Source organism: Rhinoderma darwinii, chromosome 6 (genome assembly GCF_050947455.1).
Source record: "Rhinoderma darwinii isolate aRhiDar2 chromosome 6, aRhiDar2.hap1, whole genome shotgun sequence".
NCBI classification, from domain to species: domain Eukaryota; kingdom Metazoa; phylum Chordata; class Amphibia; order Anura; family Rhinodermatidae; genus Rhinoderma; species Rhinoderma darwinii.
In genome coordinates, this window is record NC_134692.1 from 47,084,349 (window position 1) to 47,228,527 (window position 144,179).

Sequence of the window (144,179 nt, forward strand, 5' to 3'; positions counted from 1 at the left end):
CTATATATGGTGCTCCATAGATAGCTCACCCCAGTATATAGCCCCCCCTGTAGATAGACACCCCCCCCCTCGTAGATAAAGCCCCCCGCGTGTAGATAAAGCCCCCTTCATAGATAAAATCCCCCCCATAGCTAAAGCCCCCCCCGTGTAGATAAAGTCCCCCCTCCGTAGATAAAGCCCCCCCCCGTGTAGACAAAGTCCCCCCCGTAGATACAGCCACACACTTTTATTACAATTTAAAAAAAGATAAATAAAAATATTCAAACTCACCTTAATCCCGTTCCCACGCAGTCCGGCAGCCATGGAGACCTGCTCTGTTCTGCGCAGGTCTCCTGGGGGTTGAACGCAGCGTCTATGAAAGGCGCTGATTGGCTGGGCAGGATGACTTTCCCTGTCACTCAGCGCCTTTCATCGACGGAAGCTTCACTGGTACAAAAGGTACCAGTTGCTTCACTCGTGGAAATGCGCTGAATGGCCGGGCACGGAACGTGCCCGGTCATTCATTACTTCTAATTGTACATGTGTCCTATAGACACAGGTACAATTATAGTGCAGGAGGAGGTGGCGCTGGTACATGCCCCGCCTGCCCCCCCTAGCTACGCCCCTGTTTTGAGGCCTGTGTTTTAGTCTATTAGAACACTAGGGCCACATGTGGGATATTTCTAAAAACTGCAGAATCTGGGCAATAAACATTGAGTTGCATTTCTCATGTAAAACCTTCGGTACAGATTTTTTTTTTATTACAAACAAATTTTAGCAAAAAAAAAAAATGTAATTGGTCAATTTCACCTCTACTTTGCTTTAATTCCTGTGAAACACCTAAAGCGTTAAGAAACTTTCTAAATGCTGTTTTGAATACTTTGAGGGGTACAGTTTTTAAAATGGGGTGATTTATGTGGAGTTTCTAATATATAAGGCCCTCATAGCCACTTCAGAACTGAACTGGTCATAAAAAAAATTGGTTTTGGAAATTTTATTGCAAATGTGAGAAATTGCTGCTAAACTTATAAGCAGTGGCGTAACTACCGCCGTAGCAGCAGTAGCGGCTGCTACGGGGCCCACGGCATGAGGGGGCCCGTGTCGCCTGCTGGCACGGGCCCCCACCATGGCCGGAGGCTCCGCTAGCAGCCGCTACTGCTGCTACAGCGCGACGCCACTGAACAGTACGGCAGAGCAGGGAGGTATCTCCCCGCTCTGCCATTAAACAAAAGACATGTATCCCCTATCCACAGGACAGGGGATACATGTGTGATCGCTGGCAGCGATAAGGAGAACGGGGGACTGAAAGTCCCCTGAAGTTCTCAATCACAAACCTCGGACTTCCAGGGTCTGTGTCGGCAGCTCTGTAGAAATGAATGGAGCGCCGGTCGCGCTTGTGCGCATGCGTGACCAGCGCTCCTTTAATTTTTATTGAGCTGCGCAGACGCCGGAAGTCAGAGATTAGTCATGGAGAATTTCGGGGGACTTTCGGTCCCCCGTTCTCCCTATCACTGCCAGCGATCACACATGTATCCCCTGTCCTGTGGATAGGGGATACATGTCGTTTATTAGGACACACTGTAGGTCGCATTTTTTTGGGAGGGGGGACGCTGTATGGCGTTCCCTACAGGGGGGACGACGCTGTATGGCGTTCCCTACAGGGGGGGCTGTATGGCGTTCCCTACAGGGGGGATGACGCTGTATGGCGTTCCCTACAGGGGGGACGACGCTGTATGGCGTTCCCTACAGGGGGGACGCTGTATGGCGTTCCCTACAGGGGGGACGCTGTATGGCGTTCCCTACAGGGGGGGGCTGTATGGCGTTCCCTACAGGGGGGGGCTGTATGGCGTTCCCTACAGGGGGGACAACGCTGTATGGCGTTCCCTACAGGGGGGGACTGTATGGCGTTCCCTACAGGGGGGACGCTGTATGGCGTTCCCTACAGGGGGGGACACTGTATGGCGTTCCCTACAGGGGGGGCTGTATGGCGTTCCCTACAGGGGGGGGCTGTATGGCATTCCCTACAGGGGGATGACGCTGTATGGCGTTCCCTACAGGGGGGACCATGCTGTATGGCGTTCCCTACAGGGGGGCTGTATGGCGTTCCCTACAGGGGGGGCTGTATGGCATTCTCTACAGGGGGGGGCTGTATGGCGTTCCCTACAGGGGGGACTGTATGGCGTTCCCTACAGGGGGGGCTGTATGGCGTTCCCTACAGGGGGGGCTGTATGGCGTTCCCTACAGACCCCCCTTGTAGGGAACGCCATACAGACTCCCTGTAGGTAACGCCATACAGTCCCCCCTGCAGATAACGCCAGACAGCCCCCTCTGTAGGGAACGCCATACAGCCCCCCCTGTAGATAACGCCATACAGTCCCCCCTCTAGACAACGCCATACAACCCCCTCTGTAGATAGCGCCATACAGTCCCCCTGTAGATAGCGCCATGCAGTCCCCCTGTAGATAGCGCCATACAGCCCCCCCCTGTAGGGAACGCCATACAGCCCCCCCTGTAGGGAACGCCATACAGTCCCCCCTGTAGGGAACGCCATACAGTCCCCCCCTGTAGGGAACGCCATACAGTCCCCCCTGTAGGGAACGCCATACAGTCCCCCCCTGTAGGGAACGCCATACAGTCCCCCCCTGTAGGGAACACCATACAGTCCCCCCATAGATAACGCCATACAGCCCTCCCCGTAGATAACACCATACAGCCCCCGCGTAGATAACGCGATACAGCCCCCTCTGTAGATAGTGCCATACAGCCCCCTCTGTAGATATCTACCAAGGGGGCTGTATGGCGTTATCTACAGGGGGGCTGTATGGCGTTATCAAAAGGGGGGGTTTGTAAAAAAGGCACTATCTACAAGGGGGGGGGGGGGGTTGTGTGACACCCGGGGGAGGGGGGGCCCCAGTCAAAAGTTTGCTATGGGGCCCAGTCTTTCCTAGTTACGCCCCTGCTTATAAGCCTTGTACCGTCCTGGAAAAATAAAAGGATATTTAAAAAATTATGCAAACATAAAGTAGACATATGGGAAATGTTAACTAGTAACTATGTTGTGTGGTATTACTATCTGTTTTACAAGCAGATACATTCAAATTTAGAAAAATTCTAATTTTTGCACATTTTCTAAACATTTTGGTGTTTTTTTATTACAAATAAATACTGAATTTATTGACCACATTTTTTCACTAACAAAGTACAATATGTCACGAGAAAACAATCTCAGAATCACTTGGATAGGTAAAAGCATTCCAAAGTTATTACCACATAAAAAAAGATGTCAGATTTGAAAAAAATCGGCTGCGTCCACAAGGCCAAAACAGGCTGTGTCCTGAAAGGGTTATTAAGTACAAAAGGAACCAGAATTATATGACAACTATATTTATTTAAGGCATAAACGAAATATCCGCAATAAAAAATTTGACACTTTCGGGACTGTTTTTCCAATTTTAATGTGACTGTTAGGATATGTTCACACAGCTTATTTTCAGCCGTTTTTCGGGCCGTAAACGCCCGAACAACTGCTGAAAATACGGAGGCTGAGCGCCTCCAAACATTTTCCCATTGATTCAATGGGAAAAACGGTGTTCCGTTCCCGCGGGGCGTTCTTTACGCGGCCGTTTAAAAACGGCGTGTAAAAAAACGCCCCATAAAAAAGTGCATGTCACTTCTTGAGATATTTTTGGAGCTGTTTTTTATTGCCTCAATACAAAAACAGCTCCAAAAACGGCCGTAAAAAAACGTATCAAAAAAACGCTTGATGCTTAAAAAACGGATGAAAATCAGAGGTTGTTTTCCCTTAAAACGGCTGTAAAATACGGAGCTGTCTTCTAGTCTAGCGTGTGCACATAGCCTTAGGGGGTTATATATTTGTTTTTTGTAAATATTTTTTATTTTATCTGGCATAGAGTTCAAAATGCAACAACTTTTTTTAAAGAGGCTCTGTCACTAGTTTATTAATTCCCTATCTCCTAACTAATCTAATAGGCGCAATATAGCTGATAAGTAGAGTGTACATTTTTTTCAAAAACGTTTATTATTTGGATATTTTTGTCCATTTTTCTAAATATGGTAATTTGGTTATACTTGCCAAATGGGAGGTTACTCTTTCTTTTCACTCTGGGCGGTGTAATGTTTTTTGTATGACGCTATCCAATCAGCATCATACAGTTCTCATCTTCCCAGCCCAGCAACACAGCGTGATCATATAGTATACAGCTTCCTTTCCCGACTGATTTTTCAACTGGTGATACCGCCGGTTGTTTCACAGCTAGAACTGTGATCCTGGTATCATATGAAAGATTCAAATCTCTGTTCTAGGTGATCCACAGCCGGAGATATGGCTATTTGAAGTGATTGCATATTTAGAAAAAAGCTCATAACATTTTTTAAATAAACGTTTTGGGACACAATTTTCACTAGCATTATCAGTGTGACAGCGCCTATTAGCTAGGAGATCGGGCATTAACAAACTAGTGACAGATCCTCTTTAAGTACTATGCTCCTTTTGATATATGTGGCGCAGATCTTGCCAACTACCCCCTCCACTTTGACTGGTGTAAAATAAGCCATTATTAGTAAATGTGGGCAACTGACTTCATTATTTTATATTGCAGGTAACCTGGATAATGTTGGGGCCTGCCAATAAGATGGTGGCTTGTAGCTCAGTACACATTGTGACATCATAAGATGACATCAGTATAATTCTACCATGTCATTCTTTGATGTCATGTGATGCCCTGTATCTGAATAAACATTATGACATCACAAGATTCTATTATAATAATACTGTCATGTATAAGCCGGAGCTCACTGTTCAGATCAAAAGATGAAGATGAAGACCAACGGCAGAATACAGGTAACTCCATCATTAACCTTCTGAAGTCATAGGGGGAATTTATTAAGACTGGTGTTTCATACGCCAGGTGTAAACTGAACTAGGTCAGCATGAAATACGCCAAATTTATTAAGTGGAAAATTATAGACTCCACAATGGAACTCAATGGACACATTACAAGTCATGCCAGGCACCATTACAGATTTGAACAGAGCCTAATTTAGCACTTGCCTCTATATCTCTACTTGTAGCATGACACAGAAGTATAGGAGATATATGTATAATATAGTCGTGAGCATTGCTGCCCTATAGTGCCCACCAAGGGCTTTAAAGGGGTTTATTACATATTTACAACATACAGCCCTTTATTCAATTAGTGAATTAATTCCCTCGTTGAATAAAGGGCTGTATGTTATTAATATATAGCACATAGATAAATTATATAATATATTATACAGTGTGCATGACAAATAGTGCAGACAAACAGTGGTGTTACCCAAAGGAACCAATCAGAATCCAGCACTGTTGTTGGTTGCTATGGGTAACACACACTTTGTCGGCACTTGTTTACAGGGAGATTCACCAGAAGTAGTGCAATGGAAAAGTGGACATGTTACCTGCAGAAACCAATCAGGATGCTGCTTTCATTTTACAAGAGGCTGCAAAACACATAAGAGCTAATTCGTTGCCATGGCACCCAATGCTTTTCTCCTGCACTTCCCAAGACCTATTTAGTGAGGCTCCTGTATGTTACAACAGTAAATATGTATATTAGATCATAATCATCATCACCACCATCATCCTCATCATTATCATTAATATGGTTGTTGTTATTATTAATATAACATACTGGGGCTAGTGTTGACAAAAAAGGGGTGGAGTTAACCACAGCAACCAATCAGAGAAGAGCTTACATATCTTACACTGCACTGAAAATATTAAATCTGATTGGTTGCTACAAGCAACACAGCTATTTTCGCCACAATTCTCATGTGCCCCAGTGTGACATCACGATGCATCTTGCAGTGATTTTTCATAGTTTGTGTTGTTTACAGGTCGACTCCGATCATCATATTTTGATATTTGTAGAAGAATCAAAGCCAGAATATATTAAGCTCGACTTCCCTGAACGTCAATAATACGCAGCCGCCGGCGCAGAAGGAGGAACTTGCACTTTTTTTTTATCAACATTAGGTAGAATAACACTTTAACACCCCACAAAATAGCTATAAAATGTGCGACTATCCTCTTAATACAGACACCAGGCCAGACTATCCCATTAACACAGATCTCAAACCCAAACTACCCCTAACTATAGACCCCCAGACCAGACTGTTCTCTTAATATACCCAAGACCAGACTACCCCCAGAAAATACAGACTAAATACAGACTGAAGACCAGACTACCCCCGAAAAAGACCGCAGACCAAACCGCCTAAACAAAGACCACTGACCATACTCCCCTTAAATAAACACTCCATATCAAACGCCTCTAAATATAGACTCAAAATCAGACTCCCTCTAATTTACATTGCTCCATAGTTTAAAGCCCCTGACATCGCTGCCAATATATGGACAGTGAGGTCGGTGACTCCTCCAATCCTGAAGTCCTCAGCCAGAGAGCTTCCAATGCTTTGGCCGGGGACTCCGTAGTTTAAAGCCCCTGTCATCACTGTCCATATATGGACAGTGACATCAGGAAATCCTTCAGGTACGGAATCCCTGGCCAGGGATTCCAGCATCTTAAAGCTCCTGACATTGCTGTCCATATATGGACAGTGATGTCAGGGGCTCCTCCAATCCCTAAGTCCTCAGCCAGTGAGCTTCCCATGCTTTGGCCAGGGAATCCATAGTTTAAAGCCCCTGACATCAATGTCCATATATGGACAGTGACATCGGGAAATCCTCCAGGTGCAGAATCCCCAGCCAGGGATTCAGGCACCTTAAAGCTTCGGTAGTCACTGTCCATGTATAGACAGTAATGTCAGGGGCTCCTCCTGGAGCGGATTCCAGGCCACAGCGTTGCTCACGCTCTGACTAGGGAATCTGGAATCTATTTTTTAAATCAAACAACTTTTTATTAGATGTACACAGCTTATATCCATCAACAGGTATAGTGCAACAAGATAAAATAACATACAATATATCATCACTTTGGTCACCATATACACATTGCATACATAGCCCAGCTAAATCATCTGCATCTCAAAGTAAACCCCCAACTCAACCATCCCCCCGCGCGGTACTCCCACCTTTCCCAGGTGTTTCCATCCTCCCGTCACGTTACGGTCATCCAGCGTGACAGAATCCCTTACGAATTCACCTTGAGGAGTCTCCTATTGATCTGCCGTTCCATAGCAGTGCAACCATTTGCCCCATTGTTTATCACATTTGTGAATTGCCCCATGTTTCATATAAATTCTTTGTTCTAAAGATACCGTACGATTAACATAACTCACTAGCTCAGAAACCTTTAGGGGATCCGCTCACAACCAGTATTTTGCTATCAATTTCCTTGCATGGTATAGTACCTCTTTAATAGACAGTAATTCAGCTCTATCCCCTTCTGCCCCACCCATACAGCCTAAGAGAAAGGTCTTAGGGTCCAGCGGAAAATCTATACACCCTAGTCACCATTCCTCTAACCTCCGCCCAATACCCGTTTAACATTGGACAGCTCCAGAACATATGTTTCAAGTCCGCTCCATCTGACGAACATCTCGGGCACTCCATCGTCGGTCTAAGCCGCATTTGCCATTACACCTTAGGCGTTCTATACATCCTATGTAGAAGAAAAAGTTGCGACCTCCTATGCGCTACACTTATGGAGAGGACTTTCGATGATTCAAGTATCTCCTCCCACTCGTCCTCCGTCAAAGTCCCCACATCCCCCTCCCATTTGGGTTTGACCTCCGTCAGCAGATCACCAAGGAATTTGGAGAGCAGCGTGCCATACAACAAAGATATAAGTCCTTTCGTGTCTCTCGCCCCCAATACCTGCTCCACCACCCCCATACTGGAGCAGCTCAAGTCCACAGATCTACCTTGGGCTTGCACCGTGTGTCGCAATTGCAGGTACTGGTAAAACAGCCTATGCGGGAGTCCAAACTCCTCCTGCAATTGCGAGAACAGTTTAAAAATTCCTCCTTCAAAGAGCTTGCATACTACTCGAACTCCTTTTTGTTCCCACTCCTGAAAACCGTCCAAAGTGTTAAATTCCCATAGGTACGGGTTATCCCATATCGGCATGTAATTAGAACACCCTGTAATCCCCAGTATTTTCTTACATTCCCACCATACCTTATGGAGCAATAAAAAGGTCGGTTCGCCCCTCGCCTCCCTTCGCAATTTATGGGATTCCATTGCTTCCAACATATCAGTGCGCTGACCTAAGTAGAACAACAATTTTCCACTGGAGTACCACTCCTCTCTGTCCTTCCAGCCTTTAAGGTGTTGCAGTTGAGCTGCCAAATAATATATCCAAGCATTTGAAATAGCCAAGCCTCCCTGTTCCGTTGGTAGCTGTCATTTTTCCAATTTGATCCGAGGGATCCCCCTTTTCCACACCAAGTCTCTGAACAAAGTTATGTATCCTCCTGAACCAATACTTAGGCAACCACACTGGGGCATTATGCACAACATAGAGAACCTGAGGCATAAGAATCATTTTAGATCAGATTTGCACGACCTAACGCTGAAAGCGGCAACCCAAGCCAAATTTTGGTCCTATCTCTCATTTTTTCTAACAAGGGCTTCATGTTTAAAACAACAAAGTCCTGTACCCTCGCCGAGACTGTGATCCCCAGGTATTTAAATTCCGTCACACAAGGTATATTTATACCCCTCACCACCAACGGCGAACTCAGAGGCGTAAGTGGCAGCAGTACCGGCTTATTCCACTTGTAGTCCCGAGAACCTACCGAACCTTTCTAATACATTCATAACCGCCGGCAACGACCGGTCTACCCCCCCCCCCAAAAATAACAGAACATCGTCAGCATATAACGCTATACGTTCCTCCAAGTCACCGTATCTAAACCCTTCTATATCCGGATGTTGTCTCACTACATTCGCTAAAGGCTCAATCGCCAGAGCAAACAGCAATGGGGAAAGCGCGCACCCCTGACGCGTCCCCCTTCCCAAAGCAAAGGTCTCCGACATCATTCCATTAGCTCTTATTCTAGCTACTGGTTTCATGTATAGTAGTTTTACCCATGTAATAAAATTCCTCCCAAATCCCAACCGCTCCAATACAGCCCACAAATACCCCCACTCCACACTACGAAACGCCTTAGCAGCATCTAAGGACAAGACTGCTCTAGACTGTGTGTCTCCAGTATCTGCCTGTATGTTCAGGAACCGTCGCCTCAGATTAACCGCCGTAGATTTCGATGGCATAAACCCCGACTGATCTGGTCGAACAATTGTAGTCACTACTTTCGTCAATCTGTTAGCTAGAATCTTTGCTAAAACTTTAACATCCGAGGTCGACAAGGATATTGGTCGATAAGATTCAGGTAGAGTCCGGTCCTTCCCCTCTTTAGGAATAACCACTATTGCAGCCTCGTACATCGACTGTGGCAGATGCCCCTTCGCAAAACTATCCTGGAACACCTCCAGTAACTCTGGCAAAAGCACATCCCCGCAGGTTTTGTATAGCTCCGCTGGTATGCCATCCATCCCGGGAGCTTTTTCATTTGCCATAGAACTCACCGCTTGCTGCAGTTCCTCCAGAGTTAATGGTGTCTCCAGCATCTCCCTATCCTCAGCCCCTAATGTAACCCACGTCATGCCCTCTAAGTATTCAGCCAAAAGAGCATTCGGATAGTCTACTCTGGAGCGATACAACTCAGTATAGAAGGATTTTAACACATCCAATACATCTCTTGTTTCCCCAACCAGTGCCCCCTCTTTATCCTGCAAGCAATGGACAAACGCGCTGTCTCGTGCAGGTCTAGCGATAGCAGCCAGCAGTCTGCCCGTCATCTCCCCCTCTTCATAATACTTTTGTTGCATAAAAAGCCTTTTATTAGCCGCTTGTTCCAACAGATGTTCCCTTAGTAACTTTTGGGCGACCTTCCACTGAGCTAGCGTATCCGCCGTGCAATTTGCAACATGCCTTTCCTCCGTCAATGTCATCCTACGCGTTAGGGCTATGCCCACCTGCCTCGATCCGTTCTTAATGGCCGTGATCTCCCGTATATATACCCCTCTGATATACACCTTCATAGCATCCCATAAAACATCAGAAGGAACCGTACCGGTATTAAAATTAAAATACTCCTGTAGACTCGTAGCTATTTTTTCTACCCCTACCAATTGTATCCAAAACGGATTCAGCCGCCAGTGCATTCTTAGCCCTCCCACCTGCGGACTAGTTCTGACCTTTAGCAACATCGGGTAGTGGTCAGACAGCGAGCACGGCAAATACTCCACTCCCTCCACGCACATAACTCCCAAACCATTACTAAACATCAGATCTATTCTGGACAACGAGCCATATGTAGAGGACACACAAGAATATTGTGTAGTAGAGAGCCATTTCGCTCGCCACACATCTGTGAGACCAACCTCTGTCATATACTTGCCAAATTGTGTCAAGCCAGTGTCCCCCACCCCCACTGCCTTTGGAAATTTATCATGTTCCCTGTCCATAATGTTGTTGAAGTCTCCCATTAGTATAGTTGGAACCACAGGCCAACCAGACAGCCGCTCCAACACCTCTCGTATAGGAACCACGGAGTACGGGGAGGCACATATAGTACCACTATAATACATTCCCAGTTAAATCATTTACAATGTATCCCAACATACCTGCCCCCCCTATCACTGAAGGAAGCCAAACAACTAAGGCCCCATGCACACGACCGTGCCCGCAATCACGACCCGCGATTGCGGGCATGGCCGGTCGCTGACTGACAGCCGCATTTTCGGGCTGTGCTTCCATACAAAGTATGGGAGCACGGGCCGCAAAATGCGAAAGAACGGACATGTTCCATAATTCCCGGAACATTTCCACGGCACTGACACCCTTCCGTAGTGCACCGGAAAGGTGTCAGTGTTTAATGAAAGTGAATGGCTCCGTTTTTGCGGACCGCGATTGCGGTCCGCAAAAACGGAGGTTTTTTACGGTCGTGTGCATGGGGCCTAAAAGGTAGATTTCTATGGATCAGGAGACTAACTCCCCTTGAGTATGTGGAATGAAATAAGTGAAAACTGTGTCTGATCCAAACCCTATGCGCCTGGTGCGCCGTGTCCTTGGTAAGATGCGTCTCCTGCAATCCCGTCACACCAGCGGACTGCCCCTTCAGGAAATCAAATATAGCCCAGCGTTTTGTGGCCTCCCCCATACCTCGTACATTCCAGGACAAGAAATCTACCCTTCCCCCCCATCCGGTCATTGCTTGTATTCGACAGTGGTATGGACCGTACAATGCAGTGAACTTTGTAGTATACCGCGCCTTGAACTCCCCCCCCACAACACATTTCCCTCCCCCCATTCACCTCCCTTACCCACCCAACTTTCCATAAACCTACCCTCCTAAGAGGGCCAGGGCTGGCGAATAAATCGCCACCAGTATGACACTTCAGCTTCACAATCACAGTGCAAAAAAACATGTGCAATATCCACCCAGTCATTTTACACAATGTATCCCCAGGAGCTCCGATCCTCCCGCCACCAGAACACAGCATATTGGTATCATTTCTACATCTTACATAACCATGTCACATTGAACTGACAACTCTGTCCCCCTTCCCAGTATCCGAGAAAGAGAGACTGCAACTCCAAATCAGAAAAACATACACTTGCATATAACATCATTTCCCTTTTGCAGTATATCCCCCTCCCTCAGTAGCAGAGTCTCCGCAGGAACCTTCCATCCCAGGCTCATGCAGCAGCTTCTTCCCGATCCTGACGAAGTCGATCCTCATGGCTGTCCAGCCATCTTAGCGCATCTTTTGAATTCTCAAAAAATTGGACTTTCCCCAGCGCTGCCACCCGAAGCTTCGCGGGGTATAGCATAGAATATTGAACACGGAGAGTCCTCAGTTGTTTCTTAATATCCAAAAATTGCATCCTTCGTTTTTGAATCTCAGCAGAGAAATCCGGATAAAAGGAGACTTTCGCACCGTTCACGCATATATCTTGCCTTTCCCAGGCTTGTCGAAGAATCAAATCTCTATCTTTGTAGTGAAGTAGCTTCACCAGAACAGGTCTGGGCGGCCGACCAGGTGGGCCAGGTCACGTAGGCACGCTATGGGCTCTTTCCACCGCAAACAACGGCGTCAACGACTCCTTGCCAAACACCTCCAGTAGCCACTTTTCAAAGTAAGAGTCCGGGTTAGACCCTTCCACCTTCTCCGGTATCCCAACCATCCTCACATTGTTGCGGCATAAACGGCTCTCTAAGTCATCCGTTTTAGACAAGAGGTAATTAACATCCACGGCCGTTGCATTAACATCCCTCCTCATGGGCAGCATTCTATCCTCCAGCTCACTAACACGGCCTTCCACCGCCGTCGTGCGCTCAGACACTTTTTGCAAATCATGGCGTATGATGGAGATATCTTCCTTTATCCCCCCCACCTGGCATGTAAGTTTGGCAAGCGTAGTATTGCATTGGCTTACCGCTGAAAAAACATCTGCCAAAGTGGGTTCTACGTTTGCCAGGCCTTGTGGGCTGTCCTCCGAACCGCCTCCCGAGTTTCCCAGTGCATCCTCTCCGGCCTCCTCCTCATCCGACTCCATCCGCAATGGCTCAAACAGGGATCCTGAGCCCCCAGCCATCACCTCTCGACCGCCTGACGTCCCCTTGGAGGCAAAGGATTTTGTGGGTGTCTGCCAGGCAAAGCGCTCCAGCCTGGATGCCGCCGCCCCTCTCACATCTCTGCACTCTGCAAAGGAGCATGTGTCGGCGCCATCTTGCGCTTTCAGCTCCCCGTCATCAGCCGCTTTAGATCTTCGGGATCGGGTCATTTCTACAGTAAATGGCCCGGAATGTCGTCCCCAGGGTCCCTGCCAACTCTCCTCCTGTGACAGGTACAGCACCTCAGGTAAATCTCACCTACAGGATAACACTTAAGGATATCGGCAGCGGGAGCTCCGGATCCTGCTGCTGCTCACATACGCTGCTAGGCCACGCCCCCGGGATTCTGGAATCTTAAAGCTCTTGACGTTACTGTCCATATATGGGCAGTGACGTCAGGAAATCCTCCAGGTACGGAATCCCCGGCCATATATGGATAGTGACGTTATGGATTCCTTCAGGAGCAGGATCTCCGGCCACAGCGTTGACGACACTTTGGCCAGGGATTCTGGCATCTTAAAGCTCCTGACGTTACTGTCCATATTTGTACTCTGACGTCAGGGGCTCCCCCAGGATTAAAATTTGCGGGTGGAGCGTTGCTGACACTCTGACTGGAAATTACAAAATCTTAAAGCTTCTGATGTTACTGTCCATATACGGACAGTGATGTCAGAAGTTCCTCAAGGAACAAAATCTTCGGCCAGAATGTTGTTGACGTCACTGTCCATATATGGGATTCTGGAAACTTAAAGCTCCTTACGCCACTGTCTATATATGAACAGTGATGTCAGGGGCTCAACCAGGAGTGAAAATCCCCAGCCAGAGCATTGCCGACACTCTGACTGGGGATTCTGGAATCTTAAAGCTCCTGACATCACTGTCCATATATGGACAGTGACGTCATGGACTCTTTCAGGAGCACAATCTCCGGCCAGAGCGTTGCCAACACCCTGGCTGGGGATTTTGGCATATTAAAGCACCTGACATCACTGTCCATATATGGAAAGTAATAACAGGGACTCCTCCAGGAGTGGAATCACCGACCACAGCATTGCTGGTGCTCTGATTGGGGATACCTGGCATCTTAAAGCTTTTGACGTCACTGTCTATTTATGGACAGCGACGTCAAGGTCTCCTCCAGGAGCGAAATCCCAGGCATTTTAAAGCTCCTGACATCACTCTCCATATATGGACAGTGATGTCAGGGGCTGTACCAGGACCGGAATCCCCGGCCAGAGCATTGCCGACGCTCTGGCCTAGGAATTCAGCACCTTAAAGCTCCTGATGTTACTGTCCATATATGGATGTGTTTTTAACATGGGAGCCTATCAGTGACGGAGGCCACAGTATGGCACAGGTATACGTTAAATGTATACCTGGGTGAGCTCTCCCAGGGCCGGAATCCCCAGGATGAGCATCAGGTACCACTAAGCCCAGTGATTCTGGCGCCGGGGAAGCCCCAGACGTCACTGTCCATGTAAGGACAGTGGTGTCATGAACTTAACTACGGAATCCCTGGCCAGAGCATTGGGTCCGAAGAATCCCCTGACATCAGGGGCTTTCAACTCTGGAGTCCCCAGCCAAAACATTGGTAGCATACGGGCCGTGGACTCTAGGACTGGATAAGCCCCTGATGTTACTGTCCATATTTGGACAGTGATGCCAGGGGCTCCTCAAGGATTAAAATCCACGACCAGAGGGTTCCTGATGCTCTGGCTGGGGATTCCGACATCTTAAAGCTCCTGATGTCACTGTCCATATATGGAGAGTGACGTCAGGAGCTCCTGCAAAAGCAGAATCCCATGCAAGAGCATTACCAACACTGTGGCCGTGGATTTCCAGGTTTTTAAGCTACTAATATCATTGTCCATATATGGTCAATGACTTTAAGGGCTTTCCCAAGATAGGATTTCCCGGCCGGAGAGCTTGCGATGCTCTGGCAGGAGACTCCATAGCTAAAAGCCCCTGACATTACTGTTACATATATGGACAGTGACTTCAGGGGCTTTAACTGGCTATTCGCTTAAAGTAGCGATGTGCCTGGTCAGTTCGGGCGAGGTATCTGGCTGTAGGCCTATACAGTGGGATACATTGGTGCCTACCGTAGGAGGCATACTATGGGACTCCTCCTGATGTATGCCTCCAAGGGAAGGACAAAACTCTATGTGAATAGGCCCTTTTATATATATATATATATATATATATATATATATATATATATATATATATATATATATATATATATATATATATGTGTTAATACTATACTATAATAGAATATAAATACTAATATCTCACCATTATATTAACTCTAATACCTCACCATAATATAAATTCTTTTACTACACTATAATCTAAATACTAAGGCCCAGTTTTACTAAGACTGGTGTTTCATATGCAAGAATTAGACAGGAGATCCCTGGAGCAAGATGTGACAAATTTATTAAGAGGTGTGCGCCTGCAGGCGTGTTTGTGCGCTACAATCCGAAATCCATGCTAGCTGCAAGCTGGCGTAGATTTTTACTATAATTTATTAAAATTTATGGCATAAATAAAAGTAAATTTTTCGGCCAGGGTTGGCCTTGCCCCATCTCACTAAGCCCCACCCACTTTTTTAAGGTGGCAAGAGCTATACCTCCCTATAATATAAACTCTATTATATAACACAGCACAGTTATACAGGACATCCACAACCACTCACAGCCCTTAGTTACTAGTAGTCAGGGTGATAGATATAGAACAGACGATCCTGTAACACATCTAGTAACAGCATAAGCGGCTTTGATCTAGGGTTTATAACTGATCGCCATTTTCTGGGGTCAAGAAGGAATTTTCCCCTGTGATGCTAATTGCCCAAACATGTCCAGGGTTTTTTGCCTTCTTCTGGACCAACAGCTTTAGGTATAGGGATGTCCTTCACATTAATAATATACACATAAAAAATACATATAATAAAATGAATCTTCTTAGATATAACAAGTCTCCTGTGTCCTTATTTCTCAGCATGTGGTGGCGTTTATTATCTAGCAGAGCTTTCCGGGCTTTGTGTTATTGTTTTTCACATATGTATCACTATTAAATAAAAAAAAACGAATCATCTTTTATCTCTGGCACATTGATCGGGTCTATTATCTCAAATTACACGGGTTGTGCAGGATTAGAAATACATGGCTGCTTACTTTAAAAAACAACAGTACCACACCTGTCCACAGGTTCAGTGTGGTATTGCAGTAAATAGGGCATTCACTTCAAGGGAGCTGAGCTGCAGTACCAGACCAATGGACAAGTGTGGCGCTGTTTCTGGAACAAAGCAGCCTTTTTTTTCTAATTCTGGACAACCTCTTTAAGGGCTTGTCCACATGTAACGAAATTTCTGCAGCATTTCCGTTAAAACTAGCTTCCGCTGCGGAAAAACCGCACCATTTTCTGCGTTTTTCACTGCAGAAAATGGTGACGATTTTGCTGCCTTTTTTTTCAATGCTCGGAGATGGTAATATCTCCTCTGAAAAACACAGGAATTCAGTCCACTGTCGGCAGCAGGAATTTACATGCTGCACAACTAAAAATACTGTATTCTGCTGCGTATTTTCCATCCGCAGTTCCGTTGTGTGGGCAAGCTCGAATAGCTATCCGAGTATATTATTACATCAAGTCTTAGCAGTAACTCTCTGCTCTAGCTCATAGAGGGGTGTCCTGAGCAGTGGATTTACTCTATGATGTTTATATACCCTAATAGGACATTTTAAAAGTTGTTGTTTTCATGAACCCTTTAACCCCTTCCCGTCGCAGCCCTTTTTCAGATTTTCATTTTTGTTTTTTACTCCCCACCTTCCAAAAGCCATAACTTCTTTATTTTTCCGTCGATATAGTCCTATGAGGGCTTGATTTTTGCGGGACGAGTTGTAGTTTTTCGTAGCACCATTTATTGTGCCATATAATGTACTAGGAAACGGGAAAATAAATATTTGTGGGGTAGAAAATGAAAAAAAAACAGCGATTCCACCATTGTTTTTTGTGCATCAATTTACGGAATTCACTGTCCAATTAAAACAACATGTTAATAACTTTATTCTGTGGGTCAATACGATTACGGCGATACCAAATATATATAGTTTTTTCTATATTTTACTACTTTTACAAGTAAAAACCTAAATGTAAAAAAGAAAATTTATTTGGTGTCACCAAATTCCGATAGTCATAACTTTTTTATTTTTCCGTCGATTAAGTTGTATGAGGGCTTATTTTTTGCGGGCTAACCTGTAGTTTTTAATAATACCATTTTGGTGTATACGCGACGTTTTGATCACTTTTTATTTCATTTTTTGTAGGAGATGAGGTGACAAAAAAAATAGAGATTCTGGCGTTTACAGTTTTGTTTTTTTACGGCATTCACTGTGCGGGTTAAATAATGATATATTGTAATAGTTCAGACTTTTATAGACGCAGCGATGCCAATTATGTTTATTTATTTATTTATTTTACTATGCTCTAGGGGGAAAGTGTGAAAAGGTTTTTTTTTTTACTTTTAATTTAGTATTTTTTTTTTACATACATTTTTTTTAATTTAACTCATTTTAACTTTTTTTATTAGTCTTACTAATGTATTGCAGTATATCATGATTCTGACAGGCTTCTATTAAGTTACTCTGAAGTGTCGGCTGTAACATACAGCCGACACCGGCATCGTATGGAACGGGTTCACTCTGTGAGCCCGTTCCATACTTCCCCTACCCGACTTTGGTGTATGGATATGTCAAATGTCGGGAAGGGGTTAAATAGGCCATGAGTGTAACGCACGGATCATCCTCTATTGTAGCAACACTCTCCTATGGCTAATAAATGGGATTTCTGTGTGGGGGACTCAGCTCTATTATCTCCATATGCCTTCATAGTGCATATGAAAAGCGATGGTCTAAACAAGAAAACTCCTTTATGAGCTAAGACAATAACAGACAAGATGACTGTACATACGTTCATGTTCAGTGGCATACATACAAGAGAGGGTGCCCTATAGCAAAAGACCAAAAGGGTCCCACCATTATTGTGCTAGCTTTTGCCACCCAGGACAGAAATGGATCAGTGAGCGCTGGCTCGCATCTCCTTCCTAGGAGACGACGACGCTCACTTCCACCCGGTCCGCTGTGTCCCGTAGGGTGTGCGCGCACGCTCCTGCCCGGTCTTAAAGGGCACGCGAGCGCACATGTGAAAAATCATCATCAACTACACATGATTTCCTGGACTATAAGAAGGGCCCTGCCCTTCTGATCCTTGCCAGAGCGTTGTTAGTGTATCCCAAGTCTGTCTTGCAAATGGTCCCTTAGTGTTTTCCTGTTCAAGTTGTTACCCGTGCCCTGTTATCTGTTCCTGTATCCCGTGCTGTGTTATTGTTCCTGTGCCCAGTAGGAGTCATGTCTACTGCACCTGCTGTCATTTGCCACATCCTGGGTCATCTGCCACGTCCAGTGCCATCTTCCACATCCAGTGTGATCCGCCACGTTTGGTGCAACGTGTTGCACCTGCTGTCTGTCATCTGCCACGTCCAGTGCCATCTTTCTAGTCCAGTGTGATCGAAACCTGGCATAATCTGCCCTAACCTGCTGCACCCACCATGTAATGTCCGTAGCTGCGGGCTGTCAGCTCCAATCCCCTCCTGACAGCCGCAGCCACGAGTCAGCAAGGGCTGGCCCCAGCCTCCTCGTCAGGAGACGCCAGCGCTCGCATCCACTCACCTCAGCCAGATCCCTTAGTACCCTGGATTATAAGAGGGGTCCAGCCATCTGCTTCTATGCCTGAGCGTTGTTGTTGTTTCCTAGTTTGTCTATGTGATGGCCTCCTAGTGTGTTTCCTGTTCCTGTACCTGTTCCAGTTCCTGTTCCTTGCATTCCATACCATCCTGGTCTAGCACTGTGCTGTGCCAAAGTCGTGTCGTGCTGTATCCACGTCTGACCTGCTTCACCTCGCCTGACGTTTACCTGCTGCCTAGTTCCTAGTTCCAGCCGAGCCTGCCCTGCTGCTGTCTGAGCTGCCACAGGTACCTATACAAACTATAGACCTTCACCTGCTCCCTGTTGACCAGATGCCTTACCGCCAAGGTGGTACGAACCAGTGGGTCCACAGACCCTTTGTGACAGTACGCTCAGGCCATGGACCCCGCTGGTCGATTCAAGACCATGAGGACGTCACAGGAGATGCGAGCAGATATGGTGGACCTCCGGTCTCGACAGAACCAACTCCTCCAGGCATTGAACATCCTTGCACGTTGGCAGGAGGCACAAGCTGCTGTTACTCCTACTACACCTCCTGGCAGTGTTGATCCTCAGACTACACCTCTTGGCAGTGTTGACCCGCGTGTTTCTTTGCCACTTCCTGACCGCTATGATGGAGAAGCAAGTACCTGTCGTGGATTTCTTAATCAATGCCAGATCCGCTTCAGCCTATATTGTAGGACATTTTCGTCTGATGGCGCAAGGGTCGCTTTCATTATTTCTCTCCTCACCGGCAAGGCTCTTGCAAGGCTCTTGACTTCCCAGCCTTCCTCCGGATTTTTTGCATGGTGTTTGAGGAGCCTGGACGGGCCTCATCTGCAACGGCATCTTTGATTAACCTACGCCAAGGAGACACCTCCGTGAGTGAGTACGCCATCCACTTCCACACCCTGGCAGGAGAGCTGTTATGGAACAATGAGGCTCTGGTGGCGGCGTTCTGGCATGGACTGGCTTCTAGAATTAAGGACGAACTTGCCGCTTGAGATCTGCCGTCTACCCTGGATGACCTCATCCTTCTGTCTGCCCGGATTGATATACGGATCAGAGAATGTCTCCAAGAGGTTCTACGTGAGGGAGACCTTCCCAGTTTGGCTCCTACTTTGCAGCAACCCCTGCTGACCTCAGATGTCGATCCTCCTAAGGTGTCTGTGATTATGGACCAGTGTAAGTTATCCACCCAGGAGAGACAACGCAGATGCACATCTGGACTCTGTCTTTATTGCGGCCTCGGTGGCCATCTTGTGTGCCTGTGTCCCCAAAGATCCCAAAACCTACGGTTGCTAGGCGTGACAACCTTTTGGACTTTCGTCTAGATTGTCCATACCTGTGACCATAGTGTCCGGCGAGAAAAGGCATCAGGTCTCTGCGTATCTAGACTCTGGATCCGCTGCTAATTTCATCCGTAGAGACCTGGTGGACCTTCTGCAATTACCCACCACCCCTCTGGAGAACCCGTTGACAGTTGCTTCAGTGAATGGACTACCTCTGCCAGACCAAGTTATAGCTGTGACCAAGCCGCTGAGGCTCCAAGTGGGAGCCCTTCACTCCGAACTTCTGCCTTTCTATGTGCTATCCAAAGCTGTTAACCCTTTGTTGCTGGGCCTGCCTTGGCTCTGACTGCATGCCCCAGTTCTGGACTTGAATTCTGGAAAGGTTCTCCAGTGGGGCCCTGAGTGTCAAGGCTGTTGCTTGGTGCAGATTCGTTCGGCTCAGCCTTCGCTGCCTCGGTCATTGGCAGGATTGCCGAGTCATTATGCTGCATTTTCGGACGTCTTCAGCAAGAGGGAGGTGGAGACATTGCCTCCACATCGGGCGTATGACTGCCCTATCGAACTGATTCCTGGTGCATCCCTTCCCCGTTGTAGGGTATATCCTCTCTCCTTGCCAGAGACTCTGTCCATGTCCGCTTGTGTGAAATAGAACTTGGAGAGGGGCTTCAAACGAAAGTCTTCCTCCCCCGCAGGAGCCAGGTTCTTCTTCATTAAAAAGAAAGATGGCTCTCTTCGTCCTTGTATCGACTACCGAGGTCTCAACCAGATCACGGTGAAGAATAAATATCCGTTGCCACTGATCTCTGAACTGTTTGATGGTATACGTGGTACCAAGATTTTTTCCAAACTAGACCTGCGTGGGGCTTACAACCTAGTCCGGATTCGCCAGGGTGATGAATGGAAGACTGCATAGTAATGGACAATATGAATATCTAGTAATGCCCTTCGGCCTGTGTAATGCTCCCTCGGTCTTCCAGGAGTTTGCTAATGACATTTTCCGTGACCTCCTCTATGTTTGTGTAGAAGTCTACCTTGATGATATCTTGATTTTTTCTCCAGAAACCTATAACGCACTAGAGGCATGTCCGCCAAGTTCTGCTACGGTTAAGGGAGAATCGTCTGTACGCCAAACTGGAGAAGTGCATGTTTGACAAAGATGCTCTACCCTTCCTGGGCTACATCATCTCGAATCGAGGTCTCGAGATGGATCCTGAGAAGGTAAAGTCTGTCCTGGAATGGCCACACCCTCAAGGCTTGAGGGCCATACAGCGCTTTTTGGGATTTGCTAATTTTTACAGGCAGTTTATTCCAGACTTCTCCTCACTGACTTCTCCCATCTCTAACCTTACTAAGAAGAGTGTGAATGCCAAGGTTTGGACTCCCGAGGCAGAGTTCGCATTCAATATCCTGAAGAGTGCCTTCACGTCAGCCTCTTTCCTCCATTATCCGGATGTCTCTCTGCAGTTCCCGTTGGAGGTGGGCGCATCCTCTGTCGGTGCTGGTGCACTCCTGTTCCAGAGAGGTCCCAAGGGCAAGGGCAAGTCAAGGGTATGTGGATATTTCTCTAAGCTCTTCTCTTCCACAGAACGCAACTACTCGATTGGGGATCGGGAGTTACTGGCCATCAAATTGGCTCTGGAAGAATGAAGATATCTGCTAGCGGGTCGCAGGTCATCCGATCCTAATTTTTACAGACCACAAGAATCTGACCTACCTCCAGACGGCCCAACGGCTGAACCCTCGTCAGGCCAGGTGGTCACTGTTCTTTACAAGGTTCCAGTTTGAGCTTCATTATCGACCGGCCGACAAGAATGTGAGGGTCGATGCCTTGTCCAGGTCTTTCGAGACGGAAGATACCTTGGAGAGTCCACAGAATATTATTGATCAGTCTTGCATTATCTCTGTCAATCCCCTGCAAGTTGGGGACATTCCTCCAGGGAGGACTTTTGTGCGCTTGGCTGATTGTGGAAGAATCCTCTGCTGGGGACACTCCTCTAGACTGGCAGGTCACGCGGGGGTCCGTAAGACCCTGGATCTGATTGCTCGTCATTTATGGTGGCCCACACTGCCCAAGAACATTATGGACTTTGTTTCTTCCTGTTCTGTATGTGCAGCCAACAAGGCCGTTCACTCCAGACCTGTTGGTCTGCTCCTGCCATTGCCTGTGCCTAATGCTTCCTGGCAGCATATAGCTATGGACTTTATTACGGATCTGCCTCTCTCTGCTGGATGCAGTGCTGTCTGGGTGGTGGCGGACCAATTTTCGAAGATGGCCCACTTCGTTCCTCTGACCGGTCTTCCTTCTGCTCCTCAGCTGGCCAAGCTGTTCATCCAGCACATCTTCCACCTGCACGGCTTGCCGCAGCATATTGTGTCTGATCGGGGGGTTCAGTTTACCTCGAAGTTCTGGAGAGCCCTCTGCGGACTCCTCGATGTGAAATTGGACTTTCCATCAGCCTACCATCCTCAATCCAATGGTCAGGTCGAGAGGATCAATCAGATCTTAGATAACTACCTACGCCACTTCATTTCCGAGCAACATGATGACTGGGTGCAGTTGCTCCCATGGGCAGAATTCTCCTACGAATTCCTCTCCCGGTGCCCGATACTTCCAAGGTTCCAGCGGCTGACTCCACCTTTAGAGACTTCCTACAGATCTGGCACCAGACTCTATCCTCCATCCTGATGGCAGTCGACCGCATGAAACGGAAGGCTGACACAAGCAGAAGAGAACCTCCTCAGTTTCTTCCTGGCAAAAGGGTCTGGCTGTCATCCAGGAATATCTGACTAAGGGTGCCATCATGCAAATTTGCTCCCAGGTTCCTCGGACCCTTCGAGATCATACAGCAGATCAACCCTGTCGCCTATAAGCTTCGGCTACCTCCTACCCTCAAGATCCCCAACTCCTTCCATGTCTCCTCCTGAAGCCGGTGGTCCTGAACCGCTACACCAAGATACCTAGCCCTGTGGTTGCCTCCAGCGGCCCTTCAGACACCTTTGAGGTTCAGGAGATCCTGGACACCAAAAAAGTATGAGGAAAGACCTTTTATTTGGTGGATTGGAGGGGGTTTGGTCCTGAGGAAAGGTCTTGGGAGCCAGAGGAGAACCTCAATGCTCCTTCTCTTCTGAAGAAGTTTCTCTCTCGCTCTGGTCACAAGAAGAGGGGGCATAAGAGGGGGGATACTGTAATGTCCGTGGCTGCGGGCTGTCAGCTCCAATCCCCTCCTGACAGTTGCAGCCACAAGTCGGCAAGCGCTGGCCCCAGCCTCCTCCTCAGGAGACGCTCGCATCCACTCACCTCAGCCGGATCCCGTTGGGTGCGTGCGCACGCTCGTGCCCGCTCTTAAAGGGGCAGCGCGCGCATCGGACCTTTTGATGAACTTTGACCCGTGAGTACCCTGGATTATAAGAGGGGTCCAGCCCCCTGCTTCTATGCCTGAGCTTTGTTGTTGTTTCCTAGTTTGTCTATGTGACGGCCTCCTAGTATGTTTCCTGTTCCTGTACCTTTACCTGTTCCAGTTCCTGTTCCTGTACCTGTTCCAGTTCCTGTTCCTGTTCCTTGCATTTCATACCATCCTGGTCTAGCACTGTGCTGTGCCAAAGTCGTGTCGTGTAGAATCCACGTGTGACCTGCTTCACCTCGCCTGACGTCTACCTGCTGCCTAGTCCCAGTCGAGCCTGCCCTGCTGCTGTCTGAGCTGCCACAGGTACTTAAACAAACTATAAACCTTCACCTGCTCCCTGTTGGCCAGCTGTCTTACCGCCAAGGTGGTACGGCCCAGTGGGTCCACAGACCCTTCGTGACACACCTCCATCTGTGCCAAAGCCTCGACCACTGTCTGGAGTATTCAGGTACCATTGTGCGGGACTTTGTATTGCTGGGGTGCTCTGTGGTTTGACCAGCTGCCTCCCTGCTACGGCGGTGCGGTCTAGTGGGTCCACATACCCACAGAACGTGACAGTCAGGTTTTTGGACCCCTCCCCCACTTTATTTCAATCACCCTTGAGCCAATTCCCTACCCTTTTTTTTTTTGCTAATAATGTAGTTTTTCTGTAGAGGGGTGCCCTGCAGAGGTTCCCTTCACTAAAGGTGATATTACACAGCCCGAAGTGGGCCGTGGAAACAAGCGCCGTTCAACGAGATAGCTCGTTGATCGGCACTCATTTGCTCATTTCGCAAGGAGCTATGTATGTGGACGAGCGCTCGTACCCATACATTTTTATCGTGACGGCAGCACATCTTCCTGTTTACACAGGGAGATGTGCTGCGACAACAATAATAGTTTTGCCATTTAACCCCATAATGAACAGCCTATTTTAGACCTTAATGACCAAGCCATTTTTTACGTTTTTCCATCGTCGCATTCCAAGAGCTATAACTTGGCACGTAGAATTTATTGATTAACTTTTGTTAAAAAAAAAAATTTTGGGGGGGGGATAGAAAAAACCCCAGCAATTTTGCCACACTTTTTTGCGTCCTAAATTTACGCCGTTTACTATGTGGTATAAATAACACAATAACTTTATTCAGTAGGTTGTTTCTATTGCAATGATAACAAATTTATATAGATTTTGTATTTTTTAGTACTTTTACACGGTAAAAACACTTTTTTTTTTTCAAAATTATTTGTTTTTGTGTCTCCATATTTCAAGAGCCATAACTTTTATTTTTCAACCAATGCAGCTGTATGAGGGTTTTTATTTTTTGCGGGACGACTCGTAGTTTTTTTTTTGGTATCATTTTGGAGTAGATGCGACTTTTTGATCACCCTTTTATCAATTTTTTTTTAAGGCAGGATTTATAGAAAACAGCAATTTTTGTATAGTTTTTTATTTTATTTTTTACGGCGTTCATGGTGCGGGTTAAATAATGTAATAACTTTATAGTTGGGGTTGTTATGGACGCGACGATATGAAATATGCGTAAATTTACTTTTTTGTTTTTTTTAATAAAGTATTTGTATGGAGAAAAAGTGTGTTTTTTCATTTTTTTTCCATTTATTTTATAAAACTTGTTTTTTTTTCACTACTCCCACTAGGGGACTTCACCATGCGATCATCCGATTGCTTTTATAATACACTGCAATACGTTTGTATTTAGTGCCTGTCTGTGTAAAACGGACCGGCTTCTGCTAGGCCATGCCTCTATACTTTTAATCTATCTCGCCCGTTAGTGGCCACCGTAAAAACACTAATGGGAGGTCACACGGGTTAAAGGGGTTATCGAGGTTTTGAAAATTGATGGCCCATCCTTAGTATAGACCAGGTGTCCTCACCTGGTGGACTGCGGTCCGAACCCGGACGTCCATTGTCCAGACCAGTGGAGTCGCTAGCACCGGTCATCCGGGTTAAAATCCCCAGATTCTTGGCCCAGTGCCCCGGGCGACTGCCACATTCGGCCCAGTGCCCTGGACGACCGCCACTTTAAGGCGGTCTACATTAGTGAGTCATACAATCAATTCAATGTGATATATGTGTGTATATATATATATATATATATATATATATATATATATATATATATATATATATATATATATATAAAGAAATCTCGCAGCACTCCGGTATGGCAAATAAAGGTGATTAATTTCAAACAGCAAAACAGGTTGTAACAATTCTGTCCAACCATAGGACCTTTTTCAAGCATTGAATATATATATATATATAATCTTAATTCTTTTATAGGGGGATATTTATTGGTTTTTATTACATATTACATAGTGTCTATCGATTACATTGTCAGGGTATATTGTTTGGATATATTTATATACATACTCTTTGTACTATTATAAATATTTTCCCTTTGTTTCTTGATGTATTTATTATTTCTTGACCCTTGTATATTGTATACCTTATAATGGGTTTATACTGCAGCTTATCCATTTTGATTGTTCATTAACTTTGAGACCATGTTGGTTTTTAAGCGTTTTTAATTGGGGAATAATGCATTAAATAAAATGTCTATTACCATTATGAGATAGGGTATGCACATTTCCCTAAATTTGTTATTTCCTTTAATTTTTAACCATTATAAGATGGGAATAACCCTGTAAATAATATTGCATAGCCATCGTAGTGAAATGTTACTTTGCATGAATCAGATTGTTCAAAGTGCTGTACTTTGCAATGTGGGCAAAAACCTGGAAGACTTTAGGGCATGCCGAGGAACTTTTATTCAATGGATGTACAAGCAGCTGCAAGTAAAATAGCAATGGATCGTAAGGGCCCACCCACCGTTCTACCATGCAAACTACTCGGTAATTGAAGAACTTTAAAGGTCCTTCTTTTCAGTCCCGAACTTGGAGGTCCTTATCTGGCCTCAAGAGAACAACTATGAATGTTTTTGAGGAGCGGATCTGTTTTTTAATTAAACTAGCATTAGCAGTGATAGAGAAAAGTGGAAATGGATGATTTTGAGATTGACAAATGCAATACAGGCCACAGTTCAGATTCATGAACCTTGTTACTTAGTGACCACTGAGCCAAGTATAGCTATTTCATTACTATGCCTGAACTACCTTTAAGCCCAAAATATTGGTTATGTGAGATTACGGACACATGGACTAAAGAACAAGAATGTCTATCAGCACTGTATCATTTGGAGGTGTAACGTCCACTGGGGACATGGACCCACTGGGCTACTCCGCTGTAATGGAGTAGCTGCTGGCCAGACAGATATAGGAAAGTCACAGGTAAATGGTACCTTGGTGGCATGCTGGGCACAGTCAGATTGCAGGTAGTGGAAGCAGCCTGGTGCCAGACACAGGACTGGACTCTGGACACTGGACTCAGGACCGGTCACCGGACAGGTCACGGACACTGGACTCAAGACATAGGACTGATCACAGGATACGGAACATTCGCAGACGAACGCTGGGTTAGAGCAACACTGCTCAGGCACTGGGGAAGTGGGCAGAGTTCCTTAAAGAGGCTGTCACCACATTATAAGTGCCCTATCTCCTACATAAGGAGATGGGCGCTATAATGTAGGTGACAGCAGTGCTTTTTATTTAGAAAAACTATCTATTTTTCCACGTTATTAGCGATTTTAGCTTTGTGCTAATTACTTTCTTAATGCCCAACTGGGCGTGTTTTTACTTTAGACCAAGTGGGCGTTGTACAGAGGAGTGTATGACGCTGACCAATCAGCATCATGCACTTCTCTCCATTCATTTAGTCAGCGCATAGTGACACTGCGTTGTTCGCTATGTGCTGTCTTATACTGACATATTAATGTTACTGAAGTGTTTAGACCGCGAACAGACATTCCTTCCAGCCAGGACGGGATGTCTATTCACAATCCCGACACTTCGCTAACGTTTCTGTGGGACTTACAGCAGAGCAAAGCCTAATCTCGCTGTAACCTGTCATTTACAGCGTGATCTCGCGCGATTACGCTTGCTCTGCTGTAAGTACCATAGAAACTATACGAAAGTGTCGGGATTGTGAATAGACATCCCATCCTGGCTGGAAGGAATGTCTATTCACGGTCTAAACCCTTCAGTAACGTTAATATGCCAGTATAAGACAGCACATAGCGAACAACGCAGTGTCACTATGCGCTGACTAAATGAATGGGGAGAAGTGCAAGACGCTGATTGGTCAGCGTCATACACTCCTCTGTACAACGCACACTTGGTCTAAAGTAAAAACACGCCCAGTTGGGCATTAATAAAAGTAATTAGCATAAAGCTAAAAATCGCTAATAACGTGGTAAAAATAGATTGTTTTTCTAAATAAAAAGCACTGCTGTCACCTACATTACAGTGCCAATCTCCTTATGTAGGAGATAGGGCACTTATATTGTGGTGACAGAGTCTCTTTAAGTAGCCCAGGGCATGCAGAGATAGACTGGGGGCAATATTCCTGGTGCGCGCATTGGCCCTTTAAGAAATGGGACGAGCGCATGCACACCGAACGGCACAAGCTGGGGGAGGAGGAGAGAGACCCGCTGCCGTCGGCGCTACAGGAAGTGACATGTTGCCACAGTGATTAACATCACTGCCTTGCAGTGAAGGGTGCTTACTGATATCATTTCATAAAACGTCAATCGACATTACTTCCAGTGGATAAAATTCTGTCTATAGTCATGTGATGGACACAGGTGCTGGGATAGTAACAGTAACAATATGTGTATCAGAGCTGTGTCTTCTAACGATCCCAGCACCTGCGTGTCCATCACGTAACCATGGACAGAATTGTATCCACTGGAATTAAACAATGAACGTTCCTACTGAATAACAAGCAGAGATCTTGAAAACTAAGGAATTAATATAGAAAGTGTATTCGGAAATTGTATAACTTTCAATACAAAAAATAACAGTAATATGCTGAAACCGGACAACCCCTTTAACTCATGTACTGAGGCTTATAGTGTATTATAGTCCAGAGCTGTGTTCACTTGTCTGTTAGCTGTCATTGGAAACAGTCAGCAAGCTTGTAGCGCAAAAATCCCTAACATCTTACATGAACTCCTACAATGCACTGGGAGTTCGGTTATTTCTGTGACAGGTCACTGTACAGTGCCTGGTGTAATGACAACACTTTCCAGAATGAAAGTCAAGAGAAGCTCTGTACAGACATTGAGCCAGCATGAAATGCTATAATATTTCAGCTCTAAATCCTGAAGAATTGTGAAAGCAGTTCTAGACTATATGGTCTTTCGCACAGTGTTTTTGTTCAACTTTTTATTATTTTTATTTTGTGTCATATTGTAAAAGCATTTCTGCAGGCGTTTTTGAAATGTCATTGAAATTCCAGGGTTAAATACGCCAGAAAAAATGCCATACCTAGAGCATGCTGCGTTTATAAAAAATGCTACTAACCTAAAAAAAAAAAAGCGCTACAAACCAAAACACTGTGTATACAGACATTTTTGCCTTAAAAAACGCAGTGTGAGAAACCTGCCTAATGCAGGCTGTAACATAACCATAAAAGAATAACCCTTTGTCTATAAGGTTGGGGTCCCACAGGTCGGATACACTGCGTAAAAACTGTGCAGCGTATCCGACCTGGAACCCACAGCATTTCCACTTAGAAAAGAAACGCTTGAAAAATAAAAAAGGCCTCTTACGATGACATTGCAGGCCATGTGACGCTGCAGACCGTGATTGGATGAAACATCATCCTAGGAGGCCGGACAGCAGGAAGGAGAGAATTCTGGGTATGTTTTTTTCCAGGAGTTGCGATTTTTGCGGCGTAATCGCTGTGATAACGGCAAAAGCCACAACACTTGGATTTCTGTTGCGTGTTTTGCATCCCCATTGAATTCAATGGGGGAAAACCCGCAACAGAAAATTATCAAAAACATAGCATAAATTGATATTCTGCGAAATTGAATTCTGCACCGCAGGTTAATTTATTAGCATTTACACTGCATTTTTTTTCTGCAGCGTGGGCATGAGATTTTCAAAATCTCATCCACTTTGCTGCTACTGTAAATGCTGCGGTATTTCTGCACACAATTCCGTTGTGGATATTCTGTAGTGTTTACGCTACGTGGGAACCCGACCTAAGGTCAAGGATAAATCAGGGTCAATACAAGATAGGTTAAAGGGGTTTTCCGGTTTTATGTAAAAAAAAAGCCTAATCACGAAATAAATTAAGTTATACAACTTTCTAATACACACTGTGTAAGTCCTCCTTGTGTCACCAAAACAGCTCTGACCCGTCGTAGCTTGGACTCCACAAGACCTCTGAAGATGTCCTGTGGTTTCTGGCACCAAGACATTAGCAGAAGATCCTTTAAGTCCTATAAGCTGTGAGGTGAGTCCTCTATTGGTCGTGCTGGTTTTTCCAGCAAATCCCACAGATGCACGATAGGATTGAGATCTGGGGAATTTGGAGGACAAATCAATACCATCGACTCTGTCATGTCCCTCAAACCCGTCCTGAACAATTTTTGCAGTGTGGCAGGGCAAATTATTCTGCTGAAAGAGTCCACTGATATTAGGGAATAGCGTTGCTATAAAGGGTGTTCTTGGTCTGCAACAAAGTTTAGGTAGGTGTATTTCCCAGCAGAGCATTGTCCAGAGCATCGCACTGCCTCCGCCAGTTTGTCTTCTAGCCATCTTGGTGTCATCTCTTCTCCAGGTAAGCGATGTCACGATGGGTACGTGGACCCACTGGGCCGTACCGCCTTAACGGTACGGCAGCTGGCGAACAGGACACAGGTCACAGTATATAGTTCGTATAGTGTACCTGTGGTAGCTCAGACAGTAGCAAGACTAGGCAGTAGGCAGGCGCTACGCGTGGTGTAGCAAGACAGTTGCCCACGGCAACACCGTGAGCAACAAGAGTAGTGAACGAGCCGAGTTAAACCGGGAGTGTATGAGGTACCAAACGCAGAGCAGGAGCGTACTCAGTAAAGCCAGGGTCAAAATGAAGAAGAGGTCAAGAGTAATAGCTGGAACAGCAGAGCCAGGAAACAAGAAAGAATCACAGGCAAAGACAAGAAGCAAATGAAGGTATACATAGACCGTGGGCGGGAGCTAGAACCGTCTGACCAGGCTGTGATTCTCCCACTCCTCAGCCTACCAGCCTGAGTGGTAGCAGATCGAGTCACTCTATCAGACCTAGGAGCAGATGCAGACTGATTAACCACGGGCGTCGACACAGAAGCTGTGTCTGGCAGATCCTTTACAAAAGCTCAGGCAATGCAGGGAGAAGCAAAGCCCTTCTTATAGTCCAGGGTGATCTGGGAGCAATCAGCTCAATCTCACATATGTGCGCTCTGGCTCCTTAAGGCTGGACTGAGCTCAGGTGCGCACCCTAGTGGTGGCTGCAGAACAGGACAGCCGCATGTACAGACATCTGTGGAGAGAAGGGCATCGACAGGATGGGAGGAGTTCGTGGTCAGCAACCACGGACATTACAAGCAATGCATACACACCCAGCCATCCACATGATGTAAAAGAAAATCAGATTCATCAGACCAGGCCAATTTCTTCTATTGCTTCTTAGTCCAGTTCAGGTTGTCACGATCTGTTGGTATGTGGCCATACCGCCGTAGCGGGGTGGGAGCTGGCCAAGTAACAGTGTACCAAGTCTATACAAAGTCCAAGCACAAGGGTACCTGTAATAGTTCAGACAGTAGCAGCTGCTTGGGCACTTATGGTACTTTGACGGCAGGTGATGCAAAACGTGGCTGGAGGTACCAGGTGTGGCAGGTGACACCAGGCGTAGCTGATGGCACAACACGACTCCAAAACTAGAGAGGGATACATGTAGCAAAGCAAGGGCTACAGGTAGCAGGGGAAGGGGAACAGGATACGCCTAAAGAACCATTTTCAAGACTAACAGAGGAATACAAACAACACTCAGGAAAGGAGTGAAGGGGGCAGGGCCCTTTTTATAGTCCAGTGTGATCTTGGGGTAATTAGTTAGTTCTTAACATGTGTGTGCGCTGGCCCTTTAAGGCCAGGAATGAGCTTGTGCGTGCACCCTAGTGGTCACTGCAGTTGAAAGTACGGTCGCATGTGCTGGCATCTCCAGGGAGGAAGACGTCGGCAGAATGAAAGAGGTCTGCGACCGTGGCCGTTACACTGATGCTTACGAGCCCATTGTAAGTAGTGGACAGTGGTTAGCATGGGCGCTGTGACCGGTCTGCAGCTGTGCAGCCCCAAATGCTGCAAGCTCAGATGCACTGTGTGTTTTGACACCTTTATATAATAACCAGTATTAACTTTTTCAGCAATTTGTGCTACAGTTGCTCTTCTGTGGGATCAGACATACTAGCCTTTTGCTCCCCATGTGCATTATTGAGCCTTGGGCGTACAAAAACCCTGTCGCCAGTTGTCCTTCTTTGGACCACTTTTGGTAGGTACTAACCACTACATACTGGGAGCACCTCACAAGACCTGACGTTTTGGATATGTTCCTACCCAGTTGTCTAGCCTTGACTGACAGTTTGCCGATTGTCAAAGTCACTCAGATCTTTACACTTGCCCATTTTTCCTGCTTCCAACGCATCAACTTGAGGGAAAGTCTGTCCGTTTTCTTGCTGCCTAATGTATCCCAACCGTTGACAGGTGTCATTGTAAAAAGATAATTCATATTAATCACTTTACTTGTGAGTGGTTTTAATGTTATGCCTGAACGGATCTTACTTTGCAGTCAGTGAATGAGAACCCTATTGTTTACATTCACAGGCTGTAAACCTGGACAGACCTAGTCCTGGTCTCAGCTGAGAAGTGATTACAATTGTATCCAGCCTAGACAATGCTCTGTGAGCTAAACACATCAGCAGCAGCTGCAGAAATCTCTCTGCTAGTTTGCTACAATGTATCATAGTGTAGTCCAGGCTGTTACATTGTATCATGGTGAAGTCCAGGCAGTTACAATGTATTATAGTGGAGACCAGGCTGTTACAATGTATTATAGTGGAGACCAGGCTGTTACAATATATTATAGTGGAGACCAGGCTGTTACAATGTATTATAGTGGAGTCCAGGCTGTTACATTGCATCATAGTGGAGTCCAGGCTGTTACAATGTATTATAGTGGAGTCCAGGCTGTTACATTGTATCATAGTGGAGTCCAGGCTGTTACATTGTATCATAGTGGAGTCCAGGCTGTTACATTGTATCATGGTGAAGTCCAGGCTGTTACATTGCATCATAGTGGAGTCCAGGCTGTTACATTGCATCATAGTGGAGTCCAGGCTGTTACATTGCATCATAGTGGAGTCCAGGCTGTTACAATGTATTATAGTGGAGTCCAGGCTGTTACATTGTATCATGGTGAAGTCCAGGCTGTTACATTGTATCATGGTGAAGTCCAGGCTGTTACATTGCATCATGCTGAAGTCCAGGCTGTTACATTGCATCATAGTGGAGTCCAGGCTGTTACATTGCATCATAGTGGAGTCCAGGCTGTTACAATGTATTATAGTGGAGTCCAGGCTGTTACATTGTATGAGGCTGGTTTCACACGAGCATGTTCGGTCTGTAAAGGACGGAACGTATTTCGGCCGCAAGTCCTGGACAAAACACACTGCAGGGAGCCGGGCTCCTAGCATCATAGTTATGTACGATGCTAGGAGTCCCTGCCTCTTCGTGGAACTACTGTCCCATACTGAAAACATGATTACAGTACGAGACAGTTGTCCCGCAGCGAAAAAAGACGCCCGCGTCAAAGTGCCTGTCACTTCTTGGGACGTAATTGGAGCCGTTTTCCATTGACTCCATAGAAAAACAGCTCCAATTACGGCCGTAGTGGACGCAGCGAAAAACGCCTGCACATGCCATTACGTCTGAAATTACGGAGCTGTTTTCTCCTGAAAACAGCTCCGTAATTTCAGGCGTATCGGACGTGTACGTGTGAACATACCCTTATAGTGGAGCCCAGGCTGTTACATTGTATTATGGTGGAGTCCAGGCTGTTACATTGTATTATGGTGGAGTCCAGGCTGTTACATTGTATTAGGGTATGTTCACACGGCAGCCTCCGTTACGGCTGAAATTACGGTGCTGTTTTCAGGAGAAAACAGCTCTGGCATTTCAGACGTAATGGCAAGTGCAGGCGCTTTTCGCAGCGTCCATTACGGACGTAATTGGAGCTGTTTTTCCATGATGTCAATGGAAAACGGCTCCAATTACGTCTCAAGAAGTGACAGGCACTTCTTTGACGCGGGCGTCTTTTTTACGTCGGCACAGTACATCGTAAAACCCATTCAAATGAATGGGCAGATGTGTGCCGACGCTTTGGAGCCATATTTTCGGACGTAATTCGGGGCTAAAACGCCCGAATTACGTCCGTAAATAGGGTGTGTGAACCCAGCCTTATAGTGGAGTCCAGGCAGTTTAGCTCACAGTGGATAGTAGACTGGTAAAGAGGGGTAACAACCTTTGTGAGAGCTATAATGATGGCCATAATGGTTGTCATCCAACTTTCTCAAAGACTGACATAACTAAGGCTGAATAGAATAATATAAGTCTGGAGTTCGTTGGTGATTATTATTTTCAGCCATTTCTTAGTTATATTTGTTACTGAGGGAACTGGGTGACAACTATTATATCTATCACTGAAGCCCCCACAGAAGTTGTCACCTAAGAACTGAATGGTAGATTTGCCTGTACTTGGATACATCAGTCAGGGATGTACAGCTACACAGGTAGGCGGATGTGCCCTTCTAGAAAAGCTGAGTGACAACACGTTTGGGAGCTGTGATGACGGACACAATGGTTGTCACCCGGCTAGATATCATAAGCCAGCTCGATAGAATATTAATGATTTCAAATACGACACGTCGTGAAGTTAAAGTTGATGGTGTTACTATATGATCTCATTAAGGACGGGGGGGCTGCTTGTTAACGGTTTCCCCTGCTAACACTTCAGCGTATAAGGGGTTAAGGCAGCACTCGTGTTGCGACAGCTCCGCTCACAGGTGTCATGCCCGGCTGTACTCCTGTTCTCAGTGGGAGAAACCCAGGCTGTACGTCCATTCCGGCACAAGAGCCGGGCACAGCGTCAGTGGGCGCAGGGACTGCACATCCCGGGGATACTGTGTCCTGGATCCACCCCTTGCTGCTAAGATCACTGGAGACATTCAGAGCAGCGGATCAAGTGCACTGTCCTGTAATCGATTGCCGAGCGCCTGGAGCTGCCAGCCTGTATTTATTGGCCGTGTGTCTGGGGAGGCTGGCTGCTGCCTGCTTGATCCGTTTCTCTGGGTTTGACCAGCTGTCCCGGGCTAACCCCTGCCTGGCTCTGTACTGATCATGGAGGAAGTAGGAGCTGGATTACCCTCACTACTGCCTTAGTGTCCAAAGCAGCTGCAGAGCACAAGGAGGCAGCGGGCAGCCACCTACCCAGGGATGGCAGTGTGGCCCCGCATGCCCTGCTAAGGTAATGGCAGTCGTGTGCTCTGTTCTGCAGGTGACGGAGGAGGGGATGGGAGGGGGCACAAACTTGTTATTGTCTATCACGGTGTCAGTGCGCTGCCGACTTGTTGATAGAAGGAGGGAGGGAGCTGTCACCCTGCCTGTCATGTCCGCTGTCTGTCAGTGTTTTTCCCTTGTCATCTTCCCAGCCTCCTGCCTGTCACCCTGCCCCCGCCTGTCACCGTACCTGGTCCCATGCGTGTTATGTCTGCCTGTTACCCTGCTGTCCACCTGCTTGTTCTGCTGCTTGCCTCTACTTTTTAACTTGCCTGTCAACCGTGCTTAGCATGTCTGCCTGCCTGCCCCCTGTGCCTGTCCTGTTTGCCTGTCCCCCGTGCATGTCCTGTCTGCCTGTCCCCATTGTTGTATTGCAGGGGTCATTTCGTTGCTTAGTGTTGGATATAATAATGCTCCAGTAGGACCTGGTGATGGATTGGGGGGTTTCCATGTCTGACATATTTGGGTGCGTGAACCTGTCCGCAGTGTGTGGTGTCATTTCTGTCAGTGTTCCTAGATAACAATCACTTTGTCATCATTCTCCTTTTTTACACTTTCGGTAGCGTGGCGTACAAGTAGCGCAGCGATCGCGCCTGTATAGGCCAGCTCAGGGCCGTTGTATGCGTATTCGTGTGCCAGTGTCTAATGGAGTCATTCTTAACCTTCTTACCGTGGGGAAACCCTGAGAATTATTTTCGCTCCCAAGGAACCCTTACTTCCAGTTCTACCTTCAAGAAGCTTGGCATTTACCAATATGCGTAACGTCCAGGACAGCGCCGTTGTCTGTGGCCACTTGCACCTCTAAGGCTAGATTCACACATCGTATATTTGGTGCAGATTTTGTTGCAGATATTTGAGCCAAAGCCTGAAACGGATCCAGGAGGAAGGAGAAGGAGAAGTTCTTTCTTTATATTTCCCATTCCTTTTGAAACCACTTCTAGTTTTGGCACAAAAATCTGAAATTTCTTTGACTGAAAATCTGTTTCATTCATCTGAAGGGGTGTTTCTGCACGAAATCCTAATACATGTGCAGGTCTGATTTAAATATATTGGGAGGCTGTGGGATGAGGGAGGGAGTGGAAACATATTGTGACGGGGGTCTCAGTACAATATAATAATGTAAGTGACGAATATCGTGTTGACCAGGGTGATACTTTCAGTGTTTTGTTGTGGAATATTGTGTGACAGGTGCCATAATGTAAAGCGGGGGGATGAAATCCTAGGCCAGGCCTACACCCCAACCTCAGCCATGCAACACTGGCCACAGGCAGGACACATGACCTGAATCCTATGATGTGACTCCCTTAAATATAGTGAATGGCCACAATGATGAGACTACTGTGGTCCCCATTTACTAAGCAAATGTTCTTAAAATTCTTTCTGCATTTTGTTTTCTTTGCGTCTCACAAATTGTGCAATTTAGTACAGAGGTGCAACTAAATTGGCATGACTATTGTCTGGATGTGACAATGGGGAAGGTGACACAATCTTTATAATTGTGCGGGACACTGGAAGTCATGTACGCCGGAGGTGAATGATGTGACAAAGTATGTTGTTGTGATGATGCTGCTGACACTAATGTGTGATTAGTGATGTGATACTATGACAACTCTGCCTGTGATATGAGGAATGATGGGACAATACGATTTATGGCATTAGTGGTTTAGAGTTTTTCTCATTTCTGATGTTATATGGGAATCGTTGCAGATTGTTTTACTGTGAAATGTTGGCGGCATACAAATGGGATTTTAATGGGCAGACTTGGGGCACTGCTGAAAATGTCAGTGGAAAGGTTTTTGACTACTTGCCTATCTATCTGGATCTATACTGTGACGACCTACCCAACTTTCCCAGACCATTGAATGCCATATCTCCCTAGTTATGCGGAAATACTTGATTACGGAAATGTATTGATCCATACCTAGGTAGATATGCCGTTCAGGGCTCTGGCACAGTTGAGTGGCAGCTAAAGTAGGCGCTGCAATAGCCATATTACTTGTCCTACAGCTTTCCCAGCAAAGGATATAGAAAATAAAGGGGTGAATAGACCTTTTAACAGATGTATCAATAGGACAACGGGTATTTTTATTCTTTATGGGGGATGCTGGCGATACTTGGACATGCATATGTGGCAATGTGATGATGGCATTGATCACAATGCTAATAATGTGATCTTGCCATGGTGTGACATAACTTGGCGGAGCACTAGTGATGATGGAGTTATTAGCGACACCTTACATATAGTTGACCATTGAAGGAGCCGAATGAGCGTTCACTTCTCTGCTTTGGCTTTTCGGCTGTTGCAAAACTACAACTTCCAGCATGCCGTGGCAACTGAATGCTGGGAGTTAGTTTTACAACAGCTGGAGAGCCACATGTTGTAGACACATGACATGAACAGCCATCTATTCCCTTACAGAACATGGGTACCCTCCATTGGTTATTCTTATGCCATGACTGGTGCCACTGCTGTTCTCACCACCTAAGGATCTCATGAGGTTCTTAGAATGTGATGGCATTGATCTTGGTGTCTCATCCCACCCACCTTGTCTTTCCCTGTTTCCTTCCTTGCACTTTTTTTTTTCGCCTCCTACCTCCTCCCCTTTCCTCCCCTTTTCTTCTCCTGGTTTCTTTCTCAGCTGCTTCAGAAATAACCGGTGGATCCAGTTTTGTTTCTTGTTAATCTCATTGCTGGAGCGATGACCTCCCTCTCCCTCTTGCTTTCCTGAAAGTACGTGACATTCCTAACTTTCTTCACTAGTTTACCCCAACTGCTCTACACTACATCACACTCCTCCTCACTGCTCCTGCACTGAGCTCTCCTCATCCTGGGACTCATCACTACCACTATCCTCAAGACTGTCCTGCTCCTCAACACCCCACATCCAGGACTGCTCTGTTACTCTTCACCTGCTAACAGAAATCAATGGGCCAGCCCCACACATGAGGTAGTGACATCTTTATACTCTTGTGACACACACGCACACTGTTTTACATTGGGTTATTAGTATTTCTTCTGTAATGGCAGTGTGCTCCAATATAGGTTAATGTGTGTTTGTGTATAAATGTCTGTATGAATATGATCAATAAGGGTACTGTGATACAGATGTAGCAGAGCTGATTTTGTCGATATTTCTGCAGTGTGCAAGATTATATCACCGAAACCAAAATATATCAATTTAGCTGATGTACCAAACACAAGACTATGAGTAAAAGTTGAATTTTAGTGGTGTCTTCTGTGATATGTGTAAGAAGAAAAGTCAATTTGGCCCCTTGGGTGGATATACTGGCTAGGTCTATAGTAGTTTGTCTACCTCTGAGATAACCGGTTTACCTGCAGGACAACCGGTAACACATCGTAATATCAAAAACAGTTCAGTCCTGCTACATCTGATCTATTTGGCTCTGCTACATGTGTGTTATTATAGTCCATTGACTGCAGATCGTGTGGCTCATATATATCGGTGGTGGAAAACGAATTCAGTTTTTAAAAGTGATGCATACACTCGTACCAGATAAAAAAAAGTTAGAGATTTTTTTTTTCTCTTTTCTGTTGTGCTGACACTTTTTAAGACGGGTCAGTCATTGTGTGGTATATGCATAAAGCATTTATGTGTTGTCAGACTTGTATGATGGCAAATACCTGGTCTGTGAGACTTCTTTTTCTTACATTGTGAGACCTTTTTATACATAGGTCCCGTGGTTGGGATAAAATTGAACCATTTTCCCTGGGAAAGCAAACTGATGTCTAGAAGTCACTTTGCATGTATGATCCCCTTGCGTTTTACAGTAGAGGGCAGGTTTAACCAATCCTTTCTCCATAGAACGCTGTGGCATAGGTTGGTGCCATAGAAGTAATGGGTAATAATTACGCCTTTGTGGCACCTACTCTGACATTTGACTATTAACTGATTAGTTATTCCTACACGGTCTTGGAAACCTATTATCTGTTTGCCATCTCTACTTGGGGACAGTCACTGTGTCATGCCCTTTCTCCCTCTTATCTCGGTTGCCCCAATTTAGTGTTAGTTCCTGATTTTTATCACTCTCTGGGCTTCTATGTGACAGACGTGTCCTAAGCAACTGAAGCTTCAAACCTGTTGAATTTTCTACATTGAGAAGTGCTGCAGACACTTTCTTCTTTGTCATGGTGGGTCTGTAGCATGTTAAAACAATCGTGATATCTGCTGCGTGTGCAGGCAATTTGATCTGTGTGACAAGGAAAAAGTGACGAGAAAGGGGAAAAGTTCTCCTATAATACATGCATCAGATAGAGTTATAGACTTTTTTTTTTTATTTTTTTTTTTACTTTTTTGGGAAGTGATTTGGAGACAAGACTTAAAGCTGCCCACTTTCCAGTAAGTAATTCAGAAATTCCAGGAGCAGGAGCTAAATATACTTGATGGATCAATACTGAAATGGCTGGTTGTGAATAATTTAACTGGCAGTGCTGGAACGATTTGGAAGCGAAGAGCAAAAGGGAAGAGGTGACAAGAAAATTCCTCTTCATACCCCATGATCTAAGGTCTTGGTCCTGACTGGTGGCCAGCGTGTTTATGTATTTTTATATATTTATCAATTTCTGCCTTTTTGTTTTATTATTTTCATTAGAAGCTAAATATTTTTAAAAAGAAATAATATTATTTATTTTTTTTCCCTGTGAACTCTTTTTGTCAGTTGACATGCAGGTTTTGAGTATTACGGCAGTTGATATTAGGTTGTTGTAGTAGATTGACCGCCCACAAGTGCATGTGTGGATCTATATGCTGGAAGTTCTCCACTTTCTGTATGATTTATGCTATGTAGATAGTCTTCTATTCTGTTTTTATCTCCTAATAGTCTATAAAGTGCACTGGTAAATCTTAAAGAAATTAGTAGAAAATTGCTTAAGTAGCGATCCCTATTTTGACAGTACCATTCGCTTCCACTTCAGGGGGTTCATCTGGAATTGTTTGAGCAATTGAAGAGCCTTTTCGGAAAGTAGTATATAAGTATAAACCTTTACAAAGTTGCATTGAAAAGATTATTCAGATTTTTTTTTTCTTTAGACACATATTATACTTATACCTCCTAACTTTGTTTTCAAAGAGTTAAGATGGCCAGAGCCGTCCTGCAGACGTTATATTTAATGTAATGTCCAAGAGATCAGAACGAGCCCAGGAAGCAATCACCGGCTGACCACATGGTCATTCTGTTCTATGGATTGTACCCAGCAGGTTTCTGCTCTATGTACAATAGCCCATATATTATTTAATCCTCCACCATTTCCATGTCCATCACATATTCTACACAATGCATTGTTCTAGTGGACGAGGCTGGCTGATTTACCATGTATAGATGATACAATATAGAGTATAATTTTGTGTGAGCACTAGAAGGTAAGATCAATTTATTTGCTTGTAGATCTGCATCTTGTATGTTGTAGCAGAAATCCAGACCCCACAAAGAAAAGTAGATCTTCATCTTTTTTTCATGTTAGATAAGTGGCATTTGCTTTACTTTTACATTTTTCTTATTTTTGGCTGGTTTTTATATTGGAGCCTATGCTTAAGAACGACTGACAGCAATTGCAGTAATCTATCAAGGACTTGGCAAGAACAACTTGCTGAAATGAAAAACTTCTATTTAAATTTTTTTGTAAGACCATGAAATGTGATGTTTTCCTTGAAATCCGTGTGGATCTCCATGTATATTAATTGGTAAACATAGTTGTAATTGCATGATGTCATCAGTCCTTTGATATCATAGTAACCTATGGCGCGCTGCGTGGAGTGGTGGATTTTTTTTGTTGGCTTCAAAGGGGTTAAGTCACATAACACCGGAAGATACTAGCGTGTGACGGCACTCGGCTGACAGGGAGGACATAGGTACATTTATTTATGCTGCATTCTTATAGAGACTCTCACATTAATGGTCTTACGCTACTTTTAGTTCCGCGTCTGCTAGTTACATCTTTGACTATAACTAGCTGTGGTGTTTCTGATCGTTTGATGGGATATAATATTATCAAAGGAAAATAAGCTTTCAATTAAATGTGTTATTGAAAAAGAACTTAATTTAGTTACCTGCCTATCTAAATAGATAGCTATGCAATTCTTGGAGGCCGCCAGCAGGGCTTTCATGGAAGAGGGTCGGTTTTCAAAAACCTTGAAGCAGATAGACCATGCTGGAATTGTACATCACAAAAAGATGAAGTGCTGGAAATCTGCTGGTGGTCCGGGTCTATATACAGTACAGCAGTCACATGTAATTAGTTTGTTAATTTGAGACATTTAGTATCTGTTAAAAAATATATATATTTTTACATTTTTTTTTATTTTTTTTTAAGATGTCCTATTTTTGTATGTTTCAGCATCGCTCTTTGACTATGGAAACAGGGAGATCCGATGGATACGTAACTAGTAAGTGCCAATTTCATAATGGTGTTATGTCCTGTGACTTTTATGTACTTGGATTTCTTTCTTTCTTTCTTTCTTTCTTTCTTTCTTTCTTTCTTTCTTTCTTTCTTTCTTTCTTTCTTTCTTTCTTTCTTTCTTTCTTTCTTTCTTTCTTTCTTTCTTTCTTTCTTTCTTTCTTTCTTTCTTTCTTTCTTTCTTTCTTTCTTTCTTTCTTTCTTTCTTTCTTTCTTTCTTTCTTTCTTTCTTTCTTTCTTTCTTTCTTTCTTTCTTTCTTTCTTTCTTTCTTTCTTTCTTTCTTTCTTTCTTTCTTTCTTTCTTTCTTTCTTTCTTTCTTTCTTTCTTTCTTTCTTTCTTTCTTTCTTTCTTTCTTTCTTTCTTTCTTTCTTTCTTTCTTTCTTTCTTTCTTTCCTTTCTTTCCTTTCTTTCCTTTCTTTCCTTTCTTTCCTTTCTTTCCTTTCTTTCCTTTCTTTCCTTTCTTTCCTTTCTTTCCTTTCTTTCCTTTCTTTCCTTTCTTTCCTTTCTTTCCTTTCTTTCCTTTCTTTCCTTTCTTTCCTTTCTTTCCTTTCTTTCCTTTCTTTCCTTTCTTTCCTTTCTTTCCTTTCTTTCCTTTCTTTCCTTTCTTTCCTTTCTTTCCTTTCTTTCCTTTCTTTCCTTTCTTTCCTTTCTTTCCTTTCTTTCCTTTCTTTCCTTTCTTTCCTTTCTTTCCTTTCTTTCCTTTCTTTCTTTTCTTTCCTTTCTTTCCTTTCTTTCTTTTCTTTTCTTTTCTTCTTTCTTTCTATATTTTAAAAGGACATGTCTTCATATTATTTGGGATTTTGAGAGGGCTTCAGCCACAGTGACCTTCGTTATTCTCGTTCTGTTAACGTTTCAAGGTTAAAATCAATCTTGGTTGAACTCTCCATTTGTTTGTATCTTATGTCTTCATGCAGGAGGTATCTATTATGCATACACCTGTTACTAGCTATTTAACGTGAGGAGTCCGATTTGGTTGGTTGAGGAGTGGGGTACTCTTCTGCCGCCTGAATTCTGGCTCTCCTATGTGTAGATGTATCTCCAAGAAGTCCAACTGGGTGAGATTTACCAGTGCCCAACTAGAGTTTGGCAGTCTGTATTATGTTGCCCATAACTTTAGATGATAACCATTTTTTTTTAAGAGATTTCGTCTTTATTGCTTGTTTATGTCCATAACTACAGACATAATGACATCTTATTTAGTAGAGCAAGTAGAATTCTGACATTTACAGATGGCATTTTATCACTTTTTGCTAACCATTGCTATTTTGTAAAAGGGGCTTTGTTTGCAGAACGGGATCTTATAAGCAGTGGTACAGCACAATTTTCTGTATACCATGCTGTATGTAGGGTATGCTGTATGGTAACAGTGATTGCCATGTACTTGGCACAAGGATGCTTTCTCCTATTTAGCGCTGTGCCATCAGCTCAGAGTCAGATGTGAGATGAAGTTCATATTTCACATTTTACCTGCACCCATTTTAATGATTTGACTTCACGGATCATCTGAAAGTATTATTTCAATAAACCACTTGTTAGTATCCGATAACATTAAGCTATTGCCACTATTAGTAGTCTCAGTTCTTCTCTCATGTTTTACCTTTGAACTCTGCTCCTATATTTTGAACTTGGTTTTTAAAGGGGTTCACTGATAATGGGGTATATCATAATATAATCTTCCGATATAATCCTCTCGGTACTGTATATATTCATTGTCCATAGATGACATACGGGGAAATATCCCCCCCCCTCCAGAGCAGTCCACGAGACAAGCGCTCTAAGACCCAATTGTAATGGACGCTGCATTAGTAAGTTCACAACACTTCTAGTCTTTAATATCACTGAATGTGTTTGTTGTATGGTTCATTGGGTCATCTTGTGTGATTGTTGTGTAGCGTTTGTCATCTGTCCCAGAGACCTATGTATTTTTAATATGGGTTAAAAGTGATCTAGATGTTCACAAAAGAATATGGAACTGCACATTGTAAACATGGCATTAATTCACCAGTTAGAAAATTACTGTACTACCTTTGCTTGGCACGGAAGAAAACATTAGCCACCCTTGTCCAGTGCTGTGTAGACCTAATATAGGATGGCATACATGCCAAGGGTCATCAAAGAGCCTCAAAGTATTACTAAGAGCCTCAAAGTATTCAGCAGTGCTGTGAATTGTAATAATAGTAAGCAGTTCGGCCCAGTTCACGTTACTGGTTTGTTGGCGTACACTCGCTGCACTATTTTGGCTTCTTAAATCACCCGCTGCTAGTGGTTCTGGTAGTTTTTACAAAAGAGGAAAGAATTCGTACAGGATGCCCAAAGGACAGTAGTTCTTCCATTGCGGTCATCATAAATAGTGTAACGTAATGGAAACTAGGCCTTAGCTATTCGTTTACTATAAATGGTGCAAGAGCAAGTCAAGATGACTGGTAATATCCACACTTTCCGTACCGAGAATCATCATTTCTATGCTGCACAAGTTCCGTAAACAGCAGTAGAAACTCACTGACAACATAAATTCATGTAACTATCATTGTGACCTATGAAACTGTTTAGTGGTTTCATTGTAGCCCTTAACCTTAGTAACCGGTGTCCATCGTCCACAAGCTCGGAAGTGATATGAGGCCTTCTGTCTATGAAACTGCTCCTTGTCATCCCTTCAGGGAATATACCGCTAATGTAATAATAATTTGGGCCACCAACTTTTATTGGTTTATCAGAGTTATTCTTGCATGCCTTGATGAAATGTTGCATACTCCGATGGAGAACTTACAATCTGCTTTCTGTACTTGGGGTCTTCGCACTCGTATCTTGCTGACATTATTAAGGAATAACTTTTCTTATATGAATTATATTATTAGAAGTTGATCCAGTTCTGTAGATGGTGTTAATGCGCTGAGGTTTATGGCTTGTGTATACCAGAGGACTATACTATTTAAAAGCCTTGATGGGACTCCTAGATCGCATATAGCAAAATGGATATATCTATCGTAATAAAGAAAAAAATGATGCATAAAACATTAGGAACCCATCAGTAATTTGTTAACGTGCTTAAAGGGGTATTCCAACAAAAGATGTTTATGGCATGTCTGGCTGGTCCTGCAGCTTAATGGGGTGTGGGTCACAGAATCCTCTTCCCCTTTTAAGTGGGAGAGCCAGAGAAAGGACCCCCCCACATATCAAATATTTATGGCATAACCTATGGATATGTCATCAATGTCTTTCATCTATGTACCCCTTTAAATCCCTAACTTTCTGATATGCTCATTGTTAAAGTTTGGTACCTAAGCACCAATATTGAGAATTGTAGCTACAAGGTCATTTTGTCAATTGAGGCTTGACTATAGATCTAGGATATGTATATAGATCATCACTTGTGAATGTTCCAGATGTCAGTCTCTTATGCCAGTCCATACATTCCCCTCTAGATGTTTAGTTCTCTACTGACCATCTATGTCCTTTGTCATTGTTACGATATGGTAAATTGCAGGATCCAGATCGCCATTGTGCCAATAATTTGTTCCTGGATAATTACTTTTTGGTTTATTTTCTATCACGGTCTGTGAGTTAATAAGTTCTTACTGACTGGTCACTAAAAATAGTCCGTTTAGCTACAGGATTGGTCTACCGTGTTTTGTGCATCTTAGTTTTGAAGTGTGTGTTACGTTGTTTGAATTGTTTATGGGTGAATCCGTTTCAGAATCCATAAGTTGTTGCTTGTATTTTTTACTTTTGGATGCTTCCATGGCTCATACTAGTAATAATTCTTTACTTGTAAGTCATAAAATCCCTAAGCAATGGAATGCCCTTCTAGCTGGGAATTGCATCCACAGGAAAGAACATGTTAAGACTTTGGAAGAAAACATTCTATGAAGAAATGGATCCTGTTGCAGATGTGATTCCTCAGGAGTTTGTTTTTTGGATGGACACTGGTGTTTGTGCTCAGACCGCAGATCTTCGACTTCTAATTTTGCAAGTTCTGTTTGAAAAACTCTTGCAAAATAGTGGTAGATGGTATCAGAATAACGAAATGCCTATTTCAGCCAATAATAAAATTGTGAGAAGTAACAATGTTTTTTTTTTTATTTTTTGAAATAATTACTGACTTATTGGAATCTGTAGTATTGTTGGACTACTACTCTCAGCTCCGTCACATTGATGCTGCTGTGCGATATGATTACCCCATGTGGTCTCTCAATGTACTAGCTGCCCAATCGTGGTTCTCCATCGGTGTAGCAGAGATAAATGTGTTCTTTATCTCTCTGAGGCTGCGTCACTTTGCATAGGCATAACAGTACTGCAGTCCTATGTAAAATTTAGATCACTCATTGTGATATCGTAATGTGTTATGCCACAGGACAACTGTGGCGGTGCTACATATGTCTATTGCAGATCTGCTATATCTGTAGGGTTAAACATCTCCGTAACTTTTCCTCCGGAGTTCTCTCTGAGCAGTAATTCTGGTCTCTTGGTTGTTACATTCCTGACGTTTGTCAGGCTCTTTCCCCAGAGGCGGATTTTTAACAGGTCTGTTTTTTTTTTTTTTTTTTCCTCAACCAGGTGATAATGAGCTTGTGCCCGAGAGGGACCACTCCAATATGGCTATAGATTTGACCTCCTGCACACCCAATGGGCAGCATTCCTCCCCGAGCCACATGGCAAGCAGTAAGTTAACAATATCTCTTAATAGATTTCATCTGTTTAGAAAAAGCAAAAAAATATTTTTCTGAGTTCAGATTACCTCTTCTATTTTGTTGGGTGACTGTTTCAGAACATAAAACATGTCTAAGGCTGGATTCACACACAGCGGTTTTGCTGCATCTTTCGTTACATTTTCATTGGCATTTTTTAAAGCCCCTTTTTAAAAAAAATTAAAATAAAATATATATATATATATATATATATATATATATATAAATAAATAAGTCCAAATACAATGTCAGCCGCACAGCTTTGTGAATCATGAATGGGTGCCGACCTGCCTTTCTCAAGCTCCTGTGTTGAGCTGAAATGTTGTGTGTATATGGACCAATAAAGCACCTTTTACTACTTTGCTTATACCTTGGAGTGCTGCCTGATTTTTGGATTATATATATATATATATATATATATATATATATATATATATAATTATAATGACCTCTATAGGACTTGAAAAACGTATGAAAAAACGCATCTTGCATGTTTCGAAAAAAAACAAACAACAAAAACGTCACAACAACCGCTTAGAAATAAAAAATGCCATGATAATGCTTTAAATTCATTTATTTGGTTCATTTAGCATTTAAAAACTCTGAAAAATAATAGTGTGTCAAGTAGGCCTAATAGTGTCTTTCCAAAGTTTTCTTCGATTTAATATAAGAAACCTTAAATGTAAAATAAATTTTCTAATACATGTGATATAATTATCATTAAAATTTAATATTTTTCAGTTAATTAAAGTTTCCCATTAATGTTGGGCAGAGCAATGTTCTGATTTAACCAGCATATCTGGTAACTGCTTAAATTCGTTTTCTACTTCTGGATGCTTTTATTTTAATAGGTTTGTAAAAGTCCTGCAACTTTAAAAAAAAAAAATAAATGTTTCATTTTTGTTTTTTTCTCTGCTAAGATTACTTGCGTGTATCAGTGAGATAAAGCGGAGTCATCTTGTCTTACAAAGGGGATGTTCACATGTGGCCGATTTTCTGCAGAAATATCTGCAACTGAAAGTCTGTTCTGTACCTCTAAAATTTAGGTGTACAGAACAGACTTTCAGTTGCAGAAAATCGGCCACATGTGAACATACCCTTTGAAAGACAGATTGTAAATGGAGCGGTTTCAGCAGCATGTGCGTGGATTTTTACAAATCTTCAAATGTACGGATCTATCGTGGACGTTTCTGCAACAAATGTTTGAAGTATGAACATACCCATAGATTTTCCTGCTTTCTCTGCCATGCTGCTCACCCTTAGGCCCTGTTCACACAGAAAAAATCTGTCTCCGAATTCCTTCAGGAATTTTGAGGCACATTTTGCCCTTTTCAGTTTTTGCTTTTTTGCCTGTGGCCATTGAAGCTAAAGCAAGGACCACAGGCAAAAAATGCTTGAAAACGAGCGCTGCAGTTTTTTTTGTTTTTTTTTTCTGCCTCCTATTGATTTTAATGGGAGGTCAGAGGCAGAAACCGCGGCAAGAAAGAACATGCCGCTTTTTTTCCCCCACAAACGGCTAAAAGCCGCCCGGGAAAAAAAAACCTCTGCCTCCCATTGAAATCAATGGGGGGCAATTTCGGCCGGTTTTTAATGCTAATTCTGTTTCGGTTTCCATCTCAAAATCAGTGCAAAGAAACTGTGTGAACAGGGCCTTATGCTCCCTTTTCTCAAAAATCTGAGCCTATCGTAGAAATCTATAGTATTGCACACATCTGTTGTTGTTTTATATCCAGTCTGTTTATTAAAAGTAAAACCTTTAGGCTTCCTTCGCACACAATTTTTTGTCCCAAAAAAGGCACTTTTTTTTTTTTTTTTTGGGGAAACGGTTCATGCATCTTTTATAGTATTTTTGGTGGCCTCAAGCTAACATCTGGCTATAGCGGTTTCCTAAAACCGCTGCGTGTGAAGCCACCTTTACAGTAAGAATTTTAATAAAAAATGTGCAAGGTGATTATTCTTATTCAAAAATAAAGAAAACTTTACATGTACAAAAATTCTTTTTCTCTGTTCTGACAGTATTTTTATCATAACTAAAGTTGTTATTTTCTGTTTTTCCTTCTCATTGTACTATGAGTGTTATACACTACCCCCCATCTTAAGCTTGGTACTGGGTGAAGTGTTACTTAACCCTCCATGTTTTGATTTATTTGGGCAGCTAGCTAGTTGGTATTTACAGACAAAATGTATGTTCTCCCAGCTCAATGCCCTGTCAATCATTTGATCAGGGCTCGTCATTTGTAACCAATGCACCTAAAAAATATATTCCTAGTGCCTAACTTTTTGTGTTTTCTGTTAGGCCTCATGCACGTGGACCGCAGCCGTGTGCACGGGCAGTGATCATGGCACGGGCGGCAGCGGAGTGTCATCCGCGGGCAGTCCACAATCATAGGCCGTGCACATACAAGATGTGCATTGACTTTTAGTAGCCCGGATCGCAAATTCAGCCTTTAAAATGACTTGTCCTATTTATTTTTTTTGCAGCCCGGGCTCCACGGTGCGTTCATTGGCTCATTGAATTCAATGTGTGCATGGTCCGTGAATTGCGGATGACACTCCGCGGCCGACCATTCTGTAGCCGCTGCTACGGTCGTGTGCATGAGGCCAAAGTCTATGAACCTCGATGAACCATTTTTTTAAAGTCCATGCCTTTTGGTTTCTAAACTCTACCCCTGCATGTGATCTATGTACACTGACATACATCTATAACTGGCATTGTGCCTGCAGGTTAATAAACAGGGTAATGGGTGCTTTAATGTATCTTCTACATAGTGATATTCTTAGATATATCCAATATTTTATTTTTTTAAAGTGGTTTTTGGCACTTTTTTTTTTTTTTCCCTGCGACTTGAGCATATGTCTTGGCATTACATGAAATAATAATGAATTCAGATGTAGTGTTAAATATGATTTAAATATTCATCGCTCCATTAGTTTTTGGTCAAGTAATTATTTCCTTGTGCCTTAAATACTTACTTAAATTGAAAGTGTGCTGGATAATTATTTTTACTGCGGCAAAACCGTTCTATTGATAGCGCTTCTTTGCTGGAAGCATTACGTTTTTACAGTTTTACACTTTCAATTTCTGAAATTCTAATGAGGCCTCCAGAGCTTCTAATGTAGGACGAATGTTCCAGGGCTGTCCGATAAAACCTACCACAATTTTTGAGTAACCGTCTGTGGTCAGTCTGGTAGTTGAAGAAGATAAATTGTACTGTAATTTGCTATGGCAAAGGTGATTTTCCTTCCTCTGTGGCCAATGTCTCAAGGTCTTTGTATGTTTTTGGAAGGCCGTTCCACAGAAGCGTCCTTTGAATACAGCCGGCGGTGCTTCTGCTTTAGCAAACATGACCAATTATACGTCTGTCTCTAGAGAACTGAACACCTCATCTCCTGGAACAGTGGTGTTAGTTTCTCCTGGGATCCCAGCATTAGATAACAGAACCAGGTGATTCCTTCACAGGTGCTGCTCAACATTACATTCATAGTAGATCAGTCCTATTCATGCGTTGTCCTCCTAATAACTGTTTTATTAAAGGATTGTAGTTTACGAGCCTTGCTGTAAGGCTGGGTTCACACGAGCATGTTACGTCCGTAAAGGAAGGAACGTATTTCAGCCGCAAGTACCGGACCGAACACACTGCAGGGAGCCGGGCTCCTAGCATCATAGTTATGTACGATGCTAGGAGTCCCTGCCTCTCCGTGAAACTACTGTCCCGTACTGAAAACATGATTACAGTACAGGAAAGTTGTCCTGCAGCGAGGCAGGGACTCCTAGCGTCGTACATAACTATGATGCTAGGAGCCCGGCTCCCTGCACTGTGTTCGGTTCGGGACTTGCGGCCGAAATACGTTCCGTCCATTACGGACGTAACATGCTCGTGTGAATCCAGCCTTAACGTTCTCGCTGGAAATCAACATATGCCACTCGCTTTTACAATAAACTAAAGAACGTTCATAAAATCCGTGACTAATTTTGTCTAGTGTTACAAACAGAATGGCAGTCGCAGTCCATAGAAATACTCATGATGGTGTGTGACTTTTTTTGTAGATAAGATTTTTCCGTTATTTCAAAAAGTTGTTGATTTTTTTTTTCTCCCCCCTCATACAGTAACATTAAAGTTGTGTGTACATACAGTTTTTATGCAAAAAAAGAATATATATAGAATATTGAAATTTGTATCGGAGCTCCTAATAAGTCGCCATGCGCTCGTGCATCCTTACATATTTATTTGTATTAACTTGCAGTGCCAGTTATTTCCACATATATATATATATAGATTATATATATATATATATATATATATATATATATATATATATATAATCAGCCTAGAACTGACATACAGGCTTTCTCCCCAAGTTGAAGTAGAAAAAAAAATTAATGATCTGTTGCATGGCATCTTATATTATACAGATCCGGTAGCAACTGAAGTAAAACAAATGTATGGTATGGCATTGGTGACCCATGATACCCTCAGGATAAGGGCATGTTCACACGTAGAATTAAAAACGTCTGAAAATTACAGAGATGTTTTCAAGGTAAAATAGTCACTGATTTTCAGCCGTTTTTGAAGCAGAAAGTTTTTTTTTTTGAGGCTTTTTTTTTTCAAAACATTTTTGGAGCTATTTTTTAATTGATCCTATGGAAAAAACGCTCCAAAAATGGCTCAAGAAATGACATGCTCTTTCTTTTTATGCGGCGTCTTTTTACACGCCGGTTTTTAAAACTGCAGAGTAAAAAATGACCCGTCTGAACTAAATGCCGTTTTTCCTATTAATTACAATCGGAAGCGGTTTGTCTGTGTTTCACTAGCGTTTTTCAAGGCGTGTTTCGAGGAGATTACGCCCTGAAATATGCCTGAAAACACTGCCTTTATACATACCCTCACATACCCTTTCTCTAGGTGTACCTTGCTATCGGGAAAAACATTAATAGTATATAAGTAAAATTGAGATCCAGGGAAAAACGGCTGATTCAGATGAACATGCTGTTTTTGCGCACGCAAAAACGTCGGCGTTTTGCGTGCGCAAATGGCACTTGACAGCTCCGTGTGCCCTGTTCATATGGATGCGCGGCTGCGTGCTTTTCGCGCAGCCGCCATCTTTATGACACTCCGTTTGGATGTTTTTAAACAGAAAAGCACATGGTGCTTTTCTGTTTACATTCATTCTTTTACTGTTATTGCGCGAATAACGCTTGTCCCACGGAAGTGCTTCCGTGGGGCATGCGTGATTTTCACGCACCCATTGACTTCAATGGGTGCGTGATGCGCGAAAAACGCTGACACATAGAACATGTCGCGAGTTTTACGCAGCGGACTAACGCTGCGCAAAACTCGCGGACTGTCTGCACTGCCCCATAGACTTCTCTAGGTCCGCGTGAAAACCACCACGCGGCCGGCACAGACGCAAAACACGTTCGTCTGAATCCGCCCTTAATCTGTGACTAGCAGCCAAGTTCTCTGTAAATAGCTGTAATTTAAGGGCTTCTGTACTATTAAAGGGTACCTCCAATTATGTTGCCGGCTGTGTCTCCCCACAAAAGTTAAAAGGGGCGGCAGGAGACCAGGGTGGTCCGGTTGCGATATTTGTGTTCTCTTAATTTTTATTTTTTTTATGCCGTCAGAACAAATTTTTTTCTTTTTATATTTCATTGGATCATTACATTCTCAGTAAGCGTGTTAATTATTGGTATATCTCCTTAGCAAAAAGAGTACAGACCCCTCTAGGTATGACCACGCTTTCTCATGGGATACATTTTAGATGGTGCTGCTACAGTGTAGAGTTCTTCAATGTTACCTGATACAGCAATTCATAAAACATTCTGACCAGAGGTCACCTTGCTCATTCTACTACTTCAGACTTCTGTTAGAGTTTTGCCGGTTATTGTGGAGGAAGTCTGCTTTTCAGCCCCACGCTATCTGTATCTGTTTATGGTATCCAGGTCCTTTTTTTTTTCCTTTCCTGTAGACCTCATTCTCTGACAAATCCATAGACAATAGTCAAGTAGACGGGATCCAGTCTATTCTATAGAAAGAACCCTACCTAGCTGTATTTTCTCAATGTCAACCGGTGACAAAGGGGAGTTGAAAAACAAGTTGTTAAATGGGACAACAGAAATGATGATGTAGTGCAGCATATTTTTATGTAAGACAAAGGCAAATACTGCGTAAAAGGAGTTGCTTCCAACACAAACTAAGGCAAAGGTTTGTTCTGACTATTTTACTATGACCGGGAATCCCAGGAGCTGAAGTCAATCCCTTCTAAAATAAATTGACGTTCCATAAAAAAAAATTTTTGTTTTCTTGAATGTTTAATATTGGAATATATAAAGAAGCTTCTAATAAAGAAAAACCTTTTACCACCTGTAAGACACACTAGCTCATAAAAAAACGACACGGCTTTGAAATAACAAAAGAACACCACAGAAATCTACAATAAGTTGTGTGGCCAAGATTCCCTGCTTGGTGGTGGATATGCGCTATATTAGCACTTCTTGGATCTTCACAAGATCAGCTTCGTCACTTGGGGGCCATGACTGTGTTGCTAAGCAGTGGACTGAGCATATTTGGGCTTCTTTTTGGCAAGTGGTGTGGCTGGAAACTCCTTTATTTTATTATTTTTCAATGTTAGAGTAATGCCCCATGCACACTACCGTAAAAAAAACTCTCCGGAATTGCAGACGGTAATATTTTCCGCAATTACGGACCCATTCAGTTATATTGGCTGCGGACACCTTTCCGTATCACTACGGATAGGTGTCCATGCCATAGAACTGTGCCGGGAATTATGGAGCATGTCCTATTTTACGGGCTGTGCTCCCATACTTTGTTTGGGAGAACGGCCCGAAAATGCGGGCGATCTGCAATTGCGGGCTGTGATTACTGGCTTGGCCGTGTGCATAAGGCCTTATTGTGGGTTTTTCAGGAAGTGCATTTTTTTTTATTTAGTAGTGGCTGCAAATGAAATAAATAAACCAAAAAAGCAGTTCTTGCCCCCAGCGATCCAGCACTAAGGCTCCGGCGGGACTCTTGTTGGTTGTTTATCTGCACGTAGCATGTAACTGCTGCAGCCTGTCAGTGGGCTCTGTGGTGACAAATCATATTTCTGGCATAATGCCAGAAATACAACGTATGGCCGCAGAATTGCAGCTAAACCCTAGTCACTTGAAGCCCATGGAAAAGAGTGGCACTGGTTCTGGCAAGCAAAATGTTAAAATTTCTTGTCTACTAAACCAGTTGTATATTAAATTTCTACAAATGGATCTGTGATCATTATCATTTGTATTTTAAGTTTTATCTCTGGTTACAATGTTTTTACTTGCTAAACATTGACATGTAAGCACATGCATAATCATTTGTTTTATTCATTGTAAAAAGTTGAATAAATAGTAGTAAAATGTATCCCTGGGCCCATGTAGAAGACGGTTCCAACGCTGGCCACTAGAGATTTAAGATTGCTGAACAGACAATTTTCTGCCAACTGTCGGCTCCTTTTCATGATCGATGGCGACCAAAGGCAAATCTCTGGAAGAATTGATCTGCCTTGTTGGATTTTTTTTGATCATTTGTTTGGCGTGCAGACATTTTGACAAATAACAAATGTGAATCCCATCAATAGAAGCCCAGCAAACGTCGCTTGTGGACCATGACATTGAGATCGATCCGCGATTTCTTAACATCTGGCATTATTGTCCAGAACAACATCCTTCAGAGTAACTGTGAATGTCAACTCATTCAGGAAACGTCCGTCTAAATCTCTTGTGAATGGCTAGCTTTAGCATTGAATATACAGTAGGTTTATTCCCTGGCAAATCCTAGAATGATAAGAATGTAGAGGGCAAAAGTCACACTAGACAACGCATAGTCCTATAAACTTGTTATCTGAAAAAGGAAAGACGTCTTCTAGGTATTCTGAGATTAGTAACACGGATCTTCTTCTTAAAAGGATAATTTTTTGCCCTTGTCCTTTCATTTTTGATAACCGTGCACAGTTTAACTCTGAAAACGGTTTTATTTGATCTATTTTGATCTGATATTTAACTTATTTCATGACTTTTTCCATATACAACTCTGTTTTGCACAATTCTGAATTTAGCTTCAGACCTGAATAGAGAAGAAAACCTGTAAATCAAGATCTTAAATCAAAGTATTTATAATAAGGGTATGTTCACACGGCAGCGTCCGTTGCGGCTGAAATTACGGTGCTGTTTTCAGGAGAAAATAGCACCGTAATTTCAGCCGTAATGGCATGTGCAGGCGTCTTTTGCTGCGTCCATTACGGATGTAATTGGAGCTGGTTTTCCATGGAGTCCATGTAAAACGGCTGCATTTACGTCTGAAGAAGTGACAGGCACTTCTTTGACGCGAGCGTCTTTTTTACGCGCCGCCTTTTGACAGCGGCGCGTAAAAAAAATGACCGTCGGAACAGAACATCGTAAGACCCATTCAAATGAATGGGCAGATGTTTGCCAACGCTTTTGAGCCACATTTTCGGACGTAATTCGGGGCTAAAACGCCCTATTACGTCCGTAAATAGTGTGTGTGAACCCAGCCTAACACTTAACATGTAGATTTTTAACCATGGACTGTTGTAAATTGTTAATAACTAGGTTTTACCCGAACATCTGTCTTGTATGTCTTTGGCACTGGATGAAAGACAATATGTTGAAGTCTTAAGGGCCGACAGTCGGCGGGTGCAGCGAGCACCGATCAAGGAGACATCGTTGATCGGAATTCGTTTGCTCCTGTCACACAGAGCTATGGATGAGGACGTGTGTGCGTTACGCCGATCGCTTGTCCCCATACGTTATCATATCGGCAGCGCGTCTCCCTGTTTACACAGTGAGATCTGTTTCCGACAACGATAATATTTTACTTTTTTAAAACTATACGACCAGCAGATGATCGAGCGTTTGCGCGTTCATCTGCTGATCATTCCCCTGTTTACACAGGGCAATTATCGGGAACGCTCGTCTGCCCGATAATCGCTCAGTGTAAAACCCCCTTTAGACTTGTGTAAGGCATTGGTGAGATATCTTAACTTAAGTAACTTTGTGGAAGTGGGTTTTATTTGGCATATTACACCCAAAACATGCATTTTGTGTATGTAAGTCGGGCACATACAAATGGAGACTAGAAATGTGCATTGCTTCAGTTCTCAGATCTACATTTAATTATCTTTTATATACTTCTATAAAATAAGAGTGAACAAAAATAAATTGGCTAGAAAGTTTGTAAAACTATCTTGAAATCTCTAATCTGTACTTGCAAAAATACATCCTCAAATTGGTTACAATGGACATCAAGATAATTTTCCACCCCCCCAACATCAATCCTGCAGCAATAGGAAAATGACTTTCTTGGCAATCCATGATCCAGTTATGGATCCTAAGTATAATCTTCTGCTTCTTGGCGCTGGTGACTTTTACTGAGCCTTCCTAACAAATGTGAGTGACATCAGAGATCCACTTAAACAGAGACTTTCGAGCTTTGGATAGAATTTGCAAGAATCTACACGCTCAAAAAATATATAATTTTTCTCGGGACTCGAGCTGATTTCTGAATTGGTGTAATCAAATGATATAGTTTGATATGACTATGCATGTCACGTGATGTTGTTTTGTTTTTTTCTTGAATTGCATAAATATTAATCTGCTTATGATGTTAATGATATAGCTAACATTAGAACAGCGAGTACAATACGAAAATAAAATAAAAGCGTGTACACAGTAGTAGTAATTTCAAGACCGAATAGCCTATACGATTGTGCTGTTCACTAGAATTACCAATAATATTGTGCCAGCCACGCAGTGGTGGTGTTAGCGTCCATTCAATAGCAGTGCCGAGAGCCCCAGACTTGATAAAAACACTACAGTGCTTATATTGTACATCAGCAAGAAAATGATCCATACTAATGTGACTTTCAGTGTTCTTATAATACAACACCCTTCTCTAATCTATGTCCCTGCACTGCTATATACTCCACTAATGCAAGCAGTCACTTAAAGAGGCTGTCCCCTCAATCAGACAGGTTATAAAAGTAAGAAAGGTAGGGGTTCAACCTTTAAGACCCCTGCCAGTGCCGAGAACGACATGCCCCTTAGTCTCCATTCTCGGCTGGAGAGCAGGACGAGCATGCACTGTCCTTCTTCGTAAGCTTGAAAGGGATGTCTGATCTAGCAAATTCGGCTATTTCTAACAGCCCTATTAAAGTCTACGGAGAGGGATTACGCGTGCTCGTCCTGCTCTCCAGCCGAGAACAGAGATCAAGGGCTCCTCGTTCTTGGCAACTCTGTGGGTCCTAGAGGCATGACCCCAACCGTTCTTACTTTTATAACCTGTCTAAATGACAGGTTATAAAAGTAAAAAAGTGGGTTGTCTTGGAATTCCAAGTTGTTTTTCCTTTCTGATGCCCCCTCCTGATCCAAACTATGACAGATGCAGACAGAAGGACAATCAAATTGCATCCCTTCCAGTAAATACATCTCCTAACAGACTTAATAGTTGTGGTCACAGACAATAATTCAAATAGAGACCTGGGAGAAAACAGGGAAGCTAGGCACTTTTGGTATAGGATATGTGCGCCATTAAAGGGGTTTTCCCAGGATATGCCATAAATGTCCAATAGTTGCGGTTCCTACCTGTGAGACCCATCGCTATCTTTAGAACGGGGCCCACTGACCCCCCCCGTCCTACCTTCTTTCTCTCTGGCCACTGACTATGAGGTGGTTGTAGTACCGAGCACTCTCAGATACGCTGTTTCCGTATCTCATAGAAAAGTGAATGGGAGCTATGGAAACCGTGTAGCTCACGGAGTTCTGGAAATAGCATAGCTGCTTGTGCTACGCTTTTTCTATAAATTTCACTAACTTCTATTGAAGTTACAGAAATAGTTTAGCTTGGCTGTTTCCATACTCCTGACCACCTCATCAGTCAGTCGCTGTACTCTGGCCCACCTCATCAGAGCATCGAGAATGAGAGAATGTAGGACATGGGTCGAGGGCCACGTTCTAGAGATAGGTGTGGGTACCAGAGTTGGGACTTGCATCTATTGGACATTTATGGCATATGCCAACAAGTCCACCGTCCAGCAGCATCAGCAACAAATATGGATGGTTGCGCGCCTCAGGGATCCGACCAAAATTCTCAGATTCCAGTTCCCGTATGCATACAAGAATAGGCAGCATGCCAATTCAAAGTGAAAAACTTTTCTTTTAATTGCCAAGATGGGGGGAAACCCATTTAACCCCTTCCCTTCGCTAATCTGTAGATTTATGTCAGGAAAGGGTATTTAAATATGGTGCTCGCTCAGAAGCAGAGCGGGTGCGATAGCCGCAGGGTCTCTGCTGTGTTACACAGCAGGTACACAGGGGCAATGCTTGCCCTCAGAAACCTTTCTGATCACAAGCATTTAACCACTCAGATGCCGGTGTCAGATGTGAGCACCGGCATATGAGGGGTTTTTACTGCCCCTTTCCCTTCGGACCTGTCACCGGCTCCCGCGCGATGAGATCGCAGGAGTTGGTGTTTTTCCTCTAGCAGTTGGGAGCCTTGTGAACGCTCCCAGCCCTGCTATAAGAAGATTGCTATTGAGACCTGCCTGTGGCAGGGATCAATATCAATGCACTGATTTTGCCATAGACTGCAATACTGTGATATTGCAGTGTATGGCATAAGCAATCTAATGATTCGGGCTAAATTTTAAACAAGAAAGTAAAAAATAAATATATAAAAATTCTAATTACCCCCTTTCACATCTAATAATAAACAAACATACATATTAGGTATCCCCATGTCTGAAAATGCCCGAAATATAAAAATATTTTTCCAATACGGTGAACGTCGTAGCGGGGGAAAAAGGTCAAAATGGCCGAATCACAGTTTTTTTTTGCCACTACAACCTCCAAAAAACTTTAATAAAAAGTGATCGAAATGCCCAACATTCCCCAAAATAGTATTAATAAAACCGACATTTTTCCACTTACAAAAAGACGCCTTGCATAGCTCTGTACAAATAAATATAAAAAAGTTTCGGGGATCACAATATGGCAACGCAAAAATTTTTTAGTTTCTTTCAAACGTTAATTTTTTTTTTAAAGGTACTAAAACATAACTAAAACTATATATATATATAAATTTCGTATCGTCGTCATTGTACTGACCCGCAGAATAAAGGTAACGTGTCCTTTTCACCGTACAGAGAACAACCGTAAAAACAATACACATAAGAATATGGAGGGACTGCTATTTTTTTTTTTTTCAATTCCACCCCATTCAGAATTTTTTTTTTCCCCAGCTTCCCTGTACATCACACACAATATTAAATCCTACCATTAGAAAGTACAACTTGATCCTAAGGCTGGGTTCACACACCCTATTTACGGACGTAATTCGGGCGTTTTAGCCCCGAATTACGTCTGAAAATACGGCTCCAAAGCGGCAGCAAACATCTGCCCATTCATTTGAATGGGTTTTACGATGTTCTGTGCCGACGGTCATTTTTTTTACACGCCGCTGTCAAAAGACGGCGCGTAAAAAAAGATGCCCGCGTCAAAGAAGTGCCTGTCACTTCTTGAGACGTAATTGGAGCCGTTTTCCCTTGACTCCGTGGAAAAACAGCTCCATTTACGTCCGTAATGGAGGCAGCGAAAAGCGCCTGCACATGCCATTACGTCTGAAATTCCGTAGCTGTTTTCTCCTGAAAAAAGCTCCGTAATTTCAGCCGTAACGGAGGCTGCCGTGTGAACATACCCTAAAAAATGAAGCCCTCATATGGCTTTGTCAACGAGAAAGTAAAAGAGTTAGGGTATGTCCACACGCAGTGACCAAAAACATCTGAAAATACAGAACTGTTTTCAGGCGAAAGCAGCTCCTGATTTTCAGATTTTTTTTTGTAGCAACTCGCGTTTTTCGCGGCGTATTTTACGGATGTTTTTCAATGGAGTCAATGAAAAATGGCTCCAAAAACGTCCCAAGAAGTGACATGCACTACTTTTTTGCGGGCGTATTTTTGCGCGCCGTATTTTGACAGCGATGCGTAAAATTACATCTCGTGGGAACAGAACACCGTAAACCCCATTGCAAGCAATGGGCAGATGTTTGTAGGCGTAATGGAGCCGTTTTTTCAGGCGTAATTCGAGGCGTAAAACGCCCGAATTACGTCTGAAAACACTGCGTGTGAACATACCTGTAGGGTAAACGGCTGAAAAATCGGAAGCAGCACGCCTCCAAACATCTGCCTATTGATTGATTTGTTTTCCAAAGGGTCTTGAAAATGAGAAGTGGAATCTGATTGGTTACCTTGAGCAACTTCTCAACTTTTCCCTTACACAAGTTTTGATAATGCTTCTTGACTGTGTTGGTAGCCTGCTTTCTACTTGCAAACTATCTGGCAAGCTTTTCTGAAGGACCTTCAGACTTCTCAAAGAAGGTCCTACACAATTTATAGATCCTGTTAGAATGGGAGCCGTTCTGTTAATTGTAATCTAATGCTAGCTTCAGAAAAAATAATAGAGTTTTTAGTTGGTTATATAAAATTGTTCTGTAGGTTGTGAAAAGTTCTGGGTTTCAGATGGAGGTAAGGAAAGCAAGAAGATCCAGTTCTGATTTATTGTCTAAACAACCCTTGTCAAATTCCACCTTCTTAGGGTATGTTCACACGGCCAAATTTCAGACGTATACGAGGCGTATTATGCCTCGTTTTACGTCTGAAAATACGGCTCCAATACGTCGGCAAACATCTGCCCATTCATTTGAATGGGTTTGCCGACGTACTGTGCAGACGACCTGTTATTTACGTAAAAATACAGCCTCGTCAAAAGAAGTGCAGGACACTTCTTTGGACGTTTTTGGAGCTGTTTTCTCATAGACTCCAATGAAAACAGCTACAAAAACGGACGTAAAAAACGCCGCGAAAACGGCGCGAAAACGCCGCGAAAAATGCGAGTTGGTAAAAAAACGTCTGAAAAGCAGGGTCTGTTTTCCCTTGAAAACAGCTCTGGATTTTCAGACGTTTTTGTTGACTACGTGTGAACATACCCTTAGAGGTATTTTTCACTCTCCCTCCAGCAATGCAGTCATTATGGGTGAAGTTCAGCGATCTATTTTACAATTTTAAGTACTCCCTCAAAATAATCTGTCTGTTTGGCCTTTTCCATCTGTCTTTCTGTATAATTGGCTTAAGAAAACTATGCGCTTGTGTGAGTCTTTGATGTAGTGTCATAAGCAAAAGAATGTTTAAAGACCTATATAGGAGTCTTGACCAAAAAGTTATGGGAGCAAATTCCTGCTCGTAATACGTTTTTTTAAAGGGGTTATCCAGTTTAGAAAATCAATTAACATATACCCGATCATGGAATTTTGAGTTTATAGAGGAGTTCCTTTTACAGGATCCTCACTCTAAGGCCCCATGCGCACGAACGTGCTTTTGCGGCCGCAATTCCCCCGAAAATCCACGGGAGAATTGCGCCCCATTCTTTTCTATGGGGCCATGCACACGACCGTAGTTTTTACGGTCCGTGCGTATTGAAAATAATGGCCACGGCCATGTGCATGTCCCGCGATTTGCGGGCGGCTCGCGGCTGACAGTCCGCAGCTGGCCGTCCCGAAAATCACGGCCGTGCACATGGCTACGGTCGTGTGCATGAGCCCTTAGCCAGAGTGAAGAACCGTTACGAAGAGTGTCTCTCGCTCTGGAGAACCTGTCCTGCATTACACAGACAATTCATTGGTTTAAATAAGCATGGTGTAGTACCTAATTCCCCCTCCTGTGCCGCTGCAGGGAAATTGAACACTCACTACCAGGTTTCCCTACAGATCTTATCTGATTACTGGGGTCTCAGTAGAGGGACACTTTATGATCCGCTTATTGTCTGAGGACCCTTCTAACAAGTGTGGATTGTGCAAAGTGGGGAACCCCTTTAAAATACTCCTTAGGAGACCATGTTTCCTGCCCACATTTGTCCTTTTGTCGAAACTAGTTGCATTAAAATAATAAACCGCCTATATTTGGCTAATCTTTCTGAGTGCTGGTACTAGTGGCTATCTTTCCTGTACAAATAGAGGGAATGGAAATGTTGGCAGTGCATCACCAATAGGTTCCAGCAAGAGTTCTACAGATTAAGGGTAGCAAGGTGATTTACCATTGGCACCACAGCTTCCTGGCTCACTACAACCCAAAAATATTTAGACTGGATGTCAACAGGACAGATTTGGTTTTGCAACGGTTGGGGTGGGAGCCACTGCTTTAGTGTAACATGTCTGAGAAGGTGTAATTAAAGTTGGTCACGTGTGTTAGATTGGTAAGAGCTTTGAGATATTTTGTTCTTCTTCCATACTCTTCAGAAAGGTAAATAAGAAGAGGGGACTAATGCCATGCCCATATTGCCATGTGCCCTGAGGTAACTGAAGTGACAACCCTATCAAGTTTCTGACTTTTACATTTCTCTCCCTAATGGTCGCTAACCAGCACTCTAACTGACATTGGGTGGGGCAGTGTTGGGGGGTGGCCAAAGGGAGAAACTGAGCCTCTTAGGAGAAGAAAACTGACACTCTTGCTAGGAGTCTGGGAAACTCAATTTCTCCAACTCCCTTAAAGCATTATACATATTGATGGACAGCTCAGGTAAGATCTGAGAGATAAACGCTTTCATCTTAGCAAAAGGTGCAGCAGCACACTGGAATTCGTAGGAACATTTTACCCAAAACTAATGATTTCTACTGCTTTATCTATGAAAATAGGGTCTATACAATGATCACCCTTTTTATCTAGCAGCTCAAGCCGGTCCAGCAATTCATGACATGCAACTGCATTTCACTTCAGTTCATATCAAATTGTGCATGTTTCAAAGCTGTCCTGTCAGTTGGATAATTTATGTGGTTGTATTAGAGCAAACCAATTGAGCAACTCCATACATTTATACACAAGACTAGTACCTTACTTTGCAGATAAGAAGTTGTCATGTAGACCTTTGGTAGGAAGGCAAAACCAGCTATGGCGTTCAACAATAGATTTTGCCGGGGAAGGCCTACGGCCAGTCGGGCATTATCCCTACAGTGGAAATGAATAGGTGTCCATGTAATACATAGCTGGCTCTATTCCGCCAGAACGGGAGAGCTTAAAGAGGCTCTGTCACCAGATTTTGCAACCCCTATCTCCTATTGCAGCAGATCGGCGCTGCAATGGAGATAAGAGTAACTTTTTTTTTTTTTTTTTTTTTTTTTTTTTAAACGAGCATTTTTGGCCAAGTTATGACCATTTTTATATTTATGTAAATGAGGCTTTCTAAAGTACAACTGGGCGTGTTTACAGTAAAAGTACAACTGGGCGTGTATTGTGTTCGTTACATCGGGGTGTTTTTACTTCCTTTACTAGCTGGGCGTTGTGTATAGAAGTATCATCCATAAGTAGCTACATCGCCTTACCTGCAAACGCTGATGCTGCTGCAGAATCAACTGTAGCCTCTGGTGCCGATGTGTCCTCGCTGGTCCGACACGATGTAGGACCTGGGGCAGGAAGTGAGTGACGTCACAGCGTGATCTCTCGAGAACACGGCTGTGTCTGCACTGCCAGAAGCTGGGCGTTGTTTAGAGAAGTGGATGATACTTCTATACACAACGCCCAGCTAGTAAAAGAAGTAAACACGCCCAGATGTTACACACATAATACACGCCCAGTTGTACTTTAACTGTAAACACGCCCAGTTGTACTTTAGAAAGCCTCATTTACATAAATATAAAAATGGCCATAACTTGGCCAAAAGTGCTCGTTTTTAAAAAAAACAAAACGTTACTTTTATCTCCATTGCAGCGCCGATCTGCTGCAATAGGAGATAGGGGTTGCAAAATCTGGTGACAGAGCCTCTTTAAAGTGTGACTTTCTGTTCTGGCTAATAGAAAGGAGGTCCTCAATATGGCATATGGACAGGGTTTGTCTCTGCGACAACCCCTTTAAGGCCAGGATCACACACACAGTTTTGATGCAGTTTTTTGGTTAGTTTTTTTTTTTAGCCAAACACAGCAGTGGACATAAAATAAATGACATACATTTTGGATCCACTTCTGGCTTTGACTCAAAAAACTGAGCCAAAAACTGCATCAAAACGGTGTGTTCTCCTGGCCTAAGGATTCTAAGGCTGGGTTCACACGACCATGTTACGTCCGTAATGTACGGAACATATTTCGGCCGGAAGACCCGGACCGAACACAGTGCAGGGAGCCGGGCTCCTAGCATCATAGTGATGTACGACGCTAGGAGTCCCTGCCTCTGCGTGGAACTACTGTCCCATACTGAAAACATGATTACAGTACGGTACAGTTGTCCTGCAGCGAGGCAGGGACTCCTAGCATCGTACATCACTATGATGCTAGGAGCCCGGCTCCCTGCACTGTGTTCGGTTCGGGTCTTCCGGCCGAAATACGTTCTGTACATTACGGACGTAACATGGTCGTGTGAACCCAGCCTAATTCTAATATGGACAAACAGAAGCCTGCGTTTCAGTTGATGTCCGCCTCTAAAAACCTAATTCACACAGATCTAGGAGGGTTTGGAAATTCTCAAGATCTTGTTGATGAATATACTGTAATGTGCTTCTAACTTTAGGTTGCGTTTTAATGCTATGGTAAGATCTATTGATCATCCTAGTCTAGGAATTACTGTGAAAATATTCTTCTCTGACAGAAAATTTTCTTATTTTAGTTATTGTTACATGCCTATACTGTAAGTACTTTGCAGGTACTAGGTATTTCTTTAAACTCTAAAGTACTCCATAATACCTTCGCTGTCTTTGTAAGGGACTCGGGGGCAAGTAATTAATGGAGTATATATAGTGGCGTAGCTATAGGGGTCGCAGCAATTGCGACCAGGTCCTGCTACACAACCCCCCCCCCCCCCCCCCCGTACCACATAAATAAAAAGTTACTATGGTAACTCGGGCTGCAGGCCCCTGTTACTAAAGTAACTGACAGTACTTACCTTCCTGGTTCCGGAGAGCAGCTGAGGTCCTGACGTCACAGCGCTATGCACCGCGCATGACGTCACAACGCTATGGGCCGCGCACAACATCGTGATCCCGGATAGAGTCAGGACAGAACTTCCGCCACGGCTGAAGAGGAGGGTAAGTTTCATATACCTGTCTGATGAAGCTGATTGGCGGGGTCTGACTCCCGGGAGCCGGCCAATCAGCTGTTTTGAATGAGCCGCAGCACTGGTACGAAAGCTGCTTCCCCTTCATTCCGGTCACTTGCTCACACTGTGAATCCGTGTCGGCGATTCACAATGTGAGCTAGTAAGGGAAATGAAGGGGAAGCAGCTGTCGTACGAGTTCTGCGGCCCCTTCAAAACAGCTGAATGGCGTGCTCCCGGGAGTCAGACCCCGACACATCAGCTATTGATGGCCTATCCTGAGGATAGGGCCCTGTATTTAAGCCTACCACACGGTAGGTTTTAGATACAGGGCCCCAGCACACAGTAATCTTATACTGGTATGAGATTACTGTCTGCTGGACTCTGTATCTAAGCCTACCTTGTGGTAGGCTTAGATACAGGGTCCCATAGACTGTATCACACATGGGCCCTGTATCTAAGCCTAACACGTGTTACTAATCGTTTTTTGTGTGTTTTTTCTTACAGGTTCGGTCATTGGACTACGTCGGATTCCAAGACTACTTCGATGACGGCTTTTTTTATTATCAATAAAATGGTTAATGAGGGTTGTGTGGGTTTTTTTATTTCAATAAAATATTTTTTCTATGTCTTTTGTGTTTTTTCAAAACTATTACTACCGCCTTAGTAATGGCCGCTGGCTGATTGACAGCGTCCATTGCTAAAGCGGAGCTTAGTGTTAGCCGGTGCAGAGGCTAACACTAACCCCCTTTATTACCCCGGCACCCACCAGGGGTGCTGGGAAGAGCCGGGTACGATCCAGTACCTGACCATCTGTAGTGATGGTCGGCCGTAGGCTCGTATTATCAGGCTGGGAAAGGCCAGAAACCGTGGCCTTCACCCTGGTAATGCTAGGCTGCTGCTGCTTTATTGTATCTGGCTGGTTATGAAAAATGGGGGGGGACCCCACGTCATTTAAAAAAAAATTAAAAAATGGAAAGAACGATGTGGGGTCCCCCCCTAATTTTCATAACCAGCCAGATACAACACAGCAGCAGAAGGCAGCATTACCAGGGTGGGAAGGCCCACTGGTTTTGGCCTTCCCTAGCCTAATACTACCAGCCTGCGGCCGCCCCGGTGCCTGACCGTCACTACAGATGGTCGGGTACTGGTTCGTACCCGGCTCTTCCCAGTACACCTGGTGGCGGTGGGTACTGGGGTAATAATGGGGGTTAGTGTTAGCCTCTGCACCTGCTAACATTAAGCCCCGCCTTAGTATTGGAGGTTGTCAATCAGCATTACTAAGGCGGTAATAAAGTTTAAAAAAAATACAAGCACATAGAAAAAATATTTTATTGAGAATAAAAAAAACCCTGTCATTGAAGTAGTCCTCGAATCCTAAGTAGTCGAACAACCGAACCTGTAAAATAACACAAACACGAGGCAAAATTATTATTACCTTTCCTGGGTCCAGCGCTGGAGCCTCAATGTCAGCGAGCTGGGTCCTATATCTTATCCATTCATGTGTGATACTGTCTGCTGAGCCACTGTATCTAATCTTATCATGTGTGATACTGTCTGTTGAGCTACTGTATCTAATCCCATCACGTGTGATACTGTCTGCTGAGCCAATGCATCTAATCCTTTCCATAGTTTAGAGGGTCGTAGTGCTATAGATATGCTATGCTGTCACACACACACACACACACACACACACACACACACACACACACACACACATATTTTTTTGGGCACATATGTATTGGGGCTACTTCCCCTGACATTTTAAGTCCTTAGTGACGCCCCTGGCTGCTAGTGCTGCAATTTTGGGTCACTTAGGAGACCCAGCGAAGCAGCTGAAAGCTGCGGACCGTCGGCCATGAGAAGTCTGCGCGGGGGGGGGGGCAATAAGAACTTTTGCATCGGGCCCATGAGCCTTTAGCTACGCCCCCTGAGTTGGGTATATATATGTTCCATACCGGCATTAAAAGGGTTTTCTCATATCAGACATTTATGGCATATCCATAGAATGTTCTATAAATGTCCGATAGATGCGGGTCCCTGCATTGGGTATTTCTGAAACCGGGCCCCCTGACCTATGCCCTGCCTTGTCCTGCTGTCGCTACTCTCCGAGCCACTGAGTTACGTTGTGGCTGGGAGTGCAGAAACCGTCAAGCTCTCTGATTTACGCTGTTTCTGTTACTCCCATAGCAGTGATTGGGAGTTACAGAAGCCGCGTAGCACTGTGAGCTACGCTGTTTCCAGGTCTAGGGAGCTACTATGGGATACACTTCTACGGGAGTTACGGAAACAGTGTAGCTTCGCAAACTCTAATGTTTCTATACTCCTAGCCACCTCGTAACTCTGGACGGGGACCATCAACAGCGGGACAAGGTAGGATGGGGGTCAGGGGGCCTGTTTTAGAGGTACACTACCGTTCAAAAGTTTGGGGTCACCCAGACAATTTTGTGTTTTCCATGAAAACTCACACTTATATTTATCAAATGAGTTGCAAAATGACTAGAAAATATAGTCACAACATTGACAAGGTTAGAAATAATGATTTTTATTTGAAATAATTTTCTCCTTCAAACTTTGCTTTCGTCAAAGAATGTTCCATTTGCAGCAATTACAGCATTGCAGACCTTTGGCATTCTAGCTGTTAATTTGCTGAGGTAATCGGGAGAAATTTCACCCCATGCTTGCAGAAGCCCCTCCCACAAGTTGGATTGGCTTGATGGGCACTTCTTGCGTACCATACGATCAAGCTGCTCCCACAACAGCTCTATGGGGTTGAGATCTGGTGACTGCGCTGGCCACTCCATTACAGATAGAATACCAGCTGCCTGCTTCTTCCCTAAATAGTTCTTGCATAATTTGGAGGTGTGCTTTTGGTCATTGTCCTGTTGTAGGATGAAATTGGCTCCAATCAAGCGCTGTCCACAGGGTATGGCATGGCGTTGCAAAATGGAGTGATAGCCTTCCTTATTCCAAATCCCTTTTACCTTGTACAAATCTCCCACTTTACCAGCACCAAAGCAACCCCAGACCATCACATTACCTCCACCATGCTTGACAGATGGCGTCAGGCACTCTTCCAGCATCTTTTCAGTTGTTCTGCGTCACACAAATGTTCTTCTGTGTGATCCAAACACCTCAAACTTCGATTCGTCTGTCCATAACACTTTTTTCCAATCTTCCTCTGTCCAATGTCTGTGTGCTTTTGCCCATATTAATCTTTTCCTTTTATTAGCCAGTCTCAGATATGGCTTTTTCTTTGCCTCTCTGCCCTGAAGGCCAGCATCCCGGAGTCGCCTCTTCACTGTAGACGTTGACACTGGCGTTTTGCGGGTACTATTTAATGAAGCTACCAGTTGAGGACCTGTGAGGTGTCTATTTATCAAACTAGAGACTCTAATGTACTTGTCTTGTTGCTCAGTTGTGCAGCGGGGCCTCCCACTTCTCTTTCTACTCTGTTTAGAGCCTGTTTGTGGTGTCCTCTGAAGGGAGTCGTACACACCGTTGTAGGAAATCTTCAGTTTCTTGGCAATTTCTCGCATGGAATAGCCTTCATTTCTAAGAACAAGAATAGACTGTCGAGTTTCACATGAAAGCTCTCTTTTTCTAGCCATTTTGAGAGTTTAAGCGAACCCACAAATGTAATGCTCCAGATTCTCAACTATCTCAAAGGAAGTTCAGTTTTATAGCTCCTCTAAACAGCAAAACTGTTTACAGCGGTGCTAACATAATTGCACAAGGGTTTTCAAGTGTTTTCTAATCATCCATTAGCCTTCTAACACAGTTAGCAAACACAATGTAGCATTAGAACACTGGAGTGATGGTTGCTTGAAATGGGCCTCTGTACACCTATGTAGATATTGCATTAAAAACCAGACGTTTGCAGCTAGAATAGTCATTTAGCACATTAACAATGTATAGAGTGTATTTCTGATTAATTTAATGTTATCTTCATTGAAAAAAACTGTGCTTTTCTTGCAAAAATAAGGAAATTTCTAAGTGACCCTAAACTTTTGAACGGTAGTATGTATGTGTGTGTGTGTGTGTATATATATAATATATATAAATAAAGAATCAAAAAATGGCGAGAGCACTCTGCGTGAACCCACCTGCTACTACAAGGCGAACTCTATAGGTGGTAGGAACCAGCATTAAACTGATTAAAATCACTCAGGGCAGAATGGGAGGAGTGTGTGTGTGTGTGTGTGTGTGTGTGTGTGTGTGTGTGTGTGTGTGTGTGTGTGTGTGTGTGTATATATACATACATACATACATACATACAGACACTAGTCCTTCTCAATGAATTAGAATATCATCAAAAAGTTAATTTATTTCAGTAATTCAGTTCAAAAAGTTAAATATATTATATAGATTCATTACACACAGAATGATCTATTTCCAGCATTTTTTTCTTTTAATGTTGATGATTATGGCTAACATTTAATGAAAACCCAAAATGTAGTGTCTCAGAAAATTTGGATATTATATAAGCCCAATTTTTATATAAGCCCGATTTTTAATACCGAAATGTTGCTGGAAGTAGAACACTCTGTGTGTAATGAATCTATAATACGAGTTTCTCTTTTTGAATTGAATTACTGAAATACATTAACTTGTTGATGATATTCTAATTCATTGAGTAGGACTAGTGTGTGTGTGTGTGTGTGTGTGTGTGTGTGTGTGTGTGTGTGTGTGTGTATGTGTGTATGTGTGTATATATATATATATATATATATATATATATGTGTATGTGTACAGATGTAGCCATCTTTAACGCATTAAATAAACAATGGCTACATCTCTTTTCTTCAATCTCTTTTCTTCAATGACTTTTCAATGGCTTTTGTTGTGTGTTATCACGCTGCAGCAAGTTATCAGAATTAAGTTAAAGATAGCTACATTGTGTGTGTGTGTGTGTGTGTGTGTGTGTGTATGTATGTATGTATGTATATATATATATATATAAAATCTGTATATGTGTGTCGAAAGAGGCTGTCTGCTTTGCAAATCATGATCATCCTGCAAAAAGTTTGAGTAAGCATGTTTTTTTTGTTGTTTAAAAACAACTTTTAAGGTTGTATTTGGTTTTTTACACTGTAGTAAAGCGAGGGTTAATTAAGTTGTTTGTGTTAGTTGAAATTGCATGACCCATCCTATCCACCCCATTCCTTAACAAACCTTTTGCCAGTCCCCTCCGCACCTTCCTAGATACTCCAGGTTATTCTGGCCTCTGGCCAAAACCTGTCAAATATATATTTTTTTCTTTTTACAGAAATTCCCTCCCACATGTATTTTCTTCCAACAGAACAGGTTTCTCGTCTTTCCACATTTTCTCTTAAACATTTCCAAGGTTATATCCGGGTGGATTTAAGCGCTGGGCTTTTTACTTTAAACAAGGGACTTGTTCTTATCACCAACAGTCTAGTTTGGGTAAATCGTGTCACGGAATCTTGTATGGCTTTCAGTTACATAAAAAAACTCATAACATGAGTATTACACATTGGTTGGATTTTCTAGTCCTGTGTTTCTCAACTCCAGTGCTCTGGTATCTCCCAGCAGGTCATGTTTTTAAGAATCAGAAATTGCCACAGATGTTTTCTCTATGGGATATTCACAAATCGTCACCTGTTGGGGATGCTTGAGGAATGGAGTTCAGAAACGCTGCTCTAATTGGCCAAACATGCCGTAGGTTATGAACGACTTTTAGCTAAACCATTCCAGTATGCCAGAAAAAAATGTTGACCAGGAATGTCTGTCTGTCAATTAATGGCTGGCAATGAAGAGACGAATAAATGTGTGTAGGAGCACTTGTAGAGTTCTCAGGAGATGGCTTAAAACCATCTATTGTCCTTCTCGGTTGATCGCCATTTCCATGGTTAGTTGTCTGAGGATGGTCATTTATTCGTCAGTCCGGTTGCCCTCATTGTAAACTTGTTCTTCATATAAATGCCAAACACTCTATGGGTATATCTTCAGTGGGCTTCACGCAGATATTAGACTTGGCGTTACCTATTGCTTTGTTAATTTTTTACACCAAGGTTAACCCCTTGCCAATGACCTTTCGTATGGCTGTATTCTTAGATACAGCCATACGATTAGTTGGTAGTTTTTCTATGCTTAAATATTTTTGTTTCCGCTCTCCACCTTCTCCGTTACCTAAAGATCTTCCTTGGAGTTTCATATGTCCCTAGGGTGACTGTGCCCGAAGGACAATAGCAGAAGGGTGACGTGTATAATTGTTTACTGATCTGCAGCTGTGCATCACTTAGATACACCAGAGCCATCTGATCAACTTTATTTTTTGTTATTTTTTTTTTAAAGTCTCTAATATCTTCCATATACTGTTAGTTTTTGTTTTTTTCTATTCAAAATTTTAGAGTGCACAGATTATAGAGATGTTAGTTTTTGAAACCACCCTCCCTGTACTGCTTAACTCCTTCCCACTCCTCGCTGTAAATGTACCTCGTTTGTTCCTCCATGCTGCCGTACATTTACAGCACAGTGATGGCACGGTCTCAGGAGCAGAGCATGCGGCATCACTTGCAGATGCTTGACAGTGTTATACAGCTTACACCTCGCTCTAATGCAGGGTTGCACAAACTGCGGCCTCTTCCTGCTGGACAGAAAAACAGCTGATCGCCTGCCTACGCGTTTCTCTGTATGAAGATTGCTGGGGCCAATCGCTGGCGCGCCGCTTCGTGAACTGAGCGATTTCCTTGAATACAGAGAAAAGCGCTGATTGGTTATCACAGACTCCTGTCATACAGTGAAAGGCTGTACCTGCGTCACTGGAGCCTGCATTTGGCAATGAGTGCTGAGCCCCTGTAGTGAGGGAAAGTGCGTATTGGTTACTGAAGGCAGCAGCAGGTACAGCATGAAGATCCCCAGTCAGGTTCTGATTGAGTCTGGGCTGTCTCTTCTCTGGGAGGGAGGCCAGGTAGACCCTGAAGCTGCTGCCGGTTTGTTCTCAGTACAGGCAGCAGCTTCAGTTCTATTCTTTAATTATTTTATTTTCTAATGGTTCGTCTACACCCACCCCTTGCCTCTTCACAAAGACCCTGATACCTTGTGATATGTCCGTGCCTCTCAAGAGAACCCCTGACACATTGTCTGTCATCCCTTCCCCTCACAGAGCCTCTGTCACTGGTGTGTTCCCCTGCTACCTTCTGGTCTCCCTGATTCTCCGTAACAACCTGAACTATAAAATGGTTATGCTATGAAACCCGCACATTGAACGCCATTAAAAACAAAACAAAAACTAAAATTGCTGTTTTTGATTTGCCCCACTTCCCAAAAAACTGAATAAAAAGCAATCAAAAACATACATATATACCCCAAATTGGTATCAGTGAAAACTTCAACTTGTCCTACAAAAAAACATGCACTTGTGTAGCTCCTTCGAAGGATTTCTTTTTTTTATAAAAGCATTTTTATTTTACAGAAAGGGAGTAAAAAATTCAAAAAACTATATCAATTTGCTATTGTTTTTAATAATACTGACCTGCAGAATAAAGCGAACAGGTCATTTATACCACACGGTGAAAGCCATAAAAACAAAAGCCAAAAAAATTTGTTTTTCAAACCTCCCACAAAAAAAAAAGGAATAAAAGTTTTTCAATACATTATTATGTTATCCCCAAACATGGTGCCATTTAAAAAATACAACTCGTCTCGTAAAAAAACAGGCCCTCATACATCAACGGAAAATTAAAAAATGTGGAATCCTATTTACTTTGTGTGAACAGGGCCTAACACTGCCATAAAACAAAGTTTTTTGCAGGCAGAAAAAGCTGCCTCAAAATTCCGTCTGGAACTTTGAGGCAGATTTTGATGTTTGTCGCGGCATATTTCGGCCGCGGCCATTGAGTGCCGTGAGCAAAAGACGCAGCTCAAAACGCTTTCTCTGCCTCCCATTGATGTCAATGGGAGGTAAGGGACGGAAACGCCTGAAAAAAGGGCATATCGCTTCTTTGAAATCAATGGGAGGCGATTTTGGACGTTTTTGTTTGTCGTGGTTCCTGCAGCAAAAAGCACGGTGTGAACAGGGCCTTATTGTTGGAAATTTACTGTACGGTATTCATTATAAAACTAGTTGTGGCTACACCATATATTGGCTTGCTAAAAAAGGCAATATAAGGAGATTTATCTTGCATTTTGGGACCTGGCTCAAGATATTTGCTCCCTCCAATTCTTTCTCAAAAAGTGAAGGACATAGAGGTTTTGAAGTTTTAGTACATATATAAAACAAGTAGGAATCTATGCAACGTTAGCCAATATTCAAGGGATTTTGGGGCATCCCCGTAATTATAAGCCCCATTAATAAAATATACAAACTTACTTTTTATAATTTTTTCCCGTGTTTTCTCCCTACATTCTTTTGTGTTTTCCATACTTATTAACTGCTTTAGGACCAGAGGGTTTCCCCATTCCATGACCAATTCTTTTTATTATGTTGCCAAGGTCAAGGGACTTTTTATATTGCATTTCCAGTTTCTAGTAGCATAAATGAATAAAGAGGTCATTTTATCTGTAATTTACTTCACGTGGGTTAGAAAGTCTTTATATAAAACATTGAATTATTTGATAAATTGGTAGAAATATATTGTAATACCTCTGACCTAAAGCTGTGTAAGGCCCTGTTCACATCTGCGTTTGTGTTTCCATTGCTCTGCTTCGTCATAAGAGCAGAATAATGAAAATACCGGTAGCTCAGAGTCCGTTGCATGACGGTAAACATTGGTGCCCGACGGAACCCATTGACTTTAACCCCTTAATGACCAGCCTATTTTAGGCCTTAATGACCAAGCTATTTTTTACGTTTTTCCATCATCTCATTCAGAGCTATAACTTTTTTTTTTTTTTTTTTCGCGTCGACATAGCTGTATAAGCCCATTTTTCTTGTGGGACAAGTTGTATTTTTTAATAGCACCATTTTCTGGTACATATAATTAATTGATTAACTTTTATTTATTTTTTTTATGAAAAAAAAACCCAGCAATTTCGCCACACTTTTTTGCGTCCTAAATTTACACAGTTTACTGTGTGGTATAAATACACAATAACTTTATTCAGCGGGTTGTTACGACTGCAACAATACCAAATGTATATAGATTTTGTATGTTGTTTTACTACTTTTACATGGTAAAAACACTTTTTTTTTCAAAATTTAGTTTTTGTCTCGATATTTGAAGAACCATACATTTCTTTTATTTTTCTGTCGGACGACTTGTAGTTATAATTGCAGGACGACTTCTAGTTAGAATTGGTACTAGTTTGGAATACGTCTGACTGTTTAGCACTTAAAAGGCAGGATTCACAGAAAAGCAATTCTTGCATTGTTTTTTGTTTTTGTTTTATACGGCGTTCGCCGAGCAGGTTAAATAATGTATTAACTTTATAGTTGGGGTCGTTACGGACGCGGCCATTCCAAATATATGTAACTTTTTTTACTTTTTTTTTGTTCATAATAAAGCATTTTGTAAGGGGAAAAAGTGGGTTTTTAATTTTTTTTCACTTTGAATATTTATTTATTAAACTTTTTTATTAGTCCCACTAGGGGAGTTCACTTTGCGATCATCCGATCGCTTTTGTAATACACTGCAATACTTCTGTATCGCAGTGTATTACTTGCCAGTCTGTTCAAGTCCTCTGGTATGGCCTAGCAGGCATTAATTAGAGGCAGACCTGGGGGCCTTTATTAGACCCCCCTGGCTGCCATAGAAGACACTGGCACCCTGCGATCTTATCACCCCTTCCCTCTTCCTCCAAAACCACTCAGGTGCAGCGCTCGCTATTGAGCGCCACATCTGAGGGGTTAAATGGGTGAGATCGATACTGATCTCGTCTGTTAGAGCAGGTATGCTCCCAACCTCTGGTAGCTGAGAGCAGGAAGATTTAACTGCACCCAGAGCTGTTTATTCCAATGCAGTGCCGTAAAAAGGCTACTGAATCGGAATAAAGCCCGTTAGTGGCTGCCATAAAAACACTAATGGCCGGTGACTAACGGGCTAAAGGGTTCCGTCGGGTCTCTAACATGTTTCTCGTCATTTTTCAGACACAATAGTGCAGCATGATTTACTATTTTGTATGGCAAAAACAACGGAATCTGTGATGGAGCCTCCAACGCATATGTGAACAGCCCCTTTGTATTGAATGGATCAGTAAAAGGAAGAATTATGAGGAAAAAGGAGAAGACTTTAGATTATGGCATCTTTATGATCTCTCAAAGCCTATCCAATGGATGTGAATGTATACTATAGTATAGGCCTTTCATTGTACCTGTGTATGGTTCTCAAATCCCCCTTGACTTTTTAGAAATGGGAATAATTTTTTTTTCTAACGAGTGTCGGCAGGAAGGAGTCCTGGCACAAGTCTGCTGAATTATTAAATCCCCATGTGATCCTTCTCAGCCTGGTTGAATGGTAGGGCAATCCCTACATAAATCCTTTCAGCTGAATGGTTGGAGGCAAGTGTTTAAAGAAGCCCTGTCACTATGTCATGTAATTTGAGCTAGTTAATTGATCTGAATACCCTGATTCCAGCTCTGTTTTTTTTTTCCTGGACTTACCCCTCGTTTCAGAGATCTGGCCCACTGTTGTGTTGTCTCTTTCTTTGCTAATTTGCTTTAGTTAACCAACGGGGTGGAGCTAGCTTCCCTACCCCTGATGCTAACCAATCAGCACGAGGCATCTTGAGGGTAGTTCATGCCCTGTTGGCTAACTACAGCAAAATTGCATAAAGGGAGCCAACATAAGAGTGGGCCATATCTCTGAAAGAGAGGGGGGGTCCAGGAAAAAAATATAGCTGGAATCCGGGAGACGGCGCTATTCAGGTCAGTAAACCAGTTCAACTTCTATGAACTGGTGACAAGTTCTCTTTAAGTAGCAAAATATTTTGCAGCTCATGATGATGTTTTTTTTTAGGGTCAAAGATAATATGCAATTGTGCCCATTACATGGTAAGATCTACCTAGCGTAAAGGGGTCTGTTTGGATTCCCTTAAAGCGTTTACAGCAAATTCTAACCAGTTTGTAAGAATTTTAGACATCCCATGTGACAAGTCAAGTATATATAAAAAGAAAAAAAAAGTTCTGTATTGCAGGAAACTCCTTTGTTGAGCAGCCGGGATGGGTCAGCCAGGGGGTGAATTCATTAATTGCAGCTTCTTTCTAAGGAAAGTGTTATGCAACCGGTTTCATGGCTGTAAGCTAGTATTGGTGCCGCTAGAGCAAAGTAGGGTGTGTCCATGTGGGGATCCTATATTTCTTATCCCACGATTTCTTTGATATAATTATTTGCTAGAAAGGCACTGTCCTCCTAAAGCTCATTCATTTTTTATTCAGACATCGTCCTTTCCAGTGCTTGGGGTTATGATCTTCAGTGCTTGATATAATGTATCGACCTCTGTATATTATAGAGGCATCACACATGGATACATAAGGCTCGAATATAAAAATGTCATAAAAATGACTTATGAGAGTGCGCCAAATATGCATACAGTTGTTTACTGGAACTGTCTGACCAACAAGAAATTTCAGAGATTTAACAGTTGTCGGGCATTGTGCAACATAAAACGTTTTGTGACATTGAAGCACGTAAAGTTGACCAATGACGTGTCGAAAACCTTTCTTTTATACGTGACACCCAACGAGTTTCCTGTAAGATAAGACCAAGAACCACTTGGTAATGTAAATTTAATGTGGCTTGTAGAAGGTTATACATTGCTGTAATATTTATAGAATCTTGGTTAGCACTGTGATGTACCAGTCATGTATACAGGCTTGGATTTGTAGAATTACTAGTATTATAGTCATAAGCCTGGCTATAGATGACGTTCAATATAACCTAGCAATATGTCAGATAGGGACACAAATGTAAATTTGCAGTTTCATGTGTTGCGGATCCGCAATCTGATTAGTCCCATTCAATGGAGCTGCACCGCATTGGGCTACCAAACATTGAAAACAGTTTTAGGAAGTTTTTTGTTTTTTTTCATTTTTGTTTTTTTTGCAACGCAGATCTTCAAATCTGGGGTGGAAAAATACTATGGTGTGGATTCCCATGGAAAACAATGGGACGTGAAACACCAGCGTATTTCAGGGCGAAGTCCAAATGAAAATTCCGCTCTGTGGATAAGGACGTAAGACTTCACCTGAAAAGTTGCGTGCAAACATTTTTAACACTTCTTTACAGATCTAGACAGTGCACAGCGGTAAATATCTGCTTCTAACTCTCCAAACGTCTCCATTCTTGGCCTTTGCATATCAAGTAGCTTCATGTTAGCTGAATGCAGACATCCTGTGGTTTCACTGCATAAGGTTCTGGTCAACGTCCCAGTCTATCCACACAACCCTATTTTCAGTAAATTTCAGCTGCCAACAGTTGGCCCCTTTAAACATGAATTGTTGGCAACCAAATTCGGGTGTATGTAATGCAATGCAACCATGTGCCAAATACTCTGTTGTATAACACAGCACTTATGTACACCTTTTTTAATTTTTTTATTTCTTTTTAATAAAACAGTGTTTCAGTGTTAGTGGTGCAACTTTCAAAATACTTTTTATTAAAAATTATTTTTACTCTTTGAGATACAGCCGCTCTGTATCCTGTATACAGAGCAGCTGTATCGCGCGCGAAGACCTGAATCTGTCAGGTCAGTGGCACTGATGGGTTCAGTGAAAGCGAGTCACACAGGATTCACCTGTAATCTATCACATCTAAGTTATGAACTTAGATGTGATTGATAAGGGCCTGTTCGCATCAGCATTGTCTTTCCGTTGAGGGGTTCCGTTGGAGCTTTTCGTCGGGGGAACCCCTCAACGGAATGGCAAACTGAAACCATAGCTTCTTTTTGCATCACCATTGATCTCAATGGTGACGGATACTTTGCTAATGGTTTCTGTTTGTCATCGTTCTGAAAGGGTTCTGTTTTTTTGACGGAATAAATATTGCAGTCGACTACTTCTGATAGGTTGGACGTTGACTTAATTCATGTACAGGTTTGTTTCATAGTACAGATTGTGCGTAAGTTATGGGTCTTATGTTTTGTATTAGGGAAAAATAATAATTTCCCTATGGACTAAGTGTTTTTTTGCCTCAATCTCATGAAAGCAAAAACCTAAAAAAAAACAGCAAAATTAAAAAAATTAAACACATTATAATTATATTTAAGATTTTATGGACCGGTCATGAGGTATGTCTGCTGGTAGGTTCAGACTGGATCATTAAAGGAGTTCTCCACTTCGGACAAACCCTACTATTTAGAAGGGTCCCTTGACAATAAGCTAATCACAAAGTGTCCCCATGCTGGGACCCCCAGCCATCAGAAAGACTGAGCCTAATTTAGTATAGGTGATAATTTTCTGATCACTGGGGGCCCCACCGCTGGCACCCCCACCGTTCGCAATAACTAGGGTTCTGAACTCGACCGCAGTGAGGAGGATATTGAATGCAAGGGCGGTCGACAATACGCACTGCCGCTCCATTCAAAGTCTATGGCCCTGTTAACACGGAGGAATTTGCAGGCAGATTTTGACCTGCCTGCACTTTCTTGCCGCGTTTTTCGCCCGCAGTCATTGATGGCCGCGAGCAAAAAACCCTTTCTTTGCCTCCTATTCAATGGGAGGTCAGAGGCGGAACCGCGGCAAGAAAGAGCATGGCGCTTTTATTTTCTGCGAGCAACTAAGTGCCGCCGCGGGAAAAATACTCCTCCGTCTCCCATTGAAATCAATGGGAGGCGGTTTCGGCCGTTTGTCGCTGATTCCGACGCGGTTTCCGCGTCAAAATCAACGCCAAAAAAAACGGTGTGAACTGGCCCTATGTTAGTGACGGCAACAGCCAAGCACAGCGCTCGACTGTTTCCGTCATTCTCCAAGATATTGAATGAAGCGGCGGGCACATGCTTGACTTCCGCTCTATTCAAGCTCCTCCTCCCTACGGTGGATAGGTGATAGTTTTTTTATTCTGGGAAAACCCCTTTAATGACCACAGGAATGTTTTTGTTTTTGCATCCTCACATTCCAAGAGCCATAACTTTATATTTTTCTGTCAACGTAGCAGTATGAGGGCTTGTATTTTATGGGAGTATTTTTCCAATGGCACCATTTTTGGGTTGCATATAACTTATTACTTAACTTATTTTTTTTGGGGGGGGGGGGGAAGAGAATGGAAAAATAAAAACATCAATTTGGTTTTTTTTCTTTTTTTATTTTATAATGCACGCCATTAACTGTGCAGTGTCATTTGTGTTACCTCTATTTCTTGGGTCAGTACGATTACCAAATATGTAGAGTTTATTTATGTTTTACTACTTTTTGCACAATAAAATACATGTACAATGTTGCAGCATTCTGAAAGCCATAACTTTTATTTTTATTTTCTTATTTTTCCATCTATGTAACAATATGAGGGCTTATTTTATTGCGGGATGAGGCATATATATATATATTTTTTTTATGCCACCATTTCTGGGTGCATAGGAATAAATGATTTAACTTTTATTTTGTATTTTTTGGGGGAGAATGAGCAAAAGAATTCAGTTGTTGTTTTTTTTTGCACTTTTATATTTACGATGTTCGCTGTGTGGTATGAATAATGTGATAACTTTGTAATACGTGTCACTATGATTGCGACAATACAAAATATGTACAGGATCTATTGAAACACTTTTGCCCAATAAAACAACTTATTTTTAAAAAAAGTTTTGTTTTTTTCTCCAACTTTTGTATTTTTATTTTGAATACATTTTATATAACTTTATTTTTTATTAAAGGGGTTGTCTAGTTATAAAAAATTGATGGCCTATCCCCTTTATTATTGTCACTGCTCGTGCTGTGAAACGTCGACACACTTTGTGGCAGGGGTTAACAGTATTATAGCCTTCTCTCATTCACTTCAATGGGAGAAGACTGTAATTCTGTGACTCGCCACTACAAGTGCGTCGGCGATTGATCGTACTAGCAGGTAAGGAATGAAGGGGACACAGCGCTCGCATAAGTGTCGCGGCCCATTCAAAACAGCTGATTGTGGAGTGCCAGGAGTCAGTCACCCATCGATCAGATATTATGAAATTTTTTTATGACTGGACAACCTCTTTAATTAGTTTGGTCCTATTAGTGGACTTTACAATGTGATCATTTAATAGCTTGTATAATGCTTTGGTATATTCAGTATACCAAAGCATTATTGCCTGTCAGTAATTAATTAAATATTATAGTCAAATAGCCCTGGCAGGCTTAAGGGAATTTGTTAGGCCCTTGGCTGCCATGGCATCATATTAGTTTGGCGCAATCGAGCCGCCTGACTCTGTAGCCACTTAGATGCTGCGGTCAATAGCTATTGTGGTGATTGTGCACCACAAAGTGAACTTCGTTTCTGCTATAAAGTCTATTCAATTTGTTGGGCTGTGGTCGGCCCCACCCCTTCAGCTAATACCCGCCCACTTTAAAAAAAATGTGAGCAGCAGAAAACTGTCAATTTGTGAATTCTTGCGCTAATATGACGTTCACCATATTTTTGGTATCTTTACTGACATAAAACTGACATAAAACCCTTTATAAAGTCTCCTCCTTGTTTTGTTTAGTTAGTGACGTTCCAGCGTGCCTCTAGTTCCTGGTCAGTGAGATACTTGTACTCTGATAGATCCTCTTGGCTTTTATCCTGCTGCGGATTTCTTGCTGTGAAACTCTGCAGGGACGGGATTTCTTGTCTTCTGGGTATCAAATAAGTAATGAGACTTCAGGGACTTTCCTGATGTGAAAGGGAGACTGTGTTTTAGTTGTCACTGCACACTTCAACACAACTCTTAAAAGCTGTGCGCAAATCAACAGGAGATACGAGACTAAGAAAATGAGTGGCTTTTAAACCTGATTTGTGAGGCTCCTATCTATCTATCTATCTATCTATCTATCTATCTATCTATCTATCTATCTATCTATCTATCTATCGATCTATCGATCTATCGATCTATCGATCTATCTCATATCTATCGATCTATCTCATATCTATCTATCTATCTATCTATCTATCTCTTCGTCGGGACTCTGTTCATGGGTTCCCCTGACGGAAAGGTCCGACGGAACCCATGAACAGAGTCCCGGCGAAGATGTGAACGAAGCCTAATCTACTTTTATAAATTCTGTTTTTTTCAGTTTTCTAGATTTACAAAAGTTTGCCATAATATTATTTTACTATATTGAAATATTTTGATAAGTTTTAAAATACTCCAGCCCAGATCATTACATTTCTTATGGTTCCAGACTGAATCTATTATATTGGCAAACAATCCCACAAATCTACTGTATGTTACTCAACTTTTTCCTTTACCTGGAGATATTTACTTTTGTGTACTTGTAAAGACGGATGAACAAAAAAATATTTTATTTACAAATGGAGTTATTACTTTGTTGGACTTGCGAGGTGTTGCAAAGTATATCAGGTAAACACAATTTTTGTGCAAACGAACACACACCATAGAAGAAATATTGTGCAAGTATTGCGCAGCTGGTGTGAAAACTTGTGTCTTGATTGAGTCTTCCCAGGCATTGCAGAGCCCATTTGCCTCTGTAGAGCTAACCTAGATGGAGCCTTGAGTAGAAGTGCCCACAGCATGGCAACTCTCTGAAATTAAAGTATCAAATTGTATTAATTCATTAGGGTGTAACAATGTTTCAGTTCCACTAGTAATCACTTATTTCTTAATTGTATTTATTCTACACACTATGGGCTGAATTTATTAAGACCTGACTTTTCATACACCAGTCTTAATGTAAACCGTGCTGGAGTAAGATGCACCTTATTTATTAAGAGGCGCACGCCTTTTAATAAATTAGCTGCCTCTCTGGGGGTCTGTGCCCACGAAAAGTAAATTTTGACGCACAGCTCTGAGCTGGTGTAGATTTCCACTACAATTTACACCTGTCTCTGGGGTAAATTCTAGTGAAATTGTCGTGCCAGGTTTGGTACTGCACCTTACACTAAGCCTCACCCACTCTTTGACAAAGGGCGGATTCAGACGAACGTGATTTGCGTCCGTGCAGCCCGCATGGTATTCACGTGGGTAGCACGGACCTAAACAAGTCTATGGGGCAGTGCAGACAGTCCGTGAGTTTTGCGCAGCGTGAGTCCGCTGTGTAAAACTCACAACATGTTCTATATTTAGTCGTTTTTCACGCATAACGCACCCATTGAAGTCAATGGGTGCGTGCAAATCACACATGCCCCACGGAAGCACTTCCATGGGACAAGCGTTATTCGCGCAACAGCAGTAAAAGAATGAATGTAAACAGAAAAGCACCACGTGCTTTTCTGTTTACAAACATCCAAACCGAGTGTCATAATGATGGCGGCTGCGCGAAAAGCACGCAGCCGCGCAGCCATATGAACAGGACACACGGAGCTGACACGCTGCTGCCACGCGCGCAAAACGCTCACGTTTGTCTAAATCCGGCCAAAGGCTGTGTAAATCGGCAAGAAATTGGAAATTGATGCACAAATAGGGTTAACACCACAATAATTGCGTTCAGTCGTTGATAAATTCCCCCTGTGTATTTCTAGGGGACTTCATGTCTCCATTTGGGAGTTGATCTTTAAAGTTAGAATGAATACCCTTATAGAGAGAGTATATTAGCCTGTGCTACTCTTTTGCATTCACAAATTTGCATGAAAATAGGATCACTTGGACAATAGGATCTTATTAAAGGGTAATCGGCAGAAAACAAATTGACGTCTGAAAGCTCTTTTTGGTAAACCTATGAGAAGGTATTTGTATGGTTATCCCCTTTGAAGCAGATGTAGCTACTTTTGGACACCGAACTTCAAGGAAATATACATATATATATATATATATATATATATATATATATATATATATATCGTGCTCAGGGAGGACAAAAACTTCCCGTTGAGCAGAAGGTCACATATATAAAGCAGCAGCACTCATAAAAGGCAGTTGTATGGGTGCCAAGCAAGTCGTCCTGATCCAAGGACTAGAGAAGTAAAGAAATCTTGCAGCACTCCAATATTTGAAGAAATGGTGGTTTATTCAATCAACAAAAAAGCGACGTTTCTAGGACCTTTATCATGCTTGATAAAGGTCCTATTGTTGGACAGAAATGTCGCTTTTTTGTTGACTTAACAAACCACCATTTTTTCGCATATTGGAGTGCTGCAAGATTTCTTTACTTCTCTATGTGTGTGTGTATATATATATATAAGACAAGCTTGAGAAGGGTTCCTGTTGAACCGAAACTTCGCTGTCTTGAGGTGAATAAATCCACCCTGTTTTCATCTTCCCCACTTTAGTGACGGTGCCGTTACTGCGTTCTATGGTTTTTCTCTATCTAAAGTGGGGAATTGAGTCATCCCCTGGTGACGAGCACATGGCCTGATTTTCTGGATTTGTTGGAGTGCTGTGTTCATCTGTATCTGGACTGTATATATATATATATATATATATATATATATATATATATATATAATTTATGATCTGCTTTTGGGAACCATACTTGATAAACTTGGGGCTCTCTACAGTAAGCATTACCTGACTTGTCCTGGAGGACTCCATACAACATATTTTTTGAGTTCCATTGTGCTTTAGTTGAGTTTTTAGAATTTTTCCTAGTGTTGGCTTCTTTTTAGCCCCTGTACTTTTAAGTTCAATTTTTGGGTATTTTATATCAGAGATTGGTCATGAACGGAAAGGACATTCCTGGTGATACCTAAATACGTGATTCACAGGACTCTCTTGTATCATGGTCCTATCGTGGAAAAACATTGCTGAACATGAACAAAACAAGAACTCTTACAGTTTTTTGTTTTTTTCCACATCTTGTTTCTAAGATGTTTTCTTTTGATAATTTGAGATTATCCGCTACATGAGGCAACTTTTAAAATGTCATGTGAATTCAGGAAGAGGCAGTTACTGAGAAAGTTGCTCAAACAGCACAAGGAAAGAAAGATAGTGAAGGCTTTCATAATGATGAGATGGTTGTCACATTCCCTTATCAAAGGCTGAGAACAACAGGTTGTGAAACTATAAAAATGACATTGATTTCAGAGGTGTCTGCATGTTCCGGCGATTAAAAGACAAAGTATGCCGCAGGTCTGTAAACACTTTATAATGTGAAGTACAACCCGAATACATTGCCTATTTTAGTGTTAGTCTTCATTGGATTTTTAGCATTTTATTCATAGACTCAGCAGATAGTAGGAGAGGGGTAGAATAGTTTCCACTCACAAAATTATAATTTATTTTTTTTTAGTAAAGAATAGATTTTATCGTCGATAATTCTGTGATATTCTACACAGTAGTCCGACACTATGTAAGTATACTACTTGTTGCTCATAGTATTGCACCTAGTTGCAGAATTAACACAAAGGCAATTAACTGTTGCACTCGATTTGCTTTTTGCTTGCGAGTTTTGAAGCACCCTCAAGTCAAATTTTACCTAGACGCAATACCCCAACGCTTTGTCAAGAACCACTATATTAAAAACATGCAAATAAATATTTCCTGCACTTGGTAAGAAATATCACTGTAATCTTGCAGCGATCAATATTGAGGTAGAGTAGTCTTCTGGTATGTGACTCAGCCTGGGACATGCTTATCTACGTGCCATTAATTATCACCTTGTCTGATGATTAGACTTGTAGATTAGACTTTTACACGGGCTAACGATCGGATGAACGAGCGCTCGTACATTGTTGTCAGCCGAACGTGTGAACGGGACTGTCAAGCGTGCAAAATTTAAGATTGCTCCATTCAAATGGAGCAAACTAGCGCCAATAGACATGCTGTTCTTGTCAATCGGCGCTCATTACCGGGCGAAAATCTGCCTGTATAAAACCACCTTTATTCTACTATTTTATTTGCTTAGATGTGATATGTATACCTTTTTTATCTTTCAATGTACATTACAATTCCCTGTCTAGGCTATGAACTAAAAAGATTTTGACTTTGGGTATTTGCTACGCTCCATGGCCTGGAATCTAACCTTTACTCATGCACACGACCGTTGCCGTAAATTGGGCCGCAAATACGGATCGTAGTTTCCGTATTTGGGTCCTAAGTACCTCCAGTTTGCTTCCACAAATATTCCATATTTCTGTACATTACGGCCATTTTCCATGCGTCATCGATATTTTGCGGTCCACACTCATAGGACGGTCAAGTAATAGGCGTTTCCTAGCAACATATCCGTAAAATTTTATTTTCACAGACCCATAGTCTTGAATGACGGTACGGGTCTGCAAAAACATACCGGAATAGGAGATGTATTAATCTCACTGTTTGTGTCAGTCCCCTTCACACAGAGTTTTTTTGACGTGGAAACTGCGTCGGAAAACGCGCCAAAAATGCCTCACATTGATTTCATTGGGACATACACTATCTTCGGGCGTCTACGCCTCTGACCTTCCATTGACATCAATGGGAGGCAGAGAAATGTATTTAGCTGCGTATTATGCCCGCGACGCTCAATGGCCGCGGGCGAAAAACAGCGAAAATCGGCGTGCAGGCGGAGGAAAATCTGCCTCAAAATTCCAAACGGAATTTTGAAGCAGATTTTCCTGCTGCAAAAAACTCTGTGTGAACCCAGCCTAAGAATGCATTGCAGCACCGTTTTAAACACTCTGGACTGGACCTATTGTACTGTTTGAGGAAAAATGACAGATATACAGTGAATATTGAGACTGACCGAGTAGTAGAAGAGGGATATCCAGAAATGATGGGAATAACCGTATAACAAACCAGAAGTATAGCATTTAATGGTGTACACTTGGGATCTCCACAATGCATTTCAATTTTTTTATTTCTTTTTTTACATAAGAGTTTTTTAACAGCAAATTTTAATCTCTGTGCAGTATGTCAATAAAATGGAAAGTGTAATCAATTTTCTCCCATATTGATGCTGTCTGGTAATAACGGGTGTCTGATCGTATTCCTTATAATATGGGTCGTTATTGCTTTTGTAGTTCTATCAAATGACTTTTCCTTTGGTTGCTCCGATCGACACGTTGACGGTAGCCGTATCCTGTGCCTGTATTATTTTTGTTATACAGGTACAGTAGATTCTGTATAGCAGTGAGGAGATCCCTCTTGCAGCCTTTATCCTCTATGGAGACCTGCTGTTCGCCGTTCCATCCCAGTGGGAGAGGATACAGGCACACAACAAGTACTGACGGCAGGATCTATAAGTGGAAGGATGGAGATGTGCTAAGCAGGAGGCCAGGGCTGCTTGAGGTCAGGCTCCACTTCTTCCTGCGTTGCCAGAGACCCTACACCCTTACTTGTGGGCACATACAGACACACCACAAGGAGAGGGGCAAACCGCTTGCAGCAAACACCTGGCAGCTGTTCTGTCCTACTGGAGAAAGGCCAAAAAGCTGCAAGATGAGACCATATGGTGAGAAGTTGGGAGCTAGAAACAGTCAACTCTGTCTACTAGAGTAATCTTTAAACTTCATGTTTTTTTTGTACTGGTCTGATGTAAGAACATCCGTGTATTTTTTACAGATAGCTGTTATTTGTTCTGAATGTATCCTATTACTTAAAATGTATCATCCTTTTTATATTTTGTTTCTAACATAGTGGTTTGCTTAAAAAAATGGCACTGTAATGTTCACTTGTAGGTTTCCTGTGATTTTTATCACGTTAGTTTCTAAATGCAGGTAATATCTAATACCTAGGAAAAAAAACAACAACTAAAACAACAACTTCTTTTAGAGGGCAGAAAAGGGTAAATCAAGATGTTTTATGTTTCTTCTGTTTTGGATTGTCTTTACATTTGCTGCTCGGGTTGTCACTTCTGCATTGTCTTATCTTCTGATCATAAGGAGGCAAACATTGCTAAGAAATGCCCCTGTCAAGGAGGACATTGTCATTCATGTGTCACTTTATGTGGCAGGTCACTATCACAGCCTGCTGCGCTCCTCCAACAAACCAGAAGAGACGGGCATCAATGTACTCTCTATGCCCAAAATCGACTCCCCCGGAGTGTTTCTTTATTATTCTTAATCTGCCTCCGCATGGTAAATAGAATATGTGGAGGTGACAACCCTTTTCACGCACTAAATGCAAGAGTGTGCATAGTCTTATGTGTACAAGTATATGGTAAGAGTTCATCATTCTAGTGGTTATATTATTTTAAAACCTGACAAAGCAGGACAAGTCAAAGACTTTTTTTGTTTTACAGGTGATGTATATACCCATGAAGTACGGTATAAACATAAATAATGTAGATTAAAGAGAATGTATACTATATCATGGTAAAATATACAGCATGATGTGGTAGTGTAACTTTAAGAAAATGATATGAAGAGTGAAAAAAATAAGTTAATAATTACAGTGATCTGCCTTGTAAGTATAAATGTTGCCTTCTTATATTTATAGCAAATTCTGTGAAATTGGAGATGCACAGTGATGAAGAAGGAGAACGAAAGACGCTTCGCCGGGACACCCCACTACAGTCACAGGATGATGAGAGTGGACTCGAAGAGTCAGCGGCTGAGACCAATGGGATCTCCGACAGCCGCATGAGCCAGGATCTGTCCCTGGATGGTGGAATCCGGCTTCCGAATGGTAAACTGAAATGTGACGTCTGTGGCATGATTTGCATTGGCCCCAATGTGCTAATGGTCCATAAGAGGAGTCATACGGGTAAGCAGCCAGAAGCCAAACTGCCTGTAGCATCTGATATTAATATTACCTGATACTATTGCTTGTCATTGCTTACTCCTATTTCAAAGGCATGTTGCACCTTTTGCAAAACTTCAAAATGTTACTTAATGCAGATAAGTGGGGATCATACTTTAGTTTTTGTTTTGTTTTTTTGCTACCGAACATCCTCCATAGAAAGATGACGTCAAAGAGCATTTACCCTGTAAAAAAGGGTAGATGTAACTAAATGATGACTGAATAAAATATTTGTTTCTGTCAAAGCTGGGTGATAACCAATATGACTTCCATTTACTGGGGTTATCCCTAGATCAACATTTATCACATATCAACAGGATAGGAGGTAAATGTCTGATCGCTGTAGGGCTCCAACTATCACTAGTTTTGGGGCCCCCGAGTCTCCCGTTCCTCCTCACTGCACCCCTCGCGGTGAGGAGGGGCTTGAATGAAGCGGAGGAAGAGCATGAGCCCTCCAGATCCATTCAATGTCTATGGCGCTGATAGAAACAGCCGAGCGTTGTCAGTTCCATAGACTTTGACTGGAGTGGCACCGCAGTGAGGAGGAGCGTGGACCCCAGGACCCCTGTCCAGTGATCAGTGAGGTTCCCAGCGATCAGACATTTATCACCTATCCTGTGGATAGTTAATAAATGTTGATCTTGGGATAACCCCTTTAAGCTCCCACAGGTGTTGACATCCAACTTTTTCAATTCAGAATGGCAAATTATTATTATTATTATTATTATTATTATTAATAACAATAATAATTATTATTTGTAAAGTAAAATACTTATTAAAGATAACACAATTTACTATGATAATCCAATACATTCTGTCTGCAAGTTGTTTAACAACATTTTGTGGTTATAGCGTTCAAAGATGCATACTGCCTTTATGTCAGTCTGAGTGCTGTGCACCATTGGAAAAGGACATGCTACATAGTAGACAATAAGCCTTGAAGCCTGACACCTGGATAAAAAGTCTTTACAGGTTACCCATCATTTTATTCAGCTGTTTTATCTCCTGCAAACTCCTGGCCCAACAGGGTCTCTATATGATAAATGCTAAGTGGCATGTCTTCAGTATAAATGCTTATATCATCAGTCTGTATGTATAGCCAGTATTTAGTACATGGGCCCAGGTAGGTGCATTTTGAAGTATCGCGTACGTCCAGCTTGGAGTTTTCCAAGAGCCATCATTTTTTTTACTTTTCTGTCGACATAGCCATATGAAGGCTGTTTTTTTGCGGAATGAGTTGTCGTTTTTAATTGCTTTTGTGTCACCATATTCTGAGACCCATATTTTTTTTCCCATCAATGGAGTTGTGTGAGGGCTTGTTTTTTGTGGGACAAGCTGTAATTTTTAATTTTTACCATATTTGAAAAGTACAGATTTTTATGGACGCCTGCGATACCAATTATGTTTTTTGCATTACTTTAGAAGAAAATGTTTATTTTTTTCCTTAAATTTTTATATATTTTTTAATTTTTCCTACATTACTAAAAACGTAACGATTTTCCAAATTTTTTTATTTTTATTTTTCAGCCCCCCCCTAGGGTACTTGAATAAGAGATTGTTACAGTGTAATGTACCAACAATCTAATAGCACAATATCACATATTGTGATATTTAATGGCTTCTTGCAGAGCTTAATAAAAGCAGAAAGTTTGCAGACCATGGGGCTTTCAACAGTCCCTCTGGCTGTCATGGCAACCATCAGCACCCTGCGATCGCGTTGCGCGTGGTGTCAATATTCTAACGGCTTAGAGACCTTGGTATTGTCTAGCCTCACTATTGACCGCAGCATCTAAGTGGTTAAATGGCTGGAATCATAGTTAACTCTGACCCCCGCCGTTAATGAGGTGTCAGTCCCCACCATACTACCCCCACCGACCATGACGTGCAGTTACAGATGTAGCCGTCTTTATCTTGACTTTTAACGCATTAAATAAACAGTGGAAAGATCCTTTATCTTTACTTTTGCAATGGCTGTTGTTGTGTAATATCACGCTGCAGCAAGTTATCAGAGTGAAGATAAAGATGGCTACATCCGTAAGTCATTGGTTAATAAGGGGCTAGACTCTAGAACAGAATGTATATTCGTTTTCCAATGGGCATTGCCTTTCATTAGTCTTACCAAATCTGAAATATTTTATAAACCCAGAGTTTTAAGGCATAGTGCTGTATATACATACTATAATATATAACCACTGCCATAGTAGGGGCTAGCTGCATTATCTAAAGAGAAAAAAAACCCTCTAGTTTTGGAAAAACAGATATAGGAGAGGTTCTGGATGCACTTTTCTGTATGTACTGGCACAGATTTCCTCTTTCCCCTTGCCGCCTCAATTGAAAGCTATATTTATGTACATATGTATGCACATGTTTCATTATGAAGTGCAAACAATGTACATAGTGCCTATATAGCCTTTTATATGGCTTTACATTATTCAGCCTCACGCCCCAAGTTCTATGTCTGACCACCAAATTGTATCTTCCTGTATTACAGAGCTACAAGTTAGAGAATGTTCAGCGCTCCGTTATAATCGCTCTATAGAAACTCAGTGGCCACTTTATAAGGTACACCTTTCTTGTACTAGGCAGGACCTCTATTTATTCCCTTTTTTCTTTAGCACTGGCTGAATTTTTTGAGGTATTAATCCAACAAGGTGCTAGAAACATTCCCCAGAGATTCTGGTCCATGTTGATATGATGGCATCATGACTTTCACTGCAGATTTGACTTCTGCACTTTTCACATTACGACTCTCACAACACAAACAAAAGGTCATTCAAATCTGGTGATTATGCAGTTAATTGGAATACTCCAAAGTTATTGTCATTCTTGGTGAACCCAGCTTGAAATGACTTTCTTGGCATGGGACATGCTGTGTTATCCTGCTGGATGAAGCCTTTAGAGGCTTGTTTGAGGCCGCTCATGCTCGGATGTGCTTTGGTTAAGAACAATACACCAGCATCATTGCCCACACCATCACTCCACCACAATGATCCAGAACTGTTCACATAAGGAAGGGTGGATGATTGGGGAATTTTAAGATAAAGTCCGACAGCATTTTACAATCTTCATTTGTTCAGTTTTGGCAATCCTGTACGAACTGATACCTCGTTATCTTGTTTTAAATTGAAGGGAGTATAGACTGGTGTGGTCGGTGAATTACTGGTTTTCCCTGCACAAGGGCGCGACCAACCGCTGTGCCCTGGGGCCCCTTCACTGTTTTTCTCTACTCAAGGGTTCTGTGGCCACCCGCTATTCCAGGAGCGCCACTATGCAGGGATAACTTAGGAGGAGATAAAGGGCTAAATCATCGCTGCGGCCCCTTCATTCTCAGGATCAGAGTGGTCCTGAACCCCATCAATCGCAAAGTGATGTGGCGTATCTCCGCAACATACCTTTAATTTGTGAGATGGGAATACCCCATTATATAATAGACCTTGAATGGAGGGGCAGTGCGTGCGCATGCGTGACCACTGCTCGATTCAAACTCCTCCTAACTGCAGTAATGCGTCAAAGAGAAATGGGTAGCTCTGGACCCCCCCCCCCCCAGCGACCAGACCTTTTTCAGCTATCCTGTGGATAGGTAATAAGTGTCCATCGTAAGACAACCCCTTTTCAGGTTTTAATATTGTGTGTTCAGAGAATCTCTTCTGCATACTACTGTTGTAATGCATTGATATTTGAGTTACTGCGGTCTGTTCTCTTGAACTAACCTGGCTGTTCGTCGGACTGGTCATTAGTAAGACCGCTTTGCTCACAAGACTGGTGCTTACCAGATGCTTTGTTTTGCACAAGATCCTGTATAACCGGGAGAAACTGTCTTATGTATGGTCTGAACAATGACTGAACCTCTTGACCATGTTTTCTTTTTTTATGCATGGAGTTGTTGCCAGGTGATTGGCTGAATAGATGCATTAGTAATGAGTAGGTGTACCTAATAAAGTGGCCACAGAGTATGTAGACCTATTATAATAATAATATAATGCCAGGCTGGGCTGTTTAATCTGTCATACAGTTGTTTTTTTGTATAGAGGATTTAAAGTAGAAGTCCAGGCAACATTAAACATTCAATTTTTGTTCAGTTTTACCCCCTTAAATCTTACTTGGTGTCCTGAGATGCAGAGATTCTTGGGGTTCTTCCACTCTGCTTTCTCTGAAGCATGACTACAAAATGGCGTTCATGTGCTTCATGAAGTCAATGTTATTATGGGATCCAATACGGTGAATATTCCAGTTTAAAGATGACTAGGTGAATCATGAGATCATGACTATGCCATTTGTCATGATCCATAGGAAGAAGGAGGGAGAACTCTTGGTTGATTCCAAGTCCGTAATATAGATAGTAGTGAAATTGACCCTTATTTAGGCACTCATTTAAATTGTTATTCTTTCTTTAAGCTGTACTTTAAAGGAACACTGCAATTAATACTGAGAAATATAGAAAGCATCCTTCTTTGTGTGTTCCAGCAGATCAGCCATTTAGTTCCTCCTCCTCCCAATTTTGTGTTTGGCTGTAAGACAACTGGCTGCAGCAGGAGCCTTTTCTCTCTGCCCTGACTGCAGTTGTACAAATTGATAAGCCACACCCCTTTTACTAAGTCTGATCAAGGCCATCTATCAGCGGTTTACCAGCCCAAAATGGAACAGATTAGCAGAAAATTAACCCCTGTGCAGGATTTCTATAAGTTTGTTTCAGGAACATGCAGAAGATCTTGCAGATTGACAAATAATTTGAGCATGTGTATTTCCTGTTCACGTTCATTATATATATATATATATATATATATATATATATATCTAGGTTTAGTATTCCTTTAATGTAAATATATATATATATATATATATATATATATATATATAGCAGATATAAAAAAATGGCGACAGCACCCTGCAACACTAATGCCACCTAAACCACTAAATATAAATAGATATGCACTAAAGCTAAATCTACCTACAAATAGGGAGGTTCTTAGTGCACATTTTGATCAAAAAGTGTTAGCCCACCTGCCACGACAAGGCGACCTCTGTAAGGTGGGAACCTACGCTGCACATACACCCAGAACTGGGACTGAGCCTACATATATACCTGGGGATGGTAGGATCCAGCATTGAACTGATTAAAATCACCCAGGGCAGAGTGGGAGGAGTGCAAGAACAACAAGTGGAGGCAGTCACTAACCCCACATATATGGATACCATAAACACAACAAAAATTGAACAGCACATTCCAACTAAATGATACAAAATACGCAGGTGCAAGAACACCTATGACTGCAGATATACAGCAGATATAAAAAAATGGCGACAGCACCCTGCAACACTAATGCCACCTAAACCACTAAATATAAATAGATATGCACTAAAGCTAAATCTACCTACAAATAGGGAGGTTCCTAGTGCACATTTTGATCAAAAAGTGTTAGCCCACCTGCCACGACAAGGCGACCTCTGTAAGGTGGGAACCTACGCTGCACATACACCCAGAACTGTAGGCTCAGTCCCAGTTCTGGGTGTATGTGCAGCGTAGGTTCCCACCTTACAGAGGTCGCCTTGTCGTGGCAGGTGGGCTAACACTTTTTGATCAAAATGTGCACTAAGAACCTCCCTATTTGTAGGTAGATTTAGCTTTAGTGCATATCTATTTATATTTAGTGGTTTAGGTGGCATTAGTGTTGCAGGGTGCTGTCGCCATTTTTTTATATCTGCTGTATATCTGCAGTCATAGGTGTTCTTGCACCTGCGTATTTTGTATCATTTAGTTGGAATGTGCTGTTCAATTTTTGTTGTGTTTATGGTATCCATATATGTGGGGTTAGTGACTGCCTCCACTTGTTGTTCTTGCACTCCTCCCACTCTGCCCTGGGTGATTTTAATCAGTTCAATGCTGGATCCTACCATCCCCAGGTATATATGTAGGCTCAGTCCCAGTTCTGGGTGTATGTGCAGCGTAGGTTCCCACCTTACAGAGGTCGCCTTGTCGTGGCAGGTGGGCTAACACTTTTTGATCAAAATGTGCACTAAGAACCTCCCTATTTGTAGGTAGATTTAGCTTTAGTGCATATCTATTTATATTTAGTGGTTTAGGTGGCATTAGTGTTGCAGGGTGCTGTCGCCATTTTTTTATATCTGCTATATATATATATATATATATATATATAGTGGAGGAAATAAGTATTTGATCCCTTGCTGATTTTGTAAGTTTGCCTACTGTCAAAGTCATGAACAGTCTAGAATTTTTAGGCTAGGTTAATTTTACCAGTGAGAGATAGATTATATAAAAAAAAAAAAGAAAATCACATTGTCAAAATTATATATATTTATTTGCATTGTGCACAGAGAAATAAGTATTTGATCCCCTACCAACCATTAAGAGTTCAGCCTCCTCCAGACCAGTTACACGCTTCAAATCAACTTGGTGCCTGAATTATAGACAACTGTCTTACATGGTCGCCTGTATAAAAGACTCCTGTCCACAGACTCAATGAATCAGTCTGACTCTAACCTCTACAACATGGGCAAGACCAAAGAGATTTCTAAGGATGTCAGGGACAAGATCATAGACCTGGAATTGGCTACAAAACCATAAGTAAGGCGCTGGGTGAGAAGGAGACAACTGTTGGTGCAATAGTAAGAAAATGGAAGACATACAAAATGACTGTCAATCGACATCGATCTGGGGCTCCATGCAAAATCTCACCTCGTGGGGTATCCTTGATCCTGAGGAAGGTGAGAGCTCAGCCAAAAACTACACGGGGGGAACTTGTTAATGATCTCAAGGCAGCTGGGACCACAGTCACCAAGAAAACCATTGGTAACACATTACGCCGTAATGGATTAAAATCCTGCAGTGCCCGCAAGTTTCCCCCTGCTCAAGAAGGCACATGTACAGCCCCGTCTGAAGTTTGCAAATGAACATCTGGATGATTCTGAGAGTGATTGGGAGAAGGTGCTGTGGTCAGATGAGACTATTAACTCAACTTGCCGTGTTTGGAGGAAGGGAAATGCTGCCTATAACCCAAAGAACACCGTCCCCACTGCCAAGCATGGAGGTGGAAACATTATGCTTTGGGGGTGTTTCTCTCCTAAGGGCACAGGACTACTTCACCGCATCAATGGGAGAATGGATGGAGCCATGTACCGTCAAATCCTGAGTGACAACCTCCTTCCCTCCACCAGGACATTAAAAATGGCTCGTGGCTTGGTCTTTCAGCACGACAATTACCCGAAACATACAGCCAAGGCAACAAAGGAGTGGCTCAAAAAGAAGCACATTAAGTTCATGGAGTGGCCTAGCCAGTCTCCAGACCTTAATCCCATCGAAAACTTATGGAGGGAGCTGAAGATCCGAGTTGCCAAGCGACAGCCTCGAAATCTTAATGATTTACAGATGATCTGCAAAGAGGAGTGGGCAATAATTCCATCTAACGTGTGCAAACCTCATCATCAACTACTAAAAACGTCTGACTGCTGTGCTTGCCAACAAGGGTTTTGCCACCAAGTATTAAGTCTTGTTTGCCAAAGGGATCAAATACTTATTTCTCTGTGCACAATGCAAATAAATATATATAAATTTTGACAATGTGATTTTCTGTTTTTTTTTAAATATATAATCTATCTCTCACTGGTAAAATTAACCTAGCCTAAAAATTCTAGACTGTTCATGTCTTTGACAGTGGGCAAACTTACAAAATCAGCAAGGGATCAAATACTTATTTCCTTCACTAATATATATATATATATATATATATATATATATATATATATAAAGTATTGAAATAAATCTGCCTTTATAAATCAATTATTTGGAAGTTAATTACCTTTTATTAAATCATATGGTCATTGTGTGTTAGTGACCTCAGCCAGTCATTGTCCATTCTCCGCATCGATTTGGTATAGGTATTTGCATCTGAAGACTTCCACTTTATTTCCAAAGCATTGAACCCCTGAACATTAGACAGAAGAAGTAGATATTTGAGCATGTCCGCAGTGAAAGCAAAGTTGCCAAATTTGCAGAAATGCAAAATTTATTATTGACCTCTGTTTTAACATTGTCCCCTGCTTGGAAAAGTTGGGGTGAAACTCATTATATTTGCTGTATTCTTTACTAAAAGCAATTTAGCTCAGTCAGGATTGCTATATGACCGGATGGTAAGATCATGCTTTGGTTATTTTGTATTTAATTTGTTTATTTGTCAGATGAAAGAAATTACTGACAGAGCTCTCGAGAGATGCTCTGAAAAATAAGCTTCATGCAGTGATATGAACCACTAGTGGGAATGGCACAGCACTCCAACTGGCTGAGCATCATGGGAGATGTAGTTCAGAAACGGCTAGAGGGCGAGTTGGGTATTACCTGTCATTAAGCATTAAATTTGGTAAAATTGTTATGCTAATCATGTGTGTGCTTGCAATAGCTCAGGTAATATTACAATCTGATCCTTCAGGCATTCTTCAGTGAAACAGCCAACCTAAAATTCATCCTCTTAAACCTCCGTCAAAGTAACTGACACCAGCTAAATCAACAGCCTTTTATTATCTTACAGACCTTTTTAAGGGCAAAAAAAAAAAGTTTATGTTGAATGATAATCCCTTATCGACCACGTGCATCAATATAACAAGATTTTTGTTCTAGGATGGCAGAACATGGTTTTTCTCACAACACATCACAGTTTGCCTGGAAATAGTACAAAGTGTCCAAGATTAGTGAAGCTCTAATCTGGAGCCACTGTAACTATTATATTAAAGCCTAACTCCACTTTTACACTGCGTGTTGAAGCACCCAGCACTATGTCACCCTATGGCCTGTACTCCCAGCTATTTCCCTGGCAGATTACCATTTGGCTACTTCCTGTTGTCCTCTATTCTGCACAGAATATCAACTGGTGACCACAGGTACTGTGTGTATTACATATGTATAGACGGAGTGGTCACCAAAACGGGAAGTCATTAGCAGCTGGGGAAAAAAACGCCACAAGAAGTGTAGAAGGAAGATTAAAGTGGAAAAACTCAGAGCTGCATGTTAAAAGGTATTTTATTGTTGGGCTACCGTTAATTGGATTTGCAAGTGGAGTTAGGCTTTAAGGGTTTGCGTTATGATGAGCAGTTTCCAAATATAATGTTATTACCCTAATCATTCTTAAGCAGGAGCGATTCCATAAATTCCCTTACTCTCCCACAGGCATCCGAATACAGGAGCTGTTTATGGCAGCCTTTTTCTGTGAATGAAGTGCTCACCGTTGATATGTTGCGAATCCAACCAGCACATTGTGACAGCCCCTTTGGGTGATCCCTCAGAACTTCTAAAAGGGTTATTCAGACTAATGACTTCTGTAATTTCCACTGTTTTTTCTTTAAAAGTCAGATTGCTGGAACCATTCAACAATCCCGAGAGTACGTGCCCAGTCCCAGTGGCTATGCTTGTGCAGTCACTTTTCTATATGGTCTATGAGAGATCTGAAAACAGTCGAGCATATCTAGTATATATGCCATGAAAGTCGCCAGTGGGGAAGCCCATTTAAAAGGCTCCCTCATGATGGCGCCTGCTATGGAGATTAACTTGATTTCTAAGGAATGCAATTCTGATAACCTTATTAGGTAACTGCTTAAAACATACTTCCCTTTTATATGAGGGTCAAAGTGGCTTTAAATTTAGATTCACCTAAAGAAACACTGTGATAATTCCTAGTTCAGGGCCTGAAGTGGCAACGCGTAACGCAGCGATTGAGTGGTAATGCACCACCCCCCAGGCCTTGAACTAGGCATAGCACAGTGTACCAGTGTTTTGTTTATTCGCATATAAGAGCCTCACATACACCAAATTTATAAAAGGATGTATATGTAAATTAAAGCTATGGTCATTGGTTCTGTAACACTTTATACTCCTAGAAATGGACAGTCCATTCAACCATGCACGACGGCACAAAACGGTAAATACAATTATATTTATATCTATTCCATTACTTTTCAGCTGTTGCATATTGATACCTTGCTCCATTACGTTCTGTAACATATTAAAATATCACATATATATATATATATATATATATATATATATATATATATCTAGGCATCTGTGTGGCACGGGTGCTTCATTATTGGCTTCGCCAGGTATAAGTGGTGTATACATTATTTGAAATAATGTACCCTATACTGTAAATTAAAGTGATATTAAAAAACAGTAAGAGTTATCTACTTTGTGCAATTAATTTAATTCATCTGACTATAAGCTGATCACAGAAGCTTAGTGATTAGCTGTAGTCTGAGTGGGAAACCAGCAGCAAGTGTTCAGCTCCTCTGCAGTGCCACCACAGGCGAAATGAAGCATTACATTGTGCCCGTTGATTTGATTTGACTGTCAACAAACACACATACACTACCCAGTGTTTCTTTGCAGTACTGTTGTATGCTCTGCCATGGCTTCAGTTGGTGCCCATTTGACATGATTAACAAATACACATACATCATTTGTTTTGGTTGCCAAAACACTGCATCTTTAACATTGTTTAGCTGATGGCAGTCACTTTGCGGAGGACAAATATATCACAGATAGGACTTGTACATGGGATTTTCAATGCCAATATGTTGCATGTTAAGATTTGTGTGTCCTGTTCACAATGTTATTTGGAAAATTAATCTGTTCTGATGTATTTCACACCTGTATACAATCGTTGGAGTGTGCCTAAATTCTGGCATTTTGAGCAAATTGCATTTTTACCTATAGACTACCTTTATTTTGCCACAAATGCACAAACTGTATAAGAATTTGTACAGCAGAACAATGCTACCTATTTTTCTGTACACTTGGCATGCTCTGAAAACGGGATGGAGAGGGCAGATATTACAGTACGTCATTATACGCCCATGCAGAACTTTGCATGTTGCTCAATATTCACAATAAGGGCTGGCTGCGTGATTACTGTTTTATCTGGGTCCTTCCTGCTGGAGTCCATTGGGTCTATATTTCCAGCTGCATCAAACCACAAAAGTCTGTAGTAGGACTTTTCTCTTTTATGGGAATCCGTATTAAGGGACCCATTCACTAAGAATTAAAGGTGGGTAAATTAAAGTTCAGCACCATCAGTCAGTAGCTGTATATGACCATCCATCCTGGACCTAAGCAGAAATTAAACACATTTTGAACTAGAAAAAGTAGCAGTCTCTGGTGAGGGATGTACACTCATCAATTCAATCTGACCTCTTAGGCACTAAAATAAGAAATATTCCTTTTAACGTGAGCAGTTTCTGCTGCATTGTAGTTTGGCAGTATTTTCGAAGGACTACACTGGCACTTTTTATGACCGTTCTTTACGTACAATGACTCACCGGTTTATTTGAATGGCATTAATTTTGTCTCTGTCTAGGGGAGCGCCCATTTCACTGCAACCAATGTGGAGCATCATTTACTCAAAAGGGCAACCTATTGCGCCACATTAAACTGCACTCTGGGGAAAAACCTTTTAAGTGTCCATTTTGTAGCTATGCCTGCCGACGGAGAGATGCACTCACAGGCCACCTCAGGACACACTCAGGTAAGTTACCATTCTGTTTATAAAGGGATACCCACCTTTGCGAGATGTTAATATATTGTTTTTACGTGTATGAATGGGTATATGTGTAAAATGAATTCTAGAACTCTAGATATTTTATGTAACTTTTGCTTTGTCACGATCCCCACCATCACTAAGTATTTTCCTGTAGTTTCGATTTTGCTAGAAGGTGGGGTGTGGTGCTGACTGGAAGCGAGAAGTTATTTTGACTGGATTTTCCAGTGCATTGTGGTGTAACTGCCTTCCATACTCATTACTCATCAAGGAAGCTATACAACAAAATGCAAGTCTTCCTCAGAGCATGCCCATTTGGGGGGTTTGCTCTCAAAATTAGTGTGTCATAGTCGAGTATTGTCTAAAACTTTAGGGGTAACCTAAGTGTTAGTATTTACATTCCAAAGAGCAGGAGTATAATTTGTCTCTGAAAATACTGGAACAAATGTCCCGCTGAATCCGGGATGTTTGGGAGGTATGTATACCTTCTTAGAGAAATAATGCATATATCTATGAAGAGGAGATGGGGAATGAGAGGAGAGCAGGAGCAGAGTGAGACAGGGACACACAGATTCTGCTGCAGCTTCTATTCAGTGTTATATCGGACCCCAGTTTTGGATTTTCAGCTACACTGCTCATTACCGCTGTATAATGTCCTCCATGCCGCTGCTGCTGCTTCTTAATATGTGAAAGGAGAGCAGGATTTTCCTCTTCTATGTGTTCAGTCTATAGAAGACATGATAGCAGTTAAGCTCCACCCACTAGCTCAGACATCACTCCGAATTAGCGATAGAGCCTTCAGAGGGGAAAACTGCTATTAAATGTCATATACAAGTCATATAATGGCCAGAAATAGTGTTATTTCTCATGTTCACATATACTGTATGAAACTTTACTCTGAAAGGTGATCTGAAAGGATTAGGTACGCTTTCAGGTTATATCCACACATTGCGGTCTTGCTGCGATTTCTCTAAAATAAAGAAATTTTTTATTTTTGGACACAGCCTAATTTAACCCCTTCCCGCTGCAGCCATTTTTCGTATTTTCACTTTCGTTTTTTCCTCCACCTTCCAAAGGCTGTAACTTTTTTTTATTTTTCCATCAATATTGCCGTATGAGGGCTTGTTTTTTGCAGAACGAGTTGTAGATTTTCACAGCACCATTTATTGTACCATATACAGTGAAGAAAATAAGTATTTGATCCCTTGCTGATTTTGTAAGTTTGCCCACTGTCAAAGTCATGAACAGTCTAGAATTTTTAGGCTAGGTTAATTTTACCAGTGAGAGATAGATTATATAAAAAAAAAAAAGACAATTACATAGTCAAATTTATATACATTTATTTGCATTGTGCACAGAGAAATAAGTATTTGATCCCCTACCAACCATTAACAGTTCAGCCTCCTCCAGACCAGTTACACGCTCCAAATCAACTTGGTGCCTGCATTAAAGACATCTGTCTTAAATGGTCACCTGTATAAAAGACTCCTGTCCACAGACTCAATTAATCAGTCTGACTCTAACCTCTACAACATGGGCAAGACCAAAGAGCTTTCTAAGGATGTCAGGGACAAGATCATAGACCTGCACAAGGCTGGAATGGGCTACAAAACCATAAGTAAGACGCTGGGTGAGAAGGAGACAACTGTTGGTGCAATAGTAAGAAAATGGAAGACATACAAAATGACTGTCAATCGACATCGATCTGGGGCTCCATGCAAAATCTCACCTCGTGGGGTATCCTTGATCCTGAGGAAGGTGAGAGCTCAGCCGAAAACTACACGGGGGGAACTTGTTAATGATCTCAAGGCAGCTGGGACCACAGTCACCAAGAAAACCATTGGTAACACATTACGCCGTAATGGATTAAAATCATGCAGTGCCCGCAAGGTCCCCCTGCTCAAGAAGGCACATGTACAGGCCCGTCTGAAGTTTGCAAATGAACATCTGGATGATTCTGAGAGTGATTGGGAGAAGGTGCTGTGGTCAGATGAGACTAAAATTGAGCTCTTTGGCATTAACTCAACTCGCCGTGTTTGGAGGAAGAGAAATGCTGCCTATGACCCAAAGAACACCGTCCCCACTGTCAAGCATGGAGGTGGAAACATTATGTTTTGGGGGTATTTCTCTGCTAAGGGCACAGGACTACTTCACCACATCAATGGGAGAATGGATGGAGCCATGTACCGTCAAATCCTGAGTGACAACCTCCTTCCCTCCACCAGGACATTAAAAATGGCTTGTGGCTGGGTCTTCCAGCACGACAATGACCCGAAACATACAGCCAAGGCAACAAAGGAGTGGCTCAAAAAGAAGCACATTAAGGTCATGGAGTGGCCTAGCCAGTCTCCAGACCTTAATCCCATCGAAAACTTATGGAGGGAGCTGAAGATCCGAGTTGCCAAGCGACAGCCTCGAAATCTTAATTATTTACAGATGATCTGCAAAGAGGAGTGGGCCAAAATTCCATCTAACATGTGTGCAAACCTCATCATCAACTACAAAAAACGTCTGACTGCTGTGCTTGCCAACAAGGGTTTTGTATTAAGTCTTGTTTGCCAAAGGGATCAAATACTTATTTTTCTGTGCACAATGCAAATAAATTTATATAATTTTGACTGTGATTTTCTTTCTTTTTTTTTTAATATAATCTATCTCTCCCTGGTAAAATTAACCTAGCCTAAAAATTCTAGACTGTTCATGTCTTTGACAGTGGGCAAACTAACAAAATCAGCAAGGGATCAAATACTTATTTCCTTCACTGTAATGTAGTGGGAAACTGGAATAGGAAAAAAACAGCGATTCCTCAATCTTTTGGGTGGTTTTGTTTTTACGGTGTTCACCGTGCAGTAAAAACTGCATGATAACTTTCTTCTGCGGGTCAATACGATTACAGGGATACAAAATGTATATATATTTTTTTATGTTTTACTACTTTTACAAGGAAAATGATTGCTAAAAAATAAAATCTGAGTTTTGTCGCCATATTCTGAGAGCCATAACTTTTTTATATTTCCATCGATTTAGCGGTATGGCGCTTATTTTTTGCAGGGTGACCTATAGTTTATATTGGTACCATTTTGGGGTACATAAGAGTTTTTGATCACTTTTTTTCTTTTTTAATTTCATTTTTTGTGGGCGATGAAGTGACCACAAAACAGCAATTCTGACGGTTTTTGTTTATTACGGCGTTCACCGTGCGGACTAAATATTGATATATTGTAATAGTTCCGACTTTTACGTACCCATCAATACCAGTTATGTTAATTTTTATTTTTTTTACATTGTGCTTGAGGGAAAATGGGAAAAAGTCGTGTTTTTATTTAACTTTTTTTTTTTTTATTTATTAAAAAAACTTTATTTTACTGGTTTGTTTTTTTTTACTTTTTTTTTTTGTTTTTGTTGTTTTTTTACTTGTTCCCCTAGGGAACTTGAACCAGTACTGCAGTATATTGTGATTCTGACAGTCTCTTATGAGTATACGCTTGTCCTATGGAGTGAGCCCGCTCTGTACTCAAGCCCACCCCACACTCAACGTGCGACGTTTATATACGGCGGATGTTGGGAAGGGGTTAAGCTGACATTTTGACTTATTTGTGTAGTATCCACATGTAATTCTAACTTGTTACGCCTTGAAGCTCTGTCTTCTATAACAGGCTATCTCTAATACATTATTATAAAATGTGCACATTTCATACGTCGTATCTCGCAGCCCTTTCACCCAGTGAAATGGAGGAAAAAAACTGTATTTGAGCAACATCCCTGAGGGATTAAAACCCAACGGAGAGGAAGAAAAATCCTGTCTGAGAGGGAGTGTTTGTCCAGCAACATTCCTGGAGTGAGCTGGGGATTCCACACCCTGCAATCTGACTACTGATTACACCGAGGTTCTCGTGTAACCTGCCCCCTGATTCAGAACTGCACGATAACCGTCTGAGACCCAGTTCGCCCCAAAAACTTGACATTCAGATGGATCACGTGACTCAGGCCAAATACAAATGCCACAGTGTGTATCTGATGTTCACTTCTAAGTGCATTGTTAGGGCAGAAATGCATGTTTCTGGGGTCTGTATTCATTATGCGGTGTGAGGAAGCGGGGAGGGGGGGGGTCCTAAGTCCCTTATAAATGGGTGGGAATATTGGGTGACATCCTTTGCTGAATTAGGGTTTTGAAGTTTTTACAACCCATTTTCCCTGATGTCACAAGTTGGCAGGTATGAGTTACATTAATATATAGTGATATGTACAAGGAGCCCCGAAAATGCACTATCTTCAAGAAATCGTATGGCTTTGTACCCGGTTATTCGAATTAATTTTTTTATTTTAAATCCAGTTCGCTACACAATGTAACATTTGGCCCATGTGATAGTTTACACCAAAATCCCATAGAGCTGCAGCAAGTAAATGGGATCTATAGGGTGGCTTCACAGGCAGCATTTTCTTTGTGGCATTTTTTTCCATGTGTTGCCGCAAAAAAACGTTTCGGAGAGATGTTAACTGTATTCAATGCTGAAATATGGAACGCATTTTGGCTTTGTGGTGTTTTTTATTAAAAAAAAAATTGCAGCAAGGGTTGATTTTACATTTTTCCCAGCAGTTAGTGACTTTTTATTTTTCCCGTAGATCTTCATAGTTTTTATTTTTTTTTCTCTTCAAAAAAGCATGTGTGTTTTTTCAGAATAAATCAAGTGTTGCAAAGAGGAATATTTGCCTCATATTAGCTTTGAATCACATGATTTGCAAGTAAAACACACTATTTAAAAAAAAAAACATAGAAATCGCATGTACGGGTTTACAAAAAAACATGCGTATTTTTAGAGGTATTTTTTCCCCCTCCGAAATATGACACTCAGTAGTGTATGTGAAGGAGGCCTTAGGGATTTATTTATTTTTGATCAGTGTCTCTTTACCAGCTGGCACTTAAGAATGCCTCCGTAGGTGACCGGTTTACTGCAGTCTTTAGCCTGCACATGGGAAACAGAATATAGGATGTTTTAAAACAACCTGTAGTTTTCAGAAGACATTTTTTACATTTCCAGATGCCCTGGTGTATTGTAACAGACTTGTGTTGGAGTTATTTGAATTATAATAGGGAATCCTAAGCATTTCCCTGATTCCTGAACCTATATACACATTTTAAAGGGTCTTCCAGGCATTTGAAACTTTTTCTGTCGTCCTCCACTAGTCTTTGTTTACAGCGCTGCAGTGATGACGTGTGGTTCTGACATGTGACCGCTGCGGATAGTCATTGTCTAGTGATTGCCGCACGGTATTTTAAAGCCTGGAAAACACCTCTTTAAGTGTTAGCAATCTTCGGCTTGCTGCAAAAGATTATAGACTTAAGAACAGCGTTTCACTCATTTGTCTGAACCAAAACAAAGATCGTCCAAAGTTACAAGGGTGACAATCCCTCAAGAGAATATGTGTGAAAACGTGTGACGCATTACAAAGTAACCACCTTAAAACTGAAATAAAAACCTCCGCTGTCAAAAAGATGCATCAGCCACTGCCATTTTTTTTTTTTTTTTTTTTTTTTTTATGTATAAAAATTATATTGTTTATGTAAAAATACACCAATTCCCCATGCACACGAACCTATTTTTGCGGCCGCAAATCTGCGGGTGAATTGTGGCCCTATTCATTTCAATGTGCTCATGCACACGACCGTGGTTTCCATGGTCCGTGCATGGCCCAGGAGCCTGGACCGCAAAAAGAACTGACATGTCTTATTACGGCCCCGTTTTGCTGTCCTAGCTCATAGAAATTAATACACGCGGCCATGTGCATAGCCCACGATTTGTGGGCGGCCCACGGGTGACACTACGTGGCCGTCTGACCCGAAAATCACGGCCGTGCACATGGCTACGGTCGGGTGCATGAGGCCTAAGAAAGGTGATGGATACTATGCTATTTGTGCTGCTGGAGTGTCTCTGCAAAATCCTAAACTGCCTTTTCCTTTATTAATCTTATTTCCCTTCACTTTGCAGTAGGTAAACCTCACAAGTGCAACTACTGTGGCCGGAGCTACAAGCAGCGCAGCTCCCTGGAAGAACATAAAGAACGCTGCCACAATTACCTGCAAAATGTGGGGATGGAGAGAGGCCAGGGAATGGGGTCCCATGGTGGTAAGTAGCCAAACCTCCAGATCTGGTTATTTGTAGCGTGTGATCTGTGTACTGTGCACATCTGTACAACTTTATATTATAGGACACAGCGAGGTTATTGCCTCAAAGGGACCGAAGAAGCACAATTGTTGACAATATCTTCTCAGGAAACTTTTCTCAATTAATTTTTCAAAGTTTCCCCGTGCTGTAAAAATAGTCTGTACTGTGTGTATGTTGTACTCCTGTCAAAAAGCACAACCTGGTGTCAAAAATTAGCAGATTTAGTCCCCGAGTAGATATATTGGAAACGGCTGCATGGAGGTGGTGTGTATTTCTTAAACACACACGTTTATACAGTCGCAATGCGACCATAGATTGGCCATACTGTACACTTGTACATACAGCCAGAATTCCTTCATCTTGTCTACCAAATTGCCATATAATATAAATTTCCTTTAGCACGGAAATACAGAACCCATTAGAAGACGCTGCTTTATTTTCACCATTTATCTGGTCTCTGGAGTTACTAAGACCTGCTCTTCTAATGTAACATGGTCATCGCAAGAAGAAAATATGACACTTTTTGGTGCTTTGGTTAGTAAGCTATACACTTTATTGACAATGACGACACCTTTAAAAGATACAGCCAAAAATAATAAAGTGGTAAAAGAAAACATCATCATTTATAGATCAACACAAGATGAATTATAAGTTTGGGTTGGGGGTTGTGTACTGAACTGAGCACTATAGGTTTCCAGAGCGGCAACTGCAGGAAAATTTAATTCTTCATTTTCCCTATGAGCCTGTTGTCTATGAGGCACATGCTACAGTTCAAAGCCTGTTTATGGGCTGTCCCAAAGCCCCAAGAAATGATGCCCTTGTGTACCTTCTAAACTCTCCTGTTTGTAAACGAGACAGTCCCCTAAGGCTGGGTTCACACGACCTATTTTCAGACGTAAACGAGGCGTATTATGCCTCGTTTTACGTCTCAAAATAGGGCTACAATACGTCGGCAAACATCTGCCCATTCATTTGAATGGGTTTTCCGACCTGTCATTTACGTGTCGTCGTTTGACAGCTGTCAAACGACGACGCGTAAAATGACTGCCGCGGCAAAGAAGTGCAGGGCACTTCTTTGCAACGTAATTTGAGCCGTTCTTCATTGAAGTCAATGAAGAGCAGCTCAAGATTTACGAGCGTCAAAGACGCCTCGCATAATGCGAGGAGGAGCTTTTACGTCTGAAACGAGGCAGCTGTTTTCTCCTGAAAACAGTCTGTCTTTTCAGACGTAAAAGGCACTTCTCGTGTGCACATACCCTAATAGTACGTGCGTCTGTATCTTAAAGAAATGTTTCAAGTTACTTAGGACACATTTGCACATACTGGTTGGACTGCAAAACAGCAGCAATAATCTAATGGTTAAGTATTATTATTATATAAAGTACATGCAATAGAAATGTTTAGCTGTTTATGTTACTTTTGTGTAGTTTTAATTTAGATGATAAAAATGTGGAAAAAATATTTTGTCTGCTGTTTTAAAGGGTCTTGATGGTCCTGACCTGTACACTCCATCATCTCCTATACGCAGAGTTCTAGTAGCCAGGAGGAGTTTTTTTTACTAATGGTTATGAAAGGTCTCTTTTAAACAGATAGTGGCTTTATTCATCGATAGCGGTGTCTTTCTTGGATGTGGGGTGCTGGCTAGTGATTCTGATGTGACATTTTGGTTCCATGTAGCATCTCCTTTGGAGGAGTGTAAGAATCCAGAGATCCTGATGGAAAACAACATGTCTCTGATGCCCTTTGAAAGACCAGCTGTTATAGAGAGACTTGCCAGCAACATGGGGAAGCGTAAGAGCTCCACCCCACAGAAGTTTGTGGGTAAGCATCTGCTTTCTTTTACTTAGTCTGTAATGTACATATGACTGCATTCTACGTGCAGCTGCACCGTTCAAAGCAATGTCCCAATATATTGCCAATCTAGTTGACAGCCTTTTTTTTTTAAGCTTTTGCTATGTGGCTTCTGACAGTAGAACATCACTGTTGCTGCTGATGACCTCACTTGCTTACATCATCTTAATGCGGATTGCCATCTAAAACATGACAGTGTTGCGGATTTGCCCCAATTTTGGCCACCGCAAACCCACGACATAATATGCTTTTCTGTGGACTTGAAAATCTGCAGCATGCCCTGAAAACCCATGCAGATTTTTTTTTTTCTGTTAGGTGTGAATGAGGTTTTGAAAACCTATACACATTTATTGTACTGTACCTTGTTACAGATATTCAGTGCAGAATCCACATCAAAAATCCACAATCATTCTGCCTATTTCTGGCCTAAATCTGCATACATTTACCACGGTGTATCCTAACTGACCCTGTTTAAGGATCTCCTTGTTCTACATATTTGCTAAGCAATTCTGTATATGCCACATTCTTCCTGACTAGAATGCCAGCCTGGCATAAAGACGTTCTCATACCAATTTCCCTTCTTGCGCCATGTGCTTGTTAATGTACAGATTATGTTTATTCGTGTCCGCTAGTAGCTTTGTTTGCTATACAACATTCCAGGTTACAATTATATTTTAAAAAATTGTTTCTTTGCAGAAAGTCCAGTTCCCAGAATTATTCAGCCCTCATTATGTATGTGCAAAGAGACTATTCTCTACATACAGAGATTTAGTTCCAGTATTGTTTCCCCTTAAGAATTATAGAATAAGAATGTTCTGCGTTAGTAAACCACTGTTTCCTATGAAAGGAAATGACATCCATTTTAAACACGTCCAAAAGATGAAAACTAGAACGCTTCACTGCCCATGAAGGGAAAGTCCCAGAGAGCAGAATTAGCATGGTATATGCCCTTGTGTGCTTCATACACAACAAGCCGGCGTTGCTTATTTTTTTTTTTACACTCTCTTTATTAAGTAATTTAACTTTTTTTTTATGATAAAAAAATCACAAGAAAATAGTTGTATAGATGCAAATTAAGAGCTATCATAGTTTAAATTGGATTCTCTGCTTAAAACAAAACCAATGATCGCAGGGATGCCCCACAATCAGATTTTGGCAGAGGGACATCTAAGCTAGGGCTCATGTACAAACTACATAGTAATCCGAAGCAAGGTCTCTTCGTTGCTACACTTTCTAGTGAAAAGTCTCATACAGCATATGAGGGTCACAAAATAAAGTCACTATAAAATATCCTTTAACATAATTAATATACACCTTAGAATAATGTGTACTATGAAGGACTTTGTTAAGTTGTAAGGCCCTCCTAAGTCTAAAAAATAAATGCTGGCTCATAACTTGTATGGGCAACCAATTGTTATCCTTTGTTATCCTTTCCAATCGTCTACTACTTCTTCCTAATATTTAATAAATTAGCAAGAAGTATGGCACAGATAAAAAGGAGTATGATTGCAGGATCATACTATACAGAGTTTGTTACCATGGAGATACATGGACACAAAACGGTAAGAAATTTGTAATGACCATTTGTAAAGTTGGATATTTAACCCTTTTAATATCAAGGACGTATGTAATACAACATGACTTTTAAAAATAAGGCTGTTTAAAATATTAAATTATTTAACAATATACTACAAAAATTAAAGAGATCCACAGGAAGATTCACAGCGTGCAATATTTAATAACGCATGAGGAGACCAACACTGTGCGATCTCTGGAGGATAGGCCAACGATCTAATGTGTAGTCCCCGATGGCAGATGTTTTGGGGAAAGAAAGATTAGTTATGTTGGATTTCAACATGCTTGAGCCTTTGTTTCCTCAGAAGATAAGCTGCTGCCAGAGAAGTGTCTGGTAGCGTCATTTTTCCCCTTTCCCTCATGTTTATGGTGGAGTCAGGAGAAATAGCTGTTGGCCGAACCAGCTTTTGGCCAACCGCTTTCTCATGTGTATGTCCGGCTCTACATTTGTCAAGGTTAAGAGCAATTGTATACAGTGTATGTGTCTTTTGATTCCATCTTTAACTACTGGAGGCTGCAGATTGTCCAGGGTAGGCTAGGGCAGGCTGCTAGAACTCTGCGTGTTGGCGTTAGGATATTCATTTTGACACACATTTTAGGCTTCAAAAACAAAATCTCTTTGGCTGAATAAGATCTTTTAATACGGTCCGCTGACAAGACCTAAATAGCCACAGAGTAGTCTTGGCCACATTGGGATTATCCTGACTGGACATGGTCATTGTATGACTTGAGCAACAAGGGCTTTCTACTGACTGATGATAAGTAATGGGATTTTAAGCTTCACATAAATATGTTTGAAATGTTTATTAGAACTTATATTAGTAGTAGGAGGCTCTTTACTTAAGATTCATAGTACAACTGTTGTGTTGAATTGTTTCATTGTATGGCTTATGGTTATCTGACCATCTTGATGAATATATAAATCTTATGTCCAGTATTATTTTAAATACATGTTTTTCTTTGTAGGTGAAAAGCTTATGAGGTTTGGTTATCCAGACATGCCCTTTGAGATGAATATGGCCTATGAGAAAGAAGCCGAGTTAATGCAGTCCCAGATGATGGACCAGGCCATTAACAACGCCATCACTTACTTGGGCGCAGATGCACTGCGGCCCCTGATTCATCACTCTACTGGCACTATGTCTGAGGTAGCTCCTGTTATCGGTTCAGTGTTCTCTCATATCTACCATCCAAGCAGGGTGGAGAGGCCTACCAGCAGGGAAACATCAGACAGCACTGATAATAATATGGACGGCCCAATTTCCCTTATAAGACCAAAGAGTCACCTTCAAGAGAGGGTTGCATCCCCGAACAACAGTTGCCTGGACACCACTGATTCTGAAAGCAGCCATGATGATCGACCGTCATACCAAGGGAATCATGCCTTAAACCCCAAAAGGAAGCAGAGTCCAATATATTCCAAGGAAGATGGCAAAGCTCTAGATGCCACCAAGGCAGGATTGGGCACTTCCAAAGAGGTCTATAAAGTATACAACAGTGAAGGGGAGCAGATCAAAGCCTTCAAATGTGAGCACTGCCGTGTGCTTTTTCTAGATCATGTCATGTATACGATCCACATGGGCTGTCATGGTTATCGGGACCCACTTGAATGTAACATTTGTGGTCACAGGAGTCAGGACCGCTATGAATTCTCCTCACACATAGTACGTGGAGAGCACCCGTTCCAATAGCTCAGAACTGGAGAGGTGCTTCTATGAAGTAGAAATGCACATGAAGAATACTGCACTTACTCACCCACTTTCCTCCAGACTTTAGCCTAAAACAATTTTAAGTTAGATGTATTTTTAAGCATATGTAATATTCTTTCTCCTTGAAACGTTACTGTCTGCAATTCCTGTGAAACAATATAAGGAGTAACTACCAATGTTTTGGTATTACCTATGGGACTTCTGCAATGGTGAGGAAAGCTGTTGTAAGTGAGCTATGAAATAGACATGTACTATTGAATCCTCAAAACTGATCTCCTGGTTGAGGTCAAACACCATAAAACATATCCATAGAGAAGATGTAGCTTATACAAAGCTACCATTTGCCTACATTGAGGGATGATGGTTCAAATGTCGGGAAGTCTTCATTGCTTCCCAATTTAATTCTATAACTGATAACCAACAGTTGTTGGTTTTAGACATTTATTTAGGTTTGTCTGAATTAAGCAGTTATGCCATCCTTGGACCAGTGTTTTAACAGTATGGCCAGGAAAACACACACACACACACACACACACACACACACACACACACACCACACCGCACCACACACCTGTTTTTGGCTCTGCTTTTTGAGCCAAAGGCAGAAGTGGATACAAAAGGTACAAAGAAAAGACTGATGCAATCTCCTTTCTTTTGTGGCCACTCCTTGGCAAAACTGCATCAAAACCACGTGTGATCCTCGCATTAATATGTTAGGATTGTGTGATTATGGCAGTGAATCCTTAACTGACCTTATAAAGGTCTACAGATATGTCTGTAAAAGTATGTTCCCTTTAAAAAAAAACACGTTTTAATCTTGTATATTAACGCCATTGTAAAAATTTCTAACCTATAATACATATATATTTAAAATTTTTAAATGAAACCTTGCTTGATACGTGATGTTCACTTAAAAAGAGTTGACCTGGTGCTGAAGCTTTTGTGGTTACGGTAGGTTTCTATTAACCAAATAGCATTGAAAAGTGTCCTTCACCTCACATTCTTGTCAACGATTTCCATATGATAAGTCCTGTGCTCAAAAAACTTTTGGGCCCTTGATGAGTTCCTGTTTCCTGTTTAATACTGTTTCAGTTTTAAATACATCTAATGTATCCATCAGCATTCTGAAGGTCTACAAATAATATGCACAAATCGTTCCTCTGTGATGATAAACAGGTTTTATGGTATTTGAGTTGGCCTATAAAACTAGACGTAAAACTTATATAGGTCCTGGATCTACTATTACTTTCTTATAACATGAAAATATGTTCCTGGTTGGAGACTAACTTAAAGGGGTTCTCCACTTTGGATAATGACTTCTTCTTAGATGGGTCTTTTGACAATAAGCTGATCACAAAATGTACCCCTACTGAGATCCCTGGTGATCAGCTGTAATCTGTGAGGAAACTTAGCAGTAAGTGTTTCATTTCCCTGCAGCACCACCTCAGGGGAGATTAAGTATTAAACTTTACCCCGACAAATCAATGGGTCGCCTGTGTAATGCAGGACAGGACAGGTCCTCCAGGGCAGTAGACGCTCTTTGTAACTGCTCTCCCCTCTGGCCAAGAGATTAGGATCCTCAATAGAGGACACCCCTGTATTAACTCAGAATTCCCAAATTAGTTATATGAAAATTGTTTTCTAAATGGGACAACCTCTTTAAGTTGACCATAAGACCAAGCTTACAACTATTATTCAGAAAAGAAACATTCATAAATTTAATAAGCATATGCTGGTTGCCAAGAAGCTTAGCATGCTTTTCTCAAATTGTACTTGTTGGAAATTCTTAGTTCTTCTTTAAATGGGGTCTTCCATAATTGTTTTGAGATCCACAGTCTGTTGAGTTTTGTAGTCACATTAGGTAATAAATAGATCAGCTTGACTTGAAAGTGCAAGAATCCTATCCCACGGTCCTGTTTTGCTAATTCTACAACCAGTTGTTTTTTTTTCAAATGATAAAAGTATTGGTGTATTAGATGTAAGCCTTCAGGTGCTGGACTCCTGGCAATCTAAATTGCTATAAATAAACTGTGGCCTTAATGACAAAGCAGGAGAAAGCCCAGGTATTCTTATGTGATGTAAGGTTCTTATTTACTTTGAACAGTTGAGTGTGAGCCATTAGGTATTGGTCATAAATTCTAAAAATTAATTAGGGCACATTGCTTTTATTGTTTATAGCATTTAGAAAAGAAAAAATATCACCATACTAGTCTTTTTTTTCTTTTATTTGTATCTTTTTTTTTATGGAAAAAATTTGCTGATTTAGTATTATATAGACAGGATAATTATAACCTAAAGTCGTTATTATAGACCTTTCCTTTCATTTCCGTTATCTGCATGGAAATCAGAGCATTCAAATTTACGGCATGTTCATTTTGTTCTGGGTGTTAATTAACCCTTTTCAATGTAATCCGCACCAAAATTTGCACGAAACCTATGCGGATTTTGCTGTGGATTCGCGACATGAGTTGGAACTGTTCATTTTTTTTTTTTTTAAATGTATGCTCTAGGTATGGAATTGTTGTAGCATTTTCCTCCCTTTTATTTAACAGTAAACATTTTTATATTTTTAGATCAAAGAACACAAAAACATTATTTCATGCAATTTTGTGTATGCAGTTCCCTATAGAAGCCATTCAAGGAATATTTCATAGAAGTTTCTTAAAGATGGCCCCTCAGTTGCTGTTAAAACCACATGGAATTCTCAACCATATATATTTTCTTTGTTGACCCATGTGTGAATGAAGCCTAACATTTAAGGATTAGGCTATATTTACACTTGCGTTGTGGCTTCCAGTCATATCTTACAATGATGTCCTTCGTTTTGACAGGAAAGATAGCACTGCATTTTTTTTTAGTGTTTTTTCATTCTTCAATTGCAGTGAAAATAAATAGTCCACATTGGCCCAGAATACAGTCATTTGGAGCACTTTTTTTTAATGTTTTTTTATTAAAATGTTTTGGGCCATAAGTTCTATTTTTTTTTTTACCGTTTACTTGGCTTTTTCTTACAGGCATAACCCTTGAGCTGTGTGATCATTTTAAATAATAGATTTTTAAACCCCTAGTAATTGGGGGTTAAAAAGTATTAGTTTGTGGTAAGTTTAGAAGGAGAATACAGATACGCTCATACATTTTGTTAATAGTTTTGTAAAACTGTTTAAATTAGGAGGCAAACAATGGTTTATACTATAGAAGTGGTAAGCTGTATTTTATGGCATCTCCTGTTCTGTCACTATGCCACACGTTCTAATGTCATGGGACACAAACATAACTGGATATTATACTCCTATATTTAGGTGGATTATTAGACTGAATTTATATAGACTGCATTTTTAAAATGCACAGCATATGAAAGATATGTCATTTTTCAAGGTCTCTACCTATGATGGCATTTTCAAAAATGTGATTTGACCAATTCACAAGTCAAATTGATCAGGATCTGAGAGCTGTTAACTCCACCAGTGTCATGCCAAACTTGTTTGGGTACCAATTTTCATTAGGGAGATGGTACTGTATGCCCTACTAACTCTCCTTTGAGGTGGTTAGCAGTTACTGAAACTTTTAAGTGATCTCAAATGGGCATTTCTCCATGAAAAATGGGCGTGCAAACTCCTTTGTTCAATACGTTGTGGTGGTCCCGATCTGATTTCCCCCCCCCTGCGCCCCCCCGCTGAAGTGACCTTGTGACATGTCTTACTGACCAATCCTGGAAAGACAATTGTTGAAAGACCCCTCTTCAAAGTGATATTTTCTCGTGAAGTGTCCACAGTAGTAGATGCGGTATATAGAGTAATTGTATCATCATAATTTTGTAGCATTTTTTAAAAGTAGAACATTTCTTTTTATCTTTTTTTTTTTTTTTTTGTCAAGCTAAATTGGAAAACCATGTGAAATGTCATGCCATGTGTTTATAGATGGACAACAGATCAAGTAGAGTTTGTCGCAATTGATTTCACAGGGGGTCACGTAAGAATGTCTACATTGTTTTTTCAACTGAGCTACGTCGACTTAAAGTGGTTGGAATATTATTTGTTTGCATATATAACTGTCATGAGTTCTAATGTTGTTATCCTTCCACTTCGTCTTTGCAAGTTAAGAAAGCTAACTGTTGAATTACAAGTTATGTCCCTATGTCAGCTGGTACTGTATGCAGTCTTAACATGAGGATGCTGAATTTATCCTATAACCAACTGGAGAACATTAAAACCACTGTGTGGTTGGCAGTAGATGCACTTTAAATATTTAGCCTAAAATGAACCTATTCGGACACTTTGTAGCACAGAAGTCCTGTTTCATAGAAATAAATCTTAACTAAGGTGTGTCACGCGAAGATACATCTGTTGTAGTGATTTGTTCATCACCATATTCAGACATTTGATGCTGCGTTGAGAATCTTTTTAATGAAGCACCAAATGGCACTCACATCTTCTCTAACTGTAATAAAAAGTCATGTCACTTTGGATTTGAATAACAAAGCAAGAGTCTGTAGTCTTATCACTGTTTATCAAACCTTTCCAGTGAGGCAGGTCCTTTAGAGAAATGGATTACCCGCGTAAGGCTCTATTTACACTGGAGTCAAAAGTTCCCTTTTGATAGGACCCATGTTGTACCCATTTTGCAACAAATCTGGATGGATGCCATTGACCTATAATGAATCTTTCAGGTATAATGGTGCAGCAGACTCTGCTATTTTGACCAGCATGGGGCAACTGAAATCTGATGGAACTTAACCATGAAGTCAATATTAACAGAGCCTTGGGTTAGAGTAAGTTTTCAAATGACCAATATTGGTTTTGTCCATTTCTGTAATTGGAAGCTACTTAAAGAGGCTCTGTCACCAGATTTTGCAACCCCTATCTGCTATTGCAGCAGATAGGCGCTGCAATGTAGATTACAGTAACGTTTTTATTTTTAAAAAACGAGCATTTTTGGCCAAGTTATGACCATTTTTGTAGTTATGCAAATGAGGCTTGCAAAAGTCCAAGTGGGCGTGTATTATGTGCGTACATCGTGGCGTTTTTAATACTTTTACTAGCTGGGCGCTCTGACGAGAAGTATCATCCACTTCTCTTCAGAACGCCCAGCTTCTGGCAGTGCAGATCTGTGACGTCACTCACAGGTCCTGCATCGTGTCGGACACATCGGCACCAGAGGCTTCAGTTGATTCTGCAGCAGCATCGGCGTTAGCAGGTAAGTCGATGTAGCTACTTACCTGCAAACGCTGATGCTGCTGCAGAATCAACTGTAGCCTCTGGTGCCGATGTGTCCTCGCTCGTCTGACACGATGCAGGACCTGTGAGTGACGTCACGGCGTGATCAGGCAGAAGCTGGGCGTTCTGAAGAGAAGTGGATGATACTTCTCATCAGAACGCCCAGCTAGTAAAAGTATTAAAAACGCCCCGATGTACGCACATAATACACGCCCACATGGACTTTTACTTTTAAACACACCCACTTGGACTATTGCAAGCCTCATTTGCATAACTACAAAAATGGTTATAACTTGGCCAAAAATGCTCGTTTTTAAAAAATAAAAACGTTACTGTAATCTACATTGCAGCGCCGATCTGCTGGAATAGCAGATAGGGGTTGCAAAATCTGGTGACAGAGCCTCTTTAAAGGCTATGTAAACATTTGAAAGGCAAAATTTTGTATCAGGTGTTTTGTGTAACTGTAAATACTTTTTATTAAAAATTAGTTTTTTACTTTTTTAGATACAGCTGCTCTGTATTCTCTATACAGAGCAGCTGTATGTCGCGCTATTCACTGAATCCGTCAGTACAGCGGACCTGACTGGTTCAGTGTCGGGGATCCATCTGTAAACTATCAAGTTCATAACTTAGATGTGATAGTTTACAAGTGGATCCTGCGTACTCCCGTGGACTGATGGATTCAGTATATAGCGCTAGATACAGCTGCTCTGTAGAAAGAATACAGGGCAGCTGTATTTAAAAAAATAAAACACCTTTGTTAATAAAAGGTAATTACAAAGTCACACAAAACACACTGATACACCTTTTTTATGAATTGTTTTTTTTTTTTTGTCTTACAAAGATTTACATAGCCTTTAATTCCAGTAGTTACAGAATGGTCAAATATTTTAGCCTAAACAATAATTGGGAGTGTACTTGAACATCCAGGATACACTGTAAGTACTACTGATAAAAATGCTTGATATTGCACAAGGATATTTTACAGCATTTAGGTGATCGTTCCTCTTCTGGTGTCAATGAGACGTCTCGCCTTGTATGGTCCGCTTAAGACAAAATGTTATGAATGATCTGTTCTGTAGGTGGATCTACTTTCACCAGTTACGTGTTGGCCATAGTAGTGACATCCAATTTCTAAACCGTTTTACTACATGCCCTTCTTTGTGGGGAAGCCTTTAGTTTTCTGGAAAAGTGTGATGCTGCTGGGTACTCTGTGCAGTTTTACTGCAGACACTGTGAGAAGTCATAATGAAACTGAAATTTGACTTTCCTCCTTTACATAACCCACTGTGGTACTTTGTATATATATATATATTTTTTTTTTTACCAGACGCTTTTATATGTTGAGTTTGAATGGAATATTTGCATTTTATGCAACAGTTGACTTAGTAGATACATGCAATTGTGTATTTTATTAGTGTGTCACACTTCTGATACTCCGTTCTCGAATATCTTGTGATAGGTGGACGCTTGTAAGCCACCGTTTCCTCATCATTTGCATTACTTGAGCTGTGATAGCCGCGGGGACAAACTTATGGATTTTTATAATGCACTTCGTCTGGACTTGGGTCTTAAACCCCCAAATATACCTCAACTGACACTCCAGTATGTCTGAAGAGGATACTTCACTTTGTCCCCTTTGCTATGCACTTAACTGGTGTCCAGTTGCACTGGCACCATATTCTGCACAATTCAATAAAGCATGGACTTTGTGTATCTTCTCTTATACTGTGATCAACAATAGAACTCCAGGTCATCACTGCTGGGACTATGATAAATTTTGTAACCGCAGTTTCATGCACAAACATTTCCAGATCTATGTATTATAAAGTGTTTAACAGAACTAAACTTTTTTTTTTTATTTGCTTGTATTTTTTGAGCTGCTCAAAATGGCTTGTCCTATAACTGCTTATCTTTCACCTGGCCTCCTCCAAACGTCATCACGTGCATCGAGTAACATTCTAGCTCTTTTATATCGTTTTCAACCAGACAATTATGTATTGAGCTGTTTTTGATTTTTGTATTGCCCCTATGGGCAACATCTCTGCTGTGTTCACATAGTTCTGGCTAATGTTGTCCAGACCAAGGGCAGGGGAAAACCTGCAGAAGAAAGAACAGCAAGAAGATGTGTACATTCTGAATATTCTGTAAAAAAAAAAAAAATAAATATTTTGCAGTTAATAAAAACTTCTATCTATTAAAACATTCATTGCAGTCTGCAAGTTTTAGAGCCAAATTTTGCCTACTCATAAAAAAATCAAAACTGGCCTCAAGGGCAGCGTGTTTGCCTACTACTGCTTACAATTGAGTTAATAGATTTTTTGGTACATGTTTATACTCACTTCAACCAAAAAGTCTCCTTAAACCCATCTGAGAGCAAATGGGTTGAAGGAAATGTTTGTATAGGTCATTTATTACAATTTCTGAAAAACGTGGTCTACATATTCTTCTGATTGGTTCATTGCTTGTACAGTCTGTTTACATATTTTTGTAATGAAATGTAGTTTTGTATTTAAAAGAAAGAGAAAAGGACTGGAAAAGGAAAAAAAAACGGTGTAGATGTTCTGAGAAGTAAACTTAAGATACAATCTTCGTAATGCATTAACTAGATAATCTGGTAATGATCTTTATTGTATAACTTGATAATTGCCTTTCTGTTCTTTTTGGTTTTGAATTCCAGTAAAATTTTGTTTTGTTCTAAATTGTATATCTTTGTATGAAAACTGGAAGCTTTGAATTCATATGTTTAGGGAAAATTGTAAAGTTGCTAAAGATGTGTTATGGTATTTTTTCTTGGGAAGAAACATGCTTTAAGTATAAATACATATATAAATGGTCACATTCCAGCAGTTGGTGGGGAATCTCTCAATGGATGTTTTATTCTACGGGTTTTTTTTTTGTTCTATTCGATAAAAAATAAAATTGCCTTTTTAACGTGGGAACTAAAAATAAAATCATAAAATTGATTTGATTTTTCTGATTTTAGAATAGACAATTTTGATATTTTTTCGAATTCCGACCTTTTAATTTATTGACCACACTTAAGTTACTTAATTACTGTGCAAATGATACATTTTCTCTTCGTAGAGTTTGAGATGTTTCTATATAATAGTATCATGTTGAATGTTTAGAAGAGCAAGCTGAGATTTAAAGAGGGGTAAAGGGGTTGTCCTAAGAACTTGGGAATCAGACATGTCAAGTCACAATGAGTTTGAGCACCTGAGAACGAGCCACTTCTGCCCTCAAACTTCCGTATGGAATTGGCCACGCTTGCGTCACTAGATTCCAGATATTCTAGATATTTATTGAATAGGCTCCTCAACTGATGTGACTAAATGACTTGTCTAATTCACTTTCTTTCCCAGAGCATCCCCTTTTATGAACATCATAATAAACTACCTCTATTAAATTGGGGCCACAAAAACAAATTCCAAAACCTGCTTGTAGGATGTTCTGCTGTCCAATATATATATATATATATATATATATATTTTTAGATTGTTACGTTCTAAAGATTTTATTTCTTGTTCCCGGCTTGCAAGGTAAATGTTGAGGTACACAGCCCTGCTTTCCCTCAGTTCATGCACTTTTGGGATACTGAACTGGAAGGCTGATACTGTAATGTGATTTTCTATGTGCATGTTTACCACTTTTTAGGAACGGCTGGTGCCCAACCTAATATTTTTTCTAAGCCCAGTTATTTTGAAAATGTTGCTGCCCTTTTGAGTGAATGTGCTTGTGTATGCATGGGGGTGACTATGAGCCCTTTTGTTTTAATATTTGAAGTTATGGGATCTTTGTAACAAATTGAGAGTTGTAATAATTTGATTGCACAACTACTGGAATAAACTTTTCTAGGGAATCTCAGGAACAAATGTAATTGTCGTGTCTAATTTTCTTGTAACATTATTTATTAATAAGTATATTTTTAAGGTGCATATCTGGTTTGGAAAACCCATTTTCACTTACCCTATTAGGGAATTTAGAGTTGATAGAGGGTGGACCTGTGTTTAGGAACCTCATGTATTACCAGAGCAGAAAGAAAGATTGTATCTCGCATTGGAGGACCCGGTATGTCCATACACATTGATTTCTTTCTTTCAAATATCTTTTTCTTTTGATTTTCACGTTTCATAATGCTTTCAATAAACACAGACAAAAGCAAGTAGAAGGTGCTGGAAGGTAAATGAACGTTTGCTGTTGGTTTGCACTACAGATTACAACTGATTGCTGATAGCTGCGAGAGAACATTATGATCGGGGAAACCTTCTAATAAATTTTTTTTTTCCCAAAACAGACAACCCTTAAATGGATACTACTGCAGAAGACTATTATCAGTTATCAGCAAAAGTCCAGTTAGGCTCTGCACACATCTGCGTCAGAGGCTCCGCTAAAAAATGATGCTGCGCTGTTTTTTTTCTAGTAAAATGACGGAAACCTGGCGGAGTAGAACAGCGAAATCCCTCAACGCAGATGTGAGCAAAACCTAACCGTGTAACATTGCTTACATCCTAGGATTCATTTTCTAAAAAATTTTTCTAGATGGTAATAGACTCTTGAGACACCAGTTATTTAACATCAATTTATCTGCCCTGAGAATTGCATCACCAGATTGTTCTCTAATAGGTTTCAATGCTGCTTAAACCGCCTCTTGCAACCTCCATTTAGCATTGATCCTACTGACCCATGTCTACCTAACACCTTATTTGGAGTATGGAAAGGAAATGTGATTACTTTCAAGTAAGTGGCAAGTGGGCTTATACAATTTGATCCAAATGTTTACTAAGAACCTCATGTTCGTACATTTTATTTTGCGGAGCCGCAATACATCATGTATAGCAAGTGGATGAGCGGTCCAGGTTTATTTCTCCCCTTGGATGATTACTTTCAAGCCTTTTATCTCTTAACCCCTTACCGCCGCAGAAAGTTTCTGACAGAGCCCCATTTTCCAAATCTGACGCGTCACGTTATGTGGAAATAACTTTGTAATGCTTTTACTTATCCAAGTGATTCTAAAATACTTTTTTTCATAACGTATTTTACAGTACTTATGGCCTAATAGGCTTCCATAGATGGCAGACTCTGAGACTATTGTTAGGCCTCTGGGTGCCAAAGCAACCATCGGCAGCCAGCAAGCGTGTCTCTGGGTTGCCATTGGGTTTTCAACCACTTAGATCTCTATTGACTGCGGATTCTAAGAGGTTAAACAGCTGGGATTGGAGACCGCTCCTATCCCAGCTGTTACAGCAGAGTGTCAGCTGTAGTATACAGCTGACACCCGCTGATAACTGTAGCGGTTTGCGGGTACTCTTTTCCAAGAGCCGTGTGTGTATGTATGTAATATATATATATATATATATATATATAATCAAAGCTAGGAGCAACACTGTGGTTCCACGCCTGGTAAGACCGGTGCTATACTTCAAACCAAGGAGTGACCTCTCCTTGTATAATGCACGTAAAAGAAGAGAGGACGAAGCAGCACTCAAAAAAAAATCAGGTTTTTTCATCCATGTTGTGCTGCTTCGTCCTTTCTCTTCTTTTATAGTAGGTTTTCCCTACTAAAAACAAATATCACCTATCCTCTGATACGAGATAAATGTATGATTGCTGGTACCCCAACCGATTACTAGAACGGGATTCCCAAGCCCCTGTTCCTTCAGACTGCACGATTGCAGTGAGAAAGTGTTCGAATAGAGCAACGATCACACATACACTCTGCAACTCCATTCAATATCTATGGGGCCAAAGGAGACCGCGTGCAGCTGTTTCTGACAGCCTTATAGACATTAAATGGAGTGGCAAGGTGCGTGTGTAACCGCTTCTCCAGTCAAAGACTTCCTCACTGTGATCGTGTAGTGGGGAGAAATTGAGGGCTTGGGACACCTGTTAAAGTGATCGTGGGAGTCACAGCGATCGTACATTCATCCTCTATCCTGTGGATAGGTGATAAATGTGCTTAGTGGGAAAACCCCTTTTAAAGTTGCCCTGTAACCACATTTGTTTTTCTGAAATTTCTACATGTTCTAAATAACATCGGTATAAGACCTAGTTCACACAGAGTATTTTTCAGGCAGGAAAAATCTTCCTAAAAATTCCTCCAGGAATTTTGAGGCAGATTTTGACCTGCCTGCACTTTTTTGCTGCCGTTTTTGCTGTGTTTTTCGCTTGAGGCCATTGCAACTAATTCAGGGATTGCGGGCAAAAACCGCAGCGACTAAAAGACGCCAGGGGAAAAAGAAACGCCTCTGCCTCCCATTGAAATCAATGGGGGCGATTTTAGACACTTTTTGGCACATTTCCACGTCAAAATCCGTGCCAAAAAATTCAATGTGAACAGGGCCTAAAGGTAGGCTGCAAATGGGGGGGGGGGGGGAGGGAGAGAACTTGGATTTTTTTTCAAGCCCATATACATTGCTGTTTTTTGTTTTTTTCAATAACTTGTTGCATGTTGTGCTAGCGTGTCACTGCTATACTTGAAATAACAGCCTGTACTAGGGGAAAGGCAGGAAAGACCCAGATGTCCAACTTCACATGAAATTCTGGAAAGTAGACTGGACCATTAATGTAACAATGGCGGAGGATAATACAGAGGTCGTCTGTAATAATCGCTGCGGATTCAGCTCATGTAGTATTACAAATGGCCACTCAATTGAATGATCATCAATGTAATATTTGGACAGACCACAAACACCAATGTGAGAGTCCTGGTTCCTAGATGAGGGTTCCGAGAATATAATGTCCATATGCCCGAATAGGGAATATGGAAAGGGGCTATCTAGATGAATCAACCTGTTTAATATGATTTCTTATTTTTTTTGGACTAAATAATTTTTGTTTTTAAAATAAAAAAATAATACTGACATTCTTTAACCTTCTCCAAAAAAAAACACGAAAGTAAGGTAGAACAAACTCCAATAGTTACAAACCACAGAGGCGCTGCTCTGCTCAGTATAATAAATCAAACCAGTAATTAATATATTTATTAAGTAATGTTATCTCCATGGTGTCTACCCGTCAAACACACAAAAAAGGAAAAGAAAATAAATGGGAGGGGGAGGAATACGTATTTTACACTATTTGCATCCTTTCCATGATCCCTCTACCTTCCCTAACTGTATCCAGACACCCCATGTACGAAGAAACTCTTTATTCCTGTTATTATCAAAGGCCACCATTTTCTCCATGTGCATGGAATGGTTTACTTCTATAGCTAAGTCATTTAAAGATGGGGAATAATAATTCTGACTGCCATAAGAAAATGCCGCAGAATCCCCTTCTTTACTGAAAAGAACGAAGCCGGTAAGACTGATAGTAGACCCTTTTCTACATTATTGTTAAAGTAATAAACAATAAAAAATATCCTGTCACATATTCTATAAATAGTTGGGCATTCCCACCAGATATGTATCATGGAACCAATAGCATTACCGCAACGCCAGCACAGTGCCGACATGGAAGGGTTGAATTATGTAAAAGAGTTGGACAACGGTACCATCTGGTAACAATCTTGTAATTGTTTTCCTGAACGTAACAGGCCACAGGTAACTTATGTGTTAACATTAAGGGTATGCTCACACGCAAACGTAAAATATGTCTGAAATTACGGAGCTGTTTTCAGGCGAAAACAGCTCCTGAATTTCAGAAGTTTTTGCATGTGCAGGCGTCTTTCGCGGCGTCCATTACAGAGTGAATGAAAAACGGCTCCAATTACGTCCCAAGAAGTGACATGCACTTCTTTGAGGCGGCCTTCTTTTTACGCCGTCTTTTGACAGCGGCACGTAAAAAAAAAGCCTGTCTGCCCAGAACACCGTAAGACCCATTGAATTCAATGGGCAGATGTTTGCCGATGCTTTGGAGCATTATTTTCGGGCGTAATTCCAGGCGTAAAACGCCTGAATTACGTCCGTAAATAGGGCGTGTGAACATACCCTAAGGGTATGTTTACACGCTTACTAAAAAACGGGAAAACCTCCTGATTTTCAGACTTTTTTAAGCCACTTGTATTTTTCACTGCGTTTTTTACAGACGTTTTTGGAGCTGTTTTTCTATAGTCAATGAAAAACGGCTCAAGAAGTGACATGCACTTCCTTTTCGTGAGCGTCCTTTTACGTGCCGTTTTTCGAAAATGAGGCGTAAAAAAGCGCCTCGTCGGAACAGAACGCCATATTTCCCATTGAAATCAATGGGCAGATGTTTGGAGGTGTTCTGCTTCCGATTTTTCAGCCAATTTTCAGGACGTTTACGGCCCGAAAAACGGCCAAAAACAGGTCGTGTGCACATACCCTCAGGCTTTCCGCCATTCCTCTAACGGCACAATGCACATGACCTGGCCCGTAATTACGACCCGTATTTACGGGCACGGACAGCCGTCCCTTTTTACGGGTTGTGCTTCCATTACAAAGCATGGGAGCATGGTCCGTAAAATAAGAAAAATTGGACGTGTCCTATTTTTTTTGGCAAGTTTCTACGGCACGGACACCTTCCCGTAAATATATACGGGAAGGTGTCCATTGGCCATAGAAACTAATGGGCCCGTAACTACGGCCCGCAATTACGGGCGATTTTTCGGTCGTGCGCGTGGGGCCTTAGACAGTTGTATTCCCAGGTCTTTTTCCCTTTAACCCATAAAAGAGGCCGCCTCCATATTGTCTTGATTTTGTAAGAGGTCATAAATAAATGACACCGGTTTGCATTGGCTACTGGGTTCTAGTAACAGCGTTTGCCTTAGCCTATGAGGCTCCGATAAATATCCTATTCAAGCCATGGAATCCTTTTTTTATTATATTATTTCTTATGGTAATATTGTAGGTTTCCCTTTATCATAGCCAAGATTATGCAACTATATACCTATTATTTTTGGTGTGATGATGTACAGCATCTACAGTGGGTTTACAATGATACAGACATTTAACACCTCATTGTTCAAAGCAACGTACTCTTAGGGTATGTTCACACGGCCGAAAATATATTTTTGGCCGTTTTTCGGGCAGTAAACGGCCAAAAAATCAGAAGCAGAACGCCTCCAAAGATCTGCCCATTGAATTCAATGGGAAAAACAGTGTTCTGTTCCGATGGGCCGTCTTTTTATGCGGCCGTTTTGAGAAACGGCCGCGTAAAAAAACGGCTGCGAGAAAGAGGTGCAGGTCACTTCTTGGGATGTTTTTGGAGCCGTTTTTCATTGACTCTATAGAAAACGGCTCCAAAAACGTCCGTAAAAAACTCGAAAAACGCAGCGAAAATCGTGAGTGGCTTAAAAAACGTCTGAAAATCAGGCGTTTTTGAGTTTGCGTGTGAACATACCCTTACTCAAATAGGTAACTTCCAAGTCCAATCAGATTTCCTTGGTTCTGAGCTTTGAGCTATAGAACAACTATTACATGAACTTTTTATATCAGACTGTAGCAACAAACAAACATGAGTGATAAATTATTCCATGTTTCCCCCCACGGTTCTGTCGAGCAATAAAGTACATTGGTAACAAGAAAAATGCTTTGTGTTTAATTAAAAAGTGATGGGTGTCTTTATAGTGGCGTTTATAGATAGAATAGCAGTCTTATATAACTACACTAATGAAAGCATGAAGATATTATGGATGAGGCTGTGCATTTATGAGAAAGGGAACAAGTATCCTGTATTACAGCTAAAAGCATCAGTTTTACGATGTCATACAGTTTGAGAAACTCTTCTGCACACCACAATGTCCAGTGTAATACCCTTTCGTCATACATTGTCCATTCTGATTTTATCAAGATGGAAACAAAAAACTGAATTTCTCTTTTGAGATAATATATTTTCTAACTGCCTGGTTGCTTATCTGAGATGTTACACTTCTCATTTTTACTGTGCACCTTCATGTGACCAATATGCGCCTTTGTCTCCTTGAAACACTGTAGCATAAGAAAATACAAATCCCTTGTGAACCCAATCTGCATATAGAGTTGGATGTTATCAAAACTTTAATCACAATATAGTTAGTAAGCTATATATTGCAATAGCTAGCCTAATTTATTTTTCTTTTTTTCGGAAATACATTTTTTTTTAAATATTTAACTTTTCCACTTCTATACAAAATGTACAGTCTGCTGCCCTGATATTTTATATTCTGTTGTATTGCAGCCATGTGTATGTATACTGGTATATATGGGAATAGGGTATTGGCGGGAGTCACAGGACATATCTTCTGGACATCAATAAACTACTGAGCATCAGCAGGTCGTTGCTCTTTCTACCCACAGTCATTGTCCTAGCATAGAGAGATCTGTGTCACCCCATTTGCTTTCTAATCTAGAAGACTAGTGCAGTGTGGGTAAATCTGATTTTGTCTCACCACAACAATCCACTCCCATATGCCTTTTTAGGACATAAAGATTTCATATAGATACTTTGGAAAATTACCCCCCTTTATTAGCCAGAGGGGAGGTTTACTAAAAAGAGCAGCTCTGACAGACCTGGCCCACCCACTTATCTGAATGGCTAACCTGAAATAATACATTTTTATCACCAATCGCTATTCATCTGGGGTTTCAGAAACCGGATCCATGGCTGGATTTAATTTAAAAAGGGGTTGTCTTAGTTGTCCATGTTCATTATGTGTAGAGGAAAGACTATTTAGAGTATGGAATGCTCTACCCCAAGAGGTAGTAATGGCAGATACATTGTCTACATTTAAAAAAGTGCTTTATGCTTATCTAATAACAAATGGCATTGAGGATTATAATTAATCTAGTAACGCATAATGTATAGTTGATCAGGAAAAGGTTGAACTTCATAGACCTGTATTTTTGTCAACCGATGTAATTATATATAAATGATTTCAGTACACATCGCATATAGGAGTGTCAACTGTAAGTATTTTACCGAGGTACTATAGAGAAAAAGCTTCCTAAGCATGACATTCTTTAATTGTCTCAAAACAGAGTAGACCAGGTATTTTAGTTGAGAACTCCATAGGTGCATCCTAAGACTGCTGTAGTCCAAAAAGGCTCTTACACTGTGGTTAGTAAAGGTTGGCCCCACAGCAAAATAAATATGGAAAAGTACTCGTCTGGTGCAAGTCTACAATCCGCAAAGATAGTTCTAACAACAGCAATTACCTTGTATACACCACACTCTGGACCATCAAACCTCCAACTTGACCACCAAATGTGTGTTTCAAGCCATAAGCTCATGCAAAATTCCAACCCCTCTGCTGGATCTGCCTTAAGGGGGTTTTACACAGGACGATTATCAGGCAGACGAACGTTCAAATAACGCTCGTTGCTGATGTCTCGTTGATCGGCGATCGCTGCATCGGCCAATGTAAAGGGGCCTTTAAGCTGGTTATACACATTAGATAAAATATTGGTGGAACTCCAGCCGATCCCAAATATAATGTGTATGAGGGCAGCCCAACCATCCTGGCCATCTGCCCTCACCATAACATTCTTTTTCCAATACTCTGTTTCAGACTTGTATTATGGAATGAGAAGAATTATGCTTAGTTCTCAAGTTCTGTTAACACATAATCAAAGATGTAATGTAACTTTGCTGTGCCGATATTATACATTTTCTGTTGTCTCAACAGACTTTTGTGTCTCCATGATATCTCTACAAGATGTGCTTGCTCATGACACACATTCCCCTGCGTCTGATGCTCCAGATATCGTCTCCTCAAAACTGAAAGATATATGTTCCTGATAAGCTGGGAACCTCAGAGTCTTCTTTATTTAATTTTTCTGGTTTTCAAACACTAAATCAGGTTTTGTGCATGTAGGAGGAGGTTCAGATGTGAAGCGATTGGGACAGTAGCCTACGAGGTGAGGAGGGCAAGGACTGATATTGTAACCTCACTCAGAGATAAGATCTGGAGTCTGTTCCTCTTTCAGTTGACTGATGGAACAGTTGTGTCTGTGGTTTCAGTTCTTTTCTCATTTGACATTTTAGGCAGAAATAGGGCAAGCACTTATCTAAGGAAAGACGCTGCAGTTTGTTATCACTACATTTGGAAGTATCAGCAAAAAGGCTGAGGATACACTCATCTCTCTATGGTAGCATACAATTTTACTTCTATCTAATTCTGAAACCTAGTCCAACCTAACAAATGGACAAACAATATGTGAAAATAATTTGTTCATGATTTACAGATTTTTACGTAATGGAACATGTTGTTGTTGTGGTTCTTTTTTGTTGGTTTTTTCTATCCCATTAGGATATACACTGACCATCTATAACATTAAAACCACTGACAGATTAAGTGCATAACATTAATTATCTCATTAGAATGGCACCTGTCAAGGTATGGAATATATTAAGGCAGCAAGTGAAGAATCAGTTCTTGAAGTCGATGTGTTGGAAGCAGGAATAATGGGCAATCGGAAGTTTCTGAGCAACTACAAAATTGTGATGGCTAGATGACTGTGTCAGAGCCTCTCCAAATCGGCAGGTCTTGTGGGATGCTCTCGTTGTGCAGTAGTTAGTACCTACCAAAAATGGTCCAAAGAGAAACAACTGGTGAAACGTCGACAGGGTCATAGGTACCCAAGGCTCACTGATACACCTGGGGAGCGAAAGCTAGCCCGTCTGGTTCGATCCCACAGAAAAGCTACTGTAGTAGAGGGGGCTGTATGGTGTTATCTACAGAGTGGGCTGTATGGCGTTCTCTACAGTGGGGTCTGTATGGCGTTATCTACAAAGGGGGCTGTATGGCGTTATCTACAGGGGGGACTCTGTATGGCGTTCTCTACAGTGGGGGCTGTATGGCGTTCTCTACAGTGGGGGCTGTATGGCGTTACCTACAGGGGGGACTCTGTATGGCGTTATCTACAGAGGGGGCTGTATGGCGTTATCTACAGGGGGGCTGTATGGCGTTATCTACAGGGGGACTCTGTATGGTGTTCTCTACAGTGGGGGCTGTATGGCGTTATCTACAGAGGGGGCTGTATGGCGTTCTCTACAGTGGGGGCTGTTTGGCGTTATCTACAAAGGGGGCTGTATGGCGTTCTCTACAGTGGGGCTGTATGGCGTTATCTACAGAGGGGGCTGTATGGCGTTATCTACAGAGGGGGCTGTATGGCGTTATCTACAGAGTGGGCTGTATGGCGTTCTCTACAGTGGGGGCTGTATGGCGTTATCTACAAAGGGGGCTGTATGGCGTTCTCTACAGAGGAGGCTGTATGGCGTTCTCTACAGAGGGGGCTGTATGGCGTTATCTACAGGGGGGCTGTATGGCGTTCCCTACAGGTGGGGGTTGTATGGCGTTATCTACAGGGGGGCTGCATGGCATTCTCTACAGTGGGGGCTGTATGGCGTTATCTACAGAGGGGGCTGTATGGCGTTATCTACAGCGGGGGCTGTATGGCGTTCTCTACAGAGGAGGCTGTATGGCGTTCTCTACAGAGGGGGCTGTATGGCGTTATCTACAGGGGGGCTGTATGGCGTTCCCTACAGGTGGGGGTTGTATGGCGTTATCTACAGTGGCGCTGTATGGCGTTCCCTACAGGGGGGGCTGTATGGTGTTATCTAGAGGGGCTGTATGGCGCTAACGCCATACAGCCCCCCTGTAGAGAATGCCATACAGCCCCCCCTGTAGAGAACGCCATACAGCCCCCCCTGTAGAGAACGCCATACAGCCCTCACCTGTAGGGAACGCCATACAGCCCCCCTGTAGGGAACGCCACACAGCCCCCCCCCTGTAGGGAATGCCATACAGCCCCCCCTGTAGAGAACGCAATACAGCCCCCCCTGTAGGAAACGCCATACAGCGTCCCCCCTTCCAAAAAAATTAGGCAAACAGTGTGTCCTACAAAAGACATGTATCCCCTATCCACAGGATAGGGGATACATGTGTGATCGCTGGCAGTGATAGGGAGAACGGGGGACCGAAAGTCCCCCAAGTTCTCCATGACTAACCTCTGACCTCCGGCGTCTGCGCAGCTCAATAAAAATGAAAGGAGCGCTGGTCACGCATGCGCACAAGCGCGACCGGCGCTCCATTCATTTCTACGGAGCTGCCGACACAGACCCCGGAAGTCCGAGGTTTGTGATGGAGAACTTCAGGGGACTTTCAGTCCCCCGTTCTCCCTATCAATGCCGGTGATCACACATGTATCCCCTATCCTGTGGATAGGGGATACATGTCTTTTTTTTAATGGCAGAGCGGGGAGATACCTCCCTGCTCTGCCATAGTGTTCAGTGGCGTCGCGCTGTAGCAGCCATAGCGGCTGCTAGCGGAGCCTTCGGCCATGGTGGGGGCCCGTGCCGGCGAGCGACACGGGCCCGCTCATGCTGCGGGCCACGTAGCAGCTGCTACGGCGGTAGTTACGCCACTGGGTTCTGCCATTCATGTAGATTTATCATTGACCTGTACCATCTATCACAACACCCCTTCATGGCAACGGTATTCCCAAATGGCGGTGGCCTCTTTCAACAGGATGATGCACCCTGCCACACTCAGTGGCGGATCATCATAGGGGCATTTGTGGTGGCCACCTGGGGCCCAAGGCTCCCAGGGGACTCATAGCCGCCCAAAGTACACTTCAGTTTTGTCGTGTTTTTTTTGCAGCGAACAGCGGCAAAAACCGTGACAAAACTGCATTGTGTATGCCCTGCAAAAGGACCTGCAAACATAAGGTCAGATGACCTTATGTTTGCAGTTCTTGTTACTGTTGAAAGCCCTGCAAGTCACATGACCATGTAGGCAGGTCCTAGTACAGCAGCAAGACTCCATAGAGAAGACTTTGAACTGCTAATTAAGTATATGTAGGGGCAAAGATGCCTCTCAGAAAACTCTGCAGTCATCAGGAGAATTTGCCATAATGGTCTGAGTCCGATTGAGAAGAAATGAAAAGAGAACAACTCCCATCAGAGAAGACGTCACTTGTGAGGCACTGGAGTTATAGAGGCTCTGTCCCCTCTCCTGACATGTCTGTTATAGGAAATCCTTGTATTCCACAAAAATTCTTTATGTAGCCAGGACTAATAAACAAATGCGTGTTACCATTCCCATTGTCAGGAGGATGTGTCCCTACACAGTGTGATACTGTCAGCGATGGTTGGAGATGTCAGTATGTAGGGACACAGCCGTTAGACAAGAGGAATCATAACACCTATTTGTCAATGCTCGCGCAGAAAGGTGATGTTCACTATAGACACAGAGTGGCGGTGGAGAAGGGGGGCTTAAGTTTGGGGAACAGCCCAAGGCCTATGGTTTACTTAATCAGTCACTGGCCACACTGCAAACAATGTTCAGGAATGGTTTAAGGAACATGACTAAGGTTTCAAGGTATTGACTCGGCCACCAAATTACCCATATCTCTAACCGATCGAGCATGCAGCTGGAGAAACAAGTCCAATCCATGAGGGTCCCACCTCGCAGCATACAGAACTTAAAACATCTTCTGCGAACGTCTTGGAGCGAAATACCCCAGGACACCTTCAGAGGTCTTGTGAAGTCCATGCCTTTATGGACCAAAGCTGTTTTGGCAGTATGAGAGGGACCTACACAATGTTAGACAGGTGGTTATAATGTTATTGCTTTTCTGTGTATACTTCCTAATAAAAGAAAGGGAAAATATTACACAAAGATTTTGTTTTGATGTTATTTTACAGGTATGCCTGAAAATAACAGGTTTCCCACAAAAGACTTTTATGGCATATTGACTTTATTATACCATAAAATATATGCCAACGGAAGTGATGCTCTGTCCTCGTTTCCTGGCTTTTTATGCATTCAGAATTCTATCAAGATTCGGGTGCAGATTCTGCTCCTTAATTCTTATAGAATCCTCTCACATTCCATCTTTAAAGCATGTGAATTAGGTCTTATATACCTCATTCACATGCTCTGGAAATCATATGCGTGGAATAATGAATAGCCTGCAAATTTTAAAATCTGCAGCATGTTCATTATCGCCGCAAATTCCACACTGAAAAAAACGCGGATTAGCTCCATTGAATTACAATGGTGCTAATCTGTGTGCAGCTCTGCTGGCCAATGTGCGGCAGAAATCCAAGTTTCAGCTGCGGACATCTGCTACAGATTTTTTAAACAATCCATGTCTGATTTAGGTACAGTATGACAAATCCATGCTGTGTAAACATACCCTTAATGTGAAAGGAATATATGAAAAGAGCCAAGCAGTATAACTATGCATTACATTGTCCTAAACTGGATTACCAAACAGTCAGGAATTACCCCTCTGTACCAAGTAAGCAAATACAAATAGATATCTTTCTATTTAAGTATTGTAATATGAAAAATTCTGGTGACAACTCTCTACCTTTTTAATTTTTCTTCGATTGTGTGTAGAGCTACGTTGTGAGTGATGACCAGGCAACTCTGTTCTCTGGATCATTGGGGGTGCCAGTGATTAGATACCCACTGATTAAAACTTTTTTAGCTTATCTAAATATCATAAAGTCCTCGACGGTTAAGTACAAAAACATACAATCCAAAAACTTTTAGTGCCAAATATTTCAATTAATAGGTTAATCTTTACTTTTGTACTTACTACAGAGGAAAAGGGGTTATGTTGCCCAAATCAGCCAAGCTAAATTAGTTTTCTAATTACAAACTTTTACTTTTACACATGTGTGGAACAAAGACTTGTCTGCTGACAAACTCGGTTAAAGGGAATGTATCATCAAAAAATTACATATTGTTTAATATCATCAGGATATTACATGTTAGTTAAACAGGTTTTTATTAGAAACTATATATTATTTATATTTAACCATTTATTTTAAAGAGCCATGTTAATATCATTAATGGGAAATTTTAATGAGAGGTGTCAGCTCTATAGGGCCGGGTAGGAACTAAATAGGGCAAAATAGGAACATTTTATATACACTGCAAGCAAATATGGATTAGACCCTTGGTAGCTGGCAGGCTGGGTACAACAAATGATAAACAGATGCCAGAGGCAAAGTAGCCCTATTTCCCAGCTACCATTAAAAATGTTTTATTTGGTCATCTTTATTGTGCTGAATTCAGCAAACAGACAAACAGACAAAATCAACATAAATGGTTACAATTTTCAATGCATGGATCGGGTCAGCAACCATTGATGGTTGTTGCAGTGTGCACGTGTATTTGCCGTCTATGAATGAAGATGAGCAAAGTATAGAGACCGTTGATAACAGCAGCGGCCTCCTAAATAGTTTGATTGTTATGCCCAGTATACCAGCATGTATTAAAATTGAAAAGAGAGCCCCCCCCCCCGACATGTTTCGCTGCGGATGCAGCGTTCTCAGGGGTTCATGGGGCTCCAGTAGTAATAAAACATTTTTAATGGTAGCTGGAAAATAGGGCTACTTTGCCTCTGGCATCTGTTTCTCATTTTTTATATACACTGAGCACTGTATACATCTCCATTGCCATTTCTCAGTCTCTGGGGAAGATGGCTGTACTACATCACTTGTTGGATACTGTATTAGTCTGTAGACATATTTCTGTGCTTTGGCTGTAAAGGATTTGCCAGACACAGGTTCTGTGTCGACGCCCGTGGGCAATCAGTCTGCACCTGCTCCTATGTCTGTGAGACTGACTCCATCTTCCACCACTCAGGATGGCAGGCTTAGGAGTGGGAGAGCCTATCACAGCCTGGCCAGACGGAGCTAGTTCCCGCCCACTGTCTATTTATACCTGCCTTTCCTGTTCCTCCTTTGCCTGTGATTCTTCTATGGCTAGGTCCAAGACTCCCAGGTCCCGACCAGCGGGCTTACTATGTTCTTTGCCCATTCCCCAGAGACCTTGGACCCATATCTCCATGGATTTTATCACCGATTTGCCTCCATCTCAAGGCAAGTCGGTGGTGTGGGTTGTAGTAGACCGCTTCAGTAAGATGTGCCACTTTATGCCCCTCAAGAAACTACCCAATGCTAAGACGTTAGCTACCTTGTTTATCAAACACATCCTGCGTCTCCATGGGGTTCCTGTCAATATTGTTTCTGACAGAGGGGTACAATTTGTTTCATTGTTTTGGAGAGCCTTCTGTAAAAAGTTGGAGATTGATCTGTCCTTCTCCTCGGCTTTCCATCCTGAAACTAATGGCCAAACGGAGAGGACTAATCAGTCTCTAGAACAATATTTAAGGTGTTTTATCTCTGACTGTCAACATGATTGGGTCTCATTCATTCCACTCGCCGAATTTTCCCTTAATAACTGGGTCAGTAACTCGTCAGGGGTCTCCCCCTTTTTCTGTAATTTTGGGTTTAATCCACGGTTCTCCTTCGTTTCACCTGGTAGTTCCAACAATCCCGAGGTAGATGTCGTTCATCAGGAACTGTGCACAGTCTGGGCCCAGGTTCAGAAGAACCTAGAGGCGTCCCAGAGCATACAAAAGACGTTCTGCTAACCTCTTGTTTGTGATCGGGGATCTGGTGTGGCTATCTTCTAAAAATTTGCGCCTTAAAGTCCCGTCTAAGAAATTTGCTCCCCGGTTTATAGGGCCGTACTAGGTCATTGAAGTCCTTAACCCTGTCTCCTTCCGACTGGAGTTGCCCCCGTCTTTTCGAGTGCACAACGTCTTTCATGCCTCCCTCCTTAAAAGCTGCTCCGCGTCCTTGGCTCCCTCGAGGAAACCTCCGGTCCCTGTTCTCACCCCTGAGGGGGTAGAATTCGAGGTGGTCAAGATTGTGGACAGCAGGATGGTCCAAGGCTCCCTCCAGTACCTGGTCCATTGGAGAGGATACGGGCCTGAGGAGAGGACTTGGGTACCCGCCCGGGATGTTCACGCTGGGGTATTGCTCAGGAGGTTCCACCTTAGTTTCCCCAATAAACCAGGTCCACCTAGAAAGGGTCCGGTGGCCCCTCATAAAAGGGGGGGGTACTGTAAAGGATTTGCCAGACACAGGTTCTGTGTCGACGCCCGTGGGCAATCAGTCTGCACCTGCTCCTATGTCTGTGAGACTGACTCCATCTTCCACCACTCAGGATGGCAGGCTTAGGAGTGGGAGAGCCTATCACAGCCTGGCCAGACGGTGCTAGTTCCCGCCCACTGTCTATTTATACCTGCCTTTCCTGTTCCTCCTTTGCCTGTAATTCTTCTATGCTTGTTTCCTGGCTTGCTGCTGCTGCTTGTACTACTGATCCTCTGCTTGTTATTGACCTTGGCTTTCTGACCACTCTCCTGCTCAGCGTTTTGTACCTCGCTCACTCCTGGTTTGACTCGGCTCGTTCACCACTCTTGTTGCTCACGGTGTCGCCGTGGGCAGCTGCCCCGTTTCCCTAGCTTCTGTGTACACCTATCTGTTTTGTCTGTCTTGCACTTACTGAGCGTAGGGACCGTCACCCAGTTGTACCCCGTCACTTAGGATGGGTCGTTGCAAGTAGGCAGGGACTGAGTGGCGGGTAGATTAGGGCTCACCTGTCTGTCTCCCCACCTTGTCATTACATTGGCTCCTCCAATTCACACACTCCCTGCTGCACTTTCTATACAATCAATGCAGGAAGGAAGTGTGTACCTCCAATAGGGCAGTCCCCAGGGATGTTCTTAAAGTTAAAAACTTCAAAAAATACCTCCCATCAGTCCAAGGTTTTAATAAGATCAAAATAAATCTGGTTCCTACCTATCCTGAATACATTGTGTAGCCATGGGATTAAGGGAGAGAAATCCTGTAAGTCTCCTTTTGTACTGGTGTAATGTTTAGTGTAGGGCCCATCTGTGTGATGTCACCTTGTCGTGGACATAATTGGCGCTCACAGATTGCCGCTGCATCTGAGTGTTGGTTTGCTTTTGCCCATTTATTTCACTTTGTTTAGAGGTACTAACCACTCATTTCCTTGAAATTTACTTTCTTCTAAGTGTACTTTTAAGCAAAGCGTTAGCCCCATATAGGTCACAGTGAAATACGGATACTGATTTTAAAGAACTGTTCCTGTAAGATATGAAATTTGATATCTTTCCTAGTAGCAACAAATATATAGACTTTCTTTTACTGCTCTAAATATACATATACAGTATGCACCAAGAGTGTTGGTTCCCTTCTTTTTCAACTACCACAATATTTATAAGCACATAGGGTTCGCTAACTAGCTCAAATAAAAAGTGTTCCTGTTATTATATAAATAACATAGAATAATAAACAGTGTTGGAGCCCGTAATTAGTCAATCAAACAACAGAGCCAACAGACTTTGTGAGATTTTTTGCAATAGTCTTAAGATTGCCCATATTGGAAAACGTTGCGTTTGAGCCGCTGTAACGGCATTGTTTGATCTAAATAGATTTTGCCTACATTAAAACTGTTGTTACCAACAGCGGTATTTGTAATTGTAAATTCTGGCTGTAGCTAAATTTTTATTTACAATACATAGGCCTGTCTAGTGCACGAAAGTTAAGCCACTGATGAGATTGTTCTGATTAAAAATGTCCTTCAGATACAGGAAATGATTGTTCGAACTACCAATTGTCGTGTTTTAACCCTCCTGACTATTCCGAGCAGTGACGGGGCAGGAGGAAAAGTACAATGCTGTTTTGCGGAAGCACAGCAGTGTGAGCGCAGGGAGAGTTGATTGTCATGAGCAGCAGCTTCTCCCTGCCCAGTTAAGTTTTGATGTTTTTGCCACTTTTGTAAAAATGACAGGAAAATATTTTTCTGTAATTTTTGGGGAAAAAAATGAAGCTGTGGTAAAACAAAATGAAATAATAAAAACTACATTTAATATTCTCCTCTTTATCCCTCCCTTTATGTGCTCTGTCCCTCTACTCTTTATTCTTAGCTCCCTGTCAATAGTGCAGCGTGGCCGGTCACATGACGAAGAGTCGTGTCTTTATGAAGGAAGACTGTGCAACTAGACTTCCCGCCAGCGCTATAAAAATGTATTCTCATAATCAGCGTGACGGTGGACCGGAATGTAGATTAGCGAGTGTACTCACATACTGCAATGAGTACACTGCTAAGGCCTTATTCACACGGACGTGTCCGTTTTTCGCGCACAAAAAATGCTGCATTTTGCGCGCACAAAAGGTCCGTGTGGCATCAGCATATGGTGCGTGGCTGCGTGATTTTCGCGCAGCCGGCATCATTATGACACTCTGGTTTTATGTTTACAAACAGAAAAGCATGAGGTGCTTTTCTGTTTTCATTCATTTATTTTACTACTGTAGCGCGCATCACGCACGGCACCTGAAAGTACTTCCGTGTGCCGTGTGCGATTTGCACGCACCCATTGACTTCAATACGTGCGTGCTGCGTGAAACACAGGCAAGTATAGGGCATGTCGTGAGTTTCACGCAACGCACATACGCTGCGTGAAATTCACTGACAGTCTGAATGGACCCAATCACTTACATAGGTCCGTGCGACGCACGTAGCACGGACGTATAACACGTTCATGTGTATAAGGCCTAATACTTTTCGCTCCCCACATAACCCCTTTAAGGATCCGCCTATTTTGAGCCTTAAAGTGGTATTCCCATCTCGGACATAAATGTCCAATAGATGCGGGTCCCATCTCTACGCTGTTCCCGTAGCTCCTGTGGTATGGAAACAGCGTAGCTCGCTGTGCTACTGTGTTTACTTTAACTTCCATTCACTTCTGCGGGAGTTCCGTCAACAGTGTAGCAAAATGCGCTTTCGCTATTTTGGGAAAACACTGCCATCTTGTAACTCATTGGCTGGTGCCCAGTGGCAAAATGAAGAACATGGGTCAGGGGTCCTCCTTCTAGAAATAGGTGCAGGTCCAGAAGTAGGAATCACATCTTTTGGACATTATGGGAATACCCCTTTAAGGATCAAGCTATTTTTTTGTTTTTTTCATCATCTTATTCCAAGAGCTATAACTCTTTTCATTTGTATTTTTCAGTGGCAGCATTTTGGGATATATATAATTTATTTATTAGCTTTTATATAAAGAAATGTTTACATTGTTTATCGTGTTGTAAATATAACATATTACCTTTTAGTCTATGGGTTGGTCCAAATTCGGGGATACCAAATATGTATATATTTTTTTACATTTTTGTACTTTTTCACAATAAAAACATGTTTAATAGAAAAACGTATGTTTTTGTGTTTCTGCATTTCAAGGTCCATAACTTTTTATTTTTATTTTGACGTAGTCGTATGAGGACTTGCTTTTTGCAGGATGAGTTGTACTTTTTACAGGTACCATTTTGGGGTACATATAATTGTTTGATTGATTTGTTTATATTTGTTCTATGGGCAGTTACAATTGCAGCAGTAACAAGGCGCACAAACTGGACCTGCTTCCACCCAGCTGGCCCCACGGATAGCAGCTTATCTTCTAATCCACTTTTGTGACTACTACTCTCGACCTAGGCTTCAAAAATGGATATTGTATTCCATGCAAGGGCAAGTTATCAAAGGGGAGCTTAAAGGGGTTGTCCAGGAAAAAAATAATTCAAAAAAGTGTCCCCCAGCCTTGGTTTGCCTTCCCTAATACCCCCTATTAAACTTCTAACCAGTTTCTGTTTGATTTCCATCGTCACTGCTGCTTTTTCTGTTTGTTTATATCCCTTGCTGTTTGTTTACATCCCTTACTGTCTGTTTCCTGTCTTGTAACCCACCATACCCATGATCCCCTGTAATGTAGATGTTGCCTGCAGTCCTATGTAACACCACAGATAACACACTGATAACTCTCTGAGTACAGATAATGTAGTTGTGTTACCTGCAGTCCTATGTAACACCGCAGATAACACACAGTGATATCTCTCTGAGTACAGATAGTAGTGTTACCTGCAGTCCTATGTAACACCACAGATAACACAGTGATAACTCTCTGAGAACAGATAATGTAGTAGATGTAAGAGACAAACACATGCAGAGACACAGACAGACAGAGAGAGACACACACACACACACACACACACACACACACACACACACTGTAACATATACACATACAAAGACAGAGACACACACTGTATACACACTACACACACATAAACACACAGACACTCACCATGTCTCCTTGCTGACAGCATCACAGGTCAGGACGGGCTGTGGGCGGAGCTTCCTCTCTACTTCTCGGCGTGTGTAACAGCAGAGCACAGAGTAGAGGCAGAGCTGGGAGGGTGCAGTACGGGAGTGGACCTGTCCTCTGACCTGAGTCATCTGACCTCATGTCACTGACGTGAGGTCAGGTGACAGGTAAGGTGACTGGACTGGTCCACTCCCTGGCCGTCACAGACCCCAGTCAGAACGCCGTAAGTTACTGGCTCTTCCAAAAGCTGCTGCAGGTGTCCGACATACGGGGCACCTGTCAGCAGCGATCAGCTGCTCTTCGGTGCTCCCCCCTTCCCTACCACCTAGTTGCGCCCGGGGCACATGCCCCGCCTGCCCCCCCCCTAGCTACACCCCTGGCCTCAAGGGCTGCATGCGGCCCGTGTGCCACATGTTGGATAATCCCTTATGAAAGCCTACTATGTGTAGGCTTTGGCAGCATATGATCTAAAAGTGCCGATGCTGCCACTGTACCTCGTAGACTGGGCTAGTCCTACGCAGGTGCCGTCCTTTTTCACTGTGAACACGCATAGGCGTGCTCACAGTGAAAAGCTACATAGGCTGGGCGGGCAGTAATAAACCAGCGCCCGCAGAAACGACACGTCACCAGTGACGTGTCTTATCCCATCCAAGGTCTCTCTGGGGCGAGACCATGTGATCGGGATACGACACTTCAGTGGAGGAGCCTGAAAAAGTGACGTCAGAAGTCATGTGATCCGAAGAAAAGAACAGCCAGAGTGGAGAACAGAAGCAAGATTGCACGGGTAATATATTATTCAACTGTAAATATGTGCAATGTGTGTTTACATTTACTGAAAAAATTAATCTCGGACAACCCCTTTAACACCAAAGTGAAGGAGAATTATCAGCTAATGAGAATGACAAGAGAATCATAAATATGTATTATTTTGCACTTTCTTTTTTTGTAAATCGGCCTTTGTTCCCAAGCGCTATACTAAAATATCAAAATATAGTATTTTAACACTTTCCTGTAATAAATTATTGGATGAAAAGAGATTGCCATGAACACCCTGAACAGACACCAATCTTTAAAGTAAATTAGTCATTGCTCAACTTTTTAGTGAAGTGTCACCGTGACTACAACTTGCTAAGTTGTTATCCATTTTTTGGTCCAAATAAGGAACATTTTGGTGAGAATGTGAATACATTTTGTACCACACAGGAGTGTACATGCTTAGTTTAACTGCCGTTATTGACTTTTACCATCCATCAGTGAATGAAGAATTACGAATCATGATAGTAGTAGTAATAATAATAATATCAATGTATCCTCTTGCTAAAGTAAGAACACCGCACTGCAGCTCCAGGCGACACCTGATGTCATAGGTGGTATTACTCAGCTTTCCAAAAAGCAGACACATACAGCTAAGGCTATGTTCACATCTGTGTCAGGGCTCCTTTCTAACGTTCCGTCTGAGCTTTCCGTCGGAAAGCCACAGGTTTCTGTTTTCATCACCATTGATTTCAATGGTGACAGATCCGGTGCCAATGGTTTCCGCTTGTGACAGTTGTGCAAGGGTTCGTCGTTTTTGATGGAATGAATACCATAGTCATAGTCGGAACGGAGCCTAAGAAATGGATGAATTGAATTTTTAACAAATGATAGTAATATTTATTTTCTCCAATTGTAGTGGACAAGGCTCTTTATTACTAGTAATGGTCTATAGCGGTGCCTCTCACACTGGTGAGGAATCCCAGATGTTAGTAAGGTGCAGCTGGGGAAGCAATTTTGCTAGGAGAGGTCATCTGCTAATAAAGGCTGCACCAATCTCAAATTTACCAACATAATTGACCTTTTTTGTGCTTTCTGTAATGTTACACTGGGTTAGAAGACAAATAAAACATAAATTAATTATATTTTTAATTTTTAATGGACTTCGACCACTGTTGAGGTCAGGTATCGCTTTGTTCTGGCTGTTTAGACCCCAGTAAAAAAAATCTTGACAAGCTCAGTCTGTAGAACTGCAGAGAAAGGGAGAAAAGCTATCAAAATTCTTGGAAATGTAAATATTAATATTGACACCTGATTCCTGGGGTTCATTTCTATTGATTTAAATACACTGATTCCTTTGACCAGTGACTAAATTCTACGTAATTTAACAAAAATTTGCTAGATTCTTAGTAAGTTAAATATCACTCCATCTTGGTGTTTTTGTGAAGGGGACTGTAATCTATCTTAAATCAAATGTTATGTATCTCAAGACTTTCTGTGCTCCTATGATGTGATATTATATGATAGAAATGACTAATTGTGAAACTACTATTAGTCAAAAGGAAAAACGAGATATGTTAATTTTAACAGCAAAGCTCACCAATGTCTTTGCCAGTGGTGTAGCTATAGGATGGGGTTGGACCCAGGTCCTGCGACTTAAAAAAGGACCGAAAAATACCTTTTTGCCATATAAGAGTAATGCAGTGGTATAATGGAATTTCACAATAGTTGTACAATAACGATTGTAGATTGTGCTAATGTATTCCTATTCTACTCAGTGAAGTGTCACTGTCAATGGGATGCGCTTATTAGAGGAAAGGACCATAGTACACATTTTTCACTATAATGGTACTCTATATGTATAAAGATTTCCTGTTTGACATTTGCACCATTTGCTACAGGGTTTGTATATTGATAGATAAGCTCTAAGCATATATTGGTTGTAGGCTAGGTACAGTTTGGAAAACCAACTTCCCCCCATATTATATCAAAATAGACTGCTCCATAATTATAGAACCATACCGAAGAAAAAAGAGCTATAGCGTCTAAGTATGCAAGAATATATAAATTTTATTAATAAAAAATGACATACATTTAAAAACACATCATAAAGAGACTCTAGTACTAATACCGTGGTATACAGTACAGCACAGGACAAAATTAGACAAAAGAGTGGTATATTAGGGCAGACCCGTATTTACTACACCATACAAAATGAGTATATAAAATATCTTATCCAAGTGGATCATATACTGATAATTACTCAAAGTCCTAATGTTTATGTGGTAAGTGGATCAAAACCTGACCACAATATAGTGATATAGGAAAAGTCAGTAATTGTATGGTGAGCAGTTATAGTGATGCTGTCTTACCCATTAAAAAGTGAGAGTCTCACGAAATGTCCGTGCTGAGAGGTCCACAGTACAACCCCAACGCGCGTTTCGCTATCTTTGGTTGCTTCCTCAGGGGGTACATTAAGCCCATAGATCAAGAGAGAATGGAACCACTTTGGAATCAACTAGTACCTCCAAAACTCTAAACTCACGAAGATTCTTCGATAGGCAAGTAAAACGAAAACAACCATCTTATGACCAGTGGGATAAGAAACCAAGGCGTAATCTTGAGGTAACGAATCTTTCTTCGCATGCCCTCTCTGATGCCCAATGTGATGTGCTAGGTAGAGGGTTAACTTTTTCACCGACAAATTCTTTTAATTTTTTTACAGCTTTAAAAGACTTACATTTATTTGCAAGAAAATTGGTGCTCAAAAAGCTACACAGTAGGGGAGATGTCCCTGTGGAGCTTAATAGCCCGATGGAGAGAGAGGCACTGTTAGCCTTAGAAGATCTTTTACGGGAGCAAAGTACTGATATCTCAGGTACGTTCCCAACAACTATTGTGCCAAAATCTACCAGATTTCCCCCTTTGTCCCTATGCCCTCAGGTGGAGATTTTTACAAAATTAGTTATTGATGATTTCAAAAAGCTGTCCGTACATAGGACAAATGACAATCTAACCTTTCAACAAAGGACCGCACTGAGGGAACTACAAGCATTAGATGATATAGTCATCAAACCCGCGGACAAAGGGGGAAATGTTGTAATTTGGCCAATAAATAAATATGAAAAGGAGGCATATAGGCAGTTGCGAGATAAACAGACATATATGAAGTTACCATACAATCCTTTGGGCTCTTTCTCACGGGAACTCCTGTTGATTTTGAACTTAGCTTTTGAAAAGGGCATCATCCCCAAGAAGATTTATGATGGATTGGTGACCTCTGCCCCAAAAATACCGACCCTGTATTTCTTGCCTAAAATACACAAAAATCCCACCGACCCCCCTGGACGCCCGATCGTCTCCGGCATTGACGGAGGGTTTGTATATTATTTTTGTTGTTTGTACTTTAATATAGGGCTAAATAATTTAATATAGAGATAACACTAAACTGCAGTATGGAAAATTAAAATTACTCGAATGGTGAAATTATCCCCATCACACACACCTAGGTGAGAAACTTGCAGGGAAACTAATTCTTGAGTAAGAGCTTATTTATGGCAGGGCTGATAACACATATGGTTACCATCCTAATGCATAAATTGGGACAGCAAAATATCCTTTCTTTTTATACCACTCTTCCAGACCTCAGAAGATTCCATCCAGTAATGTATAAAGTAAGTAGGTATCATTCTGTTAGTATAATAGTGCCCTTCATTAGACTTGTACATAGGCAAAAGTTTAGCTACAGTAAGTGGGTTTAGAAATGTTGGGACAGGAATGCCCAACAATAAAGCTTAAAGGCTTTGTCTCATCATAACAACCCCTTTTGATATTAAATCCAACCCGGCAATTCGTTGATCACTTCAGGTCCAACTTCGGAAACTCCCGGCAATCAGCTGATCACTATAGGTCCAGCTCTAGAAACCCCCGGCAATCAGCTGATCATTATAGGTCCAACTTTAGAAACCCCCGGCAATCAGCTGATCACTATAGGTCCAGCTTTAGAAACCCCCGGCAATCAGCTGTAATTGTCGGGGGAAGCTGCGGCCAGTCATACATTACAAATGGAAGGCTGTACATTTAATATATGGACAGGCTGGATCCACCAGAGCAAGAGCCACTATTTGTGGTGCCACTGAGCTGTGGCTAATAGAAGAAGGTGAACCTCTGTACGCTATATGCTTTAATAGGCATGTGGAAAGGGGTTGTTATTGCAAAGTCCTTTTAGCTATCATCACAGGCAAGATAAAGGCACCATACTCCGATGCTAAGGAGCTGCTGGCTATATTTACTATTGTACATTAATAGCAGTAATAGTTAGTGTATTTCTATTGACTGCTAAGCTCCATGGAATGTGAGGTGCCATTTAAAATAACTATCATCTCCAAAAAAAAAAATTCAAAAATAGACCATTTTTAAAATAGCATTAAGAATATCCTACGGTTTTTTTTTGTCAACAGTTCCTAATCAGACCTATGTGTCTCTATGTTTATAGGCTACAAACAAACCCTGTTTAATCTGATCTTGCAGGCAAAAGGAGGGGAGCAGCACATGACTGCAGTAGCTGTGTACACAAAATGGTAGGATATTTTTAATCCAGACTATTTGCTTCATTTTTTATTTTAAATGCATTGACACAATAAAAAATGGTTTTCAAATGTGCACATAGACTTTAAAGGGGTTGTTTTATTAAGACAAACCTTTTTTTAAAAGAAGTTGGCTGGGTGATCAGCTGATAACTATGGATCTGGCCACTTTACCACCATTGTCATTAGCTGTTAGGCCAGGGCTCCACGTAAACTTTTTGTAGTGCTATTGATTGATTTTATTTATTGAGCTACAGTTGAATACATTGAGTTTCATCCAATCTTGGACTTTAGCTGTCACTCAATAGTTATAATTAATCTGTAGTACTACAAAAAGTCTCAGTATATTCCTGGCCTTATCGTCAAGATGAAGCCGCACCCGACTATGTTCCACTGCAGGGGAAATGTTGCGTTACATGTTGGCCATTCTTGCAGAGCAGTTCTCTATTCTGGTTCATAGAGGGGGTGGGGCTTTGATATATATGCAAAATAGTTTTTCCAGGGAGTCGGTTGCTCCGAAACACAAATGCTCCTTATCTGCTGATTTGACTGACTTTCCTTTGAATCCAGGAGTGGTTACAGGACGCTGAAGGTTGATTTGTCTGAAACATGTTGTCCAGGTTCAAGGAGGACTGGTGCCCTAACTTGCTTTGGCTAAAGCAAGTCTTCTGGCATGTGTGGGTTGTTTTGGTATGGGGGGAGGCGGTCCTGGGTAATTTTTTTGGGTTCTTCCAGAGTGTGCATACTTGTTTTGAATATAATATGGTATATACCGTAATTGTGTGACAATACTATCTTACTCCTGCTTCACTTTTTTCTGTAAAGCTTATGGCTCTTAATATCACGGCCATATCCTGGAATGTGCGGGGCCTCGGAGACCCTATTAAGCGTACAGCTATCTTTGAGTATATTAAGTCACATTTTCCTGTTATATTATGTTTGCAAGAAACACACCTCTCTAGAGAAAGAATCGCAACTATATATCGTGCGCGGATAAGCCATTAATATCACTCTGTTCACACCAGTTACTCGAGGTGTGTCAGTTTGGTGATACATCGTCTGATACCATTTCAGGGTCTTCAGGTTGATATTGATGATGAGGGGAGATATGTCTGTGGATGGTCCTATGACTGCTTTTGGGTCTTTTCTTCAGGAGATGCAGCTGCTGGATCTATGGAGATTGAAACATACTCATGATAAGCATTATTCCTGTTTTTCTAGCTCACATAACAGTTTGTCCCATATAGATCTTGGATTGGGCCCTGACACTATAGCTAGAGCGATTGTGAATATTGAATATTTACCTAGGGCACTACTCTCTAATCATTCTCCCCTATTGCTGGTTCTTTCTATATCTCAAGGTCCTACAACTAATAGGACACTGTGGAGGTTGAATGCCTTTTGGTTAACTATT

At 41.9% G+C, this 144,179-nt stretch overlaps 1 protein-coding gene across 3 annotated transcripts; it reads left to right on the forward strand.

Moving 5' to 3' along the window:
* Positions 1-34,336: 34,336 nt before the first annotated feature.
* IKZF2 (IKAROS family zinc finger 2) lies at positions 34,337-111,483 on the forward strand. 3 transcript variants are annotated; one of them, XM_075829646.1, is made up of 8 exons: positions 34,337-34,510; positions 40,895-40,943; positions 45,510-45,614; positions 86,147-86,413; positions 97,807-97,974; positions 103,974-104,111; positions 105,828-105,971; positions 108,543-111,483. In XM_075829646.1, exons 2-8 carry the CDS (start codon positions 40,910-40,912, stop codon positions 109,265-109,267), a joined length of 1,581 nt encoding a protein of 526 aa, XP_075685761.1. In that variant the 5' UTR covers positions 34,337-34,510; positions 40,895-40,909; the 3' UTR covers positions 109,268-111,483. The 3 variants fall into 3 exon arrangements, with proteins under 3 accessions (XP_075685761.1, XP_075685762.1, XP_075685763.1); XM_075829647.1 differs by having other exon boundaries at positions 86,147-86,335; XM_075829648.1 differs by lacking the exon at positions 105,828-105,971.
* The last annotated feature ends 32,696 nt before the right edge of the window (positions 111,484-144,179 follow it).

What these genes read in the sequence shown, in the direction of transcription:
- IKZF2 (XM_075829646.1), top strand. Translation starts at nt 40,910, where the DNA reads ATGGAAACAGGGAGATCCGATGGATACGTAACTA. An exon ending in CCCGAGCCACATGGCAAGCA is followed by an intron (nt 45,615 to 86,146) that starts GTAAGTTAACAA and finishes TTATATTTATAG; the next exon opens with CAAATTCTGTGAAATTGGAG. An exon ending in GGGAATGGGGTCCCATGGTG is followed by an intron (nt 104,112 to 105,827) that starts GTAAGTAGCCAA and finishes GGTTCCATGTAG; the next exon opens with CATCTCCTTTGGAGGAGTGT.